Source organism: Neolamprologus multifasciatus, chromosome 18 (genome assembly GCF_963576455.1).
Source record: "Neolamprologus multifasciatus chromosome 18, fNeoMul1.2, whole genome shotgun sequence".
NCBI classification, from domain to species: domain Eukaryota; kingdom Metazoa; phylum Chordata; class Actinopteri; order Cichliformes; family Cichlidae; genus Neolamprologus; species Neolamprologus multifasciatus.
Genome location: NC_140456.1, coordinates 27414501 through 27536396, shown reverse-complemented (window position 1 = coordinate 27536396; position 121896 = coordinate 27414501). Strand labels below are relative to the sequence as shown.

At 41.2% G+C, this 121896-nt stretch overlaps 7 protein-coding genes and 1 long non-coding RNA gene across 14 annotated transcripts in view; 4 read left to right on the top strand and 4 right to left on the bottom strand.

Moving 5' to 3' along the window:
* Window positions 1-666: 666 nt before the first annotated feature.
* LOC146498190 (kidney mitochondrial carrier protein 1) lies at window positions 667-6349 on the bottom strand. The gene is made up of 9 exons (XM_085141581.1): window positions 6089-6349; window positions 5845-5992; window positions 5464-5558; window positions 5093-5178; window positions 4238-4333; window positions 4024-4148; window positions 3392-3515; window positions 2405-2485; window positions 667-1930 (listed from the first exon to the last, which is right to left on the bottom strand). The coding sequence occupies exons 1-9, from the start codon at window positions 6150-6152 to the stop codon at window positions 1889-1891; spliced, it is 861 nt and encodes a 286-aa protein (XP_084997707.1). The 5' UTR covers window positions 6153-6349; the 3' UTR covers window positions 667-1888.
* A 35531-nt stretch (window positions 6350-41880) lies between these two features.
* On the top strand, window positions 41881-44657 carry erich2 (glutamate-rich 2). Its single transcript, XM_085139713.1, has 6 exons — window positions 41881-42118; window positions 42960-43038; window positions 43115-43239; window positions 43360-43417; window positions 43525-43596; window positions 43678-44657. The coding sequence occupies exons 2-6, from the start codon at window positions 42993-42995 to the stop codon at window positions 43881-43883; spliced, it is 507 nt and encodes a 168-aa protein (XP_084995839.1). The 5' UTR covers window positions 41881-42118; window positions 42960-42992; the 3' UTR covers window positions 43884-44657.
* LOC146498188 (glutamate decarboxylase 1-like) lies at window positions 43729-61606 on the top strand. 3 transcript variants are annotated; one of them, XM_085139709.1, is made up of 17 exons: window positions 43729-43812; window positions 47139-47257; window positions 49113-49169; window positions 50669-50806; window positions 51707-51949; window positions 52993-53083; window positions 56858-56970; window positions 57116-57231; window positions 57520-57599; window positions 57690-57744; window positions 57852-57968; window positions 58047-58111; window positions 58203-58281; window positions 58899-59048; window positions 59210-59317; window positions 59478-59567; window positions 59695-61606. In XM_085139709.1, the coding sequence occupies exons 2-17, from the start codon at window positions 47182-47184 to the stop codon at window positions 59866-59868; spliced, it is 1752 nt and encodes a 583-aa protein (XP_084995835.1). In that variant the 5' UTR covers window positions 43729-43812; window positions 47139-47181; the 3' UTR covers window positions 59869-61606. The 3 variants fall into 3 exon arrangements, with proteins under 3 accessions (XP_084995835.1, XP_084995834.1, XP_084995836.1); XM_085139708.1 differs by lacking the exon at window positions 43729-43812 and adding an exon at window positions 45782-46119; XM_085139710.1 differs by lacking the exons at window positions 43729-43812; window positions 49113-49169 and adding an exon at window positions 45784-46119.
* A 3612-nt stretch (window positions 61607-65218) lies between these two features.
* On the top strand, window positions 65219-70227 carry LOC146498187 (Golgi reassembly-stacking protein 2-like). The gene is made up of 10 exons (XM_085139712.1): window positions 65219-65413; window positions 66143-66223; window positions 66332-66535; window positions 66612-66698; window positions 66791-66921; window positions 67229-67361; window positions 67626-67746; window positions 67858-67965; window positions 68336-68458; window positions 68854-70227. Exons 1-10 carry the CDS (start codon window positions 65351-65353, stop codon window positions 69126-69128), a joined length of 1326 nt encoding a protein of 441 aa, XP_084995838.1. The 5' UTR covers window positions 65219-65350; the 3' UTR covers window positions 69129-70227.
* Window positions 70228-76676: 6449 nt separating this feature from the next.
* Window positions 76677-89976, bottom strand: LOC146498186 (serine/threonine-protein kinase tousled-like 1-B). 3 transcript variants are annotated; one of them, XM_085139706.1, is made up of 22 exons: window positions 89509-89976; window positions 87584-87705; window positions 86881-86949; window positions 86677-86715; window positions 86484-86559; window positions 86349-86392; window positions 86183-86266; window positions 85855-85935; window positions 85642-85734; window positions 85126-85236; window positions 84397-84533; window positions 83981-84172; window positions 83709-83775; window positions 83467-83564; window positions 83018-83099; window positions 82826-82917; window positions 82641-82730; window positions 81663-81832; window positions 81398-81533; window positions 80099-80210; window positions 79898-80005; window positions 76677-78668 (listed from the first exon to the last, which is right to left on the bottom strand). In XM_085139706.1, exons 1-22 carry the CDS (start codon window positions 89633-89635, stop codon window positions 78519-78521), a joined length of 2280 nt encoding a protein of 759 aa, XP_084995832.1. In that variant the 5' UTR covers window positions 89636-89976; the 3' UTR covers window positions 76677-78518. The 3 variants fall into 3 exon arrangements, with proteins under 3 accessions (XP_084995832.1, XP_084995831.1, XP_084995833.1); XM_085139705.1 differs by having other exon boundaries at window positions 86183-86272; window positions 89509-89975; XM_085139707.1 differs by lacking the exon at window positions 86677-86715 and having other exon boundaries at window positions 86183-86272; window positions 89509-89973.
* A 3037-nt stretch (window positions 89977-93013) lies between these two features.
* LOC146498185 (unconventional myosin-VIIa-like) lies at window positions 93014-115321 on the bottom strand. 2 transcript variants are annotated; one of them, XM_085139700.1, is made up of 49 exons: window positions 115222-115321; window positions 115011-115038; window positions 114491-114853; window positions 111549-111617; window positions 111352-111467; window positions 111138-111265; window positions 110896-111038; window positions 110500-110613; window positions 109877-110030; window positions 108619-108695; window positions 108407-108526; window positions 107843-107985; window positions 106837-107047; window positions 106621-106756; window positions 106357-106523; window positions 106062-106202; window positions 104700-104858; window positions 104500-104592; window positions 103843-103937; window positions 103657-103729; window positions 103460-103561; window positions 103094-103210; window positions 102853-102996; window positions 102484-102753; window positions 102230-102385; window positions 102081-102140; window positions 101840-101964; window positions 101272-101398; window positions 101022-101141; window positions 100710-100883; window positions 100347-100574; window positions 99047-99214; window positions 98835-98952; window positions 98541-98667; window positions 98256-98413; window positions 97981-98159; window positions 97628-97743; window positions 97352-97497; window positions 96969-97122; window positions 96713-96868; window positions 96231-96336; window positions 94886-94999; window positions 94629-94716; window positions 94435-94541; window positions 94149-94334; window positions 93920-94036; window positions 93756-93839; window positions 93535-93654; window positions 93014-93395 (listed from the first exon to the last, which is right to left on the bottom strand). In XM_085139700.1, the coding sequence occupies exons 2-49, from the start codon at window positions 115020-115022 to the stop codon at window positions 93300-93302; spliced, it is 6477 nt and encodes a 2158-aa protein (XP_084995826.1). In that variant the 5' UTR covers window positions 115023-115038; window positions 115222-115321; the 3' UTR covers window positions 93014-93299. The 2 variants fall into 2 exon arrangements, with proteins under 2 accessions (XP_084995826.1, XP_084995827.1); XM_085139701.1 differs by lacking the exon at window positions 115222-115321 and having other exon boundaries at window positions 114491-114643; window positions 114752-114853; window positions 115011-115099.
* A 725-nt stretch (window positions 115322-116046) lies between these two features.
* LOC146498184 (uncharacterized) lies at window positions 116047-120396 on the top strand. Its single transcript, XR_014870516.1, has 2 exons — window positions 116047-116160; window positions 116569-120396. It is a non-coding gene; the product is annotated as an uncharacterized LOC146498184 (long non-coding RNA).
* dis3l2 (DIS3 like 3'-5' exoribonuclease 2) overlaps window positions 118831-121896 on the bottom strand; it is an 11572-nt gene continuing 8506 nt past the window's right edge. For both annotated transcript variants that reach the window (XM_085139704.1, XM_085139703.1), the window contains exons 19-21: window positions 121173-121277; window positions 120791-120895; window positions 118831-120592 (exon numbers count right to left, since the gene is read on the bottom strand). In XM_085139704.1, coding sequence (XP_084995830.1) covers window positions 120491-120592; window positions 120791-120895; window positions 121173-121277 — 312 coding nt within the window. In that variant the 3' untranslated portion in view covers window positions 118831-120490. The remainder of the gene's footprint in view (window positions 120593-120790; window positions 120896-121172; window positions 121278-121896) is intronic.

Here is a 121896-nt window from a genome sequence, read left to right as displayed (position 1 = left end):
TATTCTCATTTCTGTTTTACACCTCGCCTCATGGATTCTTCTTCTACCTCAATTTGACACGGATTCGAGCCCTAGAGGTCTAATTGTGCTGTGGGTGGATCGCACCCAAGTGTTAAAACCTGTCCTCCTGCCACACTCTACTGCACGGTTTTTGAATCGAGCTATTCCACCCAGCCACGCTCAGGACGCCAGCAGCAAACGCTGCGCTGAGACTCAGTGGCTGAGATGAAGCAGACCCAACAGTATCAGTTCTCACACAAGTAATAAGTCCCGCGGTGGCGCTCCCTAAATAACACAGCGAGGCACAGATCCACGCAGAGACCTGCGCGTTCGCTGCGGCGCCTTCCACTCCCCTGAGCTCCTCAAACAGCTCTGATGAGGGAAAACTGGGGAATTTACCCACAGAAATAAAACAATTACATCTTATATTCCCCCTGAAAAATTCATAACGTTCGCGGGATGCTGCTTGAACACGTTTGAAAGGAACCAGGCGATCCCCGAGAAACACGACTGTGCTAGATTCGTGGCCTCAAAGCGGAGGTTTGGGAATTAAAAAAAAAACAAAAAAAACCCTCATAATAAACAGATACTGGTGTATTCAGTTATGCTGAGGTGAGTGTGTAGCTCCACAGTGCCACACAGTGGTACCAGGGAAGGACAATACTGTGAAAAATCCATGTCCTTTATTTTTAATCATTTCAAATATACATGGAGCATTTACATCAACAAGGTATAACAAAAGTTACACTGGCTTATACTTTGGCAGCAGCAATAGCTCACACACACACGCGTGCACACATAACAGCCAGCGGCATATTCATTCCTCACAATAAAAGCTCACATTTACAGCAAATACAGTATATGGAAATACATTTGGCGTTAATTGTGACTCGCGTGCAGCAGTTTGAGTGCCTTAAAGCATAAACAACGGCACCGCAGCCGGCTCAGCGGGCTGAACCTGGAGCTGATATAATACGTAGGTTTATGTAACTTTTTTTTCTCCAGCAGACCAAATGATAACATAACGGGGAGCACAGTCAACCCTCAGCTGCCTGAGGTCACACTCACCGTCTCCACTTGCTGGCATGAGAGACCACTAATCACCACATATGGACAAGGAGCCGTTTATGTAACTCATTTATTACAGCACACCAGGATTATTCCCGGCTCTTTGCTAAACACCTCAGGGAAAACTCATTGAAATAATTTTACCTTTTCACACACCCGTCTCTTTAAATTTAGAAACACATAAATTAATAATAAAAAAAAACAAAATAAAAAAACCCAAATACAATATTCACATTCAAGTTTGTCACCTCGTGCACACTAAACATCTTTTCGATCTATTCATAAAGGGAGTGATTATGGCGATTGTCAGCTGCTGTCCTTATGCAGCGTAGAGCTCAGACAGCCCCGCATCGCAAACTAAGGCACTCGGTTATAGAGCACTTAAAAAGTGTAGAAGCCTCGTGTTTTCTCTGTGACTTTAGAGCCACCTTTAAGCAAAGTTCCTGGGACTGTTGGTTCCCAGTCAGTAAATCAGGCCACGTGAATCTGAGGGAATTGTATAGCAAATGTAAAGTTGCTTAGCCTGACGTAGCATTTAGATGAGGAAAAGTATGAAATACATGGATCTGTGTGTGTGTGTGTGTGTGTGTGTGTGTGTGTGTGTGTGTGTGTGTGTGTGTGTGTGTTGTGTCCACATTCACCACAGGCTTTACTCCAGACAAGGATCTGGCAAATTCACATTCTGACCCTTCACGCAGGTCTACATGTGCGTTCCCCTTTCCCCCTGCTGGATCCATCAAACTCGCTTTCCCAATCTTGGTCCTTTCAGCTCCTCTTGGAGCGTGCGCTCATACTCATCTCCGCCATGTTGTTCTGCTGATCACACACTGATCTGCTTCAGCTGTTCATAGGTGAGGAAGAACTGAAAATTGGAGTAAAGGAACTTAAGAAAAAAGAGGAGTGGACTTTGTTTTTTTGGTCAGAATGAGTGGCACCACCGAGTCTCTCTTGTTACTCCAATTTCTGCTGCAAAAGGAACTAATCTCATTAGATCTTTCAGGCCTGGTTGGAGCACAGTGAGTATCTGCCAGCCTTTATTTCCCTGTTCAATCACCTTTAATCCAGTCTTAGCCTTTGATAATGTTCACTCTCCACACCTTTCCCTATTTCCATCACATGCAGCTACTTGCCTCTAATCAGTACCAGTCGGGCAGTAGTTTCACAGAGTTACATAAAAGAGTTAGCGAGCGTTTAACAAAGCCTTCCTCAGTGAAACAAAGGCAACGAATACATAAGAGAATTTCCTACAGCTTAGAAGGTGTCGCACCACAGAGGATATCTATCTATCAATCTATATACACAGATCACAACATCTGTGTGGAGTTGGAAAGGATACGATGATGTTCCATGGTCCTAGGCGCAGCCAGTTGGGGAAGAAGCCCTTGTAGAGGGCCATGAAGCCTTCAGAGCGCCACGTCTGAAAGAAGAAAACAAACACTCTTTACTCTCTGATGATCACCCACTCTGCGCATCTATTTACAGGAACTGAAGAATGAGTGAAATTAAGGTCTGATCTGGATATTCAACTTTGCTATGACAGTAATTATGTACCATCAAGAAAAAAAAAAACCCATACATGACCAACTAATGGAAACGTCTAAACTTCGCAGCTGCTGAAAGTCATGAAGATGTCTGCATTTTAAAAAGTATTCCAGTCATTAATTACCACAGCTCAATAAAGATGGGCTTTTGCATGAAAAACCAAACCACTAGATCCTGTACTTCCCAGAATGCTCCTCTCTTTTTGCTTAACTGTCTCCCCTGCACTAATTTTCATCAGGGATCATTTTCTCACATTTTACATGTGATGCACAAAATTAGTTCAGGCCAGTCACAAAGTGACGTTCAGCCTAATTCTCGATCCACTCCAGCTGACAGCCCTGTCGATACTCTCCTACACAATGACAAATCAAATATAAAGTACAGCATTTAAGCTGCTTCACCTTATCCGCAGTTGCTGCACATCTGCAAGCCACTTTGTACCCTACTCCAAATCAGCCTTCATGCTGAGTCTGAATTTCCATATATGTGCATGAATGAAAGGGCGAGAAGGTCCCAGAACAGACACACAGCACCGTATTATTACTGCAGACAGAAATATCAATCTTCCTTTGAAACATCGATCACATTTGTTTTTAGGGCTGAAGAAGCATCTTGGATGAGAGCTGAAATATGTTCACAAGCTTAAAGCAGTCCAAGTGCCTTCTTTTTCAAGACTGTGTCTGTGTTTACATGATGAGAAGACTTGATTCAAAAATCGATGGAGTAACTCTTTACCTAGAGAGCAACAGAATGTAAGCACGTTTCAGGGGTTCTGACTGACCTGCAGCAGACAGTCTAATGTTCCCTGGTACAGCGCTCCTCCTCTCTGGTTCATCATGCGTGTCCGGACCACGTCCACTGGATTTGATGCCAGAGCCCCCGCCAAGCCGCACACAAAGCTGGACCTGTTGACCATAAGGGTAAATGCATTACGTCCCTTAGCCAGATTGCTGGTACTAAAAACAGTCTTTATGGTGGTGTGTACACCACCAGTACAAACAGAAAATATTCTCAGCCTCGTCCAAGTACCCACATGGCATTTGCTGCTATAAAAACAATCACTGAAGTTTTTGGCAGGTACAAACTTGGCGTCGCTGCAGCTCTGAGCAGACATCCTAAAATAACTAAGAGGAATACTGTGAAATGGTTTCCACTGGGAATGCTGAGTAATCTCTACAATACCTGTCTGTATAACAGATATTCTGAGGAAGACATTTTTATTTTAAGGATTTTTATGAAAAACAAAAACAAAAAACCCTTCCTTTCAAACAATGAGCCAAAATCTGTATTCGATCTGTTTTTCTGGCTCGAGTCCACCTGAATGTATTAGAATACGCCTCACTTGCAAGCAATTTCCTGAATGTTATTGCACCACATGACACAATAGCCAAAGAGGAGCCAGTTCAAACTCACAAGAAGTGTGTGTACACGGTGTCCCCCATGTAACCCGACAGGATGAGATGCTTCTTGGTGAGGTCATAGACTGGAAGCTCCACCCCGACCACGATAGCTGCCCTCTGAGCTGTTAGAGAGACACCCTGATAAGGAGAGAGAAAAGGTCAAAGTTGGGTGCCTGTACTATCTCAATGCTGTATATACTGCTGTCATTTTTTAAGCTTCTCTGCACCTTCCACAGTCCTCTGGTCCCCTCCTCCTGGTAGATATTAATGAAATTGCCCATCATACTGCCCTGGATCACATTTCCCTGAGCTTGCATGCGGATCTGGGAGGACAGAAAGAGGTGAATGTTACGAAGTTGAACTTGAAAAGGGCAAGAGTGCACAAACGATGTGTAACGCTGCAAAGCCACCTTAGGGGAGTGTGTTTTTCTTGGGCTTCTATTGGAATTTAAAAGTTTGCTGGAATTGTTTTTGGCAAGCTCAGTACTCAAAAGTATTTTCCCAATCCCCGTTTCCAAGAACCCTCCAGCCCATCCTTGACTTGTTAGCAAATCAGGCCTGGTTTATTTCTTGGCTCAGTGAAAGGCTTGGCATGCGCAGCTAGTACACAATGTGATCAAAACATAATGTTCCCCAACAGCAGACCCGTGTATTACCCTGTTAACCCTTAATAGACTGCAGACAGAAGGTCATATGGCTTACAAGGAGTTTAAAAAAAGCCATGCCTAGCCAGGACACAGTCTGAGCACAGACAAGCACTGGCAGTCCTGCACGCATATCATTTACAGAACACTATGCTAAAACTGTGAGGTTTCACTCTATAAATAACACATAATTGAGGTCACAGGGACACCTTGATGCCCTTCATTCCACTTAACAAAAGTTAAGACTTGGGGAAAAAAAGAAGACATTGCTTCCTCAAGACAGAACAAAAGTGAAAAAGTGAAAAAGCTGCAGTCTGTATCTGCAAAAAATGGCTCCAGGCTTCACCACAGTTCCAAAAACCTGTCAGACATGTCCTACTGCCATCTGATAAAGAGAACACAAGATCCGAAACGACCCTCATGTGTGTAAATAGTTACCTTAAGCACATCAGTAGGGTTGGCGATGGAGGAGGAGATGACACCGGAGAGAATGCCACACAACACATTAGTCAACAGCGTCTCGTCTGAAAGAGAAGAGCGAGTGGGAGGCAGGCTGTAACTGTGAACAAGCTGCGTTTGATATCGGGCAGCAGTCAGTTTTCAGTGTTTCACTGCAGGCGCTGACTGTTACAAAGAGCTCTCAGATGAGGAAAAGTGAGGATACATGTTTAAGTAGGTCACACACGTGTACATCTGTGCCTCATCTGTGACCTTCAAGAGGAATGTGCACATGTTGCCATAAACAGCAGGCTGAGTGTGTGGTTGTGTGTGTGTTTGTTTCAGACAGAGAAAGAGAAACAGAGACTCACCTTCTGGCCTTTCAACCAGTAGCCTCTTAAAGCTCTGGTATGTGCCAATTTTTATGGTCCCGTAGGAGGCCTGCCGCAGCATGGCAGGAGCAATCCTGCAACAAAGGAAGTTTACTTTCATTACCCAGTTCAGCAGTATCTCTGAAGGTTTTTGGCTAATCTAAAACAGAGCTTCTCTTTCGAGAGTAGAGGAAGAGGATTTGATGTGGCTGTCAGCAAAAAAGGAAGTGTAGTGAAAGAGAGGAAGTGTAAAAATTTCTGAACAAACAGAAACACACAAGAAATTTGTTGAACACCTTTGTCAGATCTTAATGCAGTTACGTTTGGGAGCCGAGGCTATGGAGACCCCACGTACAACACTAGCATGCGAGTCCTACTGACCCTGAATACAGAGCTCGGAGCCCCTCCTCTCTTCCGATCCTCATTATAGCGTGCAGCATGCCTCGGTAGCGGATCTCTCGGTACTTGCTATCACCCACCTGACCTTGTACCTGAAGGCGCGTCTTGGCTAGGTCGATTGGAAAGGTTCCTGCAACACAGAGCATTGTATTAACACTCACGCGACACTGTAAATCATTAATAATCAACAGGAAGTCGTGCTGCTCGGCCTAGCCGCATCACTCACCACATTCCGCCGTTACTGAAGCCAACCCGCCGAAAACAAAGGGCTTCCAGTTGACGTTAGACATCTTCTCACGCTAGTACCGAGTGCACTGTTAAAAACCACCGACTACCAGCTGATTAGAGAGGAAGGCAGATGGGTTGGAAGGGGCGGCAATGCTAACAGTGGGGTTACTACCACCAACGTGAAAGCCGTGTTTCAGTCTGGGGAGCCCAGCCCTACAGCCCTCCTCCCCTGCTGAGTTGGAAGGGAGCCCCGCCCCCTCTTTCCTACTCTGCTCGCTGCCTCCACTGTCCCCGCCTAAATGCCTGCTGCTAGGCAACCGTGTCCAACCGTAGAAAGATGCCCAGAGGCTTTAAAGTAGACGACACTGTTGCTTCTTTTGCAGTCACTCACACTCAAAAAATTTTTTATTTGACTGGATAAAGATAATTTTTAAATATAATAAAACTGGTCTCTAATTTCTCACACTGTAATTAGATTATATTTAGTTTCTGTGTACAAGGAGATTTATTTATTATTATTATTTGTATTTTTATTTTAATGAAACCCATAGTTAAAAATTGAAGACTGTACTGTACTGGGGTTTTTTTTTGGGGGGGGGGGGGGGGGGGGGGGGGTTGGTTTTACAGCAATGGCAGAACATGGAACCTGGCAAGAGTTCCTGCAAGTTAGGAACACAAGTTAGGAACACATGCTAGCCATACCAGAGAGATATAACAGCACAGAGGTTTAAGATGCACTTTTAAAAGGAGTCAGATACAAGTTGATGAGTCAGAATTTCACTTCTGTTTGATGCATCTGTACTTAGCTAAATTGTTGAGAATATCCTGAAGTTTTCTGTTGTTTTTGCTGCTGTTTGCTGTTGTCATTGTTTAGCCAGCTAATTGTCATCTGTCTGAAACATGAACATGAAGCAGGATTTCTTTTCTACCTTACCGTTGGCTTAGTAATTATGTGGTTGGTCTCTTGCCACATACATAAAATGTAATTAGTGATGTCCATCTGGGCCACTGTAGAGATGGGACTTTATGCAAGGATAACACACAAAAACTGACATACAATTCTTTTTTTCTTTTAGAGATTTGCACAAAGAATTTAGTACTAGGTAAAAGTAAATGGTTGTTTGTTGTTGTTGTGGTTGCTTGCAGTTGGTTGTGTATGTATTGGTGCCAGTGTTAATGTCCATCATGTCCTGCATGTATTCATCATGGGTACAGAGGGCAGAAGGAAACTCATGTTTATAGTAAACACCGAAACACAGGACAGACAAAATCAGCAGTGAGAAAACCCTGGAAAACACCACAGGGCTTTCATCTACTGTAAACATCTGAGTTTTTATCTGAAACATGGACGTGTCCAACACTCAGTGTGAATACCCAGTGTGTATAGCAGCACACAGGTAAGATATTGAATCATCTTTTGTGCAGTTGGTACAAAAAATGAATTGGTGGGAAAATAACCACAGAAACCAACACAATTGTTTTTTTTGTTTTTACCAGGCATGAAACTTGTTAATTTCATATCTGAAGTTTGTTATATTAACATGTGACTCTACAGGAACTGATTCACTTTTGGCAAAAGCTTCAAGTGGCTGTTATATACGCTGCTATACACACCACATAACAAATGTTCACTGTCAAACTCAAAGGTCACTAAATTTGTGTTGTTCTTTATCTGCAACACTTAATTTTGTTATGGAACGGCTGTGTGCAGACAGGAATAGGACCCAAGGTGCAGACACTCAGAGGCAAAACTCAAAACAGCTTTAATGTTAAACTCAAATATAACATAACTGGAAATATCAAAATAAACTTACACCGGAAGACTGACAGAACACACAGCTAGATAAACGGTAGATCGCGACACAGACACAGAAAAACACAGGGCTTAAATACATAAACGGAGCAATCGGGGAATGGGTAACAGGAGGGAAACACAGCTGGGGCAAATCAGGCCTAACAAGACAAGGGGAAGCGAAACCAGATACATTAACATCAGACAAGGACCTTCAAAATAAAACAGGAAACATGACACAGACTGAACTAAAGACAAAGACTAACACGCACTGCAACAGAGGGAACAGAGACGTGGGACCAGGGCAGACACAGACACTGACTGAACACGGGGATATAGCAGACCGGGGAGACAGCAACTAAGGATTACACAGAGACAAACCATAAGACATAACTCTAATGACGAAACCAAAAAAATAGAAAAGATAAATAATACAATAAACTCAAAACCCTGGGTCAACGACCCAGGCATCCTAACAAATTTTTAGTATCAATGCAGAAACAAAGACTACTTCCTGACATATTGAGTGAGCTTAAGATGACTAAACGCTTTGACATATTCTTGATGAAAGGACAAACATATTCATGCTCAAACATATGTGTCTACAGGTGAACTAACTAACTCTTCCATGCACTCTGTGCTGCTACAGGTTAATGTGACATCTGATCTCACTGAGAGAATATTACATTTATTTTACCCATTCAGAACATCTGGAGCTAATGTTTTATTCTGTGTCTAAAGGAAAAAATAAGTTAAAAATTATTAGTTGTTACAGAAGATATTGGATTAAACAAAGAGGATGGAATAAAAAAATAAATACATTTAAAAGATATTAATGGTCATAAACCCAAATTAAGCTGAATTACTTGAATTAATTGATCAGTGGTTGTTGATCAATGGTCATGACAGTTTTCAGTTTCAGAGTGACTAAATGTTTCTCCCACTGAAAACGTTACATCCAGATGAACAAAATCAATCTTTTGGTTGATGATTAAGCATGCATCAAGACATTTTTCTTGATGCTTCAGAAATAAGAATAATATTATTTTTCAAATGTTCAAAAACATCTTCAACACTCCCCTCATAGCGTCACAGTATACACAAAAACATTCCAGATTTGCATTCATTTATTAATTCATCCAAAACCTCAGTGAAGACAGTCAGAATGCTTTTTTCTTCAGTTACCAATCTAAGCAGCTTGGAAAGAAAAGCATCGGGTCTCTGTTATGTTTCTTGAAGACGTTTCACCTCTAATCCAATAGGCTTCTTCAGTTCTAAGAGAAAATGGTGGAGAGTCACAGATTTTTAAGGCCTTTTGGGAGTGTCCCCAAGAGGGTCATGGACCCCCTATTGATCCTCTGCCACACAAGCCAAGGTGTGAAAACAGGTGTGGGTCACAATCAGCCAAGGTTTCGGGTGAACCCATTGTGAAACATAGCCCCACCCTATCATGTGACTTACTGAGGTCAGAAGTCCCAAGATATGAGTGGGTGTTAAGGTGTCTCAAAACTGGATCATTGATGGCAGACAGCTGGTGTCGTAAGCCACCCCCTCTGTTCAAGGATGGTCATTCACAGTGGGCGTAGATGACTTCTTTAACTCCTCTTTCAAACCATCTGTCTTCTCTGTCCAAAATGTGAACATTGGCATCCTCGATAGAGTGATCTTTCCACATCCATGTTTTGTCTGTAGAAACCCTCGTCGTATTTAAAATATGTGGTGGTAAGTAGGGCTGGGCCATATCATACCGTTCACGGTAATACCGGTGTAATGTTGGGCAATGATAAGAAAATGAAATATCGCGATAGAATATGGGTAAAACACGCATGCGCAGTGCCTTTGTTTTCATACGCACATGGCGGAAAAAGCATGGCGGAGAATGAGAAGGGCCAAAGCGGATCGTTGAATGAAATGGATGAACCAGAATTGGTTTGTAAAAATGCTGCAACTTCATTGGTGTGGAACTGGTTTGGCTTTCGTCCGTCAGATACTCAACAAAGCACTATTTTTGGTAGAGCATGCCAACGGGCCGTCGTTATTACTGTGTTTTTTGGAAAATACGGCACACTTAAAATCAATCCTTTGATTTTTCTGAAAATCGACAGTGCCCCTTATAATCCCGTGTGCCTTATGTTTGAATTCTGGTTGTGTTGACTGACCTCAAAACGATTTTATGTACACGGTGCTCGAAAATCTGTCAAATGTTTTAGTACGACTTTGCTAAGCTACGAACCCGCTTGATGGATTGTCGGAGCATTACGGCTATAGTAGGCAAGAGCCTCGTGGAGTGATACGTACTGTGCTTCAACATAGTATTACGGTATTGTGTGTGTATAACCTCTTTTTAAGTTTTGTTGATATTATACATGGTTATGCTGAGGATATGTCGGCCACTTTCCTCTGGAAATGCCTTTTGGGGTCGGCAACCTGCGGCTCCGGAGCTGCATGAGGCTCTTTAGTACTTAAGTGTGGCTCCGCATGGTTTGATAAAATAAATTAGAAGTATTTAGCTGAAGTGTATTTTATTTATGTTAGTTCTTTTTTAACTTGTAGTTTTAGATATATAAAAATAAAATTATATTATATTATTTTTTCATCGCTCAAAATAAGAGTCACACTCGCGGAAGCCAGTATACCTGCAAAAACGCCGTGCATTTATCGAGACTTCGGATCCACATTGTCAGCAGCTGTTCTCCACCGTGAACTATGTTACAAACAAACACCGCTTACGCCTCACAGATGACAGCTTACAGTCCTGCGTAAAGATAAAAGCCCCGATTTGCAGACGCTGTGCGCAGAGGTTCGGGACCAGAAGTCCCATTGTAAACATATCACGGTAGACCCGACGATGTTTGCATGAACACGCTTTTCAGCATCTCTTTATTGACCACTTTTCACACACGGTTGCTGTACGCATACAGCCGGCTGTAGCTTTTCAGCTCACAGCCCGACATATACCAACAACAGCATAGATAGCACAGATGTAAACGCGGCGAGCTGATTGCGGGTCCCGCTCAGGTGCGTCGCCTCTCCTACAGCGGCGCTGCAGACCCCGCCCCGCCACAAACATTAACCAGGTAAAATACATATTTAGGCAGAATTTTGCAAATATCTACTTTTTCATTTTTTAGCAGCATAGTGCTTTTTTTCCAGTTATTTTTTAAAAGTCAGGTCAAGGCTCCAAAAGCCCAAAGGCGATATAACAGTTTGTGTTTGCTACATGGATCATTTTAGTTCAGCTGGATGTCTCTCCTTTTGTTATATTTCTTTAAGAGTTCAAAATGTGTTAATTACATAAATAAAATTTAATGTTCTCTGTAGCACTTCAAGGATTTCATAAGCAACACACCTTAGTTGTTCACACAAAGCATAAAGGTAAAAAAAACAATATATACAGTGTTATCTTCATTTTAGATGTCAAAAAGTATTTGCGGCTCCCAGTGTTTTCTTTTGCGTGGAAACCGGGTCCAAATGGCTCTTTTGGTGTTAAAGGTTGCTGACCCCTGGGTTAAACTGTCAGCAAGTAATTTGCATTTGCACTGTTAAATTTTTATATAACTTTAATGCACATAAAACAGCTGCTTGTTTAAGTGAAAATACATTGATGCTTTGTTTTTTTGCACTAATAAAGTTGTGGAGTTGTAAAGTATTTTGTCTAGTGTCAATTATATCGTCAGTCATATCGTTATCGCAAATTTTCAGATGTATATCGTGATAAATATTTTTGGTCATATCGCCCTGCTCTAGTGGTAAGGCAGAGGTCTAACAGTGAGAAAATCTGATCGAGGTGAAGCTGATTCTGTTTTCCAAGGAGTTGTCTTGTTGTAGTCGTTTTCTGACAGTTTCCACTGCCTCAGTTGCAGGTATGCGTGTGAAAAGAACAACCACATCAAAGGACTCTGTGGATTAAGTGTACGTTTGTGGACCTTGTTGGTGAAGTCAGTGGACTTTTTGGTGTGATGAGTGATGTTCCCCACATGGGGTACTAGGATGTTGGGAGGTTTTTGGAAATGTTGTAGGTGGCTCAGTTTATACTGGTAACAATGGGTCTGAGTGAGACTCCTTTGTGGACCTTTGGAAGCCCGTAAATACTTGGTAAAGAATCCCCTGGGCACAGATGGTAGTATGTAGGGCGGTCAATGACTTAATCCTTTTTAAGTTGTTCTAGGCAACTGATGACTTTCTTGCTTGTGGGGTCACATTATAAGGTTTCAAAACTGAGGAGTGCAGTAACTTTTGTGTGATAATGTGTTGTGCTTAGAACAACAGTGTACCTCCTCTTGTTGGCTGGTAATATGGTGATGTTTTGTGTGATGTGACAGCCTTCTTTTCTTGTATTGTGAGGTTAGACGGAGGAACTTGGAGAGGGTGGCTGAAACCTTCATCCATTAGTCCAGATGCATTTCTTTCCAAGCTCCTTAGATTACACAGACATATTCAGTTGCAAAGTTACAAACAATAAATGCAGACGTGGCTAAAATAAAATAGCTGATGTGTTTTTATGTCAACGTGTACTCATTCTAACATGTCACGATGCGAATGGTGACTCAAATCACTTTTTTTGGGCCTTTTTCAGCTTTTTATTTGATAGATTTAGTGAAGAAACAACAGGAAAGTGAGGGCAGAGAGAGAAAGGGGAAGACATGCAGCAAAGAGCTGTGGGTCAGACTCGAACCCAGGCTGGCCGCTCTCAAACATATGGCACAAAGGCACCAGGTCAATGCACTGAGCTAAACCGGTGCCCTACTCAAGTACCTTTTAATCAGAAAACATATCTCTGGTGTCATAATGATTGATAAAACAGCTGGTGAGCTTTCATCTCTTTTAATAATGCTACATTTTCCTCTGGACTTCTTTAAGTTGCTTGAAGATGTTTAACCTCTCATCTGAGAAGCTTCTTCAGTTCTAAGGTCAAATGGTGGAGAGTCCACTCACATACTGGGCCTTTTGACCTCAGGAAGGGTAGAGTGGGGCTAGGTTTCACAGCGGGTTCACCCGAAACCTTGGCTGATTGTGGCCTACACTCGTTTTCACACCTTGACTCGTGTGATTAGGTAGAGGATCAACAGGGGGTCCCTCTTGGGGGACATTTCCCTAGGACTTAAATCTGGGACTCAAGCTTCTCGGATGAGTGGTGAAACATCTTCAAGCAACTTAAAGAAGTCCAGATGCTTTTCTTTCCAAGCTCTTTAGACTTTTATAAGCACTGCGTAATACTAATATGTTTTTTGAAATCTAACACGTCTTTCTAAATTGAACAACAATTGAACTCCATTATGGTAAAGAACATACACATCACATTAATAGTATCTTTTCAAATGAACCCTCAAACATGCAGAGAAACAGATACATAAACCGCATAAAAGAGAAATCCCACAAACCAAAAGTAATACAAAGATTCAAATACTAAAAACAAGTAAAAGTTCATGTGTCTTTTAGAGACAAAACATGTCAGAACAAGGTTATAGTTTAAAAAGCACCAAAATTCAAAATTTCATGGGTATATTAGTACTGTAACTACTGTGGATACCCACCTTTTTACCGCGTCCTGGTGCAATTTCATCCCACCACCTGTAGAGGTCAGCAAAACACCACATCGTAACATTCCAGCAAACCCACGGCCTATTGCACAGATTATTGAAAGCACAGAGCAGTTCAGTCTCCTGAGATGTGACCCAATCACTTACACACTTCATATGTGGCAATTAATCCTTGTTTAATGAGTGAACACAGACAGCTGGAAGATTATATATCTGTAAAGCCAATTAAACATGTATGTGTTTAAATTATATTATTAATGTAGCAACCAACCACACAGGGAACCTGCCTATATAGAGCTTTGTATGGATGATGTGTTTGTCTGGATGTGAATGCACTTTGATTGATGAACTGTCATATTTGTCCTTCTGGTCTTAGCCTCCTTTGGAAAACAGTGGGATCATTCTCCCGACCGCAAAAAATTTATCCGGAGCATATTTATTATGATCATATGCTAGTTGTATTGTTTGATTAATGGGCTGGCTATGGGTCAGTAACCTCAGTATTGCCACCAGTACATTATTAACGACCGAGGAGAAAGAGGAGGCGAGTGCACAGCTCCGAATGCCCAGTTGAGTGTGTGTTCAGCGTGCGTGTGCTCGAAGGCTGTGCGCCACATCGATGAACGGAAATAGATGAATGGAAAAATATTGCACTTTTATCTTAAACCAATAAGCAATGGGAAGTGTGGCGCGGGTAAAAATGGCCACATTTAATGTGGTGATTTGTCAAAAGCGGCATGAAAACGGGCCTGCAATAGAAGAGAGTGAGATATATCTGTGTTTAGCAACATGGACTTGTGTTATTTAGCACAAGGTAGTAAAAATAGTCCTAAATTACTCTGACAAATTAGCTTTACTTGTGTAAGAATGAACATGAAAGTGCATGTATTATATATGTATTACTGATGCAAACTCATCACATTGTAAATACACATCCGTACAGGAGCCGGTTTATCCTCTGGCACAAAGTGCATTGTAATGTTATTGTGTCAGTTTAATAGGGAGCTCTTGTTTTCTACTTGCTGTGAGTGACTGCAAAAACATCAAACTAATGTTACTGTGTATCACTCGACTGATGACTGGTAATCTCTGCAGAAGAATGTGCATGTATATTACTTTAATGTGACAGTGAGCTAATGTGACTTGTGGTTACAAGACAGTACAGTACAGTGTGTGATCAAGGATGCATGCAGAGCCCAGTGAAAGAATGTGAACTATATGTGCTGCCCTAAGGGAGCAGCACTCTATTTTTTCAGATTTTAACTTATTCACTGTTGATTTGTTGTCAATGATTAGAGGACTGATGCTGCTTTAAACATTCAATTTAATCCACATTTATTCATATAGTACCAAAAATCACAACAATAGTCTCTTCAAGGTGCTTTATATTGTAAGTTAAAGACCCTTCAATAATACAGAGAAAACCCCAGAAATCAGACGACCCCCTATGAGCAAGCACTCAGTGACAGTGGGAAGGAAAAACTCCCTTTTAACAGGAAGAAACCTCCGGCAGAACCAGGCTCAGGTTGGGGTCAGAAAAGGAAGACAGGATAAAAGACATGCTGTGGAAAAGAGACAGAGATTAATAACAAGTATGATTCAGTGCAGAGAGGTCTATTAACACATAGTGAGTGAGAAAGGTGACTAAATAAGAAGAAAAACTCATTGCATCACGGGAAGCCCCCAACAGCCTAGGGTTCAGGGTCACCTGATCCAGCCCTAATTATATGCTTTATCAGCTGTACGTTAGTGCCAGGTTCACCAAACTGGCATTAAAATCAAGTCAGCCCCCAAAGACTCACATATTCCTTTAAACACAGAGACATTTACAGGTTTTCAAAGAGTGTTTACAACTGTTTACATTTTTCATACATTTTTCATAGTGAATCTCTGCCTCCTGACATCTGCCCCACGTTAAACTCATGGACTGAACATACACACACCCACAACCACCTACACACACACAATGGACAACTGTACCCTCAAACACACAATAATAACATGGACTGAACCACCACTCACAACCACTAGCACTTTATATAGCCTCTGTAGAAATTATCCACATGTCTCACTTATCTTAACTGCACTACTTTGGGCCCCACTTTGGGCCCCAGGAAGACTAGCAACCACTGTTGTGGAAGCTAATGGGGTTCCTTATAAATAAACAAACAAATAAACAAATAAATAAACTACTGTATAGCTCTGTGTAAATAATCATTCTGTACATACGATAATTTTTAATCCTACAACTGTTTATAACTTGCATAGTTCACATTTCTGCATAACTGTATATCTCAGATTTCTGTATAGTTTTTTATTTCATATTTATATCCTGTTCATAGCCTGTACATAGCTTGTACTCACTACAACCTGTACATACTTATGGTTATAGAATATTCATAACATACTTCATACCGTGTACATTATAACATACCATAATAGACCCATTTCTGTAATATACTTGCATATCTATATTATTGCTAATATATATTGTAATATATCTATATCACGGCTAAAGCACTTCTGGATGGATGCAAACTGCATTTCGTTGCCTTGTACCTGTGACATGTGTAATGACAATAAAGTTGAATTCTCTTCTATTCTATGTCAGCGTTTACAACCACATAACACATAATTTTTTATATAAAATTTACTGAAACTTAAGTTTACTGCACTGAAATGGACCTTCATTAAGACTTTGTGGTTTTAATATCTTTTGGAGCATTTTAATACAGTTATCTGACAAATATAGTGATTTATTCAGCAGTGAATCTGAAATCTGTGCTCTACTTTTGGTGTGGGAAATTCTAGTTTGTTTGTTTTTTTTGTATGACTAATTAACAGTTATCAGTTTCACCTATAAAGTCTTCGGACACACCTTGGTAACCAAGCTTGCAAGTACTCAAATACATATACATGGCCGTAGAGTCCAGGTTGGAAAAATGAAGCCAGTGATTAAACCTGGAACCATGGGTCAGGCGTGGGATATAACATGTTCATCAAGGAGCTTTAGAAGTGATGTTTACATTTTAAGGTTTAGGGGTTTTCTGTTTCATTCTAAGATGAATGAGCTCAGCTGCTCCGGGTTAGTGGGAGAACACTGCTGGTGTGAAACAGGTGTAAGTCCTGAGGGGCATGTTAAGGCGGAGGGTGCCTTTTGTTTTTGAAGGAATCACATAATCACATGTCCTGCTTAGATGAATGCTGTCTTGTGTGGACATACATGTTTCACATTTCAATAGAATCAGCTCAGCGTCGTCCTTGTTCTCATGAAAATGTTCCTCCGATGAAATGTCAGACATTTCTACTGGATTTCCTTTTCCAGTTTCCGAGGAACTGGAATGACTTTGAGAGGGGGGTTGGGAAAGCAATCTCTAGGACTAATCGTGTCTAGGAGATTGCTTTGCACAAATTGTTAATTTCTCGTAGCAATTAGTATGTAATTTTTTAGTACAGCATTAAACTGAACCCACTAACATGACAGTTATTAGGTTTCGCTGCTAAAATGATATTTGCAGAGATAATCAGTACAAGGTGAGGCGACACGATCAGTGCCTTACCCACAAACACACTGGTGCTGTTTGTGTCCCCTTCTTTGTGGTGTATTTTTATGCCAACCTCAGGGCAGCATTGAACTTAATGGAAAGCGAAGGCTTGTCCACTATGTTTAGTGTGTGTGTGTGTGTGTGTGTGTGTGTGTCCTACTTGTTCTGCATGCTCCCTCTCACTGTGCTCCTCATTCCCTGCAGCTCTGACAGCGTGGACTCATCGCAGCGACATGCTGCACTGTGATTGGCTGAATGCGAGCTGTAGCCTGGCCCTTTCTCCAATTCAGTGGTGAGGTTATAGTGATGCAAAAACTTTTTATTTTTTTCCCTCTAGACCTGTATTTTTATTTCCACAAATCTATTCTTTGAATTTGTATTCACACACCAAATATGGAATTTGACATAATGGCAAATCCCTGTGAATCACTGTTATTCATCCTGCTGTCGTACTATTTATGCGGGTTCAACTGTGTCCTCCTGTCGCTTGTGTGGGCAGTTTTTTTAACGTGTGTCTCTAAGTGTTGTTGTGTTGTGCTTCATGGTCACTGCCCTGTCAGCACCATTTTCTTGTCAAGGTCTCCAAAGAGCTGAAGGTGGACATTTTCTCACTGACAGAAAACACTCCAGAAATATTAGAAACAGACAAATGAAGCTCAACTTTGCCAAGGTCTAACCTCAGTAAGACTATTTAATCTAACTTGATCTGGTCGTGGTAAAAGAGTTTCTTCTTCTTCAAAGAAGAAGGTGTACAGAGACAGTGGGCTCAGCATTTAGTGAAGTGGATGTGAATAATGTGCATGGAAGGGACTACAGGTCTAAATGGGCAAATACCACAAAGTTATTTTGTTAGAATCTGATCAAAAACTGTGACGGCTTTAATCCAGCTGAGCTTTACTTGATAAATGTTTTGATATCTGAAACAATAAGAGTTAAATGTGACTGACAGCGTGTAGAATTACCAATAGGATGGCCAATGATCAGCTGTCAAATGAAATTGACAGGTTGAACCTGGGTATATTACTGCATGTTTGACCTGCTTTTGGTGTGGAGGTTGCATGTCTGTACCTGTTTGAGCTTTTCTGGTTGCACTGTGGTGGACCACTGGAGGGCTCGAAAAGAGTTCAGTTGTGTGGTGATAAGTAATAAATGAGCAGTGTCAATCGAGAGCTCTCGTGTCGTCTGTGTTTACCTCCACAGCACTGTTTTTCCTTCACAACACTTGTGTGCTAGATTACTTTGTGATTCACTTCAGGCCTTAAGCGAAAACCTCGTTTGAACTTTTTAATGAGAGAGAAGAGTGTGTGACCTATGCCTTCTGGTTGCTGGGCTGGCAGGTTGTCTCTGTTTGTTTGTTTGTTTTGTACTGGGAGTGCTCAGTATGTATGGTTGGGTTGCCAGTTATTGGGAAATGCCTTGGCCCAGTTTTCCCAGTATAAAGGCACTCTCCTTGCTTCCTTTGAAGAATAACTCCCCCCAGACTGTCTGTTGTAACTCTTCATCAGTAAATCTCATAGTTCAGTCAGACTATCTGGTTAAAAAGTCAGTGTTGTTTAATTTGGTTAATTCTGTTCATTTCAAATTAAATATTTCATTGTTTTTCTATGATTTAATCTCCTGTTATCTGAAGTTCTCTCCTGCTATGTATAGTAGCGTTGCTCTTTTGAGCTTTGCTGGGTTGCTTTTGTGGTGGTGGGGTGGACACGGTACACAGATTTTGTTCCCACAGAATTTCCAACACGTTCTCACTCCCAAAGCGTAACATTTTACGCTAGGTGACAAATCGTCAACATATTACGTTTTCGGCTACCCACCACGTTCCCAAATGACGACCTCGGAAAAATGAGGAAATATGAGAACCGTATGGACTCAATCTACACATGTTCGCTCTTTTTCTTCAAATCGCTTAGAAACACGCTATTTAACATCATTTAAGTCCTCTTTAAGGTGAGGAAAAAGGTTATGGTTAGGGCTAGGGATAAGGTTAGGTTTAGAGCTGGAATACAGGGCTGGAACGTCTATTACCGAGGGAGCGTCATTGCACTGGATTTCAGCCATAACCCGCCGCGTACCAAAAGAACGCCGAAAGTCTCCTTTTGCGTTCCTCAGGAACGCCGCGGGACGTGACAAAACGTCGCCATGTTACGCCTCGGGAGTGAGAACGGGCTGGAATTTCTGTGGTTGTGAGGTGAGGCCAGGTGTTGGACACTCCCTAATTTCATCAGTCATTAGTGCATAACAAACACAAAGAACAAGGGCTGAGCTGCTTTGGTGGTGATAAGGTCTCAGTGGCCTAGTCAGTGGTTGCTAAGGAAAAATGCTTTTTTAGGATCTGTTGCCAAGTTGTTCCTGGAGGTGGATGTTACCAAGTGAAGTGGGTCATAAAGAAGGTGCTGCAGCAAAATCTCCATGTGGTTGCTCTGATTGCTGGCACATTGCTACAGGCGCGTAGTTTGTGGACAAGTCTTCCATGCAAAAAAATGGCAACAACGACAATTCGCTTAGAACCTACAGCAAGTGTGTGGTGGTTTTCAGCGCAGCACCGTATATACCTTATGTACAGAATATACACTTTTCTCTTGTGGCTGTGGTTATCAGGAGTCACTGAGTCTCTAGTCTTGCATTAATGAGGATCTGGCTAACTGCATCAGTTTCATAGGGACCACGAGCAATAACTCACAGCTGGCTAAGAAATACACATTTTTTGCTTTGCAACTAGTGGTTGTCATATGGTTGCTCACTGGTCTCCAGCCTTGTCTGACTGAACTGGTCAGACAAGCTCTGGGAGAGACGTCGCCACTTTCAGGGATTTAAATAAAGCTGCTGGGTTAGAATATGGGTCACAAGTCACCAAAACTTGTGGTTTCTTTTCATATCTTTGCTTTTCCTCTGTGCATATAGGATTCAAGTAGTCTTGGCTTAAGACAGGTGAAAAAAAAAACTGTTGTCCTATAGTGTTGTCCACTATTGGACGTTGCAATGGAGTAATGTTTTTCCTGTCACATGACTGAAAACCACAGATAAGCCATTGTAAGGAGCCATTTTCGAGGTCCATTACCAACAGTTTAGGAACAGTAGCAGCAGTACTACCAGTAGTCACGTTAGCTGCATAACGATTTCAACCATTGAGTGATCTTGTTGTGAAACACTTTAAAAATGCCATTCCCTGCCGTAATGCATCATAAGTAATAGAGCAGCTGATGAAAACGGTGAGGCGGCTGCATTAACAGGTGACTATGCTCTGTCACATCACAGGATCAGGGACAATGGGTGTGGTGTCCTTGGCTCTAAGGACAGTGCTTTTGGTCAGGGATTATTTGTCTTCGTGTTCTAGAAAATTTGAGGGTGAGGTGTCAGACTTGCGTGATTTCAAGTGTGCCACTTCTGTTAAAGAAGGGCATGTGAAAGCAAATTGTTTCATAGAAAAACAAAACAAGTCAATGTGAAATCTGCTGCATTAGTGGTTTCACTTACAAGTGTGGTTTCTGGCTTATTTTTTGTTTCTGAAGCCTGTGCAGAACTCCCCTCTGATGCTGCTGACTCACTTTCTGTATAAGATGTTTTATTTCTTTGACAGAAAATCTTCTTTGAGATGACGCCTACTGGAATCTTGAGGGACTCTGGTGCTGTAAGGATGTTTATTCACATGTTAGTAATTCCTTTTGTCAGAGAGAAGTCCAATACTGGTGATTCAGGGTATGGGGTTGGGATTGTCTGTTCCATTGAATGCGGTGCATCTGGTTCAGGGGAAAGTGTGTAACAGCGCGTCCTGCGTTGACCGTTAAAGAGTTGAGCTACGAAGTAAAGTTGGTAAGCTAGGGTGAACATTTAGCTGGATGCTCCTTCAGCGACAGTTATAAATCCCGTCCCTTAGAAAAAAAAATTGCACAAGCTGAGTGTGAAGAGACCTTCCTAGAAATGTTTGCAGTTTGTGCTGTGATGCAAGCTAGGGCATGTGCAATTTGAGAATCCAGATGAAGCAAGTGTGAAGGGAGAACCAACTTCCTCTTCTGTGTTTGTGAGTACGTCTACTTCCTTACAATGGTCTACTGGTATTCCCTAAGGTTTGGGAAGTTCAGTTTTCCTTGTGGTGGACTGCCAGCCTAGCGTTTCTGTGTCAGAGTGTTCAGCCTGTCATTGTTGCAGACTTGCATGGTGGGTTCTGATTGGGGGAATCAGGCAGCACTTTATGTACAGTTAAAAAACACTGAAACTCTTAGATAGTCAGGCACTTTGTTCAGCCACCTGCAAGTAACGTGTTGCTGCTAATAAACAGCTTTCCAAGTTTGTTTGGTGACACACCTTCACAAACTCGCATTTTTCAACACAATAGAGGTCGGAAGGCCAAATCAAACAATCAAATAGTGCCTTCACTGGGTGTCGGCTGACAGGTGTAATCATTTGTATGCACGCCTCCAGGTATGTTACTCTTAATACAATCAGGGTGAGGTGTGGCCACAACAAACTGAGCTGTTTGTTGTAGAATGGTTTCCTGTGCCAAGAACAAAAAGGAGCTGATGCGATTGTTATGCCTGACCTGGTGACTCCATGTCTTCTCATCCTGCAGCTGTTGTGTGTAAGCAGGGTGCTGCTAAGGTTGAGGTAGTTTTGTTTTACGCTGGGAGTTTATTTACTTCGTCTGCATTTTGTTGTCCCCAACTTTGTGGGAGGGGATGTGACGGCCCCACCAATTTTGTCTGCTGGGTCAGCAGATTGTCTGTTTTGTGTTGCAGGTGCTGCAGTAGATGATGTTGGATCATCAGGGATCGGGAACAGCCCAGTGTTCCCAGTATAAAAACACACTCCATGTGCTCCCTCAGAAGAAAACTCTGCCTGCACTGCATGTCCTGTATATCAGTTTTAGCTTTCAATCAAGCTACATCCCACTCGCAGTGCTAACACACATGCCAACACTTCTGACTTGCTCACTGACATTTCTCTGATAACTTTAGTTAGATTCAGTAATTTCAAATAAAAGATTTTGTTATTTTGTTTGAGCTATGGTGTCACTTCCCACTGTCTTTCATGTCTTTCAAGCCATGAATTACACAAATACATTAACTTGAATTATTACGATATAAATTAGCGACTAATATTCCAAGTAGGTTTTTAGGTTTTGCAATCAACCTGCAAAAAAGTGAAAATCCATTAATTCAGAATTCCTCTGATTTCCTAAATATCTTTAAGTTTCCTTCTAAGCAGTATCCTAAATGTGTGTTTCAGTGTTCAGGTGTCTGTGTTTAAGGAAGGAAAACCATATTCTGATACTTTTTTGTATTTTTTCTTATTCATGTCATCTTAATTGATTTTTCCCCCTAATCAATGAGAGTGGGCACACAAGCTAAACACTGTTAAGGTTATGGTTAATGAAATATGACTCTGCAGTACATGCAGCGTATAATGAATGAAGCACAATGTCCTGGCAGGCCACAGAGTCAAGCTAAACTATAAATCACTCCAGATCAGCCAATCTCAGTGCTAGCTCACATGAGCTGACGTCTCAGCTGATACGTCTCTGTGCATCCATATGACCCGTGCTATTTACGAGATTTGCCCATTTCAGCCTGCACACTGTTGTTGCTGCCACTTCAAGCTGCTTTGCAACCCACTTCCTTCCTTTTTAGGCAATGCTGTTTCTTGCTTACATAATCAGTGTTATGGCCATTCCCACTGATGCTTGTTCTTCCTGCCTTCAGGCTGTATTATCATGGAAGGATTGGGTCGTGTGGCCTACCACAACCAAACTATACTGCATATATAATTACTGCAGATAGAATAACAGGCATATTTTGACTAGTGTGGTCCTAGTTTTGAGTTGACTGATCCTTCTACCAACTTTACTGTGTGAGTTTTTTGGATATTTCCACTACAGTGTTTAGAGAAAGTGGTTATTGGTCAGTTCTTATTCCTACAGGTAGTACATGGAGTTGCTGTATTTTTATTTCATTTCATTACATTTGTCAGTGTGCACTGTGTGCTTGACTTATACAGAAGTTTGCCACACCTGGAATACTTTAATAAAGAGGGACTGGTCTGGAATTATCTCCAGCGCAGCAGGTCCATAATTCCCAGTGACGCCCCTGGGTACATTTATAATAATCTCCAGCAGACCTTCACTCCGTTTAGGTCTGTATTTAGAGCCATTAACCCACCGTATGTATCCCCTTCTTCCTCACTCCCTCACTCTGTTTCCTAATAGCCTGGATTAGCTTCTGCTTTAATAGACCCATCCATCTCCTCTGTTTATTCACTAGTTTTCTCTTTCTCTCTCTCTCTCTCGCGCACACTTCTTCTCTCCCTCTGTCTTCTGTGCTCATGGGCAATTACACAAACAAATGCAGTTTGTTTTCCACTCAGTCTGACTGGAAGGCAAATGAATGGATTTATCAGGTCGTTACATTTTTAGCTGAAGGTCAGCTGTTGCATTGTGTTATCACCGAGGAAAGGTGAAGTCACACTGTCACTCCTTCCATTTGCTCAGTAAATTAGCCATGCAGATTTATGTAAATTCCTGCCACAGTGTTTGGCTTCTGATTGGCCAGAGCTCGCTGCAAAGCACCCTCAGAGTTCAAATCTGAATTTACATGGTTTGACAGGAAGAGGAGAGGCGTAGGAAGAGGGGAACGGCTTTGTGTCAGCTGACGTCGTGGAGCTGACATTCGTCAGAAATACGTAAGATGTCCACGCGCTCTGATGAGAAGACGTATAGGCAGCACAAGCTGTGAGGCAATGCCGTGGAACGCTGAAGGATAAATCAAGGGCAATCCAAAATATTCCAGATGTTTTTTTTCCTGTTTCATTTCCACAAAAAATAAATAAAAAGAATAATGCGTTTGAATTTTAGATGACAAAAATGGTTTGGTATCTTTAAAATGACGTGTTCTGCTCATTTCCAGCTCCATACTTGTATTCTTTGACCCTTTAAAAGCAACTTTGCATGATTCATAGTTCAAAAATTGTTATTTTTTGTCTGCAGCCAGCTTTCTTCTGACTGCAAACAAAGGGTGTGAGCAGCAGGTTAGTTTAAAGCAGTTTGAAGCATCTGCCACATAGGGATTAAATCAGTGTTTGAAACACTGGCCATGCTGTAACTTTATATGTAAAGTTTGAATTTTGAATAAAGCTGTGGGTAATGTTGCGTTCATAGAAATTCATAGACATATTATGAGTCTATATACATTTTGCTATTTTGAATTCCACTCATGTGTTTCAAAATAAGATCCACAGTTTTGGAAGAAGGGTTTTTTTTAGTACAGAGGTCATGTTTATCGATTAAATGCCACTAATCTGACCTACTCTGTAAAACACAGAGGACCCTGAAGCAGCATCACACACATATATATACATGGACGTGCGGTTACAAGCGTTGGAGAAAAAAATAAAAATAAAAAATAAAAAAACAAAAAAAAAGGAACAATGTTTGACCTACTATTACTGTAGGCAGGGCGGGGTGGGGGGGTGGGGGGCTGCTCGTGTACAAGCTTCAACTTTAAAACGTCACCCACCCACCGCTTTCCCCCACCATCTCCTTCCGTCGTGTTTCGATTCCCTGAGGGGAGGAAAATTCCTCTTATCAGCTCCAACCAGATGCAGCAATGTGTGTGCGTGTGTGTGTGAGGATAATCCCCTGCCTTTGATTGGCTCTGCACTAACCCGTTTTTGGTGTAGCTGATGACTTTGGAGGGGGCGGGGGGGTGTTCTTCTAGAAATGGCAAGTTTCATTGAGCTTTTTAAAGGTTGTGTCTTTTAAACGGCAATTACAATGTGAAGCATCTTAGAAAAGGCATTTCAGAAAATCCATTATAAACTGTTAACTCCTGCTTAATCTCATTGTCTTAATCTCATTTCCATTCCATGCACATCTGTGTGTGTGTGTGTGTGTGTGTGTGTGTGGATGTATGTGTATGAGTGTGTCTGTGTGTGTGTGAGTATGTCTGTGTGCGGGGGTGTGTGTATGACTGTGGGGGTGTGCGTATAGCTGTGTATGTGTGTGTGTGTTGAACTAGTAATCACTGACTCACTGAGCTTGTCTAAGAACATCAGTGACATTTCACCTCATTCTGCTCCTTTAAAGAAATTTGCTTGCCTCACCTCTAATTCTTGTGTGTAGGTGTCAGTGGGTGTGGTCCCCCCCCAGAAAAAGCCAACTACAAATAATAAACCCTTCACTTAACTATGGATGATAAGCATGTCACGACATGGAAAGTCAGCATCCATTGGCTGCAGATGTACTGGTTCATTTCTCCATTCAGCGCCTCAGACACGAGCACGTGATGATGTCTGCCTCTATGTGTGTGCGTGCGTGTGTGTGCGTGTGTGTGTCTCGTTGTGCAGTCCAATTGCCAAAAATTGAGAAAAACGAAAAAATCTCTCCCCCCTTGTAGTTGCCATAGTAACCAGTGAATCACCGCATCTGGCAAATTATAGGGCTGTATTGAAGGGCGAGAGAGTGCGCGTACGTGAGAGTGTAAAGTGTGTGTGTGTGTGTGTGTGTGTGTGTGTGTGTGTTTGTAGGAGAGTGTGAACCTGTCCTGCATACAAAAAACTGATGTGCAGGTGAATATGAAAAAGAAAAATTGGATGATCGATTATGTTTTCAGGTGATCGATAACAGGTAACACAGCTCTTACACACACACAGAGACACACACACACACACAGACACACAGACACAATCTGGGTCACCGATGCCAGTTATTAGGCTCTAAAACTCATGATGTGTTGAGATTTTGTCCTCCTGCAGGGCAGCTTTGTGCAGTGAAATAACCTAGCTGTAGAAGAATAGACACATAGAGGATGAAGGTGTCTCCAGTGACCTTCTCCATCATCGATGAAAGGTGTTCAGGTATGAAAAGAAAGAGGTTCAGCTGATACAAATTCCCCTGTGGAGATAGAGACAAACACCCACCTCCACTCACTTATATAAACCCACTGAAAGAAGGTCAAGAGGAAACAACTGTTCTCTTCCAGTTATTTTTGCAGCACACAGCGCTGGACAGCGGACTCCATCATAATTGTAATACATCAGGTTACATTAATACACTCATATAAATATGTACAATATGAACAGGCTGATTTTTGAAACTTCACAACATCCCATGAGTGTTTTTACTTATTGGCTAACGAGGTCTTCAGATCATAGGTGTGCATCATTTAATATTCCTATGATCTTATTTTGCATTTCTAACATGTGTGATCTGTTCGAACCTACTTCACTCTTCCAGCATGTCAGTGTATTTTATTTTGTCAAATTGATTGTTTTGTGATTTCAATTACAAATACATGAAAGATTTAAAAGTATCAACTGTAAAAAAATAAAATAAAAATGTGTTCATAACGGGCAATTCCTTGAATTAGAAAAAATCCACAGTGAAAAAACATACTTACATTATTTTTCTTCTGTTGCCTAAACCTTAGTTTACAGCAGATTTAAATTTACATCAATTTTATTCTTATTTTCTTAAGAATTACCATGAATAAATCATGCTGACATAGATGATGCCGACTGGAATATTAAAATATGGGTTTCACATCGGGGGCGATTATAAGTGTGTCTGTGTTGATGACATACAAATGAAAACTGATGTATTTCACCAAATTTCAATTTCAAATGACATTTAAAAATTGAAATACATATTTTTTTTGTGTGAAATAGTGTTTTATGTGTATAAAAAGAATATCATATCATATCACATATCTGCTTGTGATGCATTGAAATTTAAATATAAGTGTGAAATGACCTATAAATTGTATATGTGCACATATGACATGTCTGCTTCCATTATTGACAAGTGATTGATAATGTTGGGATTATTTGTGAAAATTAATCTTCTTTGCTTTTCTTTTCTGGATGGATTATGCGATTGGTCAGTTTGAATTGAGAAGGCGTGGTCTGAGAGTATATAAAGATGGACTGCTGGATGTAAGCAGTGTTGCCAACTTAGCGACTTTGTCGCTATATTTAGCGAGTTTTCAGAACCCTAAAAAAAGACGTGAAAGCGTGAAAAGACGTGAAAGCGCATATCGCTTTTACTCTCAACAAGCAGCGGGTGCTGTAATGCAGTCAGTTCTTCTTTTACTCTTATGCTGTTTTGTGGATCACAAGGTTTAAAACTACTTATAAACACACACACACAAAGTAACTCCACCAGAGTGCCTATTTCGGGTCACTTTTGCTGGAATTTTCTCTCTAATATTGTCGATTATGTGTTGTACAATGTTAAGCGCCTTCAGGCATCAGTTATCGTGATTTGGCACTATAAAAATAAAATTTAACTGAAACTGAATCAAGGAAATGCAAATGCAAGAACAGGAAGACTAACACAGGGAGCATATACAAATCATCATATAGACAGAGAAAGACAGAGGCAAGGGCAAGGAAGTAGTGGGGAGATAAGAAAAAGCATAAAAACAGGAACCAAAACTTGATAATATCACAAGAACAAAAAGTCAGTATTAGGGTACAGAAAAAGTTAGAACAACAACATGAACATCCAGTGAGCACAGATCAAGCTTGGAAGTCATTGAAAATAATGATTGTGTCATCTCAATTAATGTAAGTTCAGTATCAACTCTCCTTTTACCTCCATTGCTTCTCACTGACTCCTGAGGGTCCTCATTATTTAGCTGTTAATTGTTCTGCAGTGCTAATTAGTTAGCTGTTAGTTTGTGTCTGCTGCTTGATGGCGAGTATGTGGGTAAGGTTATTTCACCAAAGGTTTGTCATTACCTTTTAGTGATTTGATGCTTTACAGATACATGATGAATTAAAGATCTCTTCCAACAAATATTCCTTTCATTTGATGTCTTGTGGTGGTGGACAGCTCTGTCTAAATGGCTGCACTGTCATCCAGGAAGACACTGCTTCATTAAGGACAGGTTAAAGATGATCACTCACAGATGTGTTCCTTTGCTGGGATATGAATAGCTAAACCATGTCAACGCTCACCTCATTTACCCTTTATTTGTCTGTCTGTAATTCATATATACAAACTCTAATTTGCTATAAAATAATTTTTACATAATTATTTGATCCCCTGCAGTTGTGCGTATAAATCACACCACCACAGGTATGACCAAAGTTGTCAAAGGGACAAGGTTGTAGACCTGTGCAAGGCTGGAATGGACTACAAGACCATCAGGAGGAAGATCAGTGAGAGGGTGACAACTGTTGGTGTGATTTAGTTTTTTGGAAATGAAAGAAATATAAAATAAGTCAATGCACCATCTTGGCTTGTGGGGTGAAGATGAGAAAGGTGATGGATCATCCCAAAACTACACAGGAGGGTCTTGTTGGTGATCTAAAGGCAGCTAGGACCACAGCCACTAAGAACATCACTGGTAAGACACTGTGCTGTAATGCCCACAAGGTCTTCCTGCTCAAGAAACACATATGCAGGCCTGCCTTAAGTTTGCCAGTGAATATGTCAATAATTCAAAGAAGGCTTGGGAGAAAGTGCTGTGGTCAGATGAAACCAAACTGAAGCTTTCTGGCTTCAACTTGACTCGCCGTGTTTGGAGGAAGTGAAATGCTTAGCGTGACGCAAAGAACACCATCACCACAGTCAAGCATGGAGGTGGAAATCTTATGTTTTTCTGCTAAGGGTACAGAACAACTTAACAGAACAACACTACACTGAGCAGCAAATTGTTACAGGCATGGCCATTTAAGGGTGAAGCCTGATGGGAAATGTATTCCGGGTGGTGAAGGGACGTGTGGGACTGCCCCATTGTTGTGGGTGTGTGTGTGGAGCGAGGGAGAGAGGAAAAAGGGGGAAAATAACGAGTAGCCACGGAAGAGATGGAAAGAAAAGTATTAAAAGGAATATAATAACTCCCACGGCAGCCAGAGTTGTGCCGGCGATGCTCGCTGTGAGTAAACTGTTACAGCCCACTGTACATGGTGTTCCCGCTTTGGAGAAGAAATAAAGTTCGGTGAAGCAGTTTTCCTTCCTTCTATCTTTTTACTAGCGGATGTGACCTGTACAGTAAGCTAGTTACCGGCTACGAGCCAGTCATGGAACCTGAAGTAACAGCCAGAGGTTTCCTTACTACGGTTCAGGGCCGTGGATCTGACGAGGTAACAAAATGGAAGGGACCATGAACTGTAAAATCATGAACAAGGACCTCCTTCCCTTAGTCTGAATGCTAAAGACATGTTGTGGATGTGTCTTTCACGGGCACGCCGGTGCAGCCCCCTTTAGCTTCTGCTCGGTGGCTACTGGGTGACCCCTCGTCTGGGGATCCTCAGCCCTTCCCATGAGGGTGGCACGGATGCCCCTCCGGTGGTCCTCCTTGGGCTCTCGCACTCTGGGGCCTCTGGATGTCTGGGGCCTGGATCTCCTCCATGCCTGCTTCATGCCCTGGGGGACGGGGCTATGGCTCTCTACATCCTCTTGCAGACCATTACATGGGGAAGCCATTTGAATACAAGCGCACTGATCCACACAGGTGTGCACACGGGTGTTCACTGATCGTAGACTTAAATTACACCTTTCTTGGCTGCTACTTCAAAGCACATTGTGCGCTGTCTGTCCTGCGTGCTGCACAACAACATTCAATATTTAGTATTTACTGCTGTTTACACTTAGCTAGATCAATGCGATGGTGTTGTGTTTAGTATGTTGCTTTGGTTTTTTTTGCTTGTTTTCTATTCTTTCTCTCTCAACAGGTGATCCAGGAGATTTTTTTCCCCTTTCTCACTGTCCCTCTCCCCTTCTGTTTTTCTTTTCCTTCCTCTTCGTTTCTCCCTTTCCTATCCCTCACTTATGTCTGTCCCGTCTGTAACAACTGAAGATAAAATAAAATAAATAATAAAAACAAAGGTCGATCAAATGGACCAATACGGCAATGCCATGATGATCCATTTGGCAAAATAAATCCATTGGGTATCCTTGTTGGTCTTCAGACAACAATTCTGACGGCTAAAGAACCAAATGGGACAGGCAAAAAAAAAAAAAAAAAGGATGTGTCTTTCAGTATAACAATGATCCAAAACATACCACCAAGTCAACAAAGGAAGGGCTGAAGGAGAAGCACATTAAGGTTGTGGAGTGGCCCAGACCTCAGTCTTATAAGAAACATTGGACGGAGCTGAAGCTCTGTGTTGCCGAATCAAGAATCCCAAAGGATTTACAGAGTTTCTGTAAAGATAAGTTGTCCACAATCCCTCTTGATATGTTTGCAATGAATGCCTGGTGACTATCTACAAGAAACCTTTAACTGCTTTGCTTACCAACAAGAGTTTCTCTACCAGGTACTTGCTGACATGCAAATCAATTTATAACTTTTATGTAACTTGTATGTCAGGCCAGGGTCTTTCTGTGTGGAGTTTGCATGTTCTCCCCGTGTTTGCGTGGGTTCCCTCCGGGTACTCCGGCTTCCTCCCACCTTCCAAAGACATGCAGTTAGTGAGGGTAGGTTAATTGATTAATCTAAATTGCCCATATGTGTGAATGCAGGAGTGGATTTAGTGCAAATGGTTGTCTGTCTCTGTGTGTTAGCCCTGTGACAGACTGTCCAGGGTGTACCCCGCCTCTCGCCCTATGATAGTTGAGATAGGCTCCAGCGCCCCCCGCGACCCTGAAAAGGATAAGGGGAAGTGAATGGATGGATGCTGTTTAAGTAGTAAATTGACCCAGGTTTTGGGGTTATGATAATAATAATAATAATAATAATAATAATGGATTGCATTTATATAGCGCTTTTCAAGAACCTCAAAGCGCTGTACAATTCCACTATTCATTCACACACTGGTGGAGGCAAGCTACAGTTGTAGCCACAGCTGCCCTGGGGCAGACTGACAGAAGCGAGGCTGCCATATCACGCCATCAGCCCCTCACCAGTAGGTGAAGTGTCTTGCCCAAGGACACAACGACCGAGACTGTCCGAGCTGGGGCTCGAACCGGCAATCTTCCGATTACAAGACGAACTGCCAACTCTTTGAGCCACGATCGCCCCACGATGATATTATACCTCTGCATTTTTTTCCCTACTTGTTACATGTTTTCCTATCAGGAAAAAAACAAAACGAGCACTGCTCACAGGAGGCCAGCCTTGGCTTGTGTGACTGCAGCACTTCTCTATAAATCACATGGGTAAATGGTCTGTGTTTCAGGTTTAACCACTTCCCATTACAGAGTCATATGGCTGTCAGCCTGCTGTTTATTGGAAACATCTATAAAGACCCGTACAGTTTAAGTCAAATAGCCATCCTCTCTTCTCACCTGTCAGCATGTACACACGTCGTCACCCTTAAGATTAAGAGTTTGACATCTTTATTTTCAATTAATGTGGGCAGAGGAAGAAAAATTAGGCACCGTCTAGGGGAAGAGAGGATGAGGAGGAGGAGAAAGAAAAGGGAAAATGGGGGAGAGAGAAGATGTGAGATGGACAGCAGATAAAGGGATGATGGAGAAGAAGAGGAAAAGGCGAATGATTGATGGATGTGTATTTGTGTGTCTGCATGAGAGCGAGAGAGAGAAAGGAGGGAGGTGAACACAGAGAGAAAGAGGTGTGTGAGGGCACCATTAGAGCCTTGTACTATAAATCTCTGACAGTGCATGTGTGTGGAGATAACGGAGGGATGTCTCTCTCCATTCTGGCTCTGTCAGAATGATGTATGCCTCCCTTTCTTCCTTCCTGTGAAATATTAGCGGGGAGCCCTGTGCGTGTGATCTCCGCCAGCATGCGGCCGGCGTGTTTGGTAATTCCTCACCTCTTATCAGCGCTCACATGAGGTATTGTAGGTGGGAGACTTGTGGTCACCTGGGAAAAGAGGCAAAGTGACCCAGAAACACAGTCACACACATCCAGACGACCGGGAGACACACAGGAGTGAAAGAAAGGCAGGGAACGAAGAGAGAAACAGCCAACAGCTGACAGTGACAGCTTTCTTGATGGAGGGCCGCGTGCTTGACAGGTGTGATTGATTGCATAATGGCGAGCACATTTCGGCACTCTGCTCTTCATTTAGCTGACAGCATTTTCTTTATGGCACCTTGTGTTATGGTATCATAATCATGCCAGAGCTGCTGGAGCACCCCAGAAATAAATCTTTATAATCCCCACCACCACACGAGGAGATGCAGCAGAGCTGTTCGGGCCCGTCTGTCTCCTCCGTGCCGTTTGAAATGGCCACCTCGCCCGTCGGTCAGATTACCTCATCGTTCAGCTGCACCACAGACAGGGAGGAAAAGGGGGAGGAGGGGAATGAAGGAGGGTGTGTTAGCCCTCAGGTGAAACTTCACCATCTCTCACGTCAGCCTGTCGAGACAGGCAGGCTAAAAGAAAAACCTAAAAACATGCAGGCTAAAAACAAATGTACACGTTTTAAAGCGTTGGAAGATGTGATCACTTTATAAATATTAGTCAGTAGATTTTACATAAAAGTTGGAATGAAATGACGGTCAGTCATAGCAACTAAGCCTCAGTAAAGTATCGCCACACTCTGCTTTTCCTCTTAGCTTGAAGAAGCCTTTTAACTTCTTTTTAGAGGGACTCGTTTGATTTTCCGGTGCCGGCACATATTTTCAGCTCAATCAAATCGTTGCTCCCTGACAAAGTTTGCAACAACCTGGTGGGGACCAAAACACAGATACAAATACAGTTAATATTGCACGGCTGAATATCCATCAGGTGGTCAAAACACAACTGAGAAACAAAGATAATGTCATTAGTTTGTTCCATCTTCCTCACCACTTATCCAGTTCGGGGTTTTAATGGTGCTGGAGCCTATCCCAGCATCAAGTCAGGTGAGCACAGGATCATTCCCAGGCCTACACAGTTCCTGGAAAAAGAGCCTCTTTATAAATTTTTCATTCTTGTTTGGTTTTAATGTCGCCACTGTATACTACTGAAGTGAATTTTAACAATCAAGATGTTACTGAAGTGCACATTTTTATACATAGTTCTCCTGTTTTCAGAGACTCAAAATCAGGTAAAAATAAAAGGTCTGTTTTTCATGGACATCACAAATCCTGTGTTTCCCCTGAGATGCTCTGCGAGGCCTTTGCTGCAGCCTCACTCGCTGCTTGTTTTGTGGGCCTCTCTGCTTTCGGTCAGTCAGATCAGGTGACTGACTTGGCCACTGAAAAATATCCCATTTCTTTGCTTTTGAAAAACTCTTGCATGTTGCTGCATGGTTAGCTTTGGGTTAGTATCCATTTACACTGTGATCAGTTTTCCAGCATTTGGCTGAATCTGAGCAGAGCTGAGTATACTCGACAACAGCAAATAGCAACAAAAACTCAACACCTGTCATCAGATTCAGAATCAGACACATCTTAGAGTATAGGGAGTATCTTAATACCTTATACTGCCTGAAATGTTCTTTCTATGAATCCCCACTGCTTCATTTTTATCACTTTGCTTTAGTACTGTTTGCACAAACAGCGTGTCAGCACACTGTGACACTCAGTGTGTGGTTAAAGTTGCCACACAAACACACAAATACTGAAGTTTCTGTAAAACATTCAACACAATTATGATTTTTACAGGTGTTTATATAAAGCCTTGAAGAGAGCGACATAGAGGGACAGGTTAGCCACAGATAGACAGGCTGTCCAGTTGGCCTAATATTATTATTTTTCTATTTTTAATCAAAGGCAATAAAGGTTTAGTCTGTGTTACTGGGAGGCTACACGGTCAAGCAATGGAGGATGCTTCATAAACCGGGCATTTACGTAACATTAGACCTGGTTTATGAAGCATCCACACTCTCAGATGGGGTGAATATGTGTGACTTTATGGTTAATAGCTTTTTAATATGATCATTACTAAAGCTGCTATAGCATTTACATCAAAGATTTCCCCGGATCTGACTGTCTGTGTCTTCACATTTTGCATAGTCATCTTAACACAAATAAATTCATCAGTTTTGTGTGTGTTTTTTTTAAGTTTTTATTTCTATTTAATGAGTTAATTCTTTTATCAAATGAGCCCACACTGAAGGCTCAGTGCTGCACAAGCGGATGGACAAGAGGTTGAAAATGACGCAAGAAAACGACTGCATAGCCAAAAGTGGGAGGCAGATGGATGGAACGGAAGGAAGAGGAGGGGGGAGTAAAAAAAAACAACCCTTGAAATGGGGATGAGTGAGTGAGAGACAAAGATGGAAAAAGAAAAGAAAATGAAGAACTACAGAGTTGACGAGAGAGGAAATGATGAATGGGCTAAAAGAGAGACAGATGGGCCCGGTCCATCAGTGAGATGTGGGGCAGAAAAATGGAAAGAGTAAGTAAAAGATCCGCTTAGGAAGTCAAAGATGATGATTACGATGATGATGTACAGACACAGTGAGGCACCCGGAGGCTGTAGCCATCCTTTTAAAGAGATTTCACATTAAATGTAAAACACGTGTAATAATAATAATAATATTAGCTGTAACCCCCGCCTCCCCTTGTCACATCTTACCACAAACGCACAAACAAGAGAGCGATTTAATAGCGAAATAAAGTGATGTGTCACTTATGACTGTTCGCAAATGCCACAAGGACACTTTCCTGGAAGTTGGAGGAAGGAAATGAACCTGAAATTAAATAAAAATTAGATGCTCCTTTTTCAAAACGGTCACAAATCTTAGATAATGTACTTCTAGTTTCGATCCCTTATGTACGCTTCTAATGCAGTTTTAGTTATCAAATGGTATCTAATTGCTTAATTTAGACCTATTGTGTTTTTCCTTATTTTCTGCCCTTTAATGATATTGCAGGACGTTCTAGAAAACACACATATTGAACAGAATTAGCTGATCAACATGTTTTATGTTGTTTTTGTCCTTGTTTTCTCTCTTGCCTTTATTTCAGGGAGAAGATTGTTACTATGTTATTTTCCAGGCGCTATGACTCCAAAGACACATGTTAGGTTAATTGGTTATTCTAAATTAGCTGTAGGTGTGAATATGAGTGGGAATGGTTGTGTTAATCCTGCAACCTGCGTTTCGCCCTGTGACAGCCTAGATAGGCTCCACCACACTCATAATTGGATAAGCAGGAAAAAAAAAAGAGGTATATGGAAGTTTGTTGTCACTCTTATGTGTTCTCAGTAAACTCAAAGCCTAATCTAGTAGGGAATTGCCATAGCTCAGTATAAAGTCTTCAAAAAGGTGTGAACATCTCAGTTTCCATCTAAAATCATCTTTATGTTTCGGATGGGTAACCAAAGAAAGAAAGAAAGAAAGAAAGAAAGAAAGAAAGAAAAGAGGTCAGAGCAATCAGGCACAACTTTATGACCACCTGCCTTTTATTGGCCCCCCTTCTGCTGCCAAAACAGCCCTGAGCTATTGAGACATAGACTCCACCAGAACCTTAAAACTGTGCTATCGTATCTGGTACGAAGACGTTACGTTAGCAACAGATCCTTTAAGTCCTGTAAGTTGTGAGGTGTAGCCTCCATGGATCAGAGGCCAAGTCAACACCTCAAACTTGTTGTGCTCCTCAAACCATTCCTGAACCTTTTTTGTTTTTAGCCACAGCCATCAGGGAATACTGTTTCCATGAAAGGGTGCACATGGTCTCCAACAGTGCTTAGGTAGGTGGTGCATGTCAAAGAAACATCCACATGGATGACAGGTCTCAAGGTTCCCCAGCAGAACATTGCCCAAACCATCATACTGTGTCTGCTGGCTTGCCTTCTTCCCATAGTGCATCCTGGTGCCAGGTGTTCTCCAGGTAAGGACACACACACCTTGCACATGATGTACAAGCAAAATTAAATCAGTATGCAGTGATACAGTAGCTCGTCTGTTAGATTGGACAACACAGGCCAGCATTCGGTCCCCACATGCATCAATGAGCCTTGGCCAACAATGACCCTGTTTCACCACGGTTCCTTCCTCTGACTGGCTTTTCATAGACACTGACCCCTGCAGACAGATCCTTACGCTTCTAACACATCAGCTTTCAAAAGACAAAATATTCACTTGTTTCTTAATATGTCCCACCCACTAACAGCTGCCACGATGGGGAGATAATGAGTGTCATTCACTTAACTTGTCAGTGGTCATAATGTTGTTCCTGATCATTGCATCTATTGTAACCGAGAAAGGCTCATGCAGTAACAAACTATTTTTAGCTTCATGTGCTAAACAGGACTTGCGTGTGATCTAGATCTTTCTTTCTTTATGTTGATTTGTGATTATATCACACTTTAATTAGCCTGACTTGGCACTCTTACTGGAAAAGTGGATGTTTTTTTTCCCAGCAAATAAATCAATACTTGTATCACCTCACTTGTTCTGTTATGTAGTTATGTTGTGATGTCACAACTGGTATTTGGTGGCTCCCCCTCTGTCCCTTTGACACACAGACATCCTCAGACGCACAGCGCCATAATTGTGGGGTGGCTGTAGCTCAGGTGGCAGAGCGGATCAGCCACTAACCAGAAGGTCGGTGATTCGATCCCCGGCTGCACCAGTCTGCATGCCAAATATCCTTGGGCAAGATACTAACCCCATGTTGCTCTCCGATGCATCCATCGGAGTGTGAATGTGTACGAATGTTAGATACTCGGCACTTAAACTTAGAAGTGCTTGTGTGAATGGGTGTGATTGGGTGAATGAATAAGCTGTATAAAGCGCTTTGAGTGCTCGGACAGAGTAGAAAAGCGCTATATAAGAACCAGTCCATTTACCATTTACCATAATGGAGCAATTATCCTCTCCAGCTCCGAGCTGCTCCTGTGATTGTAATTTGCATTTATTATTAGCCTTCAGTCTGCTCGAGGCCGTGAGACGTGATGGTGGATCGTCACACGCCACATCACACTGACAGACCTGCGCAGATGCTTCATAAACACGAGGACATGCGCGTGAGTGTGGCACATATACATGCAAACCCACACCGCAGAGAGAATGTTTATGACGGCATGATGTTGCTTTGTTTTGTTAATGCTAATCTCTGTTAATAAAGCTACAGCGGGGACTGCGTGTTCCATCACACAAATACATGCTCCACAATACACATCGCGATGTCCTGGAGGAATCAAGCTGTGTATTCTTTCACTGTCACGACAACCTCATCATATGGAAATTTGGGAGGAGCAGGGAGTCTATCAAGGCGCATGCACAGAATACAACCAGGCTGGACCCTACTGAAAACCCTCGCCTGCGCTCTCTTTCACACACACACTCATACTCATGCGCGCAATGAGAATGTGCAGGTGATCAGTGAAGTGTGAAATGATTCTGTTATCATGTCGTCTGTGTGGAATATATTTTCCCATCAAGCTTCCATGGCAGGTGTGCCTGATGGGTTTGTGGTGCTGGTGTGTTTTGGGGTGTGCATTTAGTTTCTGTCTCCATCTGTTATTGGGCGAGAAGAGTTGAAGCGGTGCACGTTCAAGCGAGCATTAGCAGCTCGAGTTCAGCCTTTGTCATTTGACACCGAGAAACTCCAAAATACTCCAAATATTTCTTCTGAGCTCAATGTATGTGGAGTCTTTGGATTCTATTGGATCTTTACTTTACTTTGGAATAACAGAGGCTGTCCCATATTAAATGGGAAAATCATCAGGCTTAAAATATATAGCATTTTGCACACATTTCAGCCCAAATTGAGTATGCGTCTATCTGCTAATGACAAATAACAGGAAAATCCCAAAGCCTTGACCCTTGTCGATGGGTGCAGTAAGCATTTCTGTACTGTTCGGGTCGACAATATGTGTAGGGAATGATTTTGTTTTTACCACAGACTGTGTAAACCCTCAGCCACTGGCTCAGTATTAGCATTTGGGTAGCCACCATGTTTTTTTTTGTTTTTGTTTTTTTTGAAGCCAGAAGTTAGCTTGTATGGATGAAAGGGTGACATGCTAATTGATCAGCTAGCTAGCTTTGTTAGCAAGCCATGTTCATAAACAGTAAAAGTACAATGCACAGGCCCGCATTTAAGGCAATTAGTGCAAAGTAACCGAGTGATAAATAAACAGAATGTCACTCACCAAAACGGAAGCACAAGTCTCTTGGATGGGCTGTAGCCCACAGCAATTTGTAATATTGGTCACACAATCCATTAAAACAACTCCAGCAGAGTTGGAAAACACAACAAACTCCTACAAACACTGTGAAGAGGTCCAGTTTAATGACTACTAAAGTGAATGAGGCTTAGCAGACTCCTATTATGATGTCTCTCAATCACCATGGCCACAAAACAAATTTTCAATATGGATGAGTTATAAAAAAAATAGTTTTCCCCACTCAGAGCTGAGGTGTGGGGGAGGGAGAATGCAAAGAGCCCAAAACTGTACAGACACACATTTAAAGTAACACTGCTAAGTAAACGGGAGTTCTTGGGGCCTGTAGTCTTTGAACACATTCCTGTGATCTTTATGTCTACGGGCGATTTTGGACTTACCCATAACTCAGGATTTATGATACTATTGCAAAATCCTCAGATGTGACCTGGTGCACACCTTCCTAGAAATGTCATGTCAGTGCAGTCTGCAACTATTGTGTTTGGCCTGTTCAGTACTCTCAAGTCTTCCTGTGCATGTCCAGCTACTATTGGCTGCAGTTTTTGAATTCATCAGTGAGAAAATAACAGTCATCAAGAATAATAATCATAGCACCTAAAAAAGGGCTCACAAATCTTAGGAAATTCCTCTAGGGAGGTTTATGAAACTAAAAACTGGAATGACGAACCTCTTTGTCTTTGAAAAAAAAAACTGAAAACAACAAGTGTGGGAACCCAGGAGGGGAAAAAGTCCTGTCATCACATGTAAAACATTGGGATGCGACAACATGGTAATTAACACATCATGCACCAGCACAAAAAAGCCAGCAATGATGTCGACGACTTACAAAAGTTACGTTGTAGGCTCTACAGAGGTTTGTTTCTTCCACTGTTGAATTCAGTTCAGTGCAATTCAATTCAGTTATAGTGTCAAGTCAACTTTTATATTGTAAGGTACAAACCCTACAGGTTGTGCAATTGTTAAAAATCCCAACAACTGCACAACCCCTTTGAGTAAAGACTTTGCAACAGTGGAAAGGTAAACACCACCAAGACATGTGCAGAAGAACCAGACTCAGGTAGTCATTGGCTACAACCGGTTGGGGGTGAGGGGAGGGAGACAGGGCAAAAAACACATGTGGGAGAGAGTCCGAGTATAAAGTCAAAATTACAAATGATTAACTGAAGATTGGTTTATGAACATAAGTGAGTGAAAAAGAGGTGAGTGAAGAAAAAACACTCGGTGCATAATGGGAAGCTCCCAGCAGTCTGAGTCTATTACAGCATAACTAAAGGAGGATTCACCTGATCCACTATAACTATAAGAGTTATCAAGGAAAAAAGCTTTGAGCCTAATCCTTAAAAGTAGAGAGGGTGTCTGCATCCCGACTCCAAACCGGGAGCTGGTTCCACAAAGAGGAGCCAGAAATCGGAAGGCTTTGCCTCCCATTCTACTTGTAAACATCCCAGTAGGTCTTCGTCTGAGAGCGAAGTGTTTCATGTGGGTGATTAAATACTGTGAGATATTTAAGATAAGATGGGGCCTGATTATTCAGGACCTTGTATGTGAGGAGAAGTTTAAATTTGATTTTGGATTTAACCCTTCAAACCCTTGAATCTATGTATGAAGAAAAGCCAACATGGCAGAAAAATGCTTTCTCCTCATGGTCCTTGTCAGTGCTCTCACTGCAGCATTTTGGATCAACCGAAGTCTTTTCAGAGAGTTTCTATATAATTATAAAATAATTTCTAATTAAATAAATCTAATTATGTAATCATATTTAATAGCCCAGCCAAGAGATAATACATGTATAAACTCTATATACTATTTTTCAGCATTACTCTGACACTGGATGTTTGTCATTTTAGAGATATTGTGCAAATGCAAGAAAGAATCCTACATGTTTCTTTAAAGTCATTTCCTGGTTGAAAAGGCTCCACAGTCATGCTATTCAGAGTAAGTCTCGGGTTACAGACGATGTCTCCAGAAAATTAGAGGTCATCCAGGTCTTTGTGTCTTTAAGACATTCCTGCATTTAACTAACTGTGTTATCTGGCTGCATGGATAGATAAAGTATCTTCTGCATAGCAGTGAAAATTTATACTGTGCTTTCTAATGATACTGCCTAAGGGAAGGATACTATAATACCATAAGAACTGGTCCTAACACGGAATCCTGCCTGCAAGATTCCTACTCTCCACTTTAACCCTCTCAAGGCAGGCGTTGCAGATTTGCAACAGTTAAAAGCTAACAACCTGATTACCCCACATACATATTTTATGAGTTTTTTTTACTCAGAAGTACCACTGCAGGTATTCTTTTGTGCATTAGCAACAAAAACTTAATTTGAGCCTGAGAAGTTTTATAAAAGCCCACAAAGTCTACACTGAAAGCACATATGCACACGCTTCATTGGCATGTCAGCATGCACGAGACAGCCCCAAGGGAGTGCTCAGTGTAAGAAACTTCATGACCCTGCCTAATTGATATGTGGTTTTATGTGTGTGTATGAGACCAAGTGAGTGTGTGTAGGAGATGAAGAGCAAAATACACATTTAACACTCCAAGCTAACCTCACCTTTCTCTAAACAGCACTTCAGACTCTAGGAGAAAATGAACAGTCCTGCCAATCATGTGCTAATTTAGGCTCTCTGGGATGTCTGAGTCTGGAGCCTGTCAGTGTGACAGTCCATATCTCGCTGAGAATTTAAGACAACCGTGAAACAATGGAGCCAAGAGCAGAGGAGACCTCAATCTATTAAACACGCACACACACAATACCTTGTGGCATCTTCACATTTTCTCACACACTCACCGACACACACATTCATGACAGAGGGCAGCTCTTTCGATGTGTGCGCAGTTAATGTGGCGGTTACAGCTACTTATTGAATGAAATATGGCTGACATGGAGGGTGGACTGAGGCAGTCTCTCAAGGGCTGTGAGAGAACCCTTCAAACCCTTTGAATATATGAGCTCAGAAACTGTAAACATGCAAATGCATTCTTAGTCTCTGCTTTATTTTACACGTTTGCAAAATAGTAAAGTTGAGGGTATAATAGCAGAAAATCTTTATAGGAATATAGCATGCAAGCATTGGATGAACCAGTATAAAACATTAAACTGAATTAATGACTCCATACACTGAAATTAAGCAAATTCTCTGATATGCAAAACAACTATTATAATAGTCATAAGTTGGCTCGGTCTTCATACTCTGGGCTCCCTTAAAAATAATGGGATGCACCAGATTGTCCACTGTGGACGTGAGCTGAGGACTGGGGTCGACACATAAGGGTGTGTAATCACCTGTTCAGGGTATCAAGTGTTTTATTTTTTTTAATCCTGTTGAATTTGTAGAACTTCATTTACTGCGTAAATCTTTTTATTAATGTAAGTGAAAAGACAGAAGGGTAACAACAACGTGTAACAACTAAAAAAATGAGGCACTCGGGAATGTAACTATTTGTGTGTGCAGTCTGTGAGCTAAGAATGTTTACATGAAATGATTTGTTAGTGTTACAAACCCATATTTAAAAATTATATTCAGTGAGAAAAAAGAGACACTAAGTAATTTTGTAATATTAATATTATTGTTCAACTTATTTATTTTCATTTTGTTACTGCATCTCCCCCAAAAGCAGTCTCGCAAGACAGCAGTCACCATGAAACACCTATGGGCACTCATTTCTGCTTTAAAAAACAAAAAACTTTATATCTAACAACTTTATATCTAAATTCCCAGGACCATTGCTTCCATAAGATAAGATAAGATAAGATAAGATAAGATAAGATAAGATAAGATAAAAGATAGAAAGATAGAATAAAATACTATATACATTAGAATAAAGTACTATACAAAATAGAATAAATAACACACATCTAAATGTTAGAAAAATTTTAATAGACCTTTGCTGGAGTGCCATTCATTCATTCATTCATTCATTCCATAGATTTCAAATCATCATTAACTGCTTGGCATGTCTCTGATATAATGGCCAAATTTCCGGCAACAATGAAGGCCACAGCGAGTGTGCGTTACGCCGTTGCTTAGTAACCTCCTTCTCCGACAGCTAAAGTTACAACCGTCAACTTCCACTGCAAGAAACTGTCAAAAATTCAGAGAACAGGACCGCAGACTTAAAGCAGATAATTATCTTGTGCAACAGCAGGTGTCCGTGACGGTCTGCTTCTACTAGCTACAGGTATGCTGTTTCTTTGAATTGCGCCTGTTGTTCACAGGCTGCTCATTCTGTGCAGTTGTTGGGCAGGACACTCGTTGCTCTAAGTGGGTCACACATTTTTCAAGTTTGTCTTTTCACTGCCCTACACATCCTATTAAGAAGCTGTATAATAATTATAATTAGTATTTTTATTGTGTCTTCACCTGGATTTTGCTTTCTGCTAAAGCAACTTGCAAACCGGATGGTGAAAAGATTTTAATGACAACGTTAGCTTCATGTGTTCCTCTGCTTGTCATCAGTATTTCATTTTTTGATTTTGTGAGATGACAAAAACGGTAGTTCCTGAGTAATCACATTAAAACGCTCATCTGGTAGTTATTATAAGAAGACCATAAGCAGCAAGACTCTCAAAGGCTGCTATATATGTCTTGTTTTGGGCAACAAAAAACAAACATTATTATTCATTTATGTAGAGTTGTACAGGATAAGAGGTGTTTCTGCTCTCAGTTAGAGTACACATAAAATAAGTAATTAGACTGCAACTATGGGATGTGGTGAAGGGAATTTACACCCGGTGAAGATGACAGGAAATGAATTCTTTCATTGCTGTTGCTTTCGAAGTCTGTCCTACAGTACGCGAACGAGTACCAACACAGACCCCTGGAAAATGAGCATCTATATGTAAATGTTGCCCTTTATTCTGGACAGCATTTGGTTTTTATTTAGACTTGTTCTCTACATTCATATTGTTTTATAATGTTGAGCTGCTCTTTGAGTTTGTGTGTGGCCCACTTCTAGAGCCACACAGTATCGAAATTCTTCCAGCCAGTGATCAGATCAATGATATATGCCTCTGATACAGTTCTGACACAGATCACCTGTGGAGCAGCTGGAAATGAAAGGCACCGAGACGTTAAAGACCTCAGGCTCAAAAGGAACAGGTGGGTACAGGATTAAATGCAAAGCACGAAGGCAAAAGAAATAACATTAAAAAGTGATTATGGTGATGATTGTCAGGGGGACCAACAAATGCTCACGCACCAGCTGAACCGCTCCTCATCTATAAAGCTAAAGAGGACAAAGAACAGACTGAGAATGTGAAGTGTGAAGACCTTGAGGCTCCGGTGGAGCTTTTAATGAAGGTATAGTAATGCAACTGGTCCAGCTTGTCCACATTTCATGCTCTGTCGACAGAGTGCTTTTTTTATTTGCATGTCTGAAATGTTTTTGCTCAACTTTAAAGTGAAAATGTTAACTTTCAGTTCCTCGGAGCTCTGAAGGACAAATACTACCAGCTGGCTGTTAAACTCTGTCACATGAGTACGTATCCTGCGCATGTCTGCTATACGTCTATCTGTCGGTCAATGAATAAGTTAGCGAGCCGTCAAGTTAGTCAATGCTGCCTTCTTCTTCTCTCCTCGCTCCAGTTCTCCTCTACGAGCCAGACAATCCTGAGGCCTCAGAGTTCCTCCCATTGATCCAGAAGAAGCTGCTGGAAGGTGACAGTTGTCTTTGTACAAACACTTTAGGCTGCATGTTACAGACTAAACATCGAAGGTGTTGTTTGATTTTTCCATCAGAGCAACACGCAGAGAAAAGCAACGAGGAAGAAAGTGATGAGGATGATGATGATGACATTGATTCTGGAAGTGATGAGGACCCCTCTCATAGCTCATCTTGCTCCTCTTCATCAGCCTCAGATGATGATGATCACGGTGATGATTATGAAAAGGAAAACCATGTTTACAGACACAAGCCATGCCCTCCTGCTCATATTTACCCTTAAATACATATAGTTACATATATTGTGTTTATTTTAAGGCACACTGCTGCTGCCCACAGTTGCAGTCTTTTCAGTGTAGACACAGTGACAGTTACATATTCTCTCATATTTTCACCTGGAATTAAAGGAGCTCATGTGGACTGAGCGGATGCCCTCATTTCCTGAAAATGTGAACTGATAAATCGCTGATAGATCAGCCGTGAAAATATACGGACAAACCACACACACGCTTCCTGATAAATCCGATAAACGTTTGCGCGTTGACCTGCAGAAGAGACTGTAAATGAATCCACTCGATCAGTGTCATATCCATTTTGAGAATCATTATGTGATTAAATGTAAAATATCTTAACATGTTTGAACTGATGCTAAAAATGCATTGGAAAATACAACCCTGCAGTTTTATGACCAGACATGCCAAAACTGAACACTAGGAACACACAGCACATACAGTTAGCAGCTGACCGCTCAACACAAAGAAGCAGCTGAGGAGTTTCGGCCTATAGATCTGATTATATGTAAATGCTGCAGTCGTGTTCCTCATTCTTGTTATAATAACAGATATTTAACAGTCAAAAATCTTCTAAGCGGTTATGTTTGAGCATCACTTAAAGTGTCATCAGCAGTCTCCAACTATTGGTCTCCTGGCAGCAATCTGGACACTCTGCAGCCAACTTGGTAACCCCTTTGATGCTAACTCTAGCAGTTATGGTGAAACATTATCTAAACTGACTTTAATTTAAATTGTCACCGGGACATACAAAAACATGTTTATGTATCATCATTCAGATTGCATGAAATTCAACAAAAAAACACTTTTCCCTGGAAGTTTACACGTCTACCACCATGTTTGCTGAATCCTCCCATGGCTTTGATTTCAGGATTCTTTAAACATCAGCTCTCTCTCTGTGAAGATGATAAGCGATGCTGCGTGACAGGGAAAAGATGTGGTATAATAATAATAATAATATATATAAGGAGTATGTAAATTTCACAAATTTGTGCATGAAACAAGAGAGACCAAAGTCATGATTTCTTACTTGTTTTGTTTTTCAGTTTTCACTGTGGATGAGAGCTGTAACGTGACCCAAACAAAAAGACTGATTCTGGAGTCCATCTGGTCCACTATCCAGTCTTTTGTTATGGTGGCAATTAAATTAGCACAAATAAAATGTTAGCCTATGTAAACTCATAAGCACTGAAGACCTTTTATGTGCCCTGTTTTAGTGCAGATGTAAATCCCAGCAGCTAAGCCTCCTTGTTGAATGCCATCAGTCTGAGTTTATATTTATGCATCTCCACATGTCACTTGTGAGTGTAGAAAGATATGATTGGCTCCTGATAAAGGCTGAATAAATTGCAGCGGCTGAATGAACATAATGGCTGGTCCCTGCCTGTGCACTGGATCCAGAGGCAGGCGTGAGGATGACAGAAAGGACACTAAGCCAGCGCCCACCATGCTTTGAAGTCTCGACGTTATTGTCCGTGGTGAGGTTAAAGCAGTGAGTAGGTCAGAAATTATGATGTAGGCAATGTTTTCATCTCATGAAGGTGAATATTACAGACAGTGCTTGCATGGATGGATGGCTCCTGGATGGCTTGTCCTGCTCGCTTTATAATATGTGTGTCCATTCTGGAATAAATGACCTAACAGCTTCCACAGGTCCCCAAAACACAATCAATCAACAGATATGAGGAGATGGACCGGATGTTCTGAATATGTATCTGTTGGTATTTAAAAGCCCAGCTGTGCAGTTTCATTCCAAGGTCAATTTCTATGTAACCAAATTTACATTCAAGTCTCCACCCTCATCCCTGTGACACCCACCCACACCTGGAGACACAAGAGCTCGCCCACACACACATATACGCACACAGGGGCGGGTAAACGTCATCGGTATTTTTCCTTTTGCTTGTTTGGTTCCTTAAAGTGGATTGTAGCTGTCAGTAGCACTCAGGGAAGCTTCATTAGCCGTCAGGGTGGGAGGCAAGGCTGTGACTCATGCCTGCGTGAAGAGACCAATGGGCAGCCGGATCCTCAGATATAAATAACGAATAAAAATATTCTTGAGTGAGAAAGGGTCACTTGCGCGCCGCCGGATGGGATTTTATCAGTGCGCTCTGTTGATATTCCGCCATCGCCACCACTGGACTGTTTCTTGTCGCGCCTTCGGGTGGCAGTTGTAACATTTAAGTTGTACTTTGTCTGGACTCGACAACCTGTGCGCCCCGTGAGCCGGTAAGATCCCTTCTTTTCTTCTCCAGCTGCACCCTTCGTGTCTGTTTCTTCAGAGACAGAGGTTGGGGGGGAAGATGCTTAAACCACTCCAATTTTCAGCCGCTGATATCGTGAGATCAGCTTTGGAGGACAAAATATCAGAGCAAAAATTAAACAATAATAATAATAATAATAGAATTCTCACATAAATCATTCTCAGACGGGAGACAAAACGAATTTATTAGTTGTTCAGTCTCTCTCTCTCTCTCCCTCTCTCGCTGCCTCTCTGTCTCGTGATGACATTGTAGTAAGGGTGGTGTTCAAAGCATATCTTAATTGAAATGTCGATTACTGAGTCAACACATGAATGGGTTAACGGTTATTTATGTGGACACTGTCACCTCATTTTATCAATATTTGCTGCCTGTGAAGCATCATTTTTAATGCATTCGTTTTATTCTGATTTGCTGATAATCTCGGTGATTTTATACGATGGGAAACGCGGGCCTTACGTGTTCTTTCTTTAATATTTTGGTTTTGGTCGTTTAAAATGTCATCTGTTATATAACAAAACATTTTTTTTCTTTTTAAATTAAACGATGATTTGGTTTTAACGATCCACAAGAACTTACTGCAAGAACGAGCCATGTTTCTTTTGCTAGTTCCCAACTTAAAAACAAAAAACAAATCTGTAAATCTGTGGCCCATCTGTAAACCTGTGTCATGCAGAAGCGCTGGGTTAGTTAACAGCTGACTGAAAGCAACACAATCCGAAGAGTGTCTCTAAATAAAACCTATACCCATGCAGCCATTTTATCCCCCAAAGTATTGCGATGTGCGTCTTGGTTGCGCGTTGTGCGCAACTCACTCCAAATTGCGCGGCTTCAGCCGTTTAAAGGGAGAATGAAGCGCTCCTGGTGACGCACGGAGCAAAATCCGTGCGTTTTCTGATCAAAATCTCGGCCTGCCATTTAAACTGCACGCAGTTATCGGAAATCCGACACGCAGTCTCTCCTAACACTGAGTCGTTTTGTTTGCAGCTGAATAATTCCCGCACCCGGAAACCAAAGTAACACAGGACTGATGGCTACGTCTGAGCCGAGAGCCGCCGGCGGGGAACAAGACCCCAACTCAGCTAATTTAAGACCTCCGACCACAAGTAGGTCCCCACACTCCTCTCCCTGTTAACAACACTTTGGCTTCGGCTCCCCGAGGCTAAATTGTGTTTATGGTTTTCAGTCTTCAGAGCGCTCGCGCTGTGGTGAAAGCCTTGCTCAAAGACACTTCTGCAGCGCGCTCTATCGCCAGCACAGCGGTTTAAACCCAGGTTCACCCTCCACGCGCCTCTGTCTGCTTCTCTCTCTCCCTCTCTGTCTCTCTCCCCTCCTTCCCTGTCTGATAAAGGAGAGTGTAGCCCGGGCCATTTGCTGTGTGGGCTCCGTCGTTAATCATTCCGGTTAAAAACAGAGCCATCACAGCTGCCTGTCGCTGTCTGGCGGACCAGCGGTGCGCGCCGAGCGGCGGACCTGGCAGGAATAATGCGCCATTAAAGCGCTGGGGTTTCTAACGATCTCGGAGCGTTTTTCCTGAACGTGTTCTATTCAAAATATGAGTTTCAACCCAAAATAAAAACATGAAGATTTGATTTGATCCTGTGCACTCTTGATAAAGCAAAAAATTTTGATATAAGAATTGTCTGTAATAATTCTCATAGTTTAGGCATGCTTTTTATTCGCTTCCTTTTTAAAAAAGAAAAATCTAAACCTGTGCATTAACCTGTGGGTCAATTAATCACGTCGAGCCTTTGTCGCATACACAAAATTGACTCCATTAGAGCACACTTGAGCAGCCATCTGCAGTCCAAAGCAGGGAAATAATTGCAGTTTTTGTTTTGTTTTGTTTTTTCAGAAAAAACGTTACAGGGATAGCCTGCAGCTCCTTTTGTCCAGTGTGCAAATACATGCTTTATTTTCCTTTCCTCGTTACCGGATACAAAATTTCGAAATCTTTTATTTGTGGCCCTTGAGTGCCAATAAACATATAAAAAATATTCAGACTTTTTCTTTCATGGAAATTCAAACCAAGAAAATGTCCTTTTAAACTGGGATGTTTGTTTTGTCTGTTTGCTCGTGTACTGCTGCTGCTGCTGCTGCTGGATGTTGCCATTATCTCTCTGCCACGCTCCATCTCACGCCTGGCGGCTTTGCGTGCGCGCGCGTCTGTGTGTGTGTCCGTGTATGTGTGTTTTTATGCCTCGGCCTCCGCACCTAGGGCTGTTTTTTGTCGGAATGAGATTGCTTCAGTAAATTTAAATGCTTGTTTTTTTGTTTTCGCAAGTTCTACATCAGGTACATTCGCCTCGTCGCTTCTCACTTTTTGCGCCGTGCGCTCTGCATCTTGTTCCCTCAGGCTTTCTGCTCCATCTCAGCTCACGCGTGTCCACGCTCCGGTTTGTGTGTGCATGTGTGTGGCACTAAGTGTATATGCATGGGCGTGTGTGTGTGTACGACGACGCACTACGCTCCAAGTTTGTGCTTCAAGCGCCTATTGTATACTTCCAGACCAGAGACATTACCAGCTCGCTCCACTCAAATACTGCGATCCACTCAATTAATTTCTGCCCTCCTCCGTGAGCTCATTTCACGGGTGTTAATTCCAGTCCGCCCTTTGGCTGGGTGTGTGAGCCGGCGTGGATTTGCCGTGCGGGTCACTGTCGGTCCCTATTGATTGAACTCAAATCGGAAGTGTTAGCAGACTCATCCCCCCCTTGTGATCAGAGGGGGTGTAAGGGGGCTAAATCCGTGTTCAACAAAGCAAAACAGTCCGTGTAATTCTTTACAGAAAATATGAATATACCCAAACACCCCACAGTCGCACACCTGGCCAAGAGTCGCTCCTTCACGCTTCCATTTATTTATTTTTTGTTCCATGTGCACGCTGTGCTCCATCACCCGCCTCACCACATTTGCTCGCGGTCTCCACGCTCAGAAACTCAAACGTTCATTTTGTTTTAGCCAACGAATACGCGTGGATGCACGGATGCACAAGGAAACTGGGGATGAAGATTTGCGGTAAGTTTTGTTTCGCCACGAAAAAAATGGTTTAATCTTGAAGATGTTATTTAAGAAAATGAAATAAAGAAATAAATTTTTTAAAGATTTTTTTGACATACCATGGCTCTCGATATTGAATTCCGTTGTGACTGCTTTCCTTCCTTTTTTTCTTCTGACCGGCTCACATTTTCTTTTACGATTTATTATAATCTTACTCATTTCGAGGCCCTCAGAAATATAGGCCACATTACAGGTTGATAGAGTGGGGCCGTCCTCCACACTGTCACTGTGCGTTTCCATCTTCCAAAGGTCACTGGACATTAGCCTGTAGGTCTGCTGAGGAGAGCCCCGGATCAGGCCCCCCGCCCCTCCCTGCACCCTCCCCTGTCTTTCCCATTTCAGCACCAATAGAAAAATCCTCCGGGACAAGCCTGGAAACAGAAAGCAGAACGTGCCTTAAAATAACTCGTAACGATTTGCTTTTCCTATCACATCCGGTTATTTCGTGAGTCACTTTTCTCAGGCTTACTGTCAGTGTCTCTAATAGTCCCCCTTTTTTTCTTTTTTTCTTTTTTGTTACAGTGGAGGGGGTGGATGTGACGTTTATTTTCTCCATCACTTAAAGGAATCTGCTTCTTTCAGAGCCTCACACGATGGAAAGTGTGGATGTTTATTTATTTGCAGTCACGCAAATTGAATTCAGTGTCACGTAAAGCTCTACCCATTCAAAAGGCGCATTATTGACCGCTTTACTGCAGCACAAGTCTGAGAAAGTCTGACATTGTTTTGTTTGTTTTTGGTTTTTTAGTAAGTGATCATCGGATTTTCATTAGTTAAATGACGTTTTAACCCCGTGCAGTGGCCACTAATTATTCATACGGTTTATTAATGAGCAATGAATATTTTAACTGAAAATATATTTTTAATTTAAGCGACAACAAAGAGCGTATGGCTTCCCCGTGTTTTTGACGCGCAATTAGGCCCACGCATTATTCTGCACATATATGCGAAAAGCTTATAAAATCTGACGGTGGCCCTGTAGAGACACGCTGCTTCAGGGCACTTTGCATCCTTCATTAACCCCTCTTCGGAGGGTGTGTATTTATTGGCTGTGTGTCGCAGCCTGTCCTGAGCACCGAGGCAATCAGTCTGCGCCTATAGGGGAGGGGCAAGCTGGCTGGGTGCTTCCTGACGGGGTGAGGCTGTGATGTCACAGGGTAAGGCGGGCTCCCACGGGTGCTTCCTTTTCCTACTTAGCTTATATAAATTTGGCCTCCAACAGAGAAGCTTTTCAGATTAAAGTATTCCGGCTGTTTATGAGCTGATTAAAAAATTTCACAAAAATCTCAATTTTCTTTCTTGCTTTTTTTTTTTTAGAAATTTATTTTCTGTTATATTTTAATTGTTGGTTTCGCTTTTCGCCGTTTTTCTTTTTCTTTTCTCTTTGTTTTGTTTTTTTATGAGTGGGATGGAGATGTTTGGTGATAACTCCTTCTCTTCGCCGTGCAACACCTTAGGGTTCCTGCAGAAGAACAACAGCCTGGAAGAGAAGGGGAGGCTCGCGGGCCAGAAGAACTTGCTCTCGTGCGATAACAGCGACAGGGACGCGCGCTTCCGCCGTACCGAGACCGACTTCTCCAACCTGTTCGCGAGAGGTGAGGAAACCACACTTCCGCTATCCCAGATCTTCTTTAAAAAAAACCCAACATTATTATTGTTATTATTATAACTCGGGCGTTTTAAACATCGCTTTCCTGACATAAAACAGAGAAGAGCGTCTTCACTTGTCTGTCTGCCACCTCTGCTTTTGTCCTCTTTTTGCTCGATAATAACAGTGAGCTTTACAGGAAAATTAATTATTAGGCAAATATCAACAGAACGAACGAGAGGCCGAACTGTGCCGGGTTGGGTTATTCATGTATGTATTGTGATGTAAACGGTGCTTTCGGGGGCTAAACTCGAGGCTTTATAAAAGCCTTGCAGAACTAAAATACTTGGATATTCCGGTGGCAGAAATGTGACTTGCAAAGTGAGGGGGGAAAGCTGATTTTAACACCTTAATTTAGCGCAAGCGTGATTTTGTGCTATTTTCATGTCCGCATCAGTTTTTTAAAAAGTAAATTAAGACAACGCGACGGAATAAATAGATGACAAAGCACTATTTATTTCTTAGATTAAACATAAAATACTTTCCTTTCAAAGAACAGAATTTATTTTGATGTCATTATAAACATAAGTGTTTGCCTACTCTTTCCTGTTAAAATGTCTGCTGAGAAATGTATTTTGTGTGTTTTGATGGATATTTAACAACTTAAAGCCTGCTAGCCAAAACCTAAGACCAATTATGGAGCCGTCTTTATTCGATCTAGCAGAGAAATGTAGCCCGAGAAACTGAGGGGAAAATGGAGAAAATTTTAGAATTTTATTCAAAAACAAACTAAGTGCATAAGCTTTACAAAAGCGAAGCTAATTGATTGACATGCTCAGATATTAGCTCCCAGAATCACAAATGGCTTCATTTCCCCTACTTTTCCCCCGCCCCACGCCTCTTTTAGACCTCCTGCCGGCTAAAAATGGAGAAGAGCCCACCATGCAGTTTTTGCTTGAGGTGGTTGACATCCTTACCAACTATGTCAAGAAGACTTTCGACCGTTCTACAAAGGTTTTGGATTTCCACCACCCTCACCAGCTCCTGGAGGGGATCGAGGGCTTCAACCTGGAGCTGTCCGACCAGCCCGAGTCCCTGGAGCAGATCCTGGTGGACTGCAGAGACACGCTCAAATATGGCGTCCGCACAGGTAAGGGCTTTGGGACGACCTTCATCGTGGAGGAAACATTAACCTACCCCAACAGGGAAAGATTTGTATTTTTTTTTTTTTTTTTTTTTTGAAATACAAATTCAACTGTATATGTGTTTGGGTAACTCACATGGAGGTGTGTGTTATTTTTGATGGCAGAGAAGATTGGTATGTGTGATGTGGGCGAAGATGCAATTAGCTTTTAACTTTTTGCATTCAAAGGAAACAGCAGTGAGAGATGTAGTCCTGCGCCTTATTACTGCCACACACATTATAGTAATAAAGCAGGACATTACGTCTCTGTTAATATCCACACATGTTCAGTGTGTGGATTTTGAATGTGACACAAACTATTAGAGAATGGGCCATTTCTCGCACAGTACACAGCCTATTTAGATGACTGCCATATGTATTGTACCCCTGGTAATTCACTTCACATCCTCCCTTTCTTCCACCCCCCGACTTATTAAAGCATGTGTCGCCTGAGGGGATCCTAACACGGGCTGATTCAAGCTGTTAAGAACGACAACACTCAAACTGTCCCCCGGGTTTTATATATCAGGCAGTCACTGACTGTGTCTACAACTCAGTAGCACTTTTTTCTCTCTCCCTCTCTTTCTTCTCAAAACATTTTGTGGCTGTTTTTTTAGCTTGTGGGCTGGAGGAGCTGTCGGCGGTGCTGAAACCACACACCTTTCATTTCTTTTGTCACACCTGTTATTTCATTTTTATTGTTAATTCTTTTTATTACTCTGTTTATTATGTGAGTTAGGCACCTCCATAACCACAGTGTACATGTATCCATGACTGCATACAGGCTCCAGGTCTACACACAGTCACTGTGTGTGTATATGTGTGTGTGTGTGTGTGAGTCTAAATGCTTGTCATACAGCTGTTATGGCCCACTGAGCAGCGCTTTGTCAGATCCCTTTGGTATTACGGTTGGCCATGGAAATACAAAATGAAACCTGAATGATGACTGAACTTAAACCCATTATTGAACTTTTTAATATTTATTTTGTATTATTTTTTTCTCCCTTTAGGTCACCCACGCTTCTTTAACCAGTTATCTTCTGGCCTAGACATTATTGGTCTGGCTGGAGAGTGGCTCACCTCCACCGCCAACACCAACATGTAAGTCACACAGTACGCTCTCTGTACCGAGTGCCTGACACAGTTTTTATATAGAAGGGAAACACCTATACAATTCACAGGGGGACAACTGATATTTCCTGTTTGTAGGCCTGTGGAAATAGCTTCTAGTCATCATCATATATTAGCATTGCGGAAGTGCTTATGATGTACCCCTGGGCTCACTCCACCACTGGTCAAAGCAGGCCGATTATATAAAGTGTTTGTGGTTTTTTTTCCCTGTATTGACAGATGGTAGTCTGGCACAGTGCGATACTGTGTGTATATCACACACCACCAAGCCCCAGGGGGTGGTTAGATTGCATATTGATCTCAGGTCACAGTTACATGTTCACCCAGCTTGAGTGGAGAAGGCCTGAACCCCACATCAGCTGCACACGCTCTCAGCACACACAGATCCTGACGCAGACATGCTGTGAACGAAAAGCCACAACTCTGTGACACGATTACTGGAGTGAGGTGACAAATTATAGCAAAACACAAGCACACTCACAGAGGTTCATACAGACGTCCACAGTCAGTTCATCCACATTTTTTTTACTGAGCAATAATCAGCCTAATATTTATAGCAATGTCACTTTCATGTGATTTTCTTAGATTTTGATGTGTATCAATAGCAACGTTTAAAATATTAATAATTTCACCTTCCAAAAATTTTCGTAGTGAAATGATTCAACTTTTTACGTATGAAATATCAGAAGTGTGTGAAAAAAAAACCCCAGTTATCCACAACAAAAGCAGTCATTATCAAATAACCTGTTTAGTCTGTCCAGCAGTCAGTAGTCAAAGGCTAATAAATTCTATTGTTACATAACACAAAGAAAAGCTGCGAAATGCCACAATGGAGGCTGGAAATGGGAAATGTTACAGAAGTCAATAAGAGGCAATCAGCTAATCAACTTATTCTGCAGGCTGTTTTATTAGTGAGAGACACAAATCAGTTAAGGTCTGTCAAAAACAGCTGAGCTTTATGTAAAAGTAGGAGTGCTTTATTTACATAGGGTTTTTTATTTCTTTAGAGGAGATAATAACGAAAGAATGAGGATTGTTTTAAGCTAAGGCTCGATCATGTAGTCATTATTAGATCATGAAGAAAATATAAACTGCATGGTTTCTGTATATATTTACAGTTCACCCATTACCCAAACAATCTTTAAACATTACAGCTTCTTACAGACTGGGTTCCTTTAACTAGTCATTAACAGCTTCATATGGCAATCACAATGAAACTATGATATGATAATACAGACGTTTGTATCGTGACTTCAGTCTGAGTCCAGACTTGCCGCATTCATAGATAGGAGAAAACTGAACTGAACTTCCAGTGAAGTGCAAAAATCACACCTGCATAAGTCTGGCTTGGTGAAAGGGTTGGCACATAACTGCAGAAAATAACAGGACGAGTGCAGCACAAAAGGTCACCCAGAATAAACAGTAATTACAAGACAATGCACTTTAGACCTAAAAGAATATTGTCCAAAATTGCTGCTGAAGAAAAGATGAAATCTGAGGACAGTAAAGCAAAGGCTAGAAGAAAACTGTGACACCTAATTTGTCCAATTTCTATTAAAACATTAGCATAGGAAACTACCTTCTTAGAAAAACTTTCCCATCTCATTTCCTGGTTGGAAGAATGCCCCAAGAGACGGGGCCATTGACTTCCCACACACGCTTGTGCACGCTTCCATAATGACACACGCACACATGCACACACACCAGCTCTGGCTGTCCCAGATACAGCAGCTAGGGTTTCCAGTCCATTGACTACAGGCTCATTGTGAGCTGGTGTTAGCAGATAGGCCAGCTGGGCCCCACACTGAAACACAATGTCCTCCGGCTGCACAGAAAACCCTGTTACATTGTGGAAACTGGCTGCCGCAGCTCCCCACGGAGTGCTCATTCCGGCTCTATTGTCCCCGTGGGTACAGACGGACTCAGTGGTCCTTTGAGGGGCTGAGAGGAATGTGTGTGGTGGTGGTGGGGGGGTCAGAGGGTTAGTCACATACAGACACACGCGCAAACACACACACACACAAACGCGTTCATAAACACACTTACACGCACACATTGAGTGCCCTTGATGATGATAATAAGGGCATTTAGGGGCTGTCCCTGGGGACAGGCAGGTGACTGAGGGGTAATTTTCACCCTGAAAAGACCAATGATTGGCTCTGATTGTGATAATGATCACCATTATTGTCATTACAGCGTGAAATGACTCAGAGAGAAGGAGAATTTTAAAAAGGTTCACTGGGGTTTTTTGTGCCTTTTTTTTTGTCCTGTGGCTGGGATGAGTTTTGAGAAGAAAGGAATATGAGACATCCAGGTTATTAAGTCTGCTTTATATAAACCATAATTCCACTATATCAAAGGACACTAAATTGGTGAGATGAGGCCAGTGAGGGACTGAAAAGTGAAATGTTATCCTTGGGTGTAGCAGATTATAGTCACAGCCCAGAAGTCATAGATTAGTCCAGCGCATTTACAAAAGCTAAAAATCTTCAGCAGAAATATTTACACAAGAAAAATGCCTCCTTGGTTATTTTTCTTCATCTTTCATCTTTTTTTTTTTTTTTTTCCAATTTCTCTTTGTCTCTTTGTTTTTGTTCTCTGTCACTCAGCCTCTTCGTTGTGCGTGCTTCATGATGTTGCTTTGCTGCGTGCTTTTCTGTGCGCACCCTGCATCATCCCCTCATCTTCCTTTGTTGTCCTCTGTCACACTTCTCTTCATTGCATTGTTTCCCTAAATCTCACTCTGCTCGCGGCCTTTATACCTCCCCCTTTCTACCAAACTATAAAAAAACAGCCTCAGCCCTGCAAATAGCTATTTGAGGGGAGGGGAAAAAACAGGGAGGAATCGAAGAAACGTGGAGATAACGCTGCTTCTAATTTGGGTGATGGGTGAAGCTACAGCGATGGAGGTGGAGGAGCGTTGTGTAACTGGCCTCATTAGAAGCGGGGTAAACAGGGATCAGCGTTAAGGGTGCGCGTGGGAAGCAGTGAAATGTCACTTAGCAAAGAGAGCAAAAGCTCAGGCCTCCTTTCTGTGACACATTTGACCCACTCTAGCTTCTCCAGGAGTTTTGTTGGTGGCTGTTCGTGGAGATAACGTGATATCGTTTTATCTTTTATTAACTGACAGAGAGGTCAGGCACATATCAAGCTTTAAAAGCGTTGGCTCATTTCAAGAGTGTGAAGATTACTTCTTTTTTTGTTGTTGTTTTTGAATCTTTTCTCTTTCATCGTTTTAATGAAATAATGAAATTCATAGGCATAGGCTCTCCCTCATTTTTTCTATATTCTGTGGCCAACAGAGGCTGTTATCTCTTTAAAGCACTCCCTCTCCCTGTCCTTCTGTCACACACACACACACACACACACACAAACTCGAGTTCTCTCAGCCATCACGTCAGCCCCATTCAGAGTCGCCGCTGAGATCGGCACCATTGACAGATATCCATCAGAGCTTTGTGTGCTTTAATTAAACCACTGAGTGATTTTAGGAGGCATTTGAATATGAATGTTTGCTGGTTGACTCATATCAGCCACTTTTTAATTAGCCCAGTCAGCACAAGCTCCACTTTTGTGCTCTGCAGATGGAATTATAGAAGGACTAATGAATAATATAGACGCACAATGAATATCACTGTGTGTGTTTTGGGGGAGTCTGTGGACTCTCTGCCTTACGAGTGCATAAGAATGCGCAGTGTCTCTGAATGATGTGCTGCATTCATTACTCGGTGTTATGATTGGCAGGTTCACCTATGAGATCGCCCCGGTGTTTGTGTTGATGGAACAGCTGACTCTGAAGAAAATGAGAGAGATGATTGGTTGGCCAAACGGAGAGGGTGACGGCCTCTTTTCCCCAGGTCGGTCTGTAAATCACACTACCCATGTATGGCCAATATTCATATTACTGTATGACTTTTGGTCCAAATATTCCACGTGCATGTACACTGCACAGACTGTGTGCTGCTGTCCAGGGTACTGATGTGTGTGCGGTGTGCTTAACAGGGGGTGCTATCTCCAACATGTACAGTGTGATGATCGCACGGTACAAGTATTTCCCAGAGGTGAAGACCAAGGGCATGTCTGCTGCTCCCCGCCTTGTCCTTTTCACATCTGAGCATGTAAGTGACCACACACACACACACACACACACACTGTACATCTCAGGTAATCTAACAATGCAGATAAGCTGCTTCATTGACTGTAGATTAATCAAAGTCAGGGAATAAGCAGTAGGTCTGTTTAAATCAGGGCACTGGCTGTTTCAATTCATTCATTATTTTAGTTTTTTTTGTATTTTGAATTTGACAACTTGACAGAGAGCAGGAAAAATGTCAAGCAACAATGAGCTCTCAAAATATCCCCCCTTTTTGAATTCAGAGGTATTTCATTGCTATGTGTCCCCACAGAGCCACTACTCCATAAAGAAGGCTGGAGCTGCGCTGGGTTTCGGCACTGAAAACGTGATCCTGCTCAGCACGGATGAGAGGTTTGTAATCGTTGCAGAAATCATCTGATGAATACTGCATGTGCAACATGTAGATCCACAGCGATTCCATGCTGCTCTGCTCGTTTTCAGAGGGAGAGTCATTCCTGCGGATTTGGAAGCCAAAATCCTCGACGCTAAACAGAAGGTCAGGGTTTTTTTTTCCCCTTTTATTTTTTTAATATAATTGCATCTCCATGTACTTTTATTTCTAACCACATTTCTTTTCATCTATCCTGGGTACTACATCTACAGGGTTATGTGCCATTGTTTGTGAATGCAACAGCTGGTTCAACCGTGTATGGAGCATTTGACCCCATCAATGAGATTGCTGACATTTGTGAGAAGTATAACTTGTGGCTCCATGTTGATGTGAGTAGTTTGCAGTAGTGATGATAGTAGCTTCAGTGCATCATCCACTCCTTTAACAGTACTGTTTTATCTCATTAGGGTGCGTGGGGTGGTGGACTGCTGATGTCTAGGAAGCATCGCCATAAGCTTAATGGAGTTGAGAGGTGAGCACATGGGAACTGATAAGCTGCTGTGTGTTGCTATTTAAAAGAAAACTCAGCGTGCTAACGATAGCATTGACAACACGTTTTGCAGGGCCAACTCTGTCACATGGAACCCACACAAGATGATGGGTGTGCCTCTGCAGTGTTCAGCAATCCTGGTCAGAGAAAAGGTACAGGAACACACACACACACACACACAGTATCTTGTTTCTATTACTTCCCCTTAAAATTTTATGATGACAAGTTTTAGGGACTTTTTTAATCCAAACGTTGGAGCAGGTCGCTACATGTCATTATGAAGTCCACATATATATACATATGTAAAGCTATTGAGCTTTAAAGCTATTGATGTTCTTAATTACTTCTGTTTATGTTTGTAAAGGGGTAGTAGTACAGGCAGCACACCAGCAAACATGTTTCATGCTTTTCTTTGAGTTAAAAGAATCGAATCATTTATGAAGACAAGTTATCGATCTGCGGTTAGAACACTGTGTAATAAAAGATAACTTGTACATCAACATGCTGTATATCTGAAAGATAGCACAGAGACAGAATAAGACAATATGGAGGCTTTCATTCAGTAAGGTTAGTTTAAACATTAAACATACACTCTGGGGTTTTTTTCTTCACTTTAACCTATGAAAAATACAGTTCTATGAATATCCATATTGCACATTCATACTCATCAGCTTTTCTTGGTACATGTAGTCTGACATGTCTAAACGATGACAGCCTGGGCAGGAGACCTGTGAAAGGAAATGTTAACAGTTTGTGCACTTGTCTGTAGGGAATCCTAGCAGGCTGCAACTCCATGTGCGCTGGCTACCTCTTCCAACCAGACAAACAATACGACGTTACATATGACACAGGGGACAAGGCCATCCAGTGTGGGCGGCATGTGGACATCTTTAAATTCTGGCTCATGTGGAAAGCCAAGGTGAGCCGGGTGGACAGACGGGTGCATACATGCTGGCTAAAAAAAGACAGAAAAGCATCTCCAAGCCAATAAGAACCTTCATGGCTTTGTTAGTGCAATGCTATTTAGTGCTATACTGAGTGTTCTTAACTGTAATTATTGGCTTCTCTTTTCCCCTGCAGGGCACCACTGGGTTTGAGCAGCACATTGACAAGTGTTTGGATCTGTCTCAGTACCTATACAACAAGATCAAGAACAGGGAGGGATATGAGATGGTGTTTGACGGAGTGGTGAGCTTCCCTCATTTTATTTTTCCTTTACCGATGTCCAGTTTTAATCACCAGGGTTAATTCACTGCTGTATTTAACAGAATGTTGTTGTATGTAAATGCAAATAAATAAATAAAAACCCACCGTGATCTGTATCTGACGTGTTCATTTCTGCCTGCAGCCGCAGCACACCAACGTTTGCTTCTGGTACATTCCACCCAGCCTGAGAGGCATGCCAGACGGAGATGAGAGGCGAGAAAAACTCCACAGGGTACAACTATAATCACACTATAAGTTCCACCACGATTAGCTTCAAACAGCCAATAAAAGATGTTCCCATTATTAGATCGCTTTCAGGAATACAAGGCTCTGTTTTGTCGTCTTTTTCACTCCAACAGGTGGCGCCAAAGATCAAGGCCATGATGATGGAGTCGGGGACCACCATGGTGGGCTACCAGCCTCAGGGCAATAAAGTAAACTTCTTCAGAATGGTCGTCTCCAATCCTTCGGTCACCCAGTCTGACATCGACTTCCTCATCGATGAGATCGAGAGGCTCGCCCACGACCTGTAGACCTCACAGCCATCGCTGCTCCAGGGCCATCCCGGAGTCTGTGATCGATTTTACTGCAAAAGCGAACGCCAGACTGAAACATTCACAGTGCTGCAGTCCGAGAAATAATAGGACACGTTTTAGGTTCTTTCTTTCCGGTCTGCCTTTGCCTGCAGCACTCTAAATGTTTTCACCGCTGGAAAGAAACGAGCAATGAGAGAGCCTCTGGAGTTTCTTACTAGCTCTGGCCCACATAGGTACTTCTATAGAAATATATATATATATATATATATATATATATATATATAATTACTATCTCAAGTTTCCTTTAAAAGCAAATGTGCTCTAATGTCTGTGTGTGCAATTGAGCCTTGTAATGCGCAAGTGTGTGAAAGAGAGTGTGTGTGTGTGCAGTCGTTTAATGTTTGTCTTTTAATGTCTTGTGTGTGTGCCACAGCAAATGTGTGTGTGAGTGAGTGTGGTAAATTAATGAAAAATGGGGGGGAAAGAACAGATCGAAGTATTACAAGTATCATCAAGTTATTCTGCTGTATCATACATGTGCTGCACAATATGGTGGTGCTTTCAGCTGTACATATGTTTGATCTCAGCACTCTGACCTGTTTCCCCTGAACCCGGTGTCCAAAGTCCCGCAGCGGCGTATTTTAGGCTCGCACTGTGTTAAAAATAAGCTAACGTGCTCAGCATAGTTACAGGCTGTGTTAAGTGTCAAGCTGTTACACGACTTCGGACCATCCGACAGAGCTACAGTCTGCAATAGTTTCCCTCGTAGAAGATCCCCATTTAAAGCTATCGTAGGTCTGTGACAACCTTTAAGTTGTAAAACTCTGGCTCGTTGTCCGTTCCCTGCAGTCACATCATGCCCATTTGTGTTTAAACCAATGTTAATATATTCATATTTGATGATATGGGAATGAGACAAAATATTTATTGCATTTCCGCAGGTGATTGCAGATTCAGGTATTTTATTGTACATGTATCTTTATGCGTATTACGCTGTAACACAGTGAACCGAGTAAAGTTTATTTAAAGTGATATCGTCAGCCAAAGAGAGAATCGGGAACGCAGCAATCCATCGTCCTTCATGTATAACTTCTTAAAGACTAGGTGTTTGTAAAACGTTACCTGTTGACCTTTTACTGCGATGCAATCTCTATAAGTGTGTTTCTTTTTGTGATTGTCAGTCTTTTTGACCAAATGTTTTGAGATGATTGACTGGCCTTCTGATGAGATTAAGAATGAAACTTCTATAATCCTCTGGCCGCGGCGCCGGTCTTTTATTTTAGTGAGAAGCACAAGGATGTGAGAATGTACTCTCTCGTTGAGACTGGGAAGAACGAAGAATTGCGTCTGTCTGAATCCTAATGCATTACTATAATATAGTATATTAATTGTTACACATATTACTTGTATTCTCAGTGTGATGGGAGCTCAATGGAATATCTTGTACAAAGGTACCTGTTAGTGTCTTTGCACATGTTCACCTTACTTTCCTCCACTGTAAATGGATGCGTTTTAGTATAAGAGTTATGTTAACAGAGTATTTATTAGGGACCATATGTGACTGGCACAATTGCATAAATCATATTTAAAGTAATCTGTGTATGTGACAAGTAACTCTTGTATGTGAAGCTCTCTAAGGGAATGTTTCCCTGGCAAATTTTCAGTAGGCACTTTAACAGAATCATAACATCTTTAACAAGATATTTAATAAAGTCGATATAAAGAGAACATGAAACTGTGTGGCTTATTGAAAAAGTAAAATAAAGAACACCCTGAAAAATGACATTTCATTTGTGTCCCTACTCCAAAGTATCCCATTCTCCCAACAAACTGTCTTTATCAGCAGCTACACACACACACACACACACACACACATAGAGTATATATTATTGCCTCTCTGCCTAATCATCCTCCAGAAGCTTTGTTTGGCCTCCAGCTGTGTGTCGGATTGGCTGTGAAACCCTTCTCTCCAGCTCCAGCATCTTTATTCTTTTCTTGCTCTTTGCATCACTTTTCCCTCCTCTCTTATACTCATTTTGCTTTAAAAGAAAATCCTTCCACCTTTCTACTTTCTATGCCTTTTATTAAGCTACAATTTAGTCTGATTCAGTCTATTTAAGGCCCCATTTCATGAAGAAACAAATGCAATGCTTCCGGTGTTTCATAACCTCTGAATAGAGCACGTAAAAAAAAAACAGAGGAGTGAAGCTGCAGTTATTCATAGAGATGTGCTCCCGGCGCCCTCTGGTGGTGACTCTGTGCCGGTGTTGTGCCAAAAAGTGCTTGTCTGCCAAAAACTGATTTCCGGTATTTGCCAAAAACTGATTGCTCGTATTTAAACTGCTATAAGTAACTTGTTGGGCTATAATATGTGAAATATATGTCAAATGCATCCCTCATGGATGACATAAAGTCATCTTGAGCCACAAACAACATTCGTGTAGCAAGGTAGAAGCCGCAATCAGTTTTTGGCAGTGACTTTTATATAACCTTTATTTATGCAGTTAAAAAAAAATCTCATTAACATTAAAAATGTCTTTTGTAAGAGTAAGTTGGCCAAGACAACAGCAGAAATGGCAGCAAATATTACAATAGTTCAGTAAAAGTATTTTAAGTGGGGATAAATGACCGGATTGGTTATAATGTAAGTACAAGAACACAGTTATAAAGATACTTGAAAAGCAGATACTTTTTTAATTCTATATATAACCCCTTTGTAAACCCTGTTCACCGAAGTCTATTTACCAACATACGTAAAGATAATACATATAAAAAATACACAGAAACATTGGAAATCACCTTTTGCAACAACACACAGCACATGATAATGATACCTTATGAAAAGGGCTTCTAATAGTGCTCCTTCTAATTGAAGGAATTTCAATATATACAAATAAAAACATAAGTATGAGAATGCTTAGGCCCTAGAGTTAGACTAATTCATAACCCTACTTATATAGAAGGAAGCTTTTACTAGGTTTTACATTAGCATTTGCATGACTCTGGCTCATGCCAGTTCAACTGGTTTCACTAAATGTGCTGGAATGTATTACAGGAGAAAGACAGATAGCATCTAACAGGCAAGGCATCAGCATTCTGTTCAAATTAAAGCTTTAAGAGTTTCTCACTGCGAGGCGGCTGTTGTGAATGGAAGTGTCACTTATTAAGTCTCACATCTTTCAGCAGGAAGAATGACACAACAGACAGAGTGGTTTGAACAGGAAACAGCATTATCTGTTATGATTTAAAAGCAACAATGTGCAGTGTTAAAAGGAGACTTTTAACAGAGTCTTTCAGGGAGAAACATTATGTCAATATTTTTGACTACTGAGCCACCATAAATTATTAGGTGGCAAGTGCTAAAATAAGCTCAGATGAGCAAGCATCACTGCCACGATCAACTTTAAGCTATAAAAAATACTGACAGTAAGATAAAAGCAAGTGTCAGTTATGTGGATCTCACCACTAGCCTGTAGTAAGGCAATAATGTAAGCTAAAGTCAATACAGCACTCCTCCTTCCAAAGCAAAAGCGCTGCCCTCTGCCCTGTAAAGGCCGGGAAATAAAAAGCTTCATTATACACTGCAATTCAAAGCAGCTCAGTGTAACAATAGAAAAGTAGCTTCAGGGGTAAAGACTGACCTCACTTTTCAGCCCATGTATTCACGTTAATGCAGAAATGCAAAACTACATTAGAAGTAAATTCATGATGTAATTAAAATGTGTTTATTAACAGTTTTGCACGATAAAATAAACCAAAAGAAGCCACACATCCATGAATATGTAAACCTGCATATAAAGTGAAATAACCAATGAACAAAACAACAACAATATAACATAAAAAGATTATTACAGCACGGTGCATTACCAGTGTGTTTATCCACAGAGTGTCACTGCATGCGCAAAGTAAGAATTATAAGAAGTCTTGATGTAATTTAGAGAAGGCTCCCAGATTATATGAAATTTACTAGCAGAACCATTTAGAAAACATCTAGCTCTGTTCTAATTATGACTTTTTTTTGAGTGCATGTCAGATTTAATGTGTATGAGACAGAAGAGCCTTGCAATAAGATTACATGTCTTTCTATAAGAGACAAAAAGGGAATAACCTTCTTTGCATGGGTGGGGAGCATGAAGCTATTTACAGCTCTACCAATAATGGCGACTGAGGGTGATGGAAGGAAATGTTATGGCCAAGCTTGTGGCATGCATACAGCCTCCTTTGATCTTAAGTGGGCTGAACAAGCAAAAAAAAAAACAACCTGTCTGCCACTGTAAAGAAGTTTAACTACATATTTAGTCATATTTAATATTAGAAAGTGCAATTTCAACAGTGCATCTCAGGTTTTCTGCACGATGAAGAAATAAATAAATAAATGTGTAAAATTACAGAAAAAATTCTGTTAGCCATTGGATTGGATGACTGCCCCCCCGGGCGCTATGTTTGACACCCCTGGTGTACAGAACCATGAGTGGACTGAATGATGGACGTGTGAAGAACATGTGAATGATTAGAGCTGAGGATTGTTTACATTTGTGGGATCTGTGTTTGAAGATATTCTAGTCAAGTTTGCTCTCAAGAAGCAGCAACTGTGTATTAATTCAAATTGTGTAAGTACACATCTTGGGGATATGGAAGATTAGTGACAGAGCCAATATGAACCATAATTAAGAACTTTACAAAGTATTACAAAATATGCCTTGATAGATATAGCAACAAACAGCAAAACTCAGTCTATTTTATTTAAATATTTATTATGTGTGAGCAGGCTATGCACAAGTAAGAGGAACTTATTTTAAATAATTCTAAATGAATCAGTGGTGTGTTTCTTGGTCGATTGCTTTTTTTTTTCTGTTTTCTGTTTATTTGTGTTTTTTAAGATAATGAATTTCGCAGCTTTCACTGAACCAGTTTGCACACAAAGATTTTTACAGGTACATTTTAATGATTTTTGTAGATTAGGTGTAGTGAACTAGCAGAGCATGAACGCTGCCTGCATTTGATAAGAGACTTGTAACAGAGATAGATTATAGGAAGAAGTTTTAAATGAGGACCGATTTCTTAACCTAGTCACACAACTTCATACAAAGGCAACTAAGAGTGCTGAATAACTCTAAATGTATGTAATTTGATTAAAATAAAATAAAATAAAATAAAATAGTAAGATTAAAAATGCAAGATATATGTGACAGTCATTTTGCAGTTTTATCTTTCTTTTAAATGTGAACGAATATTCGTTTAGGATTTTATGTGCTGCTGTCTGTCATTAAAGAGGCTTGTTAATATTAATTAGCTATTACCAACAGGAATTTCAAAGTTTTGAAAAGGCGTTGTTTCCTGCCACGTAATGACGCATGCGCATCAGTTCGCTTGTCGTTTGGCGACGTGTACCCGGTGAGTGGAAGTACTAAGGATTCTTAACTTGCTGGGTAACAAGCGGCCATAAACCAAACTAAAAAGGCCTTAAAATAGCAAAAGTATGGGTGGTTCGCAGAGTGTGGAGATACCGGGAGGAGGCTCCGAGGGATACCACGTCCTCCGGGTGAGTTTGTAGCTTCTATAGCCTGCTCTTAGCTCTTAGCTCAGCCTCCGGTCTGAGGCGAAGAATTCCCGGTTGTATGTGTTGACTTGAGGCCGGGGATGACTGCCGGGGCCTCCAGTCCAGCAAACCACCACGTCTGGGAAATGTGTAGTTTAAAGATGTGTCAACCCAACACGCATCTTTAATCACGGTGTCTGTGTATGCCTGCTGCTCAGCTAGTTAAATATGCTTGCTGAAAGCAAAGAAACCGTAGGGCTAGTTGATGCTACGTAGCTAATTTGAATGACAGCTGCCAAGCTAGTTTTAGTAATATACCCGTTATCAGACACTTATCTTGTACACAGGGCTTTTTACCATGTTTACATATGCTTAGCCTTTGATTAATCGACTAGTGAGCTAAAATGAGCATTTAGTATTTGTCGTCCAGTAGTGGTAACAGTGATATCAAAATAGCAAACACAGAGGCTAGACTTGATAGCATGAGTGTAGGATGAGTAGGATTGACCCCCATCCTGATTATGGTTTTCACACAGTGGTATTTGTATACAGGGTAACTCAGATCAAAGGCTGATTTGACGTCTTTGTATCCTAGAAGTTGCTCATTTGTAAGCCAGTTGAGTCATGACTAGTTTGCATGTTGGTCAGTGCGATTTATTTAGAGGAAACTGGCTTGAATTTCAATAAAGCGTCATAGCCTAGCAGCTGAGGATATCCCTCATTTTCATACAGGTTCAAGAGAACTCGCCTGGGCACCGGGCAGGGCTGGAGCCTTTCTTTGACTTCATCGTCTCAATCAACAACACCAGACTGGTGAGAAAATGCAGCACTTGCAGCTTGCAGGATGAAATAAGAGCCTTATGGAAGGCTACAGTTCACAGTTGCCCCTTTCTCTACTTACGTTTGTTTCATTTTCTGCAGAACAAGGACAACGACACGTTGAAGGACTTGTTGAAAGCCCATGTCGAGAAACCAGTGAAGATGCTAGTTTACTCCTCAAAGACTCTGGAGCTGCGGGAGGCCACGGTGACCCCCAGCAACCTGTGGGGGGGTCAGGGCTTGCTCGGTGTCTCCATTCGCTTCTGCAGCTTTGAGGGAGCCAATGAGAACGTGTGGCATGTCCTGGTAGGTAGCCGCAAAGGTTGTGTGTTGCATCATCTCTGTCTGTGTGATACAGCAGTAATTTTTCTATGTCTAATAGGAAGTGGAGCCTAATTCCCCAGCAGCCCTTGCTGGCTTGCGTCCACACACTGACTACATAATTGGAGCCGATACTGTTATGAATGAGGTTGGTTACCCATACTTATCTTGGTTCTTGCTGCTGTCACTCAATGTTACTAGTTCCTGAAGATTTACCTTCTTGTCCTCCTGTTTCTGCAGTCCGAGGACCTCTTTTCTCTAATAGAGAGCCACGAGGGGAAGGGCCTGAAACTGTATGTGTACAACACAGACACTGACAACTGCAGAGAGGTGGTTATTACACCTAACACTGCCTGGGGAGGAGAGGGCAGGTAATACACAGACTCCTGTTGGAATTTGTGTATTTTCAAAATAAGTGTCCTATTTATTTGCATCTGACATGATTAAAAATGGAAATGCATAAATATTATCAGCCAAGTAAGGTCAGCTATTTTTATTAATGATGATGTCCTTGAACAAATGAGCCAAAATGAGAATAAATAAAAAGGCCGATTTAAATCTCTTTTTAAAACATGAGGATAAAGGTGGTAAATTAAAGGTCTCAGACCAGGTGGATGTCAAATGATTTTCACTGGTGAACACTGTTTATATTCTCAGTGTTCTTTTCCCCTTCTCTAGCCTTGGCTGTGGGATTGGCTATGGATACCTCCACAGGATTCCCACCCGGCCGTTTGAGGAGGGGAAGAAGATCAGTTTCCCTGGAACTTCTTCCAGTGAGCCTGTCAGTCCACTGAAAGACGGATTTACTGAGGTCAGAATGTACACATTTATTTAAAAAGCAGGGCAGTTTAAAGCTGCTTCAGTATGACTCTGTTGAAACTTTTTGTACCCGTGTCTTAGAGTTTGTGGGGTTATAAATCGATACCCACTACCACTCGCTTAAATTACTTGGTGTATGTGCAGGTACGGCATTGGAAGGATTTGAGTGTTTGTTTTCATTTAGCATGCACACAGCCTGTTGAAGAGAACATTTATGTTTTTCAATAGATTCAATGAAAATGTCTACCTTCTGCAGGTGCAACTTTCAGCAGTCACCCCTCCTCCTGCTGCACCTGCAGTTCCCTCTGGCCTTGACTTGTCTGCCCTGTCAATCAGCTCCTCAGCCCCGCCCACCATGCCCAGCGAGCTGCAGACAGGTATGTCTGCACTTTCACTCACAGACGTTTGTTAAATCCACCAGTTTTAAGTTTGATACACGGCAGGAATATTCTCATCTAATGTTTAATGTCTCTCTTCTTCCAATTCAGGTTTGCCTACAGTCCCTCTTCTGCCCACCTCCACTAACCCCTCACTCACCCCTCTGCCTCCGCTGAATCCTGCCACTGCTGGCTTGAACCCAGCCACCACGCTACCAGGTGATTTCAGCAAGGTCCACACCCTTCCTCAATAAAGACACGAGTCTTTGTGTACACATTACACACATTCAGTGAATATATTCATGTTGACGTTTCCCACACTCAGAATGACTTTCCTTTACAAAACTTCATCAACTACCCCCTGTCCTTTCTTCTCCCCTGAGACTTTTCTTTTTTTTGCTCACATCAGTGGCAATGGTGCTCTGTTTTTTCTTTTGTTTTTTAGTTGTGATTTGTGCCTAGTTTTACCTTCTAGAGTGGTTTACTGCATTAAAGCTGCACTCATTCTGGAGAGCAGTGTACACAAGACTGAGGAAGTCTAAGAACATGAATGATTATGGTGGTTGTGTGGATGTGTTTGCATTTCTAGGTCTGATGCCCCTCCCAGGTAGCTTAACAGCGCTCCCTAACCTTCCCAACCTGCCAGTCCTAGATCTCAGTGGTGTGTCACTAGCAGGCGGCAGCACCTTACAGCCAACAGCAGGGATGACAGGTGGGTAATGAAGACTTTACTCCAGTCTTTGCTTTTAAGCTTATGGAATAAAGGATCCGTTTAGTTTTTGAAAGTGAAATATTATTTAATTGCTACCAAACCAGGGAAGAAGTCTTGTGGGTAAACTGTTTCAAGTCTGTTCAGTGAGCAAAATGCACTGTTGCATTTAGGCAGCTGAGTGTGATCAGGAGATGGTTTGTAGTCAGATCTTGATGGTAAAAACATGTTCATGCCAGCGTGTGTTGTGACCCTTTATTTCTCCAAATCTCTACAGAGCAGCTAAAAAGAAGGTGAAGTGTGAAAATGCTCTGTGTTTGAAAAGTTAACTTGAGTTTAAAAAAAAAACTAACATGAAGGAGGCACCTCATTTATCCTCTCTTATCTGTCTTCAACAGTCCCATCTCTGGCTCCACTCCCACCCCTGAACCTTTCAAATCTGGCCACGTTGCCTCCTCTGCCCACCATGCTGCCCTCCCAGCTGCCTCCTGTCCTCTCTCAGGGTTTGACTCCCATGTTGCCAACTTCCACTGCCGCCCCTCCAGCTTCAGTTACTGTCACAGCAGCACACATGATTAATCCAGCCACCGAAGCCACAGCCCCCACAGAGGCAGGATCCACGAGCACCACGGAATCTCCAGCACCTACGGAAACAACACTAACGTCGTCATAACGTGGGAAATATGACTCCACTTCTCGTCAAACTCAAACACACCTGGTTTGGCTTATCCTTCCATCTGTCGTTCTCCGTGTTTTCTATTTATTTGGCTAAGAGTGAACAGACGCATCAATTCAGACACAGAGGTCAGCATGCTCACGGGCAAGGAAGCTTGTGTGGAGCGAAGGAGGATGCAGAGAACGGAAAGCGCCTGTAGACTGGTCTGACTGCTGTGTCTGTATTCCCTGATGGCCATAACGCAGAGGAACTGTTAGCACTGCAGCTTGCCTAAGCTACTGCTTGAGGAAGATGAAGTCTACTCATTCATTTGTAGTTTACTTTTCACTTCCGCAGTTAGACAAGGCAAAGACCTCTGAGATTTTTGCCTTTCTTGTATGGAAACCTCTGTGTTTAAGTTTTATATAACAATTTATGTTAATGGATCTGGATGATAAACACAGTTTATTGAATTGCCAACATAATAAAGATAAAAACCGGGATTACAGCTGGAAGTAAGATGTTAAATGAATTAGTCCAGTCCAGAATTGAACTCACCATACTGGAAGAAATCAGACCATAAACCCAAGAAAAGAAATGTTTGTGCTGCTGAATAAACAAGTAAAAAAAATCCTGAGTGTGATCAACCAACAATTTCCTGTATCTTTTTTTTCTTATTAGTTAATAGAACCACCAGTCAGTAGATTAATTTGAGTCATATGTATTAATTTTTTTGTTGCTGTATGTCTCCACCCAATGAATGAATCTGCATTATTTTGCACCACCTTTGTGTTTTAAAATTTATTCCCCTTGTGTGTCTCCTTGTATATCCAAAATCTGTACTTCATACCATCTCAACAACACCGAGAACAGTGAGAGCCCGAAGGCCGTGCCAGAGGATACAGAGGTTTACAGAAACACGAGCTACTGAGTAGAGTGTGCACTTGCTGCTGGATACATTAAACTTGGGAGAGGTTTTTAATGCAGAGCATATCTCCTGGCATGGTCTGAGTGGAGTGGCAGAGCTGCAGCATGGCCACAAGGTGTCACTGTAACAGAACTTTTGAGAATATCTGCAGTATGTACAGGGCACGCAATAAAGCCAAATTAATTTTAACAGCTGCCTTTGTGTGTCAATTTATGTTGTGCAATGTTTGTTGCTACTAGTGAAAGCTACTTTGCACTTTCAATGTCCCAGATAGACAAAAACAACATGATGAAGATGGCCAAAAAGAAAATACAAGAACAAACAAGGTATAATGGAAAATTGGTGCAGCAGGGCTTGTGTATGGGAAGCTAGAAGGTTCAATATTAAGCAGCATTTCAGAAACCCACAGAATAAATATTTGGGGAACAAAAGAAATTTACATCTGCCTGATAATTCAGTTGTAAAGCAAACATATAAGAGGTGCTAAAGATTGCAGTAAAATGCACCAGAAAACATGTCTTTCAAAATTTGATACACTTTTTCATAATTTTTAGACAACACCTGATCATCTAAACAGTTTTCACATCATACACACAACCTGTAAACAAACAAACAAAAAAACACTACTTCTAGTTCGTCACACACCTCATCAGAAAATCAAAAATGTGAAGTCTGCTCAGCCTTGTGTGGTCGTGTCACAGTGATCAAACAGTCTTTTTCATATTTCAAAAATGATATAGTGAAACATCTGTATACAGTAAACATTAAAGATTCTCCTATTAATACTGTACTCTTTAATAGCAGAAAATGTTATGGTGACCGCTGGGAATCTGATGTGATTGGGTCCTTCCAGAAGCAAGTCTTACCACTCAGCAACTGTTCTGAAACACCTCTGGACAGTTATGTTGAAGCATGACTTAAATTAGCTTTAATTCAGTTATGGAGACATAAAAACAGAACATTTTTAACAGAGCTCGACCAATTCATCGGCAGACCAACATCATCAGGCTATACCACCTGTTTGCTGATCTATCTGTATCGCTGTTTATAAGCATTTAAAAGTGAAAAGTAAAAAAGAAAGGTGTTGATATTGCACAGTTTGTTCAGTGCAACTGGTATCAGTGTTAAAACTGTACAAGTTGGGCTCTAGTATTTAATCCCCAATCAAAATGCTTAAAAACAAAACACACAGAGACACACAAAACATGCTAATTGCATCAAAATTAAGTTTTAAAAATCTTTTCCACCTTTTTCAAACGTCTACTGGTTCAGAATTTTCCTGTAAATTCTTCAAATAGCACCTCTCCTTCTGATAATATACATGTTGAATATGCATGCATTGCTGGTCTCATAAGACTGCAATCTCATTTGTTTACACATTTTACAGTCTTGTGCAACTTAATTATAAGAATTAAATTTAAAACAAGTCATCTTTACTAGAGCAATGCATGTGTCTTATACGACTCTCCCAAAACACTTGGTATTGGGAGGGGAAATGGAAAATTCTTCTAAATGAAAACACGTCTGTGAAAAAAATGGATACATCAACAAGTTACATTTCTGCTGAAATTTTATAAAACGTCTGTTTTCTGTTGCAGCCTTGTCATCGTCCCTCCTCTTAAGTTCTTGATGTTGACCTTCAATTCGCCTTTCAGTCTGTGCGTTTTGATCCAGCTCATATAATACCATCACACTATGAGCCACAAGTGTGAGCAACCTCGATTCATGTGAAAGGAAGAAAAAAAACATCCGTACTGTAAAAATATTTTGATTCTGCCACCTGTGGTTTCTGTTGTGCATCACAAGTACAAAATGTGTTGCAGTGAGTAAGAATGTGGTTAGTTTTGCAAGAGAAGCACATGAGCTTGAGGAATTGTAAGTAACCGAGGATAATTATTAAAAGCTTTGCTAAAAGAGAGACTGACTGAATAAATAGGCTCAGGCTACAACATTTCTGTAAGTGAACAAAAACTCCAAACGTGTGAAATAATGGCAAAAAAACAAAGTGAATTGAACTTCCTCCAGTCCTTAATTAGGGGGAAATGACGCTCTCTCTCTGCGTGTTTCCTGGGTGAGAGAGGCCTTTTTGTTGTTGTTGTGCTAAGCTAATAGGCAGAATGCTACAGGTATAGCTCTAAAGAATGTAGCATCATAGGCAGTGTAGTCCGTGCTGCAGGGAGAATGGACTGCCATACACGTTATGTGTCTGTAAGCGAGGAGGGAGAAAAAGGAAAAGTACGAGCTGTCATCGAGCAAAAACGGAGCTGGAAGCATGTAAATATAATAATAACCACTGCAGCCAAGAAGAGTGCCTGACGAGCCCAGTTGTAAGTAAGCTATTAAGACTCGACTGTACACCGTGTTCGTGTTTTCCTCCAAAAACAATAAGTTCTGTTGGAGCAGCCTTTCAACGCCTCTCTCTGTCTCTCGCTAGCAAAGTGACCCAGACAACAAAGTAAAGCTAGTTTTCGGCTACGAGCCCGACACAGAACCCACCGTATTAGCCAGAGGTCCCTTTACTACGGTTCGGAGCCGCGGACCTTCAGTAACAGTAATAAATCACAGCAATTGTACATTCATGTAGTTGTAAACAGCATGATAATATATTAAGTAATCCAAAGTATTCAGAATACGTTACTCTTATTGAGTAACGTAACGGAATACGTTACAGAATACATTTTGGGGCATGTATTCTGTATTCTGTAATGGAATACATTTAAAAAGTAACCTTCCCAACACTGTTCTTATGTGTAGTGATTACTAAAAAACTATTTTTGGCTGTAAAAGCGACTGTAGTTAGAAGTGACAGTGATTGTGGAGTGGAAAAGAGATCCTGCACATGCTTGAAACTTACCGAGCTGGAGGTTTACAAAAGGCAACGATACACAAACAGAGCTAATAAATCTGATGAAGGACAGCATTTTCTGTCTTTGTGGATACACACACTTTTTAGTTCTGTATGTTCAGTTTTATGCACCTCCCCCACTGATGCTGGACGCCAAGATTAACCTAAGAAATTCTCTAATTAACCTTGTAAAATTCAAACTGATGGCCTTCAAAATAAATTGTATGGATAAAATATCCATATTACTACAATCCTTTCTTCCCTTCATACCTTTTAACCACATTCAGGTGAGACTGAAATTGCACACTGTAACACAAGCCTGCTACAGCATTAAAATACACTCACTGGCCACTGTATCAGGTACACCATGTCACCTGCTTCTTTATCGGTTTTCTGCATTTTACCGGGGGGCAAATCATATTTGATAACTCCAAAATCTTGTATTGTCCTCCAATTGAACTCTAGGGTTGAAATTTTGAAACAAAACTGAATTGTCAGAGGTCAGAGGATAACGGACAGGCTGCTTTGTGCCGATGAGGAAGTCAGATAACCACAGGGATGCAGAACAGCCTCCGCAAAGCCAGAACAGCTTACTACTCATCACTGATTGAAGAAAATAAGAACAACCCCAGGTTTCTCTTCAGCACTGTAGCCAGGCTGACAAAAAGTCAGAGCTCTTTTGAGCCAACCATCCCTTTAACGTTAACTAGTGATGACTTCATGAACTTCTTCACAAATAAAATTTTTATCATTAGAGAAAAAATTACCAATAATCATCCCACAGATGTAATATTATCTACAGCTACTCTTAGTTCCATTGATGTTAAGTTAGACTCTTTTTTTCCAATCGATCTTTCTGAGTTAACTTCAATAATTACTTCCTCCAAACCATCAACATGTCTTTTAGACCCCATTCCTACAAAACTGCAGAAGTCCTGCCATTGATTAATTCTTCGATCTTATATATGATCAACCTATCTCTAATTATCGGCTATGTACCACAGGCCTTCAAGGTGGCTGCAGTTAAACCTTTACTCAAAAAGCCATCTCTTGACCCAGCAGTCTTAGCTAATTATAGGCCAATCTCCAACCTTCCTTTCATATCAAAAATCCTTGAAAGAGTAGTTGTCAAACAGCTAACAGATCATCTGCAGAGGAATGGTTTATTTGAAGAGTTTCAGTCAGGTTTCAGAGTTCATCACAGCACAGAAACAGCTTTAGTGAAGGTTACAAATGATCTTCTTATGGCCTCTGACAGTGGACTCATCTCTGTGCTTGTCCTTCTTGACCTTAGTGCAGCATTCGATACTGTTGACCATAATATCCTATTAGAGCGATTAGAACATGCTGTAGGTATTACAGGTATTGCACTGCAGTGGTTTGTATCATATCTATCTAATAGACTCCAATTTGTGCATGTAAATGGAGAGTCCTCTTCACACACTGAGGTTAATTATGGAGTTCCACAGGGTTCAGTGCTAGGACCAATTCTGTTTACATTATACATGCTTCCCCTAGGCAGCATCATTAGAAGACATAGCATACATTTTCACTGCTATGCAGATGACACCCAGCTCTATCTGTCCATGAAGCCAGATAACACACACCAATTAGTTAAACTGCAGGAATGTCTTAAAGACATAAAGACTTGGATGGCCACTTTCTGCTTCTTAACTCAGATAAAACTGAGGTCATTGTACTCGGCGCTGAAAAGCTTAGAAATATGGTATCTAACCAGATTCTTACTCTGGATGGCATTACCTTGGCCTCCAGTAACACTGTGAGGAACCTTGGAGTCATTTTTGACCAGGATATGTCCTTCAACGCACATATTAAACAAATATGTAAGACTGCTTTCTTCCATTTGCGCAACATCTCTAAAATTAGAAATATCCTGTCTCAGAGTGACGCTGAAAAACTAGTTCATGCATTTATTACTTCCAGGCTGGACTACTGCAATTCATTATTATCAGGATGTCCAAAAAACTCACTGAAAAGCCTTCAGTTAATCCAAAATGCTGCAGCAAGAGTACTGACAGGGACTAGAAAGAGAGAGCATATTTCTCCTGTTTTGGCTTCCCTTCATTGGCTTCCTGTTAAATCCAGAATTGAATTCAAAATCCTGCTCCTCACATACAAGGTCTTAAATAATCAGGCCCCATCTTATCTTAATGACCTTGTGGTACCATATCACCCTATTAGAGCACTTCGCTCTCGCTCTGCAGGCCTACTTGTTGTTCCTAGAGTATTTAAAAGTAGAATGGGAGGGAGAGCCTTCAGTTTTCAGGCCCCTCTTCTGTGGAACCAGCTTCCAGTTTGGATTCGGGAGACAGACACTATCTCTACTTTTAAGATTAGGCTTAAAACTTTCCTTTTTGCTAAAGCATATAGTTAGGGCTGGACCAGGTGACCCTGAATCCTCCCTTAGTTATGCTGCAATAGATGTAGGCTGCCGGGGGATTCCCATGATGCATTGAGTTTTTCCTTTCCAGTCACCTTTCTCACTCACTATGTGTTAACAGACCTCTCTGTATTGAATCGTATCTGTTATTAATCTCTGTCTCTCTTCCACAGCATGTCTTTTATCCTGTCTTCCTTCTCTCACCCCAACCGGTCGCAGCAGATGGCCGCCCCTCCCTGAGCCTGGTTCTGCCGGAGGTTTCTTCCTGTTAAAAGGGAGTTTTTCCTTCCCACTGTCGCCAAAGTGCTTGCTCATAGGGGGTCATATGATTGTTGGGCTTTTCTCTGTATCTATGAAGCGCCTTGAGGCGACATTTGTTGTGATTTGGCGCTATATAAATAAAATTGAATTGAATTGAATTGAATAGAAGAGCATCTTTAAGCACACAAAACACAGAACCCGGAGGCAGATGAGCTACAGCAGCAGAAGACCACACCAGGTGTCACTCCTGTCAGCTAAAAACAGGAAACTAAAACTTCACACGTGGCTTACCAAAACTGCGAAGCAGAAAGCTGCAAACACACTGCCCAGTCAGAAGAGCCTTGATTTCTGTTGCAACGTTCGGATGATAGGCTCTCAATTTGGCATAAAAAACATGAACGCATGGGTCCATCCTGCCTTGTACCAGCAGTTCGGAGTCAGTATCAACTGAGCATTGTTTAATCACCCCAGCTTGCCTGTATATCGTTACTGGCCATGTTCATCCCTTTTATTACCAGCGTATCCATCGTGCCTGTATAACACACGTCGCAAAACTCAATCATCTCAAACTGGTTTCTTGAACATTACAATAAGCTCGCTGTCAGCAGATCTCAATCTGTGTGGGATGTGGTGGAACAGGACATCGTCATCTTCGATTTCAGCCAATAAATCGGCTGCAGCTGTGATGTCATCATGTTAATATGGACCAAAATCTCTGAGGAATGTTTCCAGCACCTTGTCGAATCCATGCCACAAAGACTCAGGGAAGTTCTTAAGGAAAAACTGTCTCCATTAATGTAACTAATGAAGTGACTACCAAGTTTTTTATATCTATATATGTATAGCTACGCATACATAAATATAAATATCACAGACTTTCTTTGGCAATTACCACATGGGTGTTATCGCCTTCCTCCAGTCTCCATCTTGTTGCACTTCCACCAAAGTTACATAACCCTCCACAGGAAATATGGGTCGCACAGCAGGAACTAGTACTTGTCAGGCAATCTTTTAACGACGAAGCCTAGCATCAGATTCCAAACATGATATGGCTTTTACTTTACTAATGGATGTATTTCTATTAAAGCACGTTTTGCTGTGTGTACCTGATATTTCACACCGTTCTGTTCAGCAGATGAAAACAGAGGGCGGTGTGTTTGTTTCTTTTATTAAACTTGAAACTTGTTATTCTACTTCCTCACTTGCTTTCACTTTCACACAAGCCATGGGAGCTCCTCCCCTGCAGTTTAATGCTCTTGTAATGTTTCTGAATTGATGTTGACTTTCTCTGTTTGTTTGTTTTTTACCCCTATGACAGCTAACATTTCAACAATCAATTCAGGATAAATGTTTAAATCAAAGCATTATTTTTATCAATCCCGTTATCACTTGCGGCACATAAAATTCTTACCAATCCGGGATCCACGTTGCCTACATTTGAGAGGGCTTAAAAGGCACAAAACCATACAGGTAAGTGTTTTATTTAGACAATGACAACATTTGGATATATCCACTCAAACTCTAGCCGCAGTAAATCTCGCTGCAACCACAGCCAACCTGGAGCGTGCACACTTCTGCTGGCATGAACATTTCTCACTACACAGCGCACTGGGCCTTTGCTCTATAGGTCTGTCGGACTTTTACATCAAAATAATCCAAAAAAGTTTTGTGGGTGGGAAATAGACCAAAAAAAACAAACAAAAAAACACAGAGGCTGAATGTTGGTGGCAGAAGAATGTGTCGCATTCCCTTGAACAGCACAGCGGGCGTCTTATTTTATAAGAACAAAACAAAAAAATCCTCTTAACACAGTTCAAGTATGCACATATGCGAGGTGAAAAATCATTCACAGACGTGTTACAAACTAAAAGCGACACTTATAGCAGCAAACTGAGAACAGCTTTCAGGAGGAGATACAAATTAAACGGAGCAAAGTGGTAGCAAGGAAAAGCCTCAATATTATTGATCTGCTAATGATTGACGTCTCCTGCATGTGAAATCTACAACCAATTCTGCGTCCTGATGACGGCAACAGCTGTAACAGCTGATCCAGCCCCCGGGGGGGACAACATGACGGATTTTTTACCTGAACAAAAAAAACAATTAAGACAGATTCACAGATCCACTTCCTGTAGACCTCAATTATGTTGTAAAGCAACAAAAAGGAGGACAAAAAAAAGTGAATGGAAGTGAAATTTGATGAAGCGGGAATAAAGCCCACATTGCAGTGCTAAAAGACAGCTAGGAGACCAGATGAAGGTAATCTGGATTGGAAACGCAAACTGAATCCAGAAATATGTCATTTTTTTTCCTCTTTTTTTTTTAAACATCAAGTCTGATAAAGGTTACGTGGTCACTTCCAAGTCCTCAGATCACTTTTTAAGTTAATCCCTGTGGGGTGCAGATAGGAGGCTACAGGTAAAGTCATTAGGGCGTCTCATTAAAATGAACAGCAGGTCGCCTCAAACACCGGTGCCTCCTCTGTGTGTCCGTTAACCCCCATCTTCTGACCCCTGCTGGTCAGTGCCCTCATTAGCATCGAGACTGTAACTGCAGCGTTATGTTGATGTGAGTTTTAGCCACCTCATGAGGTGTTTTATGACGTGCGTGTGTCTACATGTAGATGTATATAGAGCTACGAGAAGGGAGCAGGTCATTTAATGTCTTTTAAGGAGTTAATTCCTTAAACAAATCCTCTAGATTCATCGTCGTCGTCGTCATCATCTGCTTTCCGCTCTTCTCCCCATCTATTCCTTTGCTTTATACTCCGTCTCCTCTCTCACGCAATTGAGTTCAAGGGCATGATCAGCCTTTACTTCCTCTCATTTTTCCATCTTTTCTGCTGTTCTGTTGCTAATGTATCCGTTTTAGCAACAGCTCAGGTGGAGAAAAAGAAAAAACAAAGATCCACATCTACTAATCGATGAACATTTCTGCCTCAAGACTGGCTAGACGGTCCCATCAGAATGTTAGTCAGTAGGTGGGAAGAGATGAGGCGGAGGGCTGCAGAGAGCCGGAGGAGTTTGAGCGTCTCATGTGAGGGAGGAGGTAGGTGTCCGAGCACAGCTGGTGAACGTCGTACCTATCCTCCTTGCGATAGGCCAGACAGCGGCGGATAAACGCCTGCAGAGCACAAAAGAGCACAAATTAAAATGATAGGAGACGTATGCTACTCTACCTTTTGTTACTGTTTGCCACTAATTTAGATCCTATTTATGGCAAGGCAATATTATCAGCTGCTTCTCCGGTAAGTCTCTCACAGGTGAACTGCGGGTGGCTGGGTATTCTTATTCTGCTGTGCCTGACATTTAACATTTCTCCACCAGCTATGGGCTCTCATTTGAGTGTCACTCCAGCTTGCAGCAAATTTTCAGGCCAGAACACAGACTACTGTCAGCTACTTCAGCTCTGAAAGGTGTAGTCGGAGTCTAGTGTAGGACGAGATCCTCTCTGGAGAAACAGCTGAATGCTATCAGGGTAGGAAACAAGACGTGATAAAGGAAGGGGCGTAGCTAGCAGCTAGCTAAAGAAATACTATAATGAATCATGTATGTCTGGCTGTCCCACCCAACTAAAGCGAGGAATAGGAAACTACTGGTTGCAGCTGACTCAGATGAACGAACATGTGTCAACGTGTCGCTGGACTGCCAAACTAAATCTCTGTTAATTGTTAACACATTAGTGTGCAGCTGCAACACAAGTCTCACCCTGCTTACGCTTAAAAAAAAGAAAAAAATCATCTTGAAATGTGAGAAACTAAAACCAGTGAACTTTTCTGATTTCTTTCACACCACAGACAAATAGGTCATTACATTTGTTTTAAAATAATATAAAAGTTTATCTCTTCAAGTACACAAGGTTTGCCTCGATTTAATATCTCTAAATTTCGCCAGATGTGATTATTTACTGATGGACTGTTTCATGTCACTTTGGGTTTTACAGGATTTTGCATTACTGTCAAACAGCAGATCCATTTGTCAGGTATTGAATTACCTGGGCCCAAAACAGACGTCCCAGCATGGTTATTAAATCTATGGATATTCCTTTTAGTTGGGTGTAAAATATAGAAGATTTTATCCACAGCGCCCACTATCAACTCACCATTAAGATGCTATGCAGTTAAACGTCATTAGGAGATGCCATTTACAGGCTACTTTTCAGTCCCGAGTTTCAGCTTTATTGCATTAATGTTGAAATATTGCATCACTGTGAACATAATGTTCGTGCAATTTGAGATATCGAGCAACAGGAGTAAAACTAAGCGCAAGCAGCATTCATTTTATAGCAGCTGTATCAATAAAGGTGACGTAAATGCCCTCGTGTGTCCGTAAACGTGTCTGTGTGTGCGTTACCTTTGCCTCCGTGCTGGCCTGTGGTTTCGCTGGGAACTGGACTTCTGTGGCTTTGAGGATGGTGTTTTCCTGGAGGATGTCCTGCTGTGACTGATTGTGACCAAACGGCTGTAAAAACAAAACACAAGATTCAAATTCAAAATGTTCATGTCACTTCATCTGACATTGGATGTTGTGACGCATGGTGTTACGGTGCGGCACCTTGCGTCCATAGAGGCACTGGAAGAAGATCACTCCCACAGACCAGACATCCACCTTGTTGGAGATCTTAGGTGGTTCCTTCCCCACCACAAAGCACTCTGGAGGAAGGTACCTAAATACAAGATTAAGCAAACAAATTTGAAAAAAAAGGACATCGGCTACCAGATCAGAAATACATGACATTATCTTTAAAAAACTGAATTGAGCTGCTTCCATACGCGGGCAGGTCGGTAGAGGTGTAATTTCTCCTGGCACAATCTACACACTCAGACATACCACAACTACACACTTGCATACAGAGCACCAGCTGTTCGACAAAAGGCCAAAATTTGGGGCTTTGTGCATTTTTTTTGTGCTGCAAATTTATTTATAAATAAAACTATACGCTCTGACTTACGCTCTGAGGACTAAAAGCACTAAAATGAATTTTCAATTTGTCTCATTAATCTCGACCAAACCAGTTTTCTCAGGAAGACAAAACAGTAAAATCAATAAGAAATCACTAGTCAGTTATAACATATAACAGGATAATTATATAACCAGTCACTGAGTGGTGAGGGTCAACAGGGGTTTTGAAAATTGTGTGCCTGAAGCAGGCTTTTCTTAGTGGGTACGATGCATTCTGATCACTCGGTCAGTTAATAGCTGGCTTTCGCAATGCATTCTGGGATACCTGATGGTCCACTTCACCACTCCCATCAGTGCATTATTTGAGACATATGCAAGGTAACCAATCAGACGTTGACGAGCTGTAGCGACAGTTTAAACGATTTCATGATGCACTGCAGCACACGAGTCATGAAATAATTACAGTGAAATACTTCAATGTTTTTAGATAATAAACAAATATTTTCAATAATTATTGATATATTTATTTATGATATATTTATTTCCTTACTTTCAATTGAAATTCATTTCTGACACATTTTTCTAATTATTCACAGATGTATTTATTTATTTCATTTCGGCACTTTTAACCCTCCACACCCTCCACTGTTTCCTTCTATGCGATAGCATGCTGCATGTGACATCTTTGTTATTGTTCTTCTCATGTGGGTAAGTTCAGGACTGTAACCTGTGCAGATCCATACTTGACTCTATACCTACCATATTTAAAAAATGATAGTCACAATTCACTGTACATCTTATTAGTAGCACAGAGACACAATTTATACACGACATACGCCCACAGATTTAGTGCGCTGTCTCTTTCAGGTAATCTGCAATCATGGGTTTAACCTGTCTGTCAGTCTGGGAAGGGCATTAGTGTGTGTGTGTCTGTGTGGGCATATGTGTTACCAGTAGGTGCCCGCTCCCTGTGATGTGAGATCCATGCCGTCAACACCATAGTTGTCATCGTCCATGATCTTGGACAGGCCAAAGTCTGTGATTTTGATTTCTCCACATGCTGTACCATCCACCAGCAAGATGTTACCTAATTGCCACAAACGCAGGAGATTCAGTAAGTGTTTAACAATCAGATATCCTGCTTTAACAGTGAAACACTAAAAATCATTAGAGGAACAACAATTGACTTTGATTTCATGTCAAACAGGAGACTAACCAGGTTTCAGGTCGTAGTGGATGATGGGGGGTTTGATTTCATTGAGGTAGCGCAACGCGCTGACAATTTGCATGACAATGGAGCGTGCCTCTTTCTCTGACATTAGCTTGTTTTGTTTCAGGTAGAAGTCCAGGTCGTTTCCTTCACAGAACTCCAACACCGTGCAGAACCTAACAAAGACACATGCACATGGTTACATACAGAGGAAAACAAACAAAAAAAACAACAACAACAACAACAAAAAACGATGAATAAACAAGACGAGAACAGTATTTGCAACTTCAGCTTGTCATCAGTTTAGTAATCCTTAAGTAGCTAGATACACTGATTAACCAGTATACCTTTCTCTCAGGAGATGGAAAGCCTAGAGGCTAAGAAGAGACATTTCCTTCCCCCATATGTAGGTCAGAGGTCAGGGTCAGGACTTTGTGCTATTTAATGAGACTGATCTCAGTTTCCAGCCATGTAAGTGAGCTGCTTAGTTATCCAAGGAACACTTTGCGAAGTTGGTACAATATGAGCAAGAGTAACCTCAGAAATATTTAAACTGTCTTTCTGGACAAACAGTTAATGCCCTCATTTAGGTATGTGAGACTGGCTGCCACTTCCTTTAAGCACCCTCCGAGTCTGGGTGACTACAGCTCATGTGCTGAGTTAACACCCACAGACAGAAGTTAAACCTTCAAAAAATAACATCCATTGTCAGAGCACGTTAACACTGAATCATACATTCCACTGTGATTTTCTAATCTGATACCACCCTGAACTGGAGCCTCGAGGCACAACACAAACAATTCATGCATTATTTGAATATTTACTGGGTTTGGTCTTTGAAAAGCTTCAACACTAACTAGTGTGCACCACGCTGGTTTACAGCCATTAGAAAAAAAGGTTTTTAACACAGTGCTAAGAGAGGCGCATCCTGAGGATATGTGAACCCAGCAGGGCAGCAGCTGGCAGATGTCACAGGTCACTCACGTGTCAGTATCCAGGGAAAAATAGTCATACAGTTTGACTATTCTGGGATGGTCCAGCTGCTTGTGTATCCGGTACTCCCTGCATGCATGCCTAGAAGGAAAAATGTGTCAAAACAGCATGTGTAAATAGGGGAACATGTTGTCTTTGTGGACCTCAATTATGTTGTGTCTGTGGATGAGACCTACTTGTGGTAGTTCTCCTTTTTCTCCTCTCTCCAGTTCTTGTTGAGCTGGTGGATTTTAACAGCAGCATAGCGCTGCTCAAACAGGTCAAAGGCCTGCACGTGAAAGGAAAGCACACTCAGATGTTTTGTCTGTAAACATACATACGCCCAAAAAGAAAACAGGAAAAGCGCGATCCTTCCACAAAGACAATACCTTATAGACTTCACTGAAGCCGCCCCTGCCCAGCAGGTGCAACAGAAGGTACCTCTCATTCAGGGTGGGATGGTCTTTAAATCTGAGTGAGAAAGATGCTTAGTGAGCAAAAAAAATTAACACAGCATAAAAAAAATACTAACCATTCATACATTCAGGATGTGTGAAGTTTCTATTATATCATCTGCCTTGTGATACAGCAAGTTTCGGTAACCAATGAAATGAGGAATTAACCTAATGACTACACAGCTGCTCAAGGCAATCACCAACTTCTTTGTGATTTATATTCATCATGTGACCACTTAATGATTTTATTCCACATCAATTTTGTTTTCATTCATCGGCTCTACTAAATAACCACTGTGGAAAATAATACTAACGCTCATCCACAGTCACGTCTTAACTGTCAGTAAGCAAGATCTTTCAGCGGGGTTGCCGAGTACACTTACGCTGAGCTGTCCTCGTTGTTTATCCTCTTCAGCTCTCTGATATGAAGGTTCCTCACCCTCTCCAACCGCTCCAGCTCTGCTTGGATCTCTGCCTCCTCCTGGACAACCATGAAATTCAAAGATTTTAAAGTTTAAAAGCGTTTCGCTCATAGTTATGGTCAAACAATTGCTTTCAGCAGAATTTTAACAATGTTTTCACAAACAGTTGGTTTATTAGCTGATGTTCTTTTTTAAACACTCACCTTCTTCAGATGTCCAAGGCGGAGCTTAAAGATTTCTTCCTGCTCGTGGTACTCAGCGAGGGTCAGTCTGCCAAAACACAGAGAAATCGAATTTTCCTCATTCCAAATGACACCACTGCTAACTACGGCTTTCAGTAACTTTAAAAAAATAAATATTCAAAAGTGAAAGTTAAAACTACCCATAGAAAGCAATGAAGAGAGGACAACTATTCATTCTTTTATGGTTTAGTATCATTCTCACAGACAGCATATACTTATTTCATTGTACTCACAGCTGGGGCAAGGAGGGTTTCAGGAAGGGGTCAGAATCGTTGCCGTTAACCACCTTCGTTTTGCGCTGCTTGGGCTCAGACGCAGAGGCCACAGAGAGGGAGGGAGCTGCAGGGTTTGGAGGCTTCCTCTTTGCCAGCAGCTTCCTTTGGCGCTCTATGTCCTCTCTCTGCTGGTTGATGCCCTCCTGCTGCCTGTGTAGAAAGAAAGGCACAAGCAAGAAATGGATCATAAGGTAAACACTAAGGCTGGATATAGACAACTCGTCGCTGTTTATATTCTTGGCTGTGAAGTGAAGCTTGCACAGAAAAATCACTTGTGAAAAAAATGTTTTTTTTTTCCACAAATAATCCAAACAAACTATAAATAATAGTTGACTGTGTTTGATTTAAAAACAAAACAAAAAACAACACATCACTTGATCAGGTTCTGGAATGCGTATCCGTCAGTCCACTGCTCCGTGTAGGACGCCCCGTGTCTGACGGTGGTGAAGTGGCCGAGACGGAGGCGATCCTGCATGCTCTTCTCGCGACATGACTGCTTCTCCTGAGTGCTCTGTGGGGAAAAACAAAAAAACAGAACAAAAACAGGCAGGCACACAGTTAGAACAATGGCTCTGTTGTTGAAGTATCTTAGCTGAAGCTCGATACTGTTTTCAATTCAAGCTAAGGACTCCAGCAAAATATTCCAGTGATGAACCCTGATCAATTACCATGCAGACTAAAAGTGCATTAAGCAACGTTTAAATATTATGAAACAAAACAACTCTGAACTAAGAGAGGTTGTTTAAACACCAAGTCCTTCCACCACTGTGATACTACATTTATCTCAGTGGAATCCGAATGAGAACAAGTGGCTGATGAAGATATTCAAAAACCTACCAACCGAAACACGCTTTTCTTTCTCTCAGCAGCTGTGCACCACAGCAAAGCTAAAACACCAGAGAACACTGGACTAAGAAATGTATTTTTCTTTAATGTCGTCACCTTTGCAAACAATAAGCTTCAAAATTACTCAGTAAACATTAGCTAATACATGGTAACACACTCTTGCATCATCTCCTCTTTCACATGTTAAAGAGAAACGATCAGCTTTAAATGTAGTATGTTTTTTTTAGCCAAAGGTATGTATGTGTATGAAAACACACCTTTTCTATGAGCAGCTTCTTGCTCATGGTGATGCACTTGTTGAGTCTCTCCTTGTATTTCTCCAGGAGTTTTTGCTGTTCATCAATCTGCCGTCGCAGGTCACAGTTAGCCTGTTAAAAAACAAAACAAAGAGGAACACGATGAAAGACTGTTTACGTGTAATATAAACCTAGTATGATTTTGAAAATCTTGGTCCACTACAATCATGCCTACTTGCCAATCAATCAACTGGACATGGCAACAAAAACCTTGACATATGGTCTAGATTATTTAAAATGATGCTAGCCAGCCAGACCAACAAGTTTAGTTTGGATCCATCTTCATGTAAACACTCAGTCAACATAAATGTTTTACAAGTCAGAGCCAGGCACTAAAGGCACTTCCTCTCCTTTGAAAGTAACCATGAAGATTAAAACATATTGGCCAACTGACTGATATTGAGACTACAGCCCCATGCGATCTGAACAGCCGTCCATCCTTCATCAACTGTTGATCAACACGAAGATCTAACTCACCCTGAGCAGGTCATCTATTCGCCCTTCTTTCTTTTCCAGGTCCAAACTTTTGTTGCTCTCCAGGGCAGCGAGTTTTAGGCCTGTCAGTTCAGTCTAAAAAAAGCCAAATAAACAGACACCAGTAAGAGACGACAACTGCCTGAATAAAAATGTAAAAAGAAGCAGAAGAAGAAGAAGGAAAAAAGCCTCATCATGTCAGTGTGTGATTCTTACCTGGACACATTTGCTTGAGGAAGCTTTGAGATTGTGCTCTCCAAAGCACAGACTAGTAGGTGAGGAGCTATTCTGCCGGATCTACGCACACAAAGGTTTTGTTATAAATCTTAAATTTACAGACATTTACTTGTACACAATGCCAATAATCGATCGAGTAAGTCTGATCCCTGAGTAAGACTTTTAGAGGACACATGCTTATTTGCAGCATCATATTGTTTTCTTAACGTGTACTAGAGTAGCTTTGGAGAATTCACAGTGCTAAATAATCCTTATTTGGCTGACACTCGGCTTTGGTGAAGCCCCAGTTCATCCCTCAAATACTTACGATGGAGCCTGGGGCAGAGTGTGAGTTCTGCGGAGAGCGGCGAACTGATGGGAGACCTCTGACTGGACTGGAACCATTTCCACCCTGGAACTTTGCACAGAGGATAAACTTAAGACTTAAGAGGTTCGAAATGATAAGAAAAAAGACCAGTTTTTGTAATACTCACATCAAAATAGTCACTGATCTTGGGCCCACGTGTCGAGGTCTTTCCTGCAAAAACAGAACAAAACAGTTCAAATTCAACGTCAGCCATCAATAACCCCCCCGAATCATGCTGCTTTAACGCAGACATCCACCATACCTTGACTACTCTCTGAATAGGTATCGGCTTTCCTTTTTCTCCCTCTGGACGACTCAGAGTGCTTCTTCTCCGGAGTCTGTAAATAGATATGAAACAAAAAAGAAAAGCATGAATCCCCTGTGTTTTATCTAACAAGGCAGGATCTTGTGGTGGTGTTCAGCAGGAAAGAGCAGCAGGAAGGAAGAGTACATACTGAGTAGGCAGGAGAGCTCCCTCTTTTCAAATCAGAGTTCTAGGAAGAGAAAAGAGGGAGAGGTGGAGGTAGCAGGAGAGGCAGAAAAGAAAGAGTGGGCAGTGCAAGGAAAACACTGACAATATGGCTATGCTTATGAGCACATATTACTGTGCATCTCTTTAATAAGTGGTGTAATATGCTCTGACTGTATGTGAGTTTCACCTCTGACTCTTTGTCACTAGATGATCCCAGACTTCCATAGCTGTGATTAGAGGATTCATTAGCCAGACCCTATTCAGAGCAAGAATTCAAACACAGAGAACAAGAGAACAATCAGCACAAGTCAGCTATTCAAGTTCTATAACGATCACTAAACGTAAACAGCAGTAAAACAAACGCTGAAGGCAGGCGACGCGGCTGGCTCATCTGACAGGAATCTAGTCTCTGCAGTTCTAAGGTGTGTCACTTGGATCTCTTCCAAATCATGAACATTTCCAGGAACTATGATGTCCTTTTTAGGAAAACAGGAACTTTTTTGCCTGCTTTTCCACAAGCAGGAACACGTGTTTGGTTTTTACTTCCGGGACTGTGACGTAGCGCTTTTTGGCAACTTCTGATCATGGTGGGGGTTAGCCATTGCTGCTTTAACTTCCGTAAAGCATGTTTTCTACAGCTAGCAAGTACCAATTGTCAACTAGATTGGATTGGCAGTTTTTTTCCCCCTTTCACACTCAAGCTAATTTCTCATGTAGCTCCTACAGTAGGGAAAAACAAAGGCATTTACAGCTCTGTAATGAGTCAAGAAACAAAGACGCACAAAGGGAAATTTTCTGAAGAGGTTTTTGTGCACTAGCTAACTGTTTTTGAGCGAGACATATGAAAATGGAGGCTTTATTTATTTATCTCTTCTTCTGTACTGTGTTACCTTAGCACCGCCGCTCGTGCTCCCAGTGCTGCCTCCCGTGTTGCCGCTGACAGCTCCTGTAAACCTGGCCTCCAGCAGCTCCTGTCTCCTGGGGTCCAGGCTGTGCAGCTCCTCCATTGGGCCTGGAATGACGACGAAAGCACAATACAGTGAGACGCTTATATTATCACCCATAATCGTGCTATAAAGAATTAGAGCAGAACACACTGCTGTGAAAAAAAAAAAAAAAGAATAAAAATACCCAAAAGGAATAAAAACGAGCGCAGGAAAATACATAAGCCGACAGTATCAGGGATGGGATGAGGAAAAATAAGAATGAGAATAAAAATAGAAAAATGCATTTCGTTCGACTGGGAAGGAGGCAGCCCTTCAAAAGACGTGTTTGCAATATATATGCTGGAAATTACAGCAGCTGAGTGACACTGTAAGTACAAACAGAAAGCGTGGAGGTCGTTTTACACCTAGAGAAATGGGACGAGAACAGACCGCGCTGGCTTGAGTCTGCCAACACAAAGATTGTCAGCTGGCCCATCTACAGTATTGTTTCTTTAAAAGTTAGCCTGTCACACATCCTCACTGCACTGTCCTCAAGCAGTTTAACATTTCAGGATTTCAGTACTTCTGAACATTTGCAGATGGAGGAAAAATAACAAGTTGCTACATCACTCAAAAAAGAAGCAGACGGCAGCAGTGTGTCTAATTGAAATGCTACACGTGTGCATCAGTTCTCCTCACCCTGTTGAGTATATACACACACACACACACACACACACACATACATACATATATATATATATATATATATATATATACATATATACACATATATACATATATCTCACACACACGCACAGTCAGACTGGGCCTAGAACAACCAGTTTCCCAAGTGAGAGGAAGGCAGGTCTTCATACTCCCTGCTGTATGCTGCAAGTGTTTGTTTCCTTATTGGACATTTCCTGGCTGTCATCTTTACACAGCTTCTGGCACAGGGGCAAGCCTTAAAAGGCATAATGGACATTATGAAACCTTTGTGCAGTCAAACTGGGAGCACAACAAAATACCAATAATATGTGGGGTTATTTTAGGACAGACAACATTTGGGTTAAGTGATCTATAAAGCTAGACCTTCGTGTTGGGAGAATTATTTTGTCTATTTGGACATTATTGTTATGGGTCTTGCGTAAAAAAAAATATTTTAATAAAAAAAATAGTCTTGAGCACGTATCCTATATCGGTATGGTACCTATTACGCATAGTTTGATACGCATATTCGGACTAACTTCGTAACACCGTCGCTGTCTCAGTAATTTTCCTCTGCCCTATAACTAATGGCCTTAGCTGGAAGAGTCTAAACGACTGCTGATATTTACCCAGTTTTGTCACATTACACCCAGCAACTCCGAGTCACAAGTAAATAACATCACGTCAACAACAAAGCAAAAGACGTGGAACAACAAATGCGCCCAAACTGGTTAAAAAAGTGCAACCCACGGCCTGTTTGGCAGTTCAAAGTAGCGGGGTCATGCATTACAGCGCATTAATGGATGCATGCATAGCTGCGTTGTTTAATATTCCACTAGAAGCTGTTGACAGGATGTTACAAACTGCTACAAAAACACTGTTTTCGGATCGACGGCGATCGAGTGACAAGAGATCACGAAACATGACAGCGAAACAAAACGAAACAACAAGCTAGCACTGCCTTTGTGCAAACACGATAGCCCGTTGCTACTTAGACTGGCCATCAACTGAACTGACAGCTGACATTTGGCTTCCAATTCACGGCATCACTGAACTTGACATCCATTTTTTTTACTTGAACAAACGCTAGCTCGACACGGCCAGAATAATCCACTTCTCGGGGGGGAAAGAACGCACTTTGGGGAGAATGCGAGCGGGTCGTGCACTTGGGTGAGCTGGTGTACCTTCCTTGCTCTTTGCGGTCGCCGTTATTTGTGGTTGAGAAATCGTTGGGGACGAGGAGAGCTGCGACCAAGATGGCGTCGCCTCCAAACTTCCACCACCACTTCCACTGTTACTTTGGACACTCATGAAGCCACTTTACCGCCGTGAGGAGCCAGCGTACACACTGCCGTTCGCGGAAATCCCGAACTCGCGTTCATGGTTCTTGACACCTGCCGTCGCCAAACGGGCCGGTAAACGTGAGTAACTCCGTGGCTGTCGGAGTCGCTAGACGTCTCGCATTTTGTGCTCCGTGCGGGTCCTGCGGAGGAGCGGCTTCTTTCGAGACTCGTTGAAACCGATCCAACGTAACCTTTGCATGATGACCGCACGCGCGCCTGTCAGCATCCAGTTCGCGAGCGGAGCTTTGATTCTGGTAGGCGAGGCTATCGCGAGGCTCGCGCGCGCCTAGCTGCGCGGTGGGGGGGATGGCGTGACACCGAAACAGACACTGATCTGGGATCATTTTACCCTCCTCCAAAGTAGCCCGAGGTTCACCAGAAGGCGCTGCTCAGCGTCGACCTGAGAACAGCTCCTTGTTTTGGTGAAAACAACAAGCACCCAAAAAAAAATGGCCGAAAGTTCGTGTCTGCTTAGGTAGAAGGAAGGGAAAGATAAACGCGCAGTAGGATTTATGTACACACACATAGTCATACAAACTGACTTTATGTTCGTAGATATGCGCACTACTGTAAGTAGTACGTACAGTGTGCCAGTTTAATTTGGCAGCAGGGAGTGAGCGTGTGGGTCTGTGTGATGACTGAGTAAATGTGTTACAGTAGGCAGGGCTGTGGTCTTGATATACTGTTGTTTCAGTCTTGAACTACAAGTTGCGGGGAGGAGGAGGAGGGAAGGAAGGTATGGGGGGGTGCAGGTGGTGGGAGGATAGTGATGTGGTCTGGGCTATAAGGTCTTTTGTTCCAAAATTGGTGCAGTGCATCAAAATGCCTTTGCTGTGTTGTAAGGCAGCACACACACACAAAACTCTCTAACATTTAACTGTCTGGCCTACATCTCCCTCGCATTCCTGTCTAATACATTTATGTAACCTCGACATGTGCAGCTGGGAGTCAACGACTGTGCGGGGAAGCTTCCTAATCCCTAATATTTTTAGTGTTTTTAATCTTACGGGTTCAGATGAACATTCAAAGTGATAGTAAACACACCGCAAAACGGATTTTGTGTCTGTCAAACCCAGCTTCCCCTTGCAGTCATATTGCATCAGGCAACAGACGGAGCCACAAATGATCATACTGCACCTCATATGCACCTGCCCATGGTAACCTGATTTTTTTTTTGTCACATGGTTTCCATGGTAACAGAGCAATCGTCTTGACAGGCAATCAGGACGTTGTATAAGCAGTGTACTACATTACGCTACACCATGTATGCACACACACACAGAGACAGTCACTCAGCCGTTATGATGTAATTCCAGGTATGAAACTGGAGTTGTGTTATGAGGACAGGGCTGACGGCAAGCTGATATTCAAGAAGCAGCCACGACATTCCAGGAGCATCAAATGCCTGATGGAAAACCGGGAGTGTTGGCTGACATTTTACAAACTGCCTCCGGCTTGCCTATACTGCACACAGCTAAGGCCTGCAACAATAATGGCCTTTCAGAAAATAATAAAAGTTTGACAAAGCAGAGGAAGTGAAGCGGAAAAGAAGTAGCTGCACAGTTGCAGAGGTATGACTTTTTATAACAGCTCTCGCATCCAACAGTCCAACTGTTAAAAATAAAAAAATATAAAACAAACAATTTTCTGTTTAAAGTATTTCAATTATTTTCAAGCATTGAAAAACTCGATCAATTATAAGAAAATAAAGAAACATTTAAAATACCTTGATACACGTTCAAAGTCCAGATAAAAGTAAGACAATTTAGGATGCAGTCCATGCCAACATCCTTCATTCCTTATATCATTTTATGATATATGAATCAATCCAGTAATAAAAAACAGGTAGACTTGGAATAAAAATTAATGTACCTGTGTCGTTTAAAAAATACTGAAATATAGTATTAGCAAATATATGTATCTGCAGTTATGTAGCACACTGTAGGCGATTACTTAATAAGGCTAAAAGTAGTAACAAATATGCTCATCAGAATATTTACAAGACAATCAAGAATCCTTCTGAAAAGGGAAAAACTTTCAAATCTCGCATCCTATGAAGATGACCATACCTCATGGTCTAAAATTATTAGTTTAACTACAGATTCAAGAGACATTAGAAATAGTAAAAAAAGAAATAGTAGAATCATATGAATAAAGTTTACTCTATAATCCAATCTCAAATGAACAACATCACACAACATTATTATAACGAGTTATTATTTATTTAATTATTTATTTAAATAAGCCAAAATGCAGTGTGTGGAAAAACTAAGCACACCCTTACTGCTTTTATAGGAATTAAGAGGTAGCTAGGTGCTGCTAATCAAATGTACTTGATTCCTCAGAAAGTGCTGGCACCTCTGTAGAAAACACCTCATACCAACTGTGATGCACGGTGGAGGAGGGGTGATGATTTGGGCTTTACATCATGAGCTCATCTGTATACCAAAGTATTCTAGAGTCAGATGTGTGGCCTTATGTCCGACATCTAAAGCTTAGCCAAAACTGGGTCACGCAGCAGGACAATTAAGGTGTAGCAATGGCCCAGTCCAAGTGCAGACCTCAGCCTGATTGAAATGTTGTGGCGGGACTCTGAGGTGTGCATAAATGACTGCTTGAAAACTTTACTGAGCTGAAGTAATGCTTTAAAAAAGAGTGAAGCAAAGTTCCTCTACTGTGATGTGAAAAACTGATAAAATAATATGGAATACGATTACTTTGGGTTATTAAGTTATAGGTAGTGTTATTCTACAAGTTACTGAATCACAGGCTGTTATAGTTTTTCATGCACTGCTTCTGCATTTAGCTTTTTGTTAAATAATAATAGTAATAATAATGACACAGTATAATATGTCATTATTACCTAACCATAATAAACTAACTTTAAGACCTAGCAAGGACTGAATGTCTCGATCAGTAAAGAATAGTTAATCAGTTAGTTTTTTTCCTCCCTTAACAACAATCTGGTCTATTTTAGGCCACAAGCTTATTATAATGTTCTGATTTGTTGCATAAAACACTACAAAGCATGTGAAGATTAACAGTTTGTTAACATGAATTTCACATATTCTAAACGTGTTAATGAAAGTGGAAAAAATACTTCCATGCACAAGGGTTCCTGTTTATGTAAAGGGAGCTGCGTTTTAATGCAAGTGCACATATTTCTTGGTGAAAAGTGGGTTTTTAAAAATGTTTTATTTTGAAACTGATGGGAATGTGTGCTAAAAAAAAAAAAAGCTGGGTTTTAAAATTCAAGACATAAGAAGCAGCAGGGTAATGTAATCAGTGTTTTGTGAATTGCAAAATTTACTGTTAAATGTTAATCATTGTAGGAATAAGGACACAGTTGGACGTCATAGTTTAATGCCATGACAGTTACATGAAGGTCAGAGGAAGTTGTGGACATGCAACCGTTTCTTCAGAAAACAGAATTTTACTGCATTTGAGGCGATAACAACGGAAATATTACAGTTTGAATGCTTGTTCATTAGAAAGAATTGTAAATGCTAAAATCTAAATGTACAAATTGATGAGTTTGTATTTTTAAGGATACAAATACATTCCTATAGAGACATTTGGCAGGCGTACATATAATTCACAAAGGTTAAGTCTATACTTTCGCCAGTGAAACCTTAAGAAAATATGCTCTTCCTGTGATTAAGGGGGGCCTGCCTTGCCTTTTCATACATGCTGACGTAGGATCTGAGGAGGTCTTCGATCGTGTGGGCCTGAAAAAGAAAAGAATGATTCTTTTTGCGCAAATCTTTCATGTCATATTTTATTCTCCTTAACATTTATTGGCATTCATTCTAAAGGAAATTCTGTGTTTTGTCATGCATCAAAATACATTCAAAGCCCGTCACTCACATGTGGGGTTTCACAGACAAAGGTGACGCCCCTGAACATGGTGCCGATGGTCATCTGGAAGGAGTTGCCTTTGCTGAAATATTCTGTGATGCGGCTGAACTCGTGCGTTATTAGTGTGTCCTAAAAGAGTTTCAAGTAATGCAATGTTATTTGCAAATAAGCACAAATGACCTTAGGCTACTGTAAAAATAGAAATATATTGTGCTTTTTATTGAACATACCTTTGTTTCTGGGTCTATTAAGCAAACCCCTTGCTTATTGATGCCGATCAGAAGTGTAGCTGGGTAGCTAGATTCACATGTTTGCTGCAAATGAAACAACGTAACATCAGTTTCCTCAAATTCTTGCGGGCCAGTGTGTCTTTCACTTACTCCAGCTAACTCACTTTAACTTCAAAGAAGGTACAGCCAAAGGTTGGCCAACTTGAAATGATTTTTAGGAAGTCGATTTTGGCTTCGTCCACTGTGATGCCACTCTGCTGCTTGTATGACGAGATGATGTGCTGCAAGAAAAACGATAAAGCATAAAATAGGCGTACACCGGAGCTCCAATCCCATCTTCTGAGACACGAAGTAGACCATTTGGGGGGTGCTTCTGTACAATTTGTTCTTTACCTTCTTCCATTCATCCGGGGACATGATTTTTTGCTGGTCAGCAGGAACCAGGTCCTTCAGCATTTTGGGGATCATGACGAACTGTGACATGTCTGACTCTACTTTAACTCTGAATAGGAGCCCACCCAGGGTAATCATGTCTTCTTTGGTGCAGTCGTGGTGTCCCCGCAGGTACCTCGATCGTTCCTGCAAAGAAGCAAATTCGAGGTAAGATATCGTGGCAATTATTCATCTTAAACATGAAAAGAATCTCAGTGAATAAAGAGAGTGGTTGTAATATAGATACCTGTGGGAAATGGAAAGTGAGATCTGCTTTCACATCTTTCCCCGGGTTCACATTGAACCAGAGCTTCCTCTTAAAGAGCACCAAGGAAGGTAAATTGGTCTGAGTGACTAAAAAAAGTGAGATTTATTTTGATTAGATCTGTCAAGGCAAAGACATGCATAAAAAAAGTGACGGCAGTTGGTTTACTCCATTACCTTCTTTCCCCTTTTTCTTTTTTTTGGGGACGTCTGAGGTTATCTTTAGACTGTCAAAGAAATATTTATCCTCTTCCATGCTCACCGTCTAAGAATTGAAACCAAAAACGCTTCGTCACATAAAGGAAAAAGATGTATTCGTTACATATGGACTGTATTGTGATATTGTGCATAGCATTTTTGTCTTTTCTATCAGATCACTGTACAAGCTAATGTCTGATCGAAAACACTGAACTGACAGTGTTAGGCAACACCACCTTGGTTAGCGTTTTCAGGTACAGGCCGTATCCTTCAGGTGAGTTCAGAATGAGCTGAGAGGCGATGCTGATGCGCATGTCTCCAATTGTGGTTGTTGATGTCACCTCGACTATCTGCGCCACAGCAAGGACAAGAAATCATGATAACATTAAATCGACATTTAATGGCAAAACAGATTCTTAATCTCTCTCTTACGGTTAATACAACTCCAATGCCAAGAAACCTGTGACACTATGTAAAATGCTGTGACACTATGTTAAATGTGTCACAGCATTGATGAGCCAAATGTTTTTAATTTGTAAAAGGTCTGGACTTCAGGTAGTTCAGCACCTGGACTCCTCTACTACTAAGCAATCCTGTTGTAAAAGCTTCAGTATGCAATTTTAAATTGTTTTGCCGAAATATGCACAGACTTCCTTGGACGACACGTCATCTGGATGGGAGCATATGTTGCTCTAAAACCTGCATTGGTCGTTTCTTTTCAGATATGCAAGCTGCCATCAGAGATCCAGGCTTTTTTTTTTTTGTCTTAGTCCATTTTAAGAGAGCTTTAGCCCAAAGAAAAGAAGGCAGCATATCTGGAACATGGGATATTTGGTCTTCCCAGTTTTACATTCAGGAATAATATTCTGAAAATTTCCCACAATTTGTAAATGCAATTTTTTGCAGATGGTGAACCTCTCAGCTTTACTTTTGAGAAGCTCCGCCCCTCTAAGATGTTCTTGTTATACCCAGTCATGTTATTGATCTGTTGCCACATAACCTAAACAGTGCAATAATATTCCCACAAAGGTTTCTTTTTAGGTTTTCCAGCCTTTTTTTTGAGCTATGTTGCTTCAATCCAAATTAAAATGAGTGAATATATTTCATCAAAAGCAAAATTTAACCCTGTCATGCAGAATTATGACAACCTCTATCAGGATTTTTTATTCATCTTTAGGCTTGAAAAGATGAATAACAATGCTTAAGAAAAAAATCCTGCTCAAGGTTGTCATAATTCATGCATGAAAGGGTAAAATAACAATAATTACAATGAAACACGTCATACATCTATAGTAATATTAAACGACCAGTGGGTGGCAGGGTATGGACACATCAGTGTCCAATGTAGTGGTTTATGTGCAAGTATATCGTCAACACTGACACAAACTCAAGAAAACAGCATTTGGATAGCTGTCCACTGTAGTGACCACTATGCGTCAAAGGGGTAAACATTCAAGTTTAAACATTCAACATGATTTCATGTTCTATTGTGAATAAAATAGGGATTTATGAGTTGTGCAAATGATTGCATTTTTTAAAATTAACATTAAATCCAAAAATTGATTGAATGCAGGTTCTTACATCAGTTGTTTCATCTGGGAAGTGGACTTTCTGGAAGATCTTAGGGCTGTTCTGTTGGATAGCGTCCACTTCTATAAAATGGGGAGGAAGATTCCTGGGCTTCTTACTGAGTATACAAAACAAATGAAGTTACACACAAAAAAAAAAATATTTATGTGGAATTTCAGATCACTAAGTTACAATACCGGTGTTATCTTGTGGACATGTTTAAAAAAAAAAACAACTTAAACTCAGCTGATAAACTTTTTTGTGGTTTCTAAAGTGTGCGTCTGACAAATCAGTGCATTGTGGTAATTTTGGGGGCCAGCATTTACCAGAGAGTAGATTCTGTCAGTTAGATTTTCATCACAATTTAATACCAGTTTTAAAGCAATGTTATTTCTAAAATACGGACAACCACATTTTGAAGTATCAAAATAATCAGTATTTCTAATCTTCTCAGGATTTTTGTTTCTAAATAGTGTTCGTATCGCTAGGCTGACCTGCAGATCTCCTGCAGCCTCTCCAGGCAAAGAGCAGCCAGTGGGTATCTGGGCCGCGACTCCAGGAAGCACCGTGTGTGTTTCAATAAATCCCAGCTGGGCGGGAACAAGCCTGAACACAGCCACATCAGCTGCCACCCACGCTCAATACTCAAACTGAAGTGAGGGGAAGAAAGAGAAAACGATATGATGGAAATGGATTTTTTGTAATTATTGTTTTGGTGTCTTTCCGACACAGTGAAGAACACTGGAGAACCTGTTGCTGTTTGCGGTCATCTGTCTCATGATCTGGCAGTAAATTTCATCGCGCAGTTCTTCATGCTTTGTGGCTGGACCAAAGATCTGGTCGGTCAACTCTACGGGACTGCGGACATGTTTGATGGGGTAGTCGCCCATGTACTTCAGGATGGGTAGAGGCTAACGTTAAGGACTCACTCAAATGACATTAAAATTAGACATGACTTTTTCCTCTTTAGATTACAGACAAACTGCTGAAGAATTTGGTACCATACTTTCAAAGATCTGCCTATGTGAACCAACAGTATGGATGCTAGTTAAACTGTGGTTTAGTCATAAGAAAACATCTCAGCAATCCTTAAATGCAGGTACCAGTTCATGTGTTTTTTTTTTAAAGGATATCAGTGAAGGCACTGCAGGCCAGGTTGCTGAGCTCAGAGTTGTTGACCAGCACCTTGAGGAGTGGTTGCTTGAGAGGCTCTCTGGAAACGATCCACAGTTTCTCCCTGCTGCCTCCTTTGTGTCCTTGCCGACCGCCACTCACAGATCTGCGAGGGACAAAGAGCTTAAATATCGTCTGCACGAGTGCTGTTCGATTTGCCAAATGAAGAGTCAAACATGAATGCCACATTTTTGAGAAGCGGCGTTTAGCTAAAAATACAAGAGCCTCAGTATTACCTGAAATTCTCAAGGGCAAACTCTTTCAAAGAGACAGGGGCCACTGTTTCTTCTCCTTGAACGGGGTTAAGAGCTAGTGAAACTTTCCTCTTATCCTGCTTTGGATTGAGTTGTTCCTGAAGGGTCAGAAGCAATTTGCCAGTTAAACTACAAGAGGGCATTATGTGCATCTCTCACTGCATAGACTTAGAAGCGCACGATGAAAAATCTTCATGTCTGTAAAGATTTTCTGTTCTTTAGTAAAGTCTTTACCATTAAAACACCATTAAAAAATGAAATCAGTGATTTGCCTATACCTGAGCTCTGATAAACTAGTCGTAACTACTCAACATGTAAGGTAAAGTCAACTTTACCAGCATTTCACTAGTGGGCTCGGTAACAGTTGGCAGGAACAGCAATATTTTCTTATAGACTGCACCAGAGCTGCCAGTGCGCTTGTTGGTGGCGATGAAACAGCTCTCATTAGGGGCACTTTTTTCTTTGTCTACTTGCAGGAGGTCACCTCGCTTACAAACCAGAAGCAGCGGGTCATCTGCAGAAGCGTACAGAGACAGACAGACAGACAGACGTGAGTGTTTTGGTGTGCGTGACTGTATTTATGGATACTGAACATGCTGTAGACTCTTACCTGATTTGCTAGAGTCCTGCTGAGCGGTTGCAAACACTGAGCGCTGTCTCAGCCCTTCCACATTGTTCTCTATCAGTGTTACAATTTTCTCAGCTTCAGGAGACTTCAGGACATACTCTCCTGTGATCGTGCTCAAGCTAATGGTCTGGGCACTGTCACTAAATGGGTCATAATCATCAGTGTCAGTTTTATTAGATTTTTTTAAAGGCACAATTTAAAAAGCTTTTTAAGAAAGTAAATAGAGCAAATTTACATACACACAGACATAAAAATGTGAGACTGTACCTCTTCTCCTGGACTTTCTTAACTGCTATGTAAGGAATTTCATGAAGTTGCCTATTTCTATCGTCCATGAAGAAGATGCCAGTCCAGTTTACAGCCACAATAAATCTGCTTTTGGGCAAAGGTGGTCCTGTGGACAGATATGGTGTTGCAGATTTTAAGTAGTGAATTGGAATTCATAAATGCTAGTTAGCAAAAGTAAAGTTTGCAATACAAATGTGTAACACGGGCAACATTCACTTGTAAAAGGATTGTATATCCCAGCCTCTGTGTGAAATAAGCTGTGCGCAGACTCACCTGACATCATTGTGACTTCAAAAAACTTTGAAAAGTGGATTGCCCACTTCTTGCGTGCGATGTCCACCAGTTCTCCTTTTACCTCATCCGAGTTTTGCCTCCCACTGACATAAGGACCCTACATGAGGTAACGACGATTGTGAGGTTGCCTTTATGAGGCGTTATGTTTTAAAACAATACATGCTGACCATACATAAAATAGACTGATTTACCTCTTTGTGTGCTGAGCTGATGAACTGGGTCCATCTTGTTCTAGACTTGCTTTCAATAAGCTGGGTGGTGATGCACTCATTAACCACTTTGGTGACGTTTTCAACGCTATACTCGGAGCCAAACTTGATGTAATAGTGCATTATTGCCAGCTGGATATAATCATCATCCTGAGTAGATAAAGTACAACTTTATTAGATACAGTTGACAAAATGTTTGGAGAACATCATGATACAATTTACTGTAGAATAAAAAGTGGACCAATAGCTACTACAAATAAGAAATAGTTGACCTCACTAAGTAACTTATTTGAGCTGCAAAATATTTGAAAACTACAAAATGCCTGCTGATATACTGTTTAGCACCACAGTATAGTAAATTTTACATTTACAGTCATCTAGTTTCTTACTCTTAATTTGTTCATTTAAGAATCACAATTATTGCATTTACTCTAAAAACACAATGGATGAAAATGATGATTTTCTTGTTTTCCAAATCCTTCCTTGTTCTTTAGTGAGACACAGGCAATAGAAACTAGCCGTGAACAAACATCTACAACTTTTAGGCTAAGCTAGTAGGAAATGGTTGCCCGTCTATGCGTCCGACAGCCACAAAGCAATGTAAGCAGTCAGCTATTCCATTTAAATTAACATCAGCTTTCACTTTCCTAGTCGTTATATTTTTCCAACTCTTTGGCCGTTACATACATCTCACCATGTATCCAAGCTAGTTGTTCACTTTCTTCTTCTGTCTGCCATTTGCTTAAACGTTAGCTAAGCTAAAGCCAAGCTAAGATGTCTTGTAAGGTTTACAGGAGCTGCAAGATTGAATGAGAGGTTTCTGTGGGTTTGTCACTTGTTCTACTGTTACAATATAAATCCTGATTATAGAAGGACATTAAAAATAATTATTCATGAGTTACTTCTCAGACTGCAGCGGTTTTACTGGCTTTAACTGTTTTACGTGATAAGGCAGCTAGCTTATCACTGGAAGAGACTGCAGTCCTTTACAAAACCTTGCCATGAAAATGAAGGCATTTTTATTTTATTTTGAAAGGGGAGTGCCTTGGAGGCTTTTTTATATTTAAGGTCTCTTAAGCGTTGGCCCAGCAACAATTAGTGCCCCTTTTGTGCTTTATTTTGTACATAAGATGAAAATACACCAGAAAAGTAGATGTGCATACTGCGATTTTGGAGTGTCCTGAGAGGCGACTGTAAATCAAATTTATTATTATTATTATTATTATTATTATTACTACACACTGTTTTCCGTAATATTTCAGGAAAAAAGAAAAAGCCTTACCTTATCAGCAACGTACTCTCCTGCCTTGATTCCTTTGATGATCTGCCTGTAGATAAGATCTGTGCTGACTTCATCTAGTTTACTTTCGTGCCAGGGTGTGAACAGTTCCTTGCGGAGGGACAGCGACCATGGGGTATCCTTCTCCAGTCTGCCTTGCCTCCTTATCTCTTCCTCACACTGAGATATTGCATCTAGCACGTGTTCCCCAGAGTTCCCCAGAGACCACATCTGGTGACGAGAAGTCAGCAGAGTATGAATGAGTGTGGCAAACTGCAAATCTTTCTGCACTGGACTAGTCTGAACCTACAGTCAGAAGATACAGAGTACCCAAGACTTGATGTAGAATCAGAAGCTATCACTGACCTTGTCATAGAGCCTAATGTACAGGGAGAATCCGTAGGTTTCTTTGAGACCGATGTCATTGGCCACATCTTGGCAGACTTCCTCAGATGTGGAGGACGAGTTCAGTTGTATTTCAATATTTCGACCATCCTGTATTGCCACAGTCGTATCAATGGGTTTCCTGGTCCTGGCAGCCTTTCAGTGCAGAGTAAGAAAGAAGAAAAAAAATTTGTTGTTTCCAACCACAATTCAAATTTTGCTGCTGCTGGCCAAAAGTTAAAACTAAATAAACAGTGACCTCAGCACCATATTGGAGCCCCTTCTGCTTTTTACCTGTAGCTCTATCCAGCAGGGCAACTCTTTTCTTGGTCCATTGGCTACAATACGTTTCAGGCGCTCAATGCAATACCCCCTGTAATCATTTGGCCCTCTGCGGAGAAAGTTCTCTAAATACTGTGAAGCACAGAACAGGACACAGTAAGCAACATGATAATACCTCAACTAAGTTTAAGTAAAGTGGCATGACAAGGATTAAACATGAAGTTTGAGGCAGGATTAATAAAATGACTTCATGTAGACTGACCTTCCTAAAGAGGTCTGTTGGAGGGAAAATCCCCAGACAGATGGAGAGGAGAATCCACCCTTGCATACGACTCCTCCTGTCATTGTTTTTCAACAGCTGTTTACAGATCTGACAATAGATCTCATCCCTGCACAGAGAGAGAACCAAAAAAATGAAAAAAGTAGGTAACATCTTAAAATACAGCCCATAACCATAGTTCCCTGTAATTAAATGGAATTGTAGTTATTATAATTGAAATGACAATGTAATCATATTTATCTACAAATGCTTAAATCTAAGTACTGCATATGTAATTTTAATTGACGTGTAAGTAATTTTAGGCAGCCTATGTAAATCCCAGAAAGTTGACTCGGATTAGTGGGAGAAACCTTTCATCACACATCCAAGTAAACACGGCCCACAGCCCAAAAACTGTAGCCCGTCTAGTAAGATGAGAAAATTATTGTTTTTCTGCAAAATTAGCATAAAATTGCACACTACTTAAAATTACTTACACACATTTACCTACAGTTATTTACAGATATATCATATTGTTCATTCTTCAAAATACTTGTAAGGCAGCATTTACCATATGCCGTGTTTTGACAGAGCATAGCCAATGATGATGTGAATTTTTTCCAAGTCTGAAAGTGGCCTTTGCAGCGTGGTACCCTCTCCAATCATAACATCATCTTCTTCTGTCAAGTTTTCTGCCTGGTTACGATGACAATAATACCAATAATAGTAATAATAATAACAATTGCCACAGAGTGTGTGTTATGAATCAGTGACAGAAAAAAAAAAGACAGAATGAAGAGTATTATAGTCACCTCCTCGGGGATAGAAGAGGCTCTTCTGTCAAACTTTTTCTTGTTCTTCCTCAGTATTTTCTGTCCGGAAATGACATCATTACTAGAGGTTAAATAGTTTGATTGGTTTTTTTTTTCAGTGTAATAATAAGATATATGTAATAGTTTACCTGGTCCAGTCCCACCAAGTTGCTCAGCCTCCTGCCCTGCCTGCTGGGTGGAGCCTGGGGCGTGTTGCTTGATGCCACTGATATGGCATCTGAGGATTTGGGTTCTGGTATATCCCCCATGAAGCGCAAAATGATCCACCAAATAGTCAGACATGCCTGGAGGTGAGCAGAGGAATGAGAAACTGTTTGTGAGGAGAGAAATCTCTTGGGTTAATAGTGATACGGCTGTGACTCGTTCCCGTCTGACTTCTCACCAGTGTGTCACCCTCATCGTCGAGATGCAGAAGAGACTTCTTGAGTCGGTAGGGTATGTGCGTGTGGCTGGCGTTGTCCTGGAAGTAACGCTGGCTGAACCTGTAGAATGAAAACTCATCACTGTCGTCCTCAAAGTCATCGGTCTCCTCCTCCTCATCTTCATCCACCGAAGGGGTCGGGGTTATCGAGTTTGATGGTGGGGTGACTATCAACTCTGGCTCCACGAGCTCAGAGATTATCTTTACAGGCTCTGGACTGCTGTGACTCGTCTTTGGAGGGAAAAGAGAATTTATACCAGATCTTAAACGCACACACTCAATGAAGAAAAACTAGGATATGTTAACATGACAGAATTAGAATCAGCTAACCTCAGATTCTGAGCTTTCTTCGTCTGCTACATTGACTGAAGGCGTGACGGGAAGATCTTCGTCGTCTGAATCGTGCTCTGACTCTGACTTGGTTTCATTGTCCAGTATCTGTGAGACCTCCTCCAGCTGTTTTAAAACGAAAGCCTTCGAGACACAAAAGAGACAAAAAAAGGTTTGAAAGTAGGCTCCTTTTCAGAGTGCAACTTGTGCAACTTTACCTTCCAAGATGCTGAGCACTCACCGTGTTCATCATGGACTCAACTTTCCTTCTGGCCAGCACTCCTCGCCTTTGCGCCTGCAGCCGTGTGACTGCCTCTCTCTTTTTCTTCAAGTCCTTCCTCGCCACATAGCCTCGTACCTAAACCCGATCAATCAGTGCAATTTAAAGTAAATTATTTAAGAAATAACAAAAATATCAGTAATTAATAAAATACACAACAACCGATATGTAACGTAGATTTTGATAAGATTTGATAAAATATCCTAATTTCACTATAAAATGCTTAAAATGTGATCAAATGCAGCGATATTTTCCAATATTCCAAACAATAAAAAACAACTACTTGTAACATATTGCACTAAACAGTTACTACATGAGAGTACATGCCTGTGCTTGTATGACGACTGCTGCTTCTCGCTGCTTTTGGTACTTTGCCTGGAGTTTCCGGCTACGGATTAGTGCTGCCAGCCGCTCAAAGCCCCGCTGAACCTGGTCAGACCGAAAGAGGGAAGCAAACCTGAGGTGAGTCCTCCCTAAACACCAAGGCAGCTACAAGCTCTGACTTCTATAAAAGGCTATTGAACCTTTGTTTTCATGTAGGCTCTCCAGGACCGCTGTAGCACCACGGCTGCTGAACGCTTCCTCAGAAAAGACTTTCTAAAAGAGATTTGAAGCAAAGAACTTAAGTTATTAAAAAGGTGTATTTTTAAGCCTTCATATGTGCAGTCCTTCCCTCTGCACTGGATATGAATGTGTATGATGTCCTGCACCTGTCTCTCTGTCCAAGCATGACTCTCTGGATCACCACAGCTACCCTGCCGAGTTCTTGTTCCCGCCGCTTTTCAAGAATAGAATCGTGGGCATCCTGAAATAAAGAGAATTTTTTTAAAAAGACTTTCTGATATTGAAGAAAACTTCAATCTTTAATCATATTCCAAAAATGAATCCACATTAATGTGAATTCACATTAATGTGGATTCATTTTCTGCAATCATTCAAGAGAGATGTAATGTCTCTTTGATTTAGTGTTTCGCTATGTCATGGCCACGATCATCTAAGGGGCAATCGTGGCTCAAGAGTTTGCAGTTCGTCTTGTAATCGGAAGGTTGCCAGTTCGAGCCCTGGCTTGGACAGTCTCGGTCGTTGTGTCCTTGGGTAAGACACTTCACACGTTGCCTACTGGTGGTGGGTCAGAGGGCCCGGTGGCGCCAGTGTCCGGCAGCCTCGCCTCTGTCAGTGCGCCCCAGGGCAGCTGTGGCTACAATGTAGCTTGCCATCACCAGTGTGTGAATGGGTGGATGACTGAATGTGTAAAGCACTTTGGGGTCCTTAGGGACTAGTAAAGTGCTATACAAATACATTTACCATCTTGTGCCTTGAGTAAAAGCTACAATACAACATGGTTTGCAGTTACAAGTTTTCGGCACCTTTAGGAAAACTTTGGTATTGCCTATTTTCCATTCGCCCTCCCTTTCGATCACCGCCTCACAGATGGCTTTACAACAGGCCGCAGCAGACTCCTGGAGAGACAGTAAAGCATGTATCAGTTAAGAGCTGACGAGAGAACCCAATAAAAGACTCATTTTCACATCTTGGGTTCCAAAAACAGGATGCATCATGACTTAACGGTATTGGGGTTGCAGACGGTCGTCTTCAGGAGCACCCTGTAGCGCTTTAAGAAGTCGTCGAACGTGTGTCGAATGGGAAATCCCAGCTTCCGAATACGGATGGTGTCAATCATGCCGGAGTATCTCAGCTGACGCATACACAGCTCTCTGTCAAACACCTAGAAGAGAACAAATTAAAGTGGTGATGAATATTCTCTTAACACAACAACTATCCAACCTTTTTATTTTTCAGGCTGGACTATGGGGTGATTTCCACATCTACAGTAAAATGTCAGCAGTTCATTACTCTAAGCTTGTTTTGAGTGTGTACCAATCAAATGATCATCCAAGCCGAATTTAGCACATGTGAATATATCCATGTGCCAGATTTTGATTCTATCAAATTTCAAATCTACCCAATGTTTATTCTCACTTTTTTATTTTTTACAACAGCTATTAACCTCAGAGAGGCTGGAAGAAAAGTCAAATACCTCTGAGGTATTCCATCTCAAAAATGTCTTCAAATTTTATTTTAACATTTTTTATGGTCCCGAGTTTAAACATATATAATGATTGCTGTGAAAATTTTTGCTCAAATACTTTTCAAGATCAACCCACCGGATATTTTTTCACACTTTGAAATATGTGGTAATTTTTGAACATGAATATCTAAAAATCTATTGAAGATAAAACCCTGGAAAATTCAGTGCTTTTTTCATAGCAATCCTTACATATGCTCAAACGTTGGCTTATTAGATTTTTAGGTAAATTAGGGAAGGTCAAGCAGAAAATGTAGAAAGCATTTGCTGATTTGAGACTTAATGACCCATTTGATTTGAAGTGGTCCTGTGTGGACCACGATCACCAAGTAAGTGCCAGTCCTGCCAGCAGGTGCTTGGATTTCACAGAACTGTGACACGTGGCACTGTGGACTAACAAAGCTTTGCCACATTATTGGTCAGGGAGTTCAGAATGTGTGAACTTTTCATGACTTTTAGTCTAAATCCAAAGGGTGAGAAAAGCTCACCAGATACTAGCGCAGCATTGTACTTTACTCTCTGTGATATCAGGTGATATCTAACAGGAAATTGGCTCCGTTGGTTTATGGCACAAAACAGAATGAGCTCTATTGCAAATGGTGGCAGTAAACATAAAAACAAAACAAAACAAAAAACACAGCAACATCCTTATCATTTTGGGAAATGACAAGATTTAAAGGAAATGTCTTAATTTCAGCAAACATTAGTTTGCTGAAATACACTAGTTTACACTAGTTTATCACAAGCTTCCCCCTCATTTCCCTTTCTTAGCATACATGATTGCTCAGTTTACACAGCAACTATATGATGTTGCCATGGCGGCGGAAGCAGTTGCTCATTCACCTCAGATTGCTTGTCGTTGTTGGGTTTGAAACAGCGGATGAAGAAAGGCTGGCAGGCAGACAGAGCCTTCATTAGGGAGTCCAGAGACTGCCGGAATTGGCCGCTCAGCGTCGGCACTTGTTTGCGAGTGTCAGCCGTTCCCTGTGAGGATGACACGTGACAGAAGGAAAAACTCAAAAATGAAGTCCTTGATACACCTGATCAAATAAACATTGGCAGCGTTATGAAACTAAATGACACAGGAACATTTATTGCAATTTGCCCATGGATCAGACATGACTTTAGCCTTTCATACCCGCAGAGAGTTGCTTGGGGTCATGATGAACTTCTTATTTTTAACAGCCTTAATCCCATTGGTTGACAGTTCAGACTCAAATATGTCACGCAGTAGCTTATTGGCAGACATGTCAAGCATCTTAATGATGTCAGAACTGACAGCATCCCTGTTCTTTTCCAAGAAACCTGAGGAAGGAGGAAAAAAGGCAACAACAAAGTATTACTGCGCTCATGAGCACCTTGCATTGGCTGAGGTTTTAATATTTGCTGTTTGCTTGCCTACCATTGGAGTCGTACTGAACCAGGCCAGCGAAGTGAAAAATCCCAAAGTTTGTGTCGCGTTCACTCCTGGAGGCGATGTAGTTCTTGTTTCCTTTGTGGTGTTGGTTCAACTTCTCTAGCATCGTAGCATCTGTACCCTAAGGCCAACCAAGTGATTCTTTTGAATTAAAAAGCAGCAGGGCAGAACCTTAAATAAGAAACCTCAGCAGAAGCATACCTTTGGAAAGTGGCTCTCTTCATCAACGAGAGCCAGCACATTACATTGTATTCCCGCTAGAAGGTCGAGAATCTTCTGATTGTCGCTAAAGTTGATGTTATCCCACACGACGCCCTGCTTCAGGTACTCCTTCTGCTCGAGCTTGAAGATGTGGGCCACGAAGAACTGCTGCAGCTTCTCGTTGGCAAAGTTAATGCAAAGCTGCTCAAAACTGTAAAATAAACGATGGCTTGTAAATAGTGATAACTGTGAAAATTAGATGCCTTAGTATACCACGAAATGCCAGCTCTGTCTGATCGTCTAATGCTTCACAAATATGTCAGGGTGGCGGTGCTGTGGCTGTGAAAGCTTAAAGATATCTGAGAAATACGTTTGACTCAACTAATCAAATGGGTAAAAATGAGGATACTGGTAATGAACACTCACAGGCCACTTTATTATGTACTTTATTAGGTTCAGCTGCTTGCTTCCTTAAATATCTAATCTATGCTGCTTTGCATCAACAGTTCAGGCTAAGGTTATTGTAGCTGAACAATACCAAAGTGAAAAAGGGTACTAGACTTTTAGTTAACTAAATTAAAAAGAAAAACTAAAGTTTAGAAAAAAATCAAACTGAAATGATTTTGTGAAAATAAAAAATATATTCTTAGTTTTATTATTTGATAATCCTGTAAAATTTGTTATCACAACTTGTCTATTAAGGCTTTGACAAAAATGTTTATTGAGACTTTGGAAGTTTATGAGCCTGTGAGTCACCTGCTATCAATTTTTTTTGTTTCTTAAATTGTAATGTCAATACTGATTTTGTAAAACCTTGCTTTTGGCGTACGCCCTAACTACAATAGTAGCTATAAAGACTAAAACCAACACTGAAACTAATAAAGATTCATAACAACAATAAAAACTAAACTAACATAAACTAAACTGAATTCAAAATAAAAAGTCAAAATGAAAAAAATATCTGATGAAGTACAAAATAGGAAGTACAGAAAAAAACCCTCCTGACCTGTTAGTGTTGAAGTTCTCGAAGCCAAAGATGTCAAGCAGGCCGACGGACAGGTAGGCTGATTTGGAGTTGCTGGTCAGCTTCTTGTAGATGACACTGTTGATTTTCTTAACAATCCATATGAACAGCTTATTGTAGATCGCCTGAGAGAACAGAAACCAAGCAGAGTTACATTTTGGTGGAGTTCTGAAACACGCAAACTGTTTATTCTTTTCTATATTTAATTGTTTCTTTTGAGCTCTGCACCTGACCCACATGTTGGTGACGATGCGTGTGGATTTTTACATGTCCTGTACCTTACAAACATAAGAAATCAGTCAATCTACACTGAAGCTCATCAAGGAAAAGTAAGACGAGAGTTTTCTAAAACATGCCGAGTAACTGTAGCAACGCTGTAAGCACCAGTCAAAGGTTGGAAACCATCTCCTGCTCTATCACAGTGAAACTGGAACGCTTCCTCATAAAGTATAGCATGCAGCATTTACAGGGCCCAGGTTTCTTTCATCCTATGCCAGGAACCAATAAGGAAGCAGTGATTTAAAATTGCTGGCTCTCCCTCATTACCTTCACAAAGGCGTCTCTGCAGTCAGCTGCCTGTTCACAGCTCAGGGGTTTAGTCACCATTTCTCGGTTGGTCTTAAAGGATCGATGAGTCAGATTGGTCGCCAAGGTGGGCTTCTCCACCTTTAAGCACAAGAAACACATAAAAAAAACCTTTTACTAGTGCTATTTAATAGCAAAGTAGATCTTACCTGCTAATAGAGAAGGAGACCCACCTCCAGCAGTGATGCCGCCACATTGAAATGTTCCGATTTTCTGACTTCACTGGTTTCCAGGTTATTTTGAGTGTTGGCTGATGGAAACACAAATTCATACATAAGACACAAACAGCACAATAACAGCTGTAAGGAGTAATCATGTGAAATGAGGTCAGTGTGAGTTTTAAAAGATATTACAACCAGTCAGGAGATTTAACCACTTCCTATACACAACTACAAGTCACAAATGTATCTAGCTTGGAACATAAAATAATGCTAATGCACAAATCCAACAGATGCATCTAGGGACCAAAAGCTGATGGTGAAATTATTATTCTTTTGGTTCTCTGGTGTCAGTGAAACAAAGAAACTTTCATTCATTCCAAAACAGCTGTTCCAAAGTTCTAACCATCCATTCGCTTCCGCTTATCCTTTTCAGGGTCGCTGGAGCCTATCCCAGCTGTCATAGGGCGAGAGGCGGGGTACACCCCGGACAGGTCGCCAGTCTGTCGCAGGGCTAACACACAGAGACAGACAACCATTTGCACTCATATGGGGAATGGGGAATTTATGTTGATCAGTTTACCTGTCCCCACTAAGTGCATGTCTTTGGACGGTGGGAGGAAGCCAGAGTACCCGGGGAGAATCAACACAAACACGGGGAGAACATGCAAACTCCACACAGAAAGACCACGGCCTGATGGTGGAATTGAACTTAGGACCTTCTTGCTGTGCGGCAACAGTGCTAACCACCGTGCTGCCAAAGTTATATGTAAAAAATCATGACCCCATCTCTCAACTTTGTTTGGGAAACGGTGACATGAGCCAAAGCAATAAACCAATAAATCAGCGGTCAACTTCTCCATTTAAAAAAATAATAATAATTTCATTGACAAATTCAAAGTGTAGAAATGATTTAGTCTTATGTAATTCAGGTGCTCACTGCTATTCAGTTTGACTGTTGTATAACTAGCTGCCTGTTTATGGAACAATAAATTCGTTCACTCATTTAATAATAGATCTGAACAGACTGCAATCTGCCATAGGTATCATCAGGCCTACTGATGCTCTCATTTATTATATGCTTGTTTTTTGACACTGAATCAAAATCTAGCGTTCGATAAAATCAGGAATGGAGATATGTTTGATTAAACGTTAGGCAACACTTGAATAGCTGTTCTGCTGAAATCTGATAGGGAAATGATTTTAAAGATAAACTAAGCTCCATTATGTGCAGGCTAAAATCTTTACATAGTTTCTAACTCTGTATCCTCACCCTCAAAGCAGACGTTTCCCAGGTGAAGTACGGCCGCCAGGAGCTTGAAGATTTCATGACAGTCTTTTCCTGAGAAATTCAGCGTTTTTAGGGCGGAATTAATACAACTGTAGTCTTTGGCATCGTCTCGTCCTCCACAAGCAATGCAGTTGCCCTGAAGAGTGAGAGACAAGATATAGAATAGCTAGGGGAAAGCAGGGGTGGCAAACATAAGGCCTGGGGGCCAGAATAGGCCTTGCAAAGACTCCAATCTGGCCCACAGGACAGCTTTGGAAAATGTGAAGGGGTGCGTAGATTTAAAACTTTTAATTGTATTGTCATAAGTTTTACAGCTTTGCCAATTAATAATTAACAATGCTGTAATTTATACTACACACTAAAGTAAATGACTAATAGATTACATGACATAAAATTTCTTATTTTTCTACTATCTAGTGTAGAAATGTCTGTTTTGTTTTGTTTTTTACAAAAAAGAAAAAGAAAACTTGCTGTGAATTAATAAAACCTTTAAAACTACAGGACAGTCTGAGCAATGAACTAGCAGAATTTATTGCATAAATTACACGACATCACAATAACTTCACCAGCAATGCGGGCAGTCACAGCCTTCTTTATTGCAATACCTTGGTAAGGAATTTGTATTCCTTGGCATTCCCAAGGCTCAGGCGTTTTTTCTCCTCTGCTGAGATTCCTGCCAGCAGGCAGTAAAATATGTGGTAATTTCGCTCCTCCAGAGCCTGAGGTTGCAGAGGAAAAAATTAATCATTAGTGTTACAAAATGATAAGCTCACGCAAGTTTTTATGCGGGCTGGGTGGGAACATGTTTACTTTAGCTTCACTCCTCTTGTTGATGGTGCTGATAGTGACAATGGCAACAGCAGCACACGAGATTAAGCCAACAACAGCACATCGACTGAAACAAACTCTTCAGACATAGCGTGTTGTGTTTTTACTGGTTTACCGCACATGCCCGCCCCGTGGAGCGATAACAAAGGTTGTCTTGAACAGAGCGGACTCACCTGATGACAGACACGAGACTTTTCCAGAAGATACTGCTCCACGCGTGCACCCTCAATCACTCCATCCTTGTTGAAGAAGATTTCCAAATATTTCCCAAAGCGGCTGGAGTTGTCATTGCGGATCGTTTTAGCGTTTCCAAAAGCTGAAATGCAAAAAGAAAAAAAAAAGTTGTTGTTGTTCATCCGTGCCATAAAGACAACATTTCATAATGACTGTGCACTCTTTGGCTGGTGTTCCCTACCTTCCAAAATCGGGTTGGACTCCAGGATCTGCTTCTCAATCCGCTGCTCAGAGAGCTCACCGCTGACGGCTGCCAGGTACTGCAGGATCAGTTTAGTGCTCTCGGTCTTCCCTGCTCCAGATTCCCCACTTACAGAGATGGATCAAATCAATGAGCAGTTGTAAAGAATCAAATTCAGATATTAAAGATCCTCAGGGATAGAACAGACGCTGACCTGATGATGCAGCACTGGTTTGTTTGATGGCGAGTCATGTTAAAGTAACAGGCCTCAGCGATGGAAAAGATGTGAGGCGGGAGCTCTCCCAGTTTTCGCTTATGGTATAACCTCACCTGGAGACAAAAAGGAGGGTACGCGTGTGAAGTAGATCACTGCGATATTACAGTGAAGTCATCAGCTGCGCATATCCTTACCTGCTCTTCTGTGTATATTGGAAAATCTTTGTATGGATTCACGGCCACCAGCACCGAGCCTGTGAAGGTCTACACAATCAGAGAAATGTTGCATTAGAAATCCTCCTCCTTTAACTTTCTCCACTTACTACATGTTTATACACAGTCAATATTATTAATCTCTGGCTCTATTCCACAACATCTCCCTGAATCTGAGAGTTTTTCCTTCTCACTTTCAAAGTGCTTGTTTATGGGGGTCATCTGATTGTTGGGGGCTTTCTCTGTTTTCTGTGTATTATTGTAGGGTCTTTACCTTACAAAATAAAGTGTCTTGAGGCAACTGTTGTTGTGATTTGGTGCAATATAAATAAACTGAATTGAACTGAATTGAAAATTTAACCAAAATGATGTTAAGGGTACATCCTGTGTGTGGAGTGACAAGATACTTAATGTTGCTCTTGTCAGACAAATGATCCAACGCTATTTTCAATCACGGCAATTATTAAAGTTATTAGAATGCTTACTTATATCTGTTACTTATGTCTATTCATATCCATCTCATTATGTTGACACTAAATAAAAAGGTAAGAGTATGAACATTTAGAAAGTTTGTCCACCGGACCTGTAAAATGATAAATGTTACAGCGTCTGTGTTTTTATTTGCGACTCAGTAAATGTTTTTTTTAAAACTCTTGAATAAAAAATGTACTGTCACTAGTAAAAGACAGTGAAAATAAATGTTTGACAGTGAAGTTTGTGCAAATTTGGAGTCAGCCTGGACATTTAAAATGTTCTATTGTTTGGATTTGCAACAATTGAATCAAAGTTGATTAAAAGAAAGAAATCCCAGCGAGAGAAATCTGAACAACTCATGTGAGGCTGGAATCAAACATCAAGGGAAGATGTTTTAAAGTGATCTGGGAGAAACGAACTGTTACAAATTAAAGGAATATTTCCTATAATCCATCATCAGGCCATCCAGTTGTTCTTAACCACTTATCCAAATCAGGTTTGCAGATCCTTGCTGTCTTTGGGCAAAAGCGTTAACAGCATAGTGTCTATATCAGGTCATTCACAGCGCGCTGGCCTCATGATGTGTAGATATTTTGAAAATTGAGTTGAATGAACCAAATCCATTTTACTTTTAATCTGCTTTTTATCCTCAGCAACTGTCTTCTCTGTCTTGTAATACAGTGGGGCAAAAAAGTATTTAGTCAGCCACCGATTGTGCAAGTTCCCCCACTTAAAATGATGACAGAGGTCAGTAATTTGCACCAGAGGTACACTTCAACTGTGAGAGACAGAATGTGAAAAAAAAAAATCCATGAATTCACATGGTAGGATTTGTAAAGAATTTATTCGTAAATCAGGGTGGAAAATAAGTATTTGGTCAATAACAAAAATACAACTCAATACTTTGTAACATAACCTTTGTTGGCAATAACAGAGGTCAAACGTTTACTATAGGTCTTTACCAGGTTTGCACACACAGTAGCTGGTATTTTGGCCCATTCCTCCATGCAGATCTTCTCAAGAGCAGTGATGTTTTGGGGCTGTCGCCGAGCAACACGGACTTTCAACTCCCGCCACAGATTTTCTATGGGGTTGAGGTCTGGAGACTGGCTAGGCCACTCCAGGACTTTCAAATGCTTCTTACGGAGCCACTCCTTTGTTGCCCACACACACTCCTTTGTGTTTTGGATCATTGTCATGTTGGAAGACCCAGCCTCGTTTCATCTTCAAAGTTCTCACTGATGGAAGGAGGTTTTGGCTCAAAATCTCACGATACTTGGCCCCATTCATTCTGTCCTTAACACGGATCAGTCGTCCTGTCCCCTTGGCAGAAAAACAGCCCCATAGCATGATGTTTCCACCCCCATGCTTCACAGTAGGTATGGTGTTCTTGGGATGCAACTCAGTATTCTTCTTCCTCCAAACACGACGAGTTGAGTTTATACCAAAAAGTTCTACTTTGGTTTCATCTGACCACATGACATTCTCCCAATCCTCTGCTGTATCATCCATGTGCTCTCTGGCAAACTTCAGACGGGCCTGGACATGCACTGGCTTCAGCAGCGGAACACGTCTGGCACTGCGGGATTTGATTCCCTGCCGTTGTAGTGTGTTACTGATGGTGACCTTTGTTACTTTGGTCCCAGCTCTCTGCAGGTCATTCACCAGGTCCCCCCGTGTGGTTCTGGGATCTTTGCTCACCGTTCTCATGATCATTTTGACCCCACGGGATGAGATCTTGCGTGGAGCCCCAGATCGAGGGAGATTATCAGTGGTCTTGTATGTCTTCCATTTTCTGATGATTGCTCCCACATTTGATTTTTTCACACCAAGCTGCTTGCCTATTGTAGATTCACTCTTCCCAGTCTGGTGCAGGTCTACAATTCTTTTCCTGGTGTCCTTCGAAAGCTCTTTGGTCTTGGCCATGGCGGCGTTTGGAGTCTGACTGGTTGAGGCTGTGGACAGGTGTCTTTTATACAGATGATGAGGTCAAACAGGTGCCATTCATACAGGTAACGAGTGGGGGACAGAAAAGCTTCTTACAGAAGACGTTACAGGTCTGTGAGAGCCAGGGATTTTCCTTGTTTGAGGTGACCAAATACTTATTTTCCACCCTGATTTACGAATAAATTCTTTACAAATCCTACCATGTGAATTCATGGATTTTTTTTTCACATTCTGTCTCTCACAGTTGAAGTGTACCTCTGGTGCAAATTACTGACCTCTGTCATCATTTTAAGTGGGGGAACTTGCACAATCGGTGGCTGACTAAATACTTTTTTGCCCCACTGTATATTTCTTTCTATATTTGGCTCTGGGAGACGCTTTGCTGTGTCACGTTTATACAATGACAGCAAAGATAAAGATACTTTGACGTCAAGGTACAAGCGTCCAAAGCGTGTAAAAACACTGGTGACAAAAATCCTTTTTTCCTTCAGTGTGTTTCTCACATAGATTATGCCTTGTCTGTGTCTGAGCAGGAGGTTCCTGAGGAGACCGGCCTCCGTCATGTCCCCGAGTTTGATCATGTCGTCCACCCCCTCCACCGATGTAGGGTGCATGATCTTGAGGGAGGCTTCCTGCTCCGGTGACAACCTGCGCTCCTGAGGAAGGGTGAAAACGGGAATACGCTCAGTGACATAACACCAACTGTTGCTGTTTTGGGATGTTTGATTTTTGGCCTGTGAGAGTGTAAAAAAAACACTGTTTACCTTTCCCTCATCGTCCACCAGCAACCGCTGACCCGACGGCGTTACTTTGACCCTTGCTCCGATGGGCACCCCTATGCTCGAGTCCACCCAAACCCATTCCCCCTGAAAGCAAAAGACAGAAAGATTTCACGTTGTCCTTCAGGGACACGGGACTAGGTTTCAGTTTACGGCAACACAAAGTGACACTCGGTGGGGCAGCAGTTCTCTCAATAAAACTCACATCTCCAAAGTTATTATCTCGAGTTTGTTTCAGCCTTACCTTTCTCAACATCTTTTATTTCTAGTCCCTGGAGAGAAAAAGAAATCCATACAATGAGTTGCAATTACCAAAGTACTGACGATTTAAAGGGTTTCTTTTGGCTTTTTTAATCTGAACTCTTGTGTTCAATGTCAACGCTCAAGGTGTGCAGCGGTAAAAAAAAAATCACAGAGCACTGTTAATGTCACTGTTAAAATGAAAACGGTCTAACCGATGATCCTTTGGTGTGGGATCTTCATTAATTCCCGTCTCGTTCCTCGTCTTTGCGTCTTATAGAATCCGTCTCCGTATGAGGAAGGATAAAACTCAGCGTGCCTATGAGTGACAGAGGTTTTATGACGCTTTGACTTTGGACTGATTGTAAGAGGAGGAAGAGAAATTGATCGCTTACTCAGAAGTGAATAAGGAACTTGTCACAGTGGAGTGATGTGTGTCTTTCTGGGCAATTTAGGGGAGCCTATCCAAATGTTTTTCACCTTGAACTTGCAGTATTCCTACTGAAGCTTATATCAGGTTACATCCACTAATACTACTGTACAGGACCAAATCTTAAAATGCACAACCTGCTGAAATCAACAAATCGTACAGGTCATATTGTTTAAATAAGAAGTTAAATAAGAAGATAATAAGTTTATTAGAGGAGATTTTACATAAATGTCCTTGGTGGTGGATTTACCAGGATCACTGCAGTGTCATATTGGATGGATGTTTATTCAGACTTTGGACCCTGCCTGTGTCAATTGTAGGAGACACAGCTGAGCATCTCCCTGCTGCTGCAATAAAGATGTAAATATGAGATTAGACTAGAGAGGGGTCAGATTTCTGCCACAACGGTGTTATTATCAGCATTCTTGTTATCGATTAAACCCTATTGTACGCAACAGGGTGTGGGGAGTCCACCGTTGTGGCTGTGCTGGGTCTTCAAGAGGCTAATCTTTCCTGACAGTCAGAAGTTGTTCCTTAATCTCCTAGGACCTGGCGTCCACATATGTGGACATCACATTTTGGGTTATTTAGGCCAAAATACTCAATTTTGCTCTACAAGGGCCTGATATCCACTTACGAGGACATTATACTGCTACTGTTCTATCAAAATTTTAAACGAATATCCTCATATGTGGCTCTGATTTTTCATAAAAACAAAAATAAGGTAAGACAGCAGCACGGTGGCACGGTGGTTAGCACTGTTGCCGCACAGCAAGAAGGTCCTGAGTTCAATTCCACCATCAGGCTGGGGTCTTTCTGTCTTTCTGGAGTTTGCATGTTCTCCCCGTGTTTGTGTGGGTTCCCTCCGGGTACTCCAGCTTCCTCCCACCGTCCAAAGACATGCAGCTTGTGGGGATAGGTTAATTGGATAATCCAAATTGCCTCTAGGTGTGAATGTGCGAGTCAATGTGAGTGTGAATGGTTGTCTGTCCCTGTGTGTTGGCCCTGCGACAGACTGGTGACCTGTCCAGGGTGTACCCTGCCTCTTGCCCTATGACAGCTGGGATAGGCTCCAGCGCCCCCCCCGCGACCCTGAAAAGGATAAGCAGAAGTGAAAAAATGAAAAAATAAGGTAAAAAAAAAAAAATCTGGTAATTCTTTGTTTTTACATTCATCGGGCCCCAATCAGCCCAAATATAGGAAGAGAAATTAAAAAGGCATGCCGTGGAAGAGTTCAGGTCTTAGGAGGTTAAATCATCAGGAAATCGCTATTAAAGTTTCATGGGTTTAAAGTTATGACAGTATACTTGGCTGATTGCTCACAGGCGTCAGCCCGTTCAGCTCTGATAAGGAATTTCCTGCTAACCAGTCACAATTAAGAATGGAAAGCCTTGTAAAAGCTTCATCACGACAGTGCTGCATGGCTCTGGGTAACCTCCCACAGATGGGCAGTGCAGCAATGCTTATGTAATTTAATGGGGTGTGGTTTAATTGTCTTCAAACCTGGCTGCTTATGACGTCAGAAAGAAAGGTGAACTTCTGGTCTCTAGTCATCAGCCTGATCTTTGACTATTTTCCTAATGACACGATGGAACTGACGCACTGAGACGATCATATCAGGAAGGTTTCATTTTAAATGAAAATCTGTTCGTCGTACATATAAAATAAAGGTGGGGTTTTTAGCTATAAAATGCCTTGAGTCTAGGTTTTTACTGCTGCTGTGGTTCGGTATTTGCACTGGTTTGTGGTGACTTTGACTTTGTTTGCAGACTATTTGCATTTACTGCAATGACATTGGTCCTGAGGCTATGGGGCAAAAGGTAGAGGTGCTGTAGGTCAAAGATGGCAGTGTGCATGTGTGAAAAAGAGCCCAGCAACAATATCAAGAGAAATACATTTTTCAGACCTATTTAAGCCTGATATTTGTTTTTCTTTCTGTGCAAGTGTTGACGAGTTAGGAAGGTGTTTAACCTTTACATACTGTTCATGCTTCACAGTATTGGCCAAGAACTCCTTCACAGACACTCTCTCAGTGCTGACACGTAAATCTGACCTACAGATTTCTTAGAATGTATAAATAGTCTGACATAAATGAATGGATGATTAATTTAAGTTTCAGAGAGAATACAGAGTGGATTTTCTAGGATTTATAACACTCGTTTTTCTGTGAATAACATCCATTTTCACACAATTTCATGCCCCGTTTAAAACATAAAAATATACAAGAAATGATTTAAAATAAATTCTATCAAAAGGAAAAAGTGTTGGGATTTATTAGACATCCATGTATAACCCTCTCATTAGCCACTGTCTTCATTGTTAAATGATAGAAAGCCCACATTTATTATCAACATTAGCAGCTAGTCTACAAACTACTAGCACTTTCCAAGCAGTAGTGAGGAAACCTTGTGTGTCAAAACAACTCAAATTTGATCCAAACAGGACACAAAGGTTAACGTGGAACAATCATAAAGATTTCAGACTATATTTACATAGAAGCGGATTCCACTAAAGCGGCTTTGCATGATCTTATAGTTCAAAATAATCCTTGACTTTTTATTGGGCCCTCTCAGGTCATTCTCTCTCTCATGTTTGTTCTCTGCCCCCCTCCTTCAAGCCAAGTTCCTTCTGAGTAAAATAAAAATAAATCATATAGATGTCATCCTGCCCTACCTGCCTAGATCCCCTTCAAGTTATTCACAGATCCTGCACTGTCCCGCTGTCACCCTTTGTCACATTTAGTTTTTATATTTTTTATTTATTATTACTCTAATTATCATCACTAATACAGGATTTTTCTCTCGGAAACTCGCTCCGATAGTCAAGCTTTCATTTTCTTCCCAGTGTTTCAGGGAAATATGCAAATTTGAACAAACGTTACACTTACCACGAGCATGTTGTCTATTTTGCCTCATGCAACACATTTAAACGTTAAAACAAACAAACAAATAAAACAAAACAAAAAACCCCCACAACCCCCCTCAGTTTGATAAAGGCCATATTCAACCCAAGGAAAGGGTGTGGGATATACACTATCAGTAGTTTATGAAGGCAGGGTAATCAATTGTTGCATGGTGGTGAACTACGGTGGACAAAATCTTATCTTTGAGCTGTTGCAGTACGTTTATCACAAATTAAGACACTCCTTGGCAATTAAAAAATAAAATAAAATAAAAAATCTATGTCGTTTGCTGTATAAACTAAACAGAAGCAGGCAGTGCCTGTGTGCTAATGGTGATATATTAATGGACCCCAAAATAGCAGCTGATTAATGTCTGACTAGAAGTTCCTTTCCTTAGTTACGATCATCACAACTATTAATTAAAAAAAAAATTAAAAAATTAAAAAAAAAGCAGGCATGACAAAAGTAATTTACAGACAACAAGACGCACAGTTTAGACTTCATGTCTGTATTTTCCTAAACACAATCAAATATATTGCACTGGAGGAAGTACAGAGCATATCATCACTGCACAGTAAATACTGACCAGACGTTACATGTGACAATATAACCAGAGACCCAAATAAACTGGATTTTAATGTTTGCCTCATTTAAATGTGACAAGAAACTATATCAGACATCTTACTTCTTCAACACAGTGGCTTGTACTGGCCTTGTACCCATGGATTTAAAATTAAAGTACTGTCTGTACATGTAAAACTAAACACTTCTATTTAAAAAGACAGCTGTTAGATCTGTCCAAAAAAAAAAAAAAAAATGATTTGACACAGACAAGAAAGTGTGCAGATACAGCAGCTAATCACACAGTTCAATCAAAATCAGGTGTGAGAACTAAATTGAGGCACAGCGACTGAGTCAAAGAAAAAGTGGGACCACACTCAATTTAAAATGTGCAGCTGCTCCAGAGTTCAGTCCCTGTTCGATCAAATTAAATTGAGCGGATAAAAGGAAGGCTGACATTCTTAAATATCAATGAGGTGCATTAATCATTTGTGCTGACCAAATCAAATGTCAGCATAAAAACACAACCACACATGAGCAAACATAATTCATTAAGACCTCGAGGCAGTCAACATCTTTAGCAGCAATTCACACGTGGGTCATCCCTGTGTTTTGCAGTAAAAACAAAGAGTTGGTAAGCTTTGGCCTGACTAAAGAAAAGCTAAGTCTAATCATATCGCTCCAGTCCAAAAACAACAAGAACTTTCTTTGGATTGGAGCAATACGTTTGCTCCTATTTCACAAAGTACAGCAAAGAAAAGTCCTGTGAGCTTTACTTAATGACTGAGACCATTACACAACATCAGAAGAATCCAAAGAAAACTTCTCAGCTTTTCTTTCTTTTTTTTTTGTTACACTTGAATATTAGTTAGTATATTAGTGTACATGTTCTGATAATATGAATTAATCAAGGTGTCACACCTTGCTGTCACAGCTGCATTTGACTTGTGAAGCTTCACTGTGGCAACAAGTTAAAACAACCAGAGCAGGTCACAAGTCACTGGTGTGGTAAATCTAATGCCAAGCAAAACACAAACCATCGTCTCTTCTCAAACATCAGGAAGCCGCTCATCAACATTCAAATAAAAATGGTTAAAAATCAGATTTCTCATATTAGAATGTGTATAGCAGTTATAGTCACACCAAACCATCAACAGCAACATAGAACTCACTGCTGCCTTGATTCTTTCAGCGTCAGACCTGAGTCAGAGCTCAATTTGGAATCTTAAATTGCAAAAAATAATATTGAATTAATTCAGATTTAAAGCCACGTAGCATGTCTACCATAGATTTTGAACTTCTTCCATTGATTCCACAAAGGAACAGAGCCACAGGACAGCTGTAAGCAAAGTCCCGCATGACAACAGGTAAAAAATATTACATCCTATAACATAGCCCACATGCATACATTCAAGGTATTTGCATTAAGTTAAAAGTATGGGAAAAAAAAAAAAACAACCGCAGAAGATTGAAATTAAAATCGGACTCAGATCTGACTGAATTGTTGCTTCCACGTTACACTCTATAAAATGTTATTCCTAGCAACCAACAGAAGAAAATGTTCCTGACTTCCATTCAAGTGTTTGTACGTTTATGATGCGCTGTCCTCGGGTCTCTTGAGCACTGCGCTGTATTTTAGAGGCGCATCATCCGACTTGAGCTGCACCTCCACTAAAGTGAAGACTGAAATGACCTGAATAGACAAGAAATTCTGATTTATTCATTCCACTCCGTCAACTGGCTTCAAAGACATTTTGTAATCATGCAAACCAAAATTTGTTACTCTACTCTACTAGTCTACAAAAACAAATAAATGTGGGGTGCTTAACAGTGCTTTGGCATTTATTCTCCTGAGTACACAAAGTCACAGGCTCATGTTTGTGGCGCTCACCTGCTCTACAGGCGGATCCTCCGGGGCCTCTGCAGTCCACAGCAGTGTCAGCTCTGATTTCTTCCCCACCTTACGATGGCGGAATGTGTCCAAGCCCGTGATAGACTAAAGGTGGAAACAAACAGTTTTCAGCTGTTTCTAATAAAGTAATAAAGTGACAGTTCTGTTTTGCTCTGTCTCTCACTCGACAGTCTCATTTCTTTCTCCCGAGTGAGATATGAGTGTTGAGCAAAGGCATGGTAAGTACTGCAAAGAACTGAAAGTTATATACAGTCAAAAGCATAATAATTACTAAAAAGTAAAAAATTAAGACTTGGGAATAAATTGGTATCTTTGATAAAAAAAAAAAAATCACATTGTAAAACACATTGTTGGAGCTGACCTTGCAATAGATGCGTTTCTGAACTCCGTATCGGAGTACCAGCACATCGAAGGACTGATCCAGCACCCCCATCACCATGGCCTCAGAGTCCAGTGGGCCAGACTCCTGCAAAAACGTGTGTGGTGGATGCAAATACAAAGAATCTTTAGCTTAAGAAACGAAGTCTCAACTCGTTTCACATTTTAGGAATCTAGCTGAAGACAGGTAATTTAAAAAAAACCCAAACATTTTGAAATAAACGCTGGCTTGGGTTATGGTTTACTACCTTTTTTTTCTGTTAAAATGTTAAAAATCTACAACACTTCTTGCCTCCACCAGGACAGATGTATAAAGATATGTAATGAACTCTGCTCTAAATCTGCTCCTGTGTTGTGACGTTCTTATCTTTGACCTTTTTGGATTTGAGCAGTAATGGTGAATGGGCTGGTTCCTAGCCTTCATACATCATGCCTCATTTATACAAGCACTTGTTTTCTATTCTGAGTGCTTGCCAATATTGACACACCTTCACTTTCCAATAGACACACTGGGAACAACTCAGAATTCAGCATCTTGTCCAAGGAACCAAACCACCAACCCAGCTCTACTTCCTGAGCCAAGCAAGCCCCTTTATCATTTCATTTTACAGCGGTCCCTCGTTTATCGCGGGAGTTGCGTTCTAAAAATAACCCGCGATAGGTGAAATCTGCGAAGTAGCCAGCTTTAGTTTTTACAATTATTATAG

Excerpts from the sequence above, each read along its gene's own strand:
- erich2 (XM_085139713.1), top strand. The coding sequence starts at position 42,993 with ATGAAAGGCACCGAGACGTTAAAGACCTCAGGCTCAAAAGGAACAG. Across the intron at positions 43,039-43,114 it reads CTCAGGCTCAAAAGGAACAG|GGGGACCAACAAATGCTCAC; the intron begins GTGGGTACAGGA and ends GATGATTGTCAG. Across the intron at positions 43,240-43,359 it reads CGGTGGAGCTTTTAATGAAG|TTCCTCGGAGCTCTGAAGGA; the intron begins GTATAGTAATGC and ends GTTAACTTTCAG.
- LOC146498188 (XM_085139709.1), top strand. The coding sequence starts at position 47,182 with ATGGCTACGTCTGAGCCGAGAGCCGCCGGCGGGGAACAAGACCCCAAC. Across the intron at positions 56,971-57,115 it reads TGACGGCCTCTTTTCCCCAG|GGGGTGCTATCTCCAACATG; the intron begins GTCGGTCTGTAA and ends TGTGCTTAACAG. Across the intron at positions 58,282-58,898 it reads CAATCCTGGTCAGAGAAAAG|GGAATCCTAGCAGGCTGCAA; the intron begins GTACAGGAACAC and ends ACTTGTCTGTAG.
- LOC146498186 (XM_085139705.1), bottom strand. The coding sequence starts at position 89,635 with ATGAGTGTCCAAAGTAACAGTGGAAGTGGTGGTGGAAGTTTGGAGGCG. Across the intron at positions 84,534-85,125 it reads AGAAGCTGCTCATAGAAAAG|AGCACTCAGGAGAAGCAGTC; the intron begins GTGTGTTTTCAT and ends TTTTCCCCACAG. Across the intron at positions 80,211-81,397 it reads CAGGGAGCGGGCACCTACTG|GTACCTTCCTCCAGAGTGCT; the intron begins GTAACACATATG and ends TCTTGTATTTAG.
- LOC146498185 (XM_085139700.1), bottom strand. Across the intron at positions 104,859-106,061 it reads ACAACGACAAGCAATCTGAG|GTGTTTGACAGAGAGCTGTG; the intron begins GTGAATGAGCAA and ends GTTCTCTTCTAG. Across the intron at positions 101,399-101,839 it reads CTGTCAAAACACGGCATATG|GGATGAGATCTATTGTCAGA; the intron begins GTAAATGCTGCC and ends CTCTCTGTGCAG.
- LOC146498190 (XM_085141581.1), bottom strand. The coding sequence starts at position 6,152 with ATGTCTAACGTCAACTGGAAGCCCTTTGTTTTCGGCGGGTTGGCTTCA. Across the intron at positions 4,149-4,237 it reads GGACCAGAGGACTGTGGAAG|GGTGTCTCTCTAACAGCTCA; the intron begins GTGCAGAGAAGC and ends TCTCCTTATCAG. Across the intron at positions 1,931-2,404 it reads TAGGACCATGGAACATCATC|TTCTTCCTCACCTATGAACA; the intron begins GTATCCTTTCCA and ends TCCAATTTTCAG.
- LOC146498187 (XM_085139712.1), top strand. The coding sequence starts at position 65,351 with ATGGGTGGTTCGCAGAGTGTGGAGATACCGGGAGGAGGCTCCGAGGGA. Across the intron at positions 66,699-66,790 it reads CCGATACTGTTATGAATGAG|TCCGAGGACCTCTTTTCTCT; the intron begins GTTGGTTACCCA and ends CTGTTTCTGCAG. Across the intron at positions 66,922-67,228 it reads GCCTGGGGAGGAGAGGGCAG|CCTTGGCTGTGGGATTGGCT; the intron begins GTAATACACAGA and ends CCCCTTCTCTAG.